The sequence below is a fragment of the Cricetulus griseus genome, chromosome 2 (genome assembly GCF_003668045.3).
Source record: "Cricetulus griseus strain 17A/GY chromosome 2, alternate assembly CriGri-PICRH-1.0, whole genome shotgun sequence".
NCBI classification, from domain to species: domain Eukaryota; kingdom Metazoa; phylum Chordata; class Mammalia; order Rodentia; family Cricetidae; genus Cricetulus; species Cricetulus griseus.
Genome location: NC_048595.1, coordinates 311,401,884 through 311,533,361, shown reverse-complemented (window position 1 = coordinate 311,533,361; position 131,478 = coordinate 311,401,884). Strand labels below are relative to the sequence as shown.

The window sequence follows — 131,478 nt, the reverse complement described above, 5'->3', positions numbered from 1 at the left end:
CTAAAACCTCTTTTCTGCTCACCTAGGGACATCCTCATTCTGGGAAAGAGCCTCCAGGGCACCCTCCCTAGTCATCCAGAGGGGGTCACATTCTGAAAAACCAGAGGAGATTTGGCCTGATATATATATATATATATATATATATATATATATATATATATATATATATATTCTCACCCTCACCCTTTCTGTCTGTCGTCACTACCTCCTATTTGGCTCCCCCTAGTGTCCTGTGGGTCCAAAGGGAAAAAAAAGGATCTTGTCATTGTAGTCAGGGTCCCATAGTACCAGGCATGAAATAACATTTATTGGGTCAATAAATGGCTGCCTCTTGAGTAACAAGAACAAAGGGGTGAATATGAGTCAGGTGAGCCCTCCTACAGCTCCCAAAGCCACTAGAAATCCATGCTCAAATGATAGTGCCAGCTGCTGTGTGTACAAGACAGAAGCTTGCCTTACCTAGCTAGCTGTACTAACTTTCTTACTTTCTAGTTGTCAGTCAAAGATACACAGAAGTTTTATAAATCCCCCTGAAATTTAATTCCAAGGAAGTTTGGCAACATGTTTTTTTATTTTATTTTTTAGATGAGGTCTTATGTAGACCAAACTGGCCTCAAACTCTCTGTATAACCAAAGATAACCACGAACTTTTGGTCCTCCCAAATGCTGGGCTACACACATATGTTATCTCATCTGGTTTCATATCATGCTAGGTTTTGAACTCTAGGCAGGTACTCTGCCAACTGAGCTACACCGTGGCTCAGCAATATAGTTTTCATTTCCATAATTCCCTAGGTTATCTTAAATCATACATTATAAACATTCATCCCAGATTTACCATGGCTCCAGTATTCAGAGTGTCTAATAGTGAGCACTATAGGCTATGCTGGATTTGGGGACCATATTTCCTGGCTGTAGAGCCTGGAAGGATGTGGAAGCTTGTAAGTCAGGCCATCAAGATCTCAGTGAAGGGGAAGAACTTAATCCCATCCATCCTCAAGGCTGCTGACTACCCAGTCTCCCCAGGGAACCTGCTGGTGGCATTGACAGCCATGTGACTGTCAACACCTCTTCTCTGGGTAAAACACATCTATAGACGTTTCTCAATTATGAACCCCTGGGAGGGGAAGGGGACCTGATGGCTGGAGATATTTACCTCTCAAGCATCCCTCTTTTACAACTCACACAGGTGGTTTCTGAGCCCTCGGGTTCTTCAAGAGTCCCACGGTGCTCTCAGTTTTCCACTCCGTGGTATAGGTAGATTATATAGTATTTGGATGATCTTTCCCTGAACCTCTTGGTGTTTTACGAGGCTCTGTGAAGAAGGTTACAGATACTCTTCTGAATAAATATTTCTGATCACTGAAGTCTACCAAGTCATGTTCACAAAACACAGTCACCTACCAGGCAAGTGTGTCGTCTAGCTGGATCTGGGAAGTCCAGGTTTCACCTTTGCCCATCCTCCAGCTCTTATATTGCTCCCCCACCTCCTCTTCTGGGATGCTCCCTCCTCCTTGGTTGGGGGTGGGGAGTGATACAGATGTCCCAAACGGTCCTGAGTCTCTGCTTTAATTGTTGCCCACTACAGCCAGAGCCTCCTTGGTCAAGGGTGACAACAGCCCTAGTCTATGGGTGTAAACACAAATACTGGCAGTTTATCAACATGTCAACTTAGCAAAATGACAATAGCCTCCCCCCCCACCGCCCGCCCGCCCGCCATATGATCTCCTGAGTTATGAGCTTTTGGTTTACAATACTAGGCATGGATTCCTTCCTGTCAAACAGGCCTCAGATCCAATCAGAAGGCAATTGCTTACCCTATAATCTTCATGCCCTATTGCACCAGTGGGAACATTTTGCATGTCAGGTTGGTGTTGAATCACACCAGGTCCACTACTGGGTAAGACCACTGACATGTTTTCACCCCCAGAAGCCCACATAGTGTCTGCATGGTGCCTGCATAGCACTGTGAAGGTTGATGGGCAGGACCTTTTCAGGTCAGTTTGAGCTCTGTTTCTCTAAGAACCCTCCTCTAAATCCAGCTTGATATGAATGGGTCCAGGAGTTGAAGCAGACATAATCACTCACCCACTCTATGAGTTCCTTCCAATGTTTTTCCTCTCCTGACTGCTTCTGTTACTTGGGGTATAGGATATGTCACTATATGGGAAATCCCATGCCTGGGTGAAATTGCACAGAACATACGGGAGGGCCTTGAGGCAGAAAGGACACCCAGGGTACCAGGAATAGGCTCAGTGCATAGGGACAGCAAAGAAAGGGATGCTGAGACATTCTGTTTCTGCCTGAGAAGGCTGGGAAACCCTTCTTTCTCCCACCCAGGGCATTAGGCTGTGTTTCACAAACATAAGGGAATTCCTGCAACTCCACTTTTGAGGTAAGTTATAGAATCAAGGAGGGTGATAGATGTATAGGAAGTCACTATTATTTAAATTCTTTTGAGTATTGTTTTATGGTCAAAATTGATATAAACCAACAATAAAATCTGATCTAGAAATAAGGCAACTTAGGAACTATGATGTGGCTGGTAGCATAAATTGAAAGGAGGCAAAGTGCTGGTTAGAGCCACATGGGGTCCTAGCAACAATGGATTTTATGGAGTAAGTTTTATTCATTTTACCTACCCTTGTGTGCATCATCCAGTGCATGGTGGAATAGACGATCCTGTCAGGCTGACGATATGCAGATGCCATTATAATGAAGCAAAAGTCAGTTAGTGCTCATCTTGGTCACCTCATGGTCTATATAACACAGCCCACGGTTGTATCAGCCTCCAGCCATGTGGTTGACCCTGTCTCCTCTGCCTGTCTGGCCTGCCTCAATAAGGATAGAAGCTTCGTGGATAGGGCACTGCTTCTCTCCTCAGACTAAGCTCTTTTGGGGGGGTAGAAGAAGAATGCTTACACTAAGGCCACCTGAAACCATGACCAAAACCAGCCTTTGCTCTTTGCAAACAGATCATTTCATACGTGTTGTTACAATAGAGGAACACGGAATAACACAGAAGCAGTCAGGGAAGGGGACCATAGGATACATAGGTCCACAGATCCCTCCTAACCTCACACCTGGCCCCATCCTTTGAAGTAAACAAACACATATGGGTCTCAAGTCTGTTTGAACCTGTTAACCTTTTATTTACTTCCCCAACCCCCAAACTTGCCCCTTATGGGCTTATTTTAGGATACACAAAAGTCAGAAGAGGTTGTTGGCCACTGACTCATCCACCGCAGCATTGGTGCAGTGAGTTGCCTGGGTTTTACTTCCCATCCAAATGCAATGGTTGAACTCAGGGAAACATGAGGAGGAAGGGGTCACTGTCTCCAAGGGACGAGTCCCACATTTGAATGACCTCAAAGGCCAATTGTCTTAGTTACTTTTCTGTTGCTGTGATAAAACATCGTGGCAAGGATAACTTAGAGAAGAAACCATTTAGTTTGGGGGCTCAAGGTTCCTGAGGGTTAGAATCCATAACCATCATGGCGGGGAGCACTACATCAGGCAGGCTGGCAATCATGTCACTGGAGCAGTAGCTGAGATCCACAAGCATGAGGCGGAGACAGCTAACTATTAATGGCATGCATGTTTGAAACCTAAAACCCCTCTAGTTCCAAACGTGTCTCTGGGGGCCCTACCTGTCCATTTTCCAGTCACCAGAGGCAGAAGCAGACAGGCTCTGATCAGGGTACAGAGAGGGAGCCTTCAAAACATACCTGCTATTCCAAGTAGACCCTCTGAACTTCCGGTATTCTTACAAAAAAAAAAAAAAAAAAAAAAAACAAGAAGAGAAAAGAAAGAAAAAAAAACAATGAGAACAAAAATCAAGGAAGAGTGAGAGGCTGGGCTTTGGATCAGGTTGTAGCATTCTTATCTACCATACATAGAGTTCTGGGTTTGAACTCTAGCTTCATATAAACTGGGCATGGCAGCATACACCTGTAACTGCACCACTTGAGAGGGAGAGGAAGGGGAGCAGAAATCCAAGATCATCTTCTGCATTGCAAGGTGGAGGCCAGCCCGGAATAAAGAGCCCCTATCTCAACAACTAATTAAATAAAAAATAGAAAAACCAATGATTGGCAGAATATCGGCTAAGGAAAGCATTGAGTTTGGTGCCGGAGAGATGTCTGGGTAGTTAAGAATACATACTGCCCTTGTAGAGGCCCTGAAGTCAGTTGAAACCAAGTCTGGTGGCCCACAACCAATTGTAACTCCAGCTTCAAAGCGTCCAATGCTCTCTTGTGATCTCTCACATACAAGAACCCACACACAGACACACAAGTAACTTAAATTAAAATAGTGCATCCTTTAATACCATGTGTCTAAGTTGAGGTTCACATGAGGAAAACTGGAAACAAATGCTATTTTGGGTTTTTTGTTTTGTTTTGTTTTGTTTTGTTTGTTTGTTTTTTTTTTGTTTTTGGTTTTTTGAGACAGGGTTTCTCTGTGTAGCTTTGGAGCCTATCCTGGCACTCGCTCTGGAGACCAGGCTGGCCTCGAACTCACAGAGATCAGCCTGTCTCTGCCTCCCGAGTGCTGGGATTAAAGGCATGTGCCACCAATGCCCAGCTAACATATGCTATTTCAGAGGTCACTATACCAAAGTTGTAGCTTCCTAAGACCTGAGACCTTGGCCTCAGCTTGTCACCTGTCTGAGCACTTGGTGCAGGGGCTTCTTCAGGAATCTATAGTGTGACTGGCACTGTGACATGATGGATGGGAGTGGCTTTAGGGGGGAAAAGTTATGATCCTGGCTCATAACTAGGAAACAGTGCTAGACAGGAGCCAGAGGCCAGCAAACCCTTCAGAGGTCCACCCCAAGTCAGGACATTCCACATAAAGCATGACAGAAACACACCATTGAGAGCAAATATGTCCACAGGGATCTTTCTAGCTAAGTGTAAACAACTGTCAAACCATTTGGAGATTTTTCCTAGACAGCTGTTCATTTGTTGCTTATTTTATAATGCTCACTAGAGTGGAAAGTAGCAGCTACCCAGTGTCTAGGATACATGTGTGGAAGTGGTGCTTTAATAGAAAAGGTTTTCCATCAACTTTTTTGTTTGCAGACAAGGTATTGCTATATAGCCCAGGCTAGCCTTTAACACACAATTCCCCCCTCCTCTATCTCCCAGTGCTGGGGATGCACCCAGGTGGTAATCAGCTTATTTTCCATATGCCATTGTCAACCATTCCCATCCACTCTCACCCTCTCCAACAAATTCAATGGGTTGCTTCATGAGAATGCAACCCCCCAAAGTCCCTCAGTCCTGGGTTTTTCTGAAAGCTCCTCAAAGATAACGACTGGGACATGTTCATCTCCATATGCTCCATACCCCCATCCTCTCCACATAAAATGTTTGTGGACAGGCTGCTGAAATGACCACCACTGAAAAGTGCTTGCTGCATCAGCCTATGACATAAGTTCAAGCCCAGAAACCCATGGTGAAAGCAGACTCAGCAGACACACCATGATACATGCATGCTGCATGTGCAAGCATATGTATACACACAGATGCGCGCGCGCGCACACACACACACACACACACACACACACACACACACACACACACACGGCATGAATTTGCTGCACACATGTCATGCCATGTATATCTTGTACATATATACACACATAGATAGATAGATAGATAGATGGATAGACGATAGGTAGATAGATGGATAAATAGATGAGAGAGGGAGGGAGAGAGAAACACACACACACACACACACACAGAGATATGATGATGATGATGATGATGATGGTGATGGACGTGTCTATGGACTTGTACAGATACACATCATCAAATCACCAAGAGGTTGCCAATATATAGCTCTTTACATCTGATCCACTAGGGGGCAGCAATCCTCTAAAAATAGCCTTGTTCTCACACAGCTGCTTGTCAAGGTGAAATTTTTAAATTTGCATACAAATGAACAGGTTTCCTTTTGGTCATTTCAGACAAGTTTATTTTGGAGTGAGCCTTTCTCTGATACCCCCTGCATCTCTCTGTCCTTCTTCCTAATTTGTTCCCTTCTACTCCAGTATCCTGTGAAAGTTCCTTACACAGAGAGTAAGAAGGGTGTAGTTTATAAAATTATTTCCCTAGACTTATCACCATGATCACAGAGCTATTCATCTGCCCACTCATCATTCACTCATTCATTCTTTCAAGGCCCACTGTGCCATCTGTTGTGCTGTATACCAGGCACATGCTAAGCACTGTGGTGGCCAGAACAGAACATGACCCTAGGGCCTCATTCAGGGAAAGCCTTCATCATCTCGTATTCAGTTACTTTAGAACTGTGAGCCTTCAAGCCGAGTAGCTTACCTTGGTCTCTGGCTCTCGAAGACGTGACCAATCCATGATCCATGTACCACAAGATAAATGCAGTCCAACAGAAAACTGCAAACTTAGAACATTGAGAGTTTTGGGGTTGTTTTGTGTGGGAATTTTTTCTCTGTGGATGTTTTGTTTTGTTTTTGTTTGGGGTTTTCTTTTGTGATTTTTTGTTTTTTTTACAATACGTTGTGTGTTTAAGTGTGTGCATGTATGACTCGGTTGTAGAGTTCTCAAAAGTGAACTTTGTCGATGGCTCAATGGTTAAGCCTTGTTGTTCTTGCTAAGGGACCCAGGTTCCATTCTTCACATCCACATGGTGTGATTCACAACTATCTATAATTCCAGTTCCAGGGGATACAACACCCTCTTCTGGCCTAGTATAAAAACAAGTCTAAGCTATCGGCCAAGAATTTATAATTAATAATAAGTCTCCATGTGGTTATTTAGGAGCAGCTGCCGGGACACAGAAACTCTGCCTACAGTGAATGTCTGTGAAGATGCTTCTAAAGAGGACTAAGGGTGAAGACACACCTAAATGCTGGGTAGCAACAGTTAACAGGATGGCGCCCAGCAGGAAGAAAAGGGGTGGCCCCTCTGCTTCACAAGTGCAGTGAGGTGAGCAGCTCTACCTCACCTCCCCACCCCTAATCCCATAAGCACCCAAGAAGAGCAGAGCCAGCTCTCCATGGCCTGCAGTCTCTGAAATCCCAAAGCCATAAGAAACCCTTCTCCTTTTTCAAATTGTTTCCTTCACCCGTTTGTCCTAACTAAACTAAACCAAAACCAAAACACCAACAAAACAAGCAAGCAAGCAAACAAACAAAAAAACCCATAGCTGGAACTTGAGAACCTTCAGGCTGCAGAAGGCCTCACTGGGACTCATGCCACTTCCCAGTGCATGTCCCAACTCTCCAAAAAGCCTGGATGCTTTGATAGTCTGCCACTATCCTGCCACTCATCACTCACTGGTGCCCTGCCACCAGCACCTGCAAAAGCCACTGTCTGAATCAGACAATATCCTAGTTAAGGTTTCTGTTGCTATGATGAAACACTATGACCAAAGCAACTTGGGAAAGAAAGGGTTTATTTATCATATGCTTTCATATCACTGTTCATCATCAAAGGAAGTCAGGACAGGAACTCAAACAGGGCAGGAACCTGGAGGAGCTGATGCAGAGGCTATGGAGGAGTACTGGTTATTGGTTTACTCAGTGGCTTGGTCAGCCTGCTTTCTATAGAACTTAAGTCCAGGAATGGCACCACCCACCATGAGCTGGGCCCTCCCCCATCAATCACTAATTGCTTGCAGCCCAATCTTATGGGGGTATTTTCTCAGTTGAGGCTCCCTAAACTCTGATGACTCTAACTTGCATCAAGTTCACATAAACTAGCTAGCACAGGTGCGTACTGGAGTGCAGCAGACTCACAAGCCCTGGGATGGTCCCTACAGGACTAAAGCAAGCTGGTCTATGGAGGTGGAGCTTTGTGGAATTTGTTCTACATGCCCTCAGTATTGTTAACCTCTAGTTGCCCTCAAGAGAAATCTCCTTCTTCCTCATCCCCTGTGGAAAGTTCCTCAAGTTACTTATATCATATTTTGAGATAGAGACTGTATGTGCCAAGCTGGTCTTGAACTCACCAGTAGCTGAAGATGGAACACACAGCACTCTATCTAGTTTATGTAGCGCTGGGGATCAAACTTGGGGCCCCGAGTGCACACTAGGCAATCACTCTACCAACTGAGCCTGAAGGGGCTGTATTCAAATCCTTATTACAGGGTCTGCTTCTAGAGGAAGCTGGTCACAAGTAAACCACTCACTCAGATTTTGCTGAATCCAGACTTGGGGAAATCTATCTCTGTCTCTGCCTGTCTCTGTCTCTCTGCCTCTGTCTCTGTCTGTCTGTATTTCTGTCTGTCTGTCTGTCTTTCTGTCTCTGTCTCTCTGTGTCTCTGTCTCTGTCTCTGTCTGTCTCTCTCTCTCCTCCCTCTCTTCTCTCTCTCTGTCTCTGTCTCTGTCTCTCTCTCTCTCTCTCTCTCTCTCACACACACACACACACACAAAAAAAAAAAATCAGCATCCTCTGAAACAGACACCCTATCCTCCAGGCAGGCAGAATTCCTCCAGGTATAGTGATGTATGTCTGCAGTCCCAGGACTTGAGAGCTTGAGGCAGAAAGATTGTGGGTTCCAGGCAGTGACCTGTCTCAAAAAAATTATTCAAAACAACCTTCAAGAAGGTAAGAAAATTAGTAAGAAAGCTATTCCAGTTTCATTTCTGGTGCTGTGATAAAACTTCCCAACAAAAAGCTGCTTTGGAAAAAGGTGGGTTGGCTCTAGCTCACAGTTCCAGGGTATAGTCCATCACTGAGAGGAAGTCAAGACAGGAAGTTGAGGTGGACAGTCATGCCCACAGGAAGAGCAGAGAAAGAATGGAGGCATACATGCCTATTTGTGCTTTGTGCTCAGCCCCATTCTTTATAGTCTAGGATCCCCTGACTAGGGGATGGTACTGTCCACAGTGGTCTGGCTCCTTCCAAATAATTAACATTTGCAATCAAATCCATTCCCCACAGACATGCTCACAAGCCACTTTGATAGGCCATCCCTCATAAACTGATGATTAAAACTTACAATTGTGATAGTTGGACGTCCGATAAGCAAATGCAAACTACAATAAGGAAGTGATATCAGTACAGGATGCCATTCATTTTTCTCCCTTCACCTATCTCCCCACCCTCACACACAGCCCCTGCCTTCGACCAGGCCTTTTCTTTTTCCTTCCCCTCCTCCTGTACTTCAGCACAGCAAGAAATGGCAAGCACACGATGCATGAGCTGGTGGGTGGCAAAGATGATCCACCCACTCCTGCCCTCCCCCATGAAGCCACCCTTGGATATTTCACCCTGTTCTTCTGCATGCTGGGGAAAGCTGCCAGGAGCATGCTCTGCGAGCAGTCTGCTTGCACAGAAGTGCATTTCCATTTCAGCAATCACAGCTGTCACGCCTGCTGGCTGACTGAGGTCTGCTAGGCTCACCATGTGCCACCTGCCCAGAGGGCACATGCAATTCACAGATGCTCGGCTTGCCAAATCCAATGCCTTCTCAGCTCCAGAATCCCCCAAGAGTCTTCCCAACAGTTGTCACCTGCTTTGTGGACACCTAAAGTGACAGTGAACTCTCACCTACCTGAAGCAGCCTGTCTTAGTCATTCCTAACAGTAGGCATCTTCTGCTATACACTCAATATGTGCCAGGCAGAATTAACGTGCTTGATCTGTGTTGACCCATTTAGTTAGGGCAAAACCCCTGTGAAATAGTCACTGTCATGCTCATCCCCATTTGACAGTCAGCACAGAAGATTAGCGATGTGCCCCAACTCATGAAGCATGTGGAAAAGTGGTGGGGGAGTGAGATTTTAAAGCAAGGCAGTCTCCCAGGGGTCTTACTATTCCGCCCCTCTTCCCTAGATGGAGGCAGGATGCTCTACCACATCACTTAGCCTTTTTAGGTCCAGTCTTTGTGAGACTGTAATGCAAGCCAAGGCCCCTCTCCTGACTACTGTGCTTATGGACAAGGCTTTGCACATTGTTTCAGGATGCCAGCTGTCTCTGCTGTGGACCCCGGCTAACACATGACGGCTTTGCCTTTGCACAAAAAGACTGTTAAGGCTCTTCTCTATTTGTGGGAGATTTCCTGGTGTTCCTCCAGTCTCTGTTTCTCACATTCTATAGGAAAGAATATCCAACCTCTCAGACACAGGTAATTAAAATAGCAAACACTCCAAAGCACAAAGCCACGTTCTGGGCTCCAGTCTTCATTTGTTGCTGCTGCTGACACCATAACTCTACCTTTAAGGAAGGAATGGCTAGCACCAGGACAGTGCAGAAAATTCCCACAGACTTTTGACCTGATGATTCATCTGTTAGTATTCATCCTAAGAAATTATTTACATGAAAATAAAAGCTACATATAGAAAAACTCCTATAGCAACGTGAGAAGAAAACTCTTAGAGTGAGGAGAAAAAGAAGAAAGAGCCAGAGGAGGGGAGGGATTAAAAGTCCAACAAAATAATAGGGCAAGTACAATTAAATGTATTCACCAACCAGCTTAGCATAACGAAGCATCTTAAATAACCAAAGGGGTTAAAGTAAATTTGGGAGATGAGCAGGAAAGACAGAGACAGCATCATGGTGGCAGTCGGTTGTGAGGTGACAGAGTGGGAATGTCTGGGGACTTCCTACTCCCTTTTTAGTTCATCTCTCTAAAAGGCCATAGATCAAACAATCAGAACACAAGTAGCTCAGAGTCGAAAAAGAGAGACAGACACAGAGATAGTGAAGTGTAATGTGTAAAATATGTAAAGATACATATCCATCCATGTCACAAAAACAGATGCCAGCATTGAAGAGGCTAAATAGGAACAGTCAGATAATGGTTTTAGAGAATTATGGTAGCCAAAAATAATACATTCAACAGAAACTGTCGAAGATAAAACACAAGCATCCACTAAGAACCAATAAACAACAAAAACTGGGAGAGACATTCAGTCTGAGCAGGGTCCACAGAGAGCCAGAGAGTAGGGAACAGAGGGCTACAGCTGAGCTCAGCATCTACCTGCAGTGGGGCAGGGAGGTAGACGTGGGGATGGTCACGATGCCCCTCGGGTGGCTAAACATCCTTGAAGCTGCAGTCAAGTTCTTCCTACAGTATCGGAAACTAATCACCAGGGCATTTCCCTAATTGCAGTACACTCATACTAACAAAGGACATGCATTCTCAAAAGACCACAATTGAATTATATGATTTGTATTATGGTTTCAATGCCCACCTCGGGAGCTTTTTAATAGGACCATGGACTTAGAAGACAGATCTGGTCCAACACATTTGAAAAGGGAAAAGGGGTCACCTTGCCACATCTCGTAAATATTTATAGAAATCTCTTTAAAATCCACAGTGAGGAACACAGCAGACTGCTTAAGCCCCTTTGGATCATCTCCTCTAATCGCTGGAGTATACCATCTTTGCTTTGCTAAATAAAATTCTGCTGATACAGTCTCTTGGTGGAATTATTTCCTCCAAAAAGACAAGAGCCAAGTAAAAACCTTCACTAGGTAACAAATTTAGAAAGCCCAATACCATTCTGATATGGGTCCACAAAAGGGACAGTTTCCAGAACAAAGTTCACCTGGGCCAGGCAAAGTCATATGTCCAATTGTGCCTGGACAGGAGTCCCTTGAATTCCACAGGGAAAGGGCACCACCTCTTCCCCCAACCACCCTGGTGTGTGGCTTCCAAAATGCTATGAGGGATTCAGGCACACTTTTGGACCTTAAGTGAATGAATGATTCTATGCCCTATAAGGGATGAACCATTATCTACTAGTTCACCAAGAGTCTCTAATTTGATCATTTATTAATGAAAATAATTATACCCATTAGTATAACAATCATAGCAGAAAGACCAGATACTCACCCTTGCAGATCACACCACATATAATCTCCTCACTCAAGCCTATAAAGGGAACACTGCAAGACTGACATTTGACAGGCACATTGGACCACTCATGAGCCTTGCTCCCAAGAAATGCCGAAATGCAGGAGCTCAGCTGAGGACCTTGGCTCTAACCCAGGTGCAATGTCTCCTGCTGGTGACATACAGCCCACTCCAATGAGGAGTTCCAACCTGCCCACCGTCCAGACCTACATTTGACAGCTCTGTGCTCAGCATTTATTAAACCTTTCATCTGAACCCTGTCTCAAAAAACTAAAAAAAAAAAAAAACAGATCTCTACTTAAAATGTTCATAACTTTAATTTATATTATAAATTGATTATTTCTTGAAATCATTCAAGAATAATTATTTATTTTGCCTATGAGTCATATTTTAGCTTTTTAGTGTTTTATTGATTGAATAAATTATCTCTGGGTAATATATTTCTTAAACACACACACACACACACACACACACACACACACACACACACACCTACCTTTCATCTGGTTCCCCACAGAAACTCTTGAGTACATCAGCTCTCCATGCCTAAAGTGCAGCCCCTGGGACACTGTGGTCTCTTTATCCCTGTCTTAGCCTTTCTGTAGCCAACATCTATCTGTGTTATTGTGTGAAGTGCAATGTGTGGTCTGAGGAGTTATATCAGTCATTAAGATTGGGAAAGAAAGAAAGAGGCGTGGGTCTGGGTGTCTCTGAGAAGCCCAAAGGCAGGGATTTGGCTGTGATGAGAAAAACCAACAGCCCAATTCCTGGCATGTCTCCAGGGACCTGGAATGACGTGTGCCTGGGCACAGCTTGCATAGCTGGCCCAAGAACCAGCTGGCACCAGTAGAGCAAAGAGAGGGTCCTGATTTTGTTCAGCCAGCTGGCAACATCCCAGTCCTACCCCTCAACCATCTGGAAAATGGAAATAAGACCTCTGCTTGCTCCCAGGCTCCAGGGATTCACTCATACAGCCTCCACATCCCCAGAGGAGGCTGCCTGGGTTCAAACTATTGCCCAGCCTCTTTTGTCTTAAATAGCAGAAGTGATCCATGAATCAGAGCCTTTTCCAGTTGCTGTGGGCTGTCCTTGCATGCCATTTCTGCTCCCTACACCCATACCCCAGAAGGGAGGCTTCTTGTAGGCTCCCACTCTCTGCTGCCCTAGGCCATCCTGGTTTCTGAAACAGAGGGTCCAACTTCAATTCCAGTGGCTCTGGACAGGGGCTGTGTGTGCCTACTAGTGTTCGTGCCTCTCCTTGCTCTATGGTGTCAACTGGTTCTCAGCCAGTTTGCCTTAGAATGCACGTTCTGGCTAGAGATGGGGGCAGATCTTCTGCAGGTCCAACATGCTTCCCAATCCTGCAGATGTCACTGGTCCAAGGGAGAAGTGTTAGACAAGACAGGAGGAGGGAATTTTAGCCTTAGATGCATTCACATGGAAACCTGGGCTCCTGGCCTAGCTACTGAGCTAGAGCCAAGTGTGACGCTCTGCCTAGCTGCTCAGAGCTGCAATGAAATGGACCAGGGATCCAGGTCACTTGACCTGCCCATCATTCTTCGTGGCAGCACTGGCACACAGCCTCAGAGGCTAGTTGGCATTTGGCTGGGTATCGAAGCCAGACCCAGCAGTTCATCTTTAGTTGGGACTCTGGGATCTGTGGATGAGCACAGCCCAGTCTGGGAATGCACCTGAAAAACATCACTGTCCTCTCCTTGTGGCTTCTCTGTACCTTCCCTCCCTCCAACAGGGGCCAGCCAAGCCTCAGGGTGGATGCCTTCTGGTTAACTGCCTTTTTCCTGGCAGGGCCTGTAAGCTCATGGAATCTGCCTCTTGTTGGAGGCAGGGCCTCAGCTGACCAGCAGCAGACCACTGAGTGCAGGCTGCAGCTAATCATAGGCACTCATTTTTTAATGGCATCCTTCTATTTCCTCTGTAATTATGATAGTCTTACAGCTCGTTTTAGAATGTTTGGAAAAGTGGTAAAAATTCTCTGAAAGAATGGCTCCTATAATCCTAGCATTCGGAACTGGATTGCTTCTGTTATATGCATAGCTGTGGTTTGTATCCAAGTCTACATTGGTTCCATCACCCCTAAAAGTTAGTGCAGCAGCCAGCCATGACTTTTGGTGTGGCCCATCCTTTTTGCCTTTGGTACTGGACTCTGTGCTTCCACCCCCTTTTGCCCCAGTGTTCGAAGGATCTCTCCTCAGATTAGCATGCCCTGTCCTGGTTTCTGCAGCTGCCTTCTCTATGCTATTGCAAGGTGGGTATTCGAATACATAAACACATTAAAACTCCACTTGATCAAAACGTTGGGCAGCCACCAAAGTTTGTTGTCTAGTGGCCCTGTCATGGAGTCGTGCACAAGGGTTTCAAGTGAATGAGGAAGACACAAGTTCCATTTTGTAGAACAGGAAAGTGTCTCTGAAGCTTGTGTCCTGCCCCAAATAGACCAAGGATGGGAGCGTCCAGTTCCCATGTGTGTGAGAATACCTTCCTTTGAGAGGAATAAAAATTGTCTGAGTCCCGATAACAAATCAAAGCATGATTCTACCAAAGTTCACCCAGGGGAACCAATGAGTTTATCAGACTTATTTACAGGGCATGGGTGACATTAAGCTAGCCATACTAGCAGGTCTGTGCCACGCATGGATGACAGCTTCATACATAGAGCTTCTCCTATTAGACTTTCCCAACCTCTAGCACCTGGCAAGATTCCTGCCTCCTGCACATCATTGGCATGACCGGTGTAATTAGGGCCAAATTGTATCAAATGGCTAAAAGCTGTAGCCAGACACTCAGGTGAGGACCCAGGGAGCCTCCTCACTTCTTCCTTCTATGAGAGGAATGCCAACAGTCAACAGTCCCAGCTGTAATGGTTTTTCAAGCCAGGCCCAGTGACTCTGATGATAATGGCAACTGTTTTGTTTGGAGGATCGCTTTCTACTGTGCTTGATGGCAAGGTTCTCTTGCTAGTAATTGGTGAGTGCCACCATCTCCCCTGTGTTCAGTTGCTACATACCCAATATCCTAAAAAATGGCTCTCAGGGTTGATGTGAGAGTTTTTCTGATAGACATGTCACCAGTAAATGGGGTTAGGAGGAAATAAGCAGACAAGTGTTGTGCAGGATTGTTGTTGCTAGGGCGAAACTGGTGTGCATGGTGTTATGGTTGGCTAGGAAATATCCACTGTAAGCTGGTATATTAATACTTGGTCTCCAACTGATGATGCTATTTTGAGAGGTTCTGGAAACTTCAGGAAGTGGGGCATAGCTGGATAAAGCCACAGGGGCCTGCCTTTGAGAGTAATACCTGGTGCCTGTTTTTTCTTATGCAATCTCTCCCTGCCTCTCCTTCCTGTCCCCCCACAAAGAGAATAACTTCTGTCACCTGCTCCTACCTCCATGATGTTTTATCTCTCACGGGACCCGAGTGAACAGAACCAACCATGATGGACCTCCAAAACCAATCTTTCTTCCTTGTAATCATGGTGTCAGGCATTCTGTCACAGTGGTGAACAAGTTAACACACACTATACATGTTGACTCTAACCCTGGTCTAGCTTAGTCTCCAACCAAGCATGGAACCATGCTGTGAAACTACACTGTGTTCTTCAGTACCCTGCGTGAATAGGAGTGTCCTCTGTATTCCTGTTTTAATTTATATCTGAAACCATCAGCCACCAATTCAATCTCTTTCTCATTTCAGTTTTCAGCATATACCTGTGCAGGCTGTATTGCATGTTCAATCACACTGCAATGATCTGCTGTTGCCTGTGTCTTCAAGAACACCGAGCAACTGTATGAAGAAGGACTTGCCCTTTTTCATGGTGCTAGAATTTGGAATTTAGACAGCACACAGCACAACTTTGCTGAAGGAAAGAATGAATTTTTTAAAAGTCCCAAGAGGGCAGGGGAGAGGGCTCAGTGGATAAAGTGCTGGTCATACATGAAGAGTTCGGATCCAGGCATGGTGACTGATTGTAATCCTAGCCCTCGGGAGATGGGGCAGGGGACTCCTCAGGGCAAGCTAGCTAGCTTGAGTAACCAGACTGGGCAAATCCTGATTTTCAGAGACAGACCCTTGCCTCAGCAAATAAAGACTGAGTGACCGAGGAAAACAGCTGACGTTGTCCTCTGCCCTCTACACGCACGTGCACACATGTGCCCCTTCCCAGGCAAACACCAATGCATGCACACACGCACCACACAAAAACGAAAGAAAATCCCCGAGTTTACTGTTTAATTGACATTTTGTTGTGCCATTATACATTTACCTTCTCTAAGGTCTAACAACAATATGGTGACCATTGGTAAGGCTAATTTCAATCCTAGGCATATTGATGAATGCTGGCCTGACTGTTACAAAGCTCCCTAGCAGAGGTGGAGTGTGGTTACCCTCTGCAAGCAAGGACTTGGAACTCTTGTGTGGCTTTTATATGAGACTAGATCCCACTCCCCATGCCTCTGCCTTCACCTTCCGAGAACTGCCATCCAAGACATCCACCACAGCTGCATATCGGGCTGTCTTCTGTGACTCCTCAGTACACCTTCACTGAGACTTCAGCCCCTGCTGACAGTGGGGAAACTACAGAAAGGCGAGACCTACTGGAACACTTGCAGAATTGGTTACAGAGTTGTTGAAAGGGATATAAGGCATCAATTCCAAACACACGTGAAAGAGATCAACACTGCTTCATCTGGGAAACTCATGCAAGGCAGTCTGGGAGGATGGGAGAATGGGGCAGAGCTGAAACTATCCACTTCACTACAACAGTGCAGACCCAGGCCCCCTCCTTTTGGCTTCTCTGGCGCTACATCTTTTCTCTGTCCTTGGAGAAAAGCAAGCTACACGCACCTTTCTAAATTCTAAAACCAGGCTTTCCTGTCAGAGTTACAGCCAGACAGTTTCCATTCCCTCCTGTACTGACGATTTTACGTAGGCCTGCGTCTAGAACAGTGATAGCTCCTGGAGAAGGAACACAAATGAAAAATGAATTTCCTGTTCCAGTCCCATGCCTAGAAAGAGAGTGGAGCAGATCCATTAATCCAGAGCACTGAGAACCAAACTGGAGGTCCCATTATGAATGCTCCCAGAGGTTCCATTATGAATGGCCCCCACCCTTCTCTGGGGTCTGTATCTCTATCTCCATGCCCCACCATCCTCTGTAGGTAAGGCAGAGGCTGGAAGCCAGTGTCTACTTCTCCTCCTCACGGTGGGCCAAGGCTCAGTAACAGGGCCCGTAAATAGGCACCTTACCTACCCAGAGACTGACAAATCACTCCAGTGACCCCAAGGTGGCCAGGACTAGCTGGCACCCCATGCCACACTGCCATAAGCCAGGGGCAGGGAGTGCTGTATCCTAGAGCATCCCCAGCTCTGATCTCATGGAATTGTGCTTTGGCACAATGAGCAAGCTTACTGATGAAATCTCAGTAAAAGAGAGGACAGAGTCAGGGAACTATGTAGATCAAGACTGGAGTGAAATACAGGGGTCCAGTGGGCCCAGTCTGTCACTGACTTGTGTGAGCACAGATGCAGACACGGCCTCCCTGAGCCCTTTCCATCAGTAGAACAGGCTAGTGCTGGTGTCTACCTCAGAACGAATGTGGGTCTGGTGAAGCAATTAGCTTGGTGTTTGGTACCTAGTCCAGACTAAGAACCTGCTGACTGAATAGCATGAGGTGTCAGTCTCACACAATGAAGGAGAAGGACGGATCCTAACTGGTAATTACTTAAGCCAACTGACTCCCCAATGTCAGCCATCTTATTCTTTCATTTCCAGTTTTTCCTGTAATTTGCCTTGCACAACCCTCTCATCATTTTGTTGACTTTACATTACTGAGCACCGAATCCAGAGCCCAGCCCACCCTGAGTAGCTCTGCTATTGAGATCAATAGCTAGTTCTATCTTTAGTTTTTTATTTGTTTGTGGTCCCAGTGATAATTTTGCATTTATAAAGTCGAGGATGTATTAGTTTTTCTAACACTGGTGTTAGAAATAAAACCAAATCACTAACATACACTGGTGGCTTACAGTAGAAATTTATTCTCTCACAGTTCTTGAGGCTGAGGTCTGAAATAAAGTTGTTTTCAGGGGCCTGTTTACCCTGAAGATTCTGAGGACAATCAATTCATTTCTTGCCTCTCAAAGCTTCTAGTGGCTGTTGCCATTCCTTGGCTTGTGGTTCCATTCTCCTCTGCCTGCCAGTCAAATTGCCTTGTCTTCTGTGTCTATTTGCTCCACCATCTTTCATATAAGGATACTTGTCACCACCAAATAATGCAGAAAGATGTCCCTTTACTACCCTTCTAAACATCTATAGTCCTAGGATGTGCATATACACACACATTTGGGAGCTACCTGTTTTCACCTGTTCAGACATCTACAAAATACCAGAGACTGAGAGCTAATAAATAATAGAGCTGACTTCTGGCCATTCCAGAAGTCACAGCACTGGCATTGGGGGGGGGGGGGCTCAGTTAGGCAATAGCCACAGTGACTGGTGACTGGGTGTCACACAGTTGACTAATGATGGGCTGTGGAGAAGACAAACAGATTCAATCACCCAGGTCTAGAAAAGGGCATGCAGTGGGTGGAGCAGGGAGGAAAGATATGTAAATGAAGTAAATGAGGTCGTCATTATCTGAGGTAAGGGATGAAAACTAGAGAAAGAAGTAAATGGAGGGTCAGGCACAGTCATTTTTAAAGGATAGTTTTTAATGTATTCTTTGACAACTTCACACCTGTATACAATGTTTCTTATTCATGTGAACCAAATGTCTCCCTCCCCCTTGCGCTGGGCCCCTCAATGCATCCATTCCCTTTCCATCTTTTTGCCTTAAAAAATAAAAATATCCATTGAGTCCAATTAGTGCAGACTGTGTGTGCTTGTGCATGGGTGTGGAGCCATCCCTCAGCATGGGCAACCTTCCAGTAGCTGAGTCCCTCCCCCTCAGCAGCCATGAACGGCCAATAGCTCCTCAGCTAGGGTGGGGCTTCATGAGCCCCTTCCCCATTGGTTTCTGGAATGCTGACTAGCTGGACATTGAACACATAAGTTTTATTGAAATGATTAAGTTTTATGCCAAAGAGAATTGCAATCTTCCCTGGTGACATTAAGTCGGAATGGCATGGCATGGGCCAGATAATCACAAAAACAATGCATCAGGTAATGCAAGATGAGTCTAAGCCTATCCCTGACCAACTGACCTACAGCTATCACTTACTGGTTTATTTATTTAACAAATAGACTGCATTTCATTGCCAGTCCTTCAAAGCTGACAAGCTGGAAAGAGATACATAAAGCCTAAGCTCTGCAAGATAGGTTTTCCTCCAATGCTCTGAGATGTGTTGCTCTAAAGCACTGTTTTGTGTATACCACCTTCCAATACTAAACTCGGGGCTGGAGAGATGGCTTAGCAGTTAAGAGCACTGGTTGCTTTTCCAGGGAAGCTGAGTTTGTTTCCTAGCATCCTTGTCTAGCTGCTCATAACCAACTGTAACTGCAGCTGCAGGGAATCCAATACCCTCTTTCAGCCTTCATAGACACTACACTCATGTGCACATACACACACACACACACACACACACACACACATTTTAAAAATAAATCTTAAAAAAAATAGTGGCTAGAGAAATGGTTCAGCACGTAAGAGCATTCAGTGTTTTCACAGAGGACCCAGGATCGGTTCCCAGCACCCACATGGTGGCTCACAACCATCTGAACCCCAGCTCTAGAGATGCTGACGTCCTCTTCCTGGGCGCTGTATACATGTGGTGCATAGACACATACACAGGTGAAAACACACATATACAGATAAACATAAATAAATCTTTAAAAATTAACTTACATAGCATTATAACTTGAACATTTCATTTGTTACAGCAGATAGTTCTAACCAAACAAACAAAAATAAAAGTAAATCTTTAAAATACAAATTACTCAACTGCCTTATTTGTTAAACAAAATTTATACATTTTAATCTGGCTAAAATTTTTCAATTTATATACGTTGTTGTTGTTGTTGTTGTTGTTGTTGTTTTGAGACAGGGTTTCTCTGTGTAGTACTGGTTGTCCTGGAACTCACTGGCTGGCTTCTAACTCAGAGATCTGCTTACCTCCACCTCCCAAATGCTGGGATTAAAGGCATGTGCCACAGTGGCTGGCATCAATTTATACTTTTAAATAAAAGCTTTAATTCAGGAGAAGGAAGTTTTCAAAGAATGTCAAAATAACCTCAATTCCAATAACAACAAGACTCCATCCTGAAGGTTAGAACACAGTGGCATGACACACTTCTTGGGAAAAAAGCAAATTGTAAGAATCTTTATAACTGTTTGCATTTCCAGTTATGATAAGTCAGAGTATCTGCTGCACCAGCAGTGGGCAGACAGATCTTCTCTGCCTCATTGCATCAGTCTGAAGTGTAACTAGAGGTCCCCTCCTTGTGGGAGGAGTCCATATCCCTACCTCTTGCCCTCAAGAGCAGCTATGTCACTTGCCTTGGCCAAAAGCAAATGACAACAGAAAAACAGAAGAACTAATAATCCTAAGTGAAAACATTAAAAACCATCAGGTGACCAGGCCATATTCCTCCTCCATTCCAGGGGGATATGACACTTTTAGTTTTAAAAGTGTCCTCCTGGAGAAGTCTTGGGTCAGAGCTGCAGACAACCACAGCAGATGAGAATGTGAACAAAAGATTACTGATAAATCACTGAATTTTTTTGGAGCTGCTTGTTATCATGGGTTAATTCAGCCTACACTGACTGATGCATCCACCTGCCAATTTCTTTTCTTGTCTGGAAAGCCTTTGAGTTGTGAAATGTTTGCTGGAGTTTTAACTTATACCTTTTATATTTAAATTACACACACACACATACACACACACTCACGAGCATGCAGCCTACCGAGGATCTTAGTTGTGAACCACCAGGCATAATCTCATTTTAGTTGATTTCTACAAGTCAACAAAGCAAACTAGAGAGAGCTCAAACTCAGAGGGCAAAGTGCTTATCTTGCAAGCATGAGGAAGGACCTGAGTTCAGCCCTTTGACCTGACATAAATGCCAGGTGTGGTGGTAAGCACATATAACCCCAGTGCTGGAGAGGCAGAGATGGGCAGATCCCTGGGCCTGCTGCAGCTGGTCTAACCTACATGGCAAGTTCCAGGTCAGTGAGAGATTCAGTCTCAAAAACAAGGCAGATAGCATCAGAAGAATGACACCTGAGGCTGACCTCTGACCTCAGCACTCCACGTGCCCATGAACACTTGGGCATGTGCTTGTGCTTAGATGCACACACAAAGACATACACACTAAAAAGAGCCAACAAAGCACATTTCATTTCTAGTCTACAGACAAAAATCCTCCTAAGCACTTACGACACTAAGCCTAAATTTAATGAACAATTATAATTTAAACATTTGGACAGACCCTAAGCTTAACCACCTACATCTTATGGGGTTTTGAATAATATTTTAAATCTAAAACACTGATCTTTGTTCACCTTAAAAGGCAAGAAAAAATACACAAAATACCTCAGCATATGACAAAATTCATTTCTAGATAAAATTCCTAATCTGACATAATTTAGCTTGTATTCAAAAAGTTGTTGGAAGAATTTTGGGGGTTCTGGTAAAAACATGATATTCCAGACTCATCTTGATATTTCTTTTCTAAAACACACATCATGTATCCAACCCTGACTATGATGGGCTTGTGGCTGGAATGCAAATAAAACACATCTGCAAAGCAGCACCTAGGGCCACTGAGCGGAAAGGCCAGAAATTCACTGTAATTCATGGTCTGACATTCAAGAGCAACTAAACCAAGCACCTAGAGGCTGAAAACCCTGCAGTGCAACTGTGACTCAAGTGCAGTTTTTTCCTGAAACAGCAGTTACACGACAGAAAGGCCAAGGGAAAGAGCTACCCTGAGGGGTAGGGTGGAGAGTAAAGCAGAGAAGAGGCCGGGGCTGGGAGAGGGAGCCTTTTGGCAGTGTCAATAAAAACCAAATGTATACTTTGTAAGGGTTTTAGAAAAATCTGCCATTGTCCTTCATGTATTAAAGGGGTTAGAACACTAACAGCCATAGAGTCGTTGTGAGAGTGACAGCAGTCACATAAGTGCCCCACAGAAGAAATCACTTTATCAAGCTGCCTATGTGGGGTTAGAACTGAAGGCAGGACATCGGGAAGAAATCCAGAACACCGTTCATTCTTTCCCTCTCGCTCTTCTCCGTGGTTGCTCCTCTGCACATCTATTTGAATCCTCTATCTTTTACAAGTGGCCTTTCTTTTGGGGTCCATGGTGCGTCAATCACTAATGACAACTTCAGCTTTCTGAACTTAGTGGCTCAATGAGAGGGCAGTTAGAGAGACAGGGATATGGTTCACACCTCTTCCTGCCCACCCCTCCCCGGGAAATCAGCCCTTTCCCTACTGTGAGGTTGTCTTCTTATCAAAAGAATTTAAGAAGGGACAGAAGCAGAAGCTTGTGGGCAAGTGTGTTAGCATTTACACGAAAAAAAACCCAGAGAAGGCAAGCTGTAAACCTTTCAGTTGCCAGGAGGAGAGCAGACAAGGGGGCAAGCCGTGCTGTTTGCATTATGGTGGCATAGAACTCAGTCGTGTGGTAGGGATGGGAGCTTTAGAGAATGAGGAAGGAAGCCCAAGGCACCAGAAAGAGTGCACAGGTTTTAGCCGTCATAGCTGCACCTTTCTGAGTCAGGGCTTGAAAGGATGGAAGACCCAAATGAACCTTGTGATAGCATGGCTCAAAGGAACTGCCCTGGAGGGCGGGAATTCTGGGAAGAAGTATAGTGTCTCGTTAAGGGGGATAGTTATTCTGCTCATCTCTTTTACATGGTTTAAGATGAACCCACCTTCCTAGGGATAGTCCCCTAATCAGGTCATTGACACTGACCAACAGGAATGTTAGGTCTCTGCCCAGGACAGATATTCTATTCTCTTGACCAGGGGTTCTCCCTTAGTGTTTTGCACTAACATTCTCCCCTCGAAAGAGGTAACAAGAAAATCATTTAGGAACCAGATCAGGATCAGACCCCCTAACACTTTTGGCACCTCTGAGCTCTGGCAAAGATGAGGCTGCCTAGAGGCCCAAGGACATTCCTGGCTTTTAGCTAAGAAAGGAAGTGGGTACAAGGGACAACTCTGTGCCATGCCCTTGACCTGTTTCTTCATCTTTCAGAGAACAGAGTTGCATAGACACCTGGGTCCCAGTTGTAGGGACTCACTAAAGTTGTCTGGGCTAAGAAGATAGAGAGTTTTCTTGATCCTCAGCACAATATGGCAACATAGCCAGGGCTATAATGATAGGTTTTCCTTCTTCAGTGTGGAAGTGAGCCTGCAATGTCCTCTGAGAGCACATACTGGCATCAAGACACACAGGACTGAGTTCTCTAACATACTGGAATACAACCACAAGCACACACAATGACAGGAAAGCAGAAGGGTGACCAGCTGTGCAGAGAAAGGGAGTCAGCAGGAGTGGGAGGGGAACAAGAGTGGATAATGGGGGTAAATTTGATCAAAATGCATTATGTACATGAAAATGCCACAATGAATATAATATATACAAAAAAGGAAGAAAGTGGTTCCTTTTCTTGAGGTCTTTTTACCCTAAGCTACCCCGACAAGTTTTAACTCCTATCTTATTTAGGGCTTCCACTACTGTGATAAAACGAGATGACTAAAAGCAACTTGAGAAAGAAAACATTTATTTCATCTTACACTTTCAGGTAATAGTCCATCACTGAAGATCAAGCAAGGTAGGAACCTGGAGGCAGGAACCAAAGCAGAGGCCATGGGGTAGTGCTGCTTACTGGCTTCTTCCTCATGGCTTGCCCAGCCTGCCTTCTTATAGAACCCAGAACCCAGTGAGTTGGGCTCTCCCACATCAATCACTAATCAATGCACTACAGACTTGCCTACAGGCCAATTTTATGGAAACATTTTCCCAATTTATCCTAGCTTGTGTCAAGTAGACATAAAACTAGTCAACACAGCTCTTATTTTCATTGTTGCCATCTAAGAATCCAGGACTTCACCATAACTAACAATATTCACTTGAGGGCTTTTCTGCTTTTGAAGCTATAAGCCTAAATTTTTCTAGGAAACTCGCCAGAAACCCTCCGTGCAGTAAAAGCATATGTCTTAAGTACCTTGCACAGCACTAGGACTCTTGGTTTCACCTTACTGTAGTATGACCCCATCCACAGCACTCTGCATGGATGATGACTCACAGAAGGTGGAAATCTCTGCAGGACTTTTAGTCATGATGAGGTAAGGGGACCTTGCAATTTTGGTCAGTTTCAGGGACTTCCAGAGACCTTTGCATTGCTTACTTCCTAAGTCTTAAGAAGTCCCCTCTAGAACATTATCCAGGATGGAATATTTAAATATTAGAAGAAACTGCTTGTATTGGCTGGTTTTGTGTCAAATTGACACCAGTTAGAGTTATCAGAGGAAGGAGCCTCAGCTGAGGAAATGCCTCCATGAGATCCAGCTGTAAGCCATTTTCTCATTTAGTGATCAATGGAGAAGGCCCAGCCCATGGTGCCATCCCTGGGCTGCTGGTCCTGGGTTCTATAAGAAGGTAGGCTGAACAAGCCAGGGGAACAAGCCAGTAAGCAGCACTCCTACATGCCCTCTGCATCAGTGCCTGCCTCTGGGATCGGGCCCTATTTGAGTTCCTGTCCTGACTTCCTCCAGTGATGAACAGCAATGCTGAAGTGTAAACCTAATAAACCCTTTCCTCCCCAACATAGCAATAGAAACCCTAATTAAGACACTTCTATACAACAGGATTGCACCAAAATGCTACACACAGCTAAAGTGAAGCCATTTAGTGTCTCTCCCTTGAGAAGCCGATATCTACACTTGAGTGTGTCTTATTCCTTCCCCAAGTATCTCTCTCTTAAACTCCATGGTTAAAAACAGTATTAAAAATGCCATTGAACAAACTGCAACTCCCCTTGCATGTGCACACTCATGCTCTCTGGCATGCTTTATTCTTTCAGGAACACATTTATATTCTTAGAAAATGCCAACCCTGCTTCATGCTGGCTAATCTTGAAATCAAAGCCAGGAATCCTGGGTTTACCCGAGTTGAAGTCCCTGAAGATTACAAGAGGTCCTCAGGCTGCTGAGTGTGGCCAAGTGGAGCTGTGTCCCTGTCCCTCCACACGCAGACAAAGGCAGCAGCTACTTTAACTACACATGGTTCCAGGTTCTATGGAGAGGCTGATTGCCTAACTTGGGAGGGAAAGGGCATTTCTGACTCAACGATCTGTAGCTGAATAGGAGTAGCGCAAAGGCCATGGCTGCTCCTACTTAAAAAATTCTCTAGAGGGATATTGCCAAACTTTTTCTACAAGGCTACAATCACTTTGATACCCAAGCCACACAAAGATAAGACTAAGAAAGAGAACTACAGACCAATATCCCTCATGAACATCGATGCTAAAATACTCAATAAAATATTGGCTAATCGAATCCAAGAACATATCAGAAAAATCATCCACCACGATCAAGTAGGCTTCATCCCAGGGATGCAAGGATGGTTCAACATATGAAAAACCATCAATGTAATCCACCATATAAACAAACTGAAAAAGAAAAACTACATGATCATCTCACTAGATGCTGAAAAAGCCTTTGACAAAATCCAACATCCCTTCATGATAAAGATCTTGGAGAGATCAGGAATAACAGGAACATATCTAAACATGATAAACGTGACATACACCAAACCAATAGCCAACATCAAACTAAATGGAGAGAAACTCAAAGCATTTCCTCTAAAATCAGGAACAAGACAAGGCTGTTCACCCTCTCCATACCTCTTCAATATTGTACTTGAAGTTCTAGCTAGAGCAATAAGACAAGAACAGGGGATCAAAGGGATACAAATTGGAAAGGACGAAGTCCTACTTTCACTATTTGCAGATGACATGATACTCTACATAAGTGACCGGAAAAACTCTACCAGGAAACTCCTACAGCTGATAAACACCTTCAGCAAGGTAGCAGGATACAAAATTAACTCAAAAAAATCTGTAGCCCTACTGTATACAGATGATAAACTCAATGAGAAAGAAATCATGGAAACATCACCTTTCACAATATCCACAAGCAACATAAAATATCTGGGGGTAACACTAACCAAAAAAGTGAAAGACCTGTACAATAAGAACTTTGAGACTTTAAAGAAAGAAATTAAAGAAGATACCAGAAAGTGGAAAGATCTCCCATGCTCTTGGATAGGCAGAATTAACATAGTAAAAATGGCAATCCTACCAAAAGCAATCTACAGATTCAACGCAATCCCCATCAAAATCCCAACACAGTTTTTCACAGACATTGAAAGAACAATACTCAACTTTATATGGAAAAATAAAAAACCCAGGATAGCCAAAACAACTCTTTACAATAAAAGATCTTCTGGAGGCATCACCATCCCTGACTTCAAGCTCTACTATAGAGCCATAGTTCTGAAAACAGCTTGGTATTGGCACAAGAATAGACAGATAGACCAATGGAATCGAATTGAAGACCCAGATATTAACCCACGCACCTACGAACACCTTATTTTTGACAAAGGTGCTAAATCTATACAATGGAAAAAAGATAGCATCTTCAACAAATGGTGCTGGCACAATTGGATTCGGACATGCAGAAAATTGCAGATTTATCCATACCTGTCACCATGCACAAAACTTAAGTGCAAATGGATCAAAGATCTCTCCATAAATCCAGCCACACTGAATCTTCTAGAAGAGAAAGTGGGAATTACCCTTGAACAAATTGGCACAGGAGACCACTTCCTGAACATCACGCCAGAAGCACAGACACTGAGGTCTGCAATCAATAAATGGGACCTCCTGAAACTGAGAAGCTTCTGTAAGGCAAAGGACACAGTCAGTAAGACAAAACGACCACCCACAGAATGGGAAAAGATCTTCACCAGCCCCACATCTGACAGAGGACTGATTTCCAAAATATACAAGGAGCTCAAGAAGCTAGCCACCAAAACACCATACAATGAAATTAAAAAGTGGGGTGCAGAACTAAACAGAGATTTTTCAACAGAGGAATCTGAAATGGCTGAAAGACACTTAAGAAAGTGCTCAAAATCCTTGGCCATCAGAGAAATGCAACTCAAAACAACTCTGAGATACCACCTCACACCTGTCAGAATGGCTAAAATCAAAAATACCAATGACAACCTATGCTGGAGAGGATTCGGAGAAAGAAGGAACACTCCTCCATTGCTGGTGGGAGTGTGAACTTGTAAGACCACTCTGGAAATCAGTATGGCAGTTGCTCAGAAAAATGGGAATCAGTCTACCTCAAGATCCAGCCATTCCTCTCTTGGGTATATACCCAAATAGGGCATGTACATACAACAAGGACATATGTTCAACCATGTTCATAGCAGCATTGTTTGTAATAGCCAGAACCTGGAAGCAACCTAGATGCCCCTCAACTGAAGAATGGAAAGAGAAAATGTGGTACATTTATACAATGGAGTACTACTCAGCAGAAAAAAGCAATGGAATCTTGAAATTCGCAGGCAAATGGATGGAACTAGAAGAAACCATCCTGAGTGAGGTAACCCAATCACAAAAAGACAAACATGGTATGTACTCACTCATATATGATTTTTAGACATAGAGCAAAGGTTTACCAGCCTATAATCCTCTTCACCAAAGAAACTAGAAATCATGAATGACTCTAAGGGATAAATGGACCCCAGGAATGGGAAGTGGCATGAACTCCCAAGCTAATTGAGAGCATGAGGGTAGGGGAGTGGGTGCTGCCACAATAAGAGCACAAGAAGAAGAGTAGAGGAGAAGAAATGGAGGAGCAGAGATATTGAGTTGGGGGAAGAATAGAGGAGAGAGAGCAGGATGAGAGATACCATATCAGAGGAAGCCACTATAGGTCTGAGAAGAGATCTGGAACTAGGGAGATCTCCAGAGACCTACAAGGATGACACAATCTGACAGTCCGGGCAGTGGAGGAGAGGATGGCCTAGAAGCCCTTCCCCTAGAATGAGATTGATGACTACTCTCTATGCTATCCTAGAGTCCTCATCCAGTGGCTGATGGAAGCAGAGACAGACATCCACAGAAATACACTGAGCTGAAATCTGGAACCTAGTTGAAGAGAGGGAGGAATGAAGAACGAAGGGGTCTGTACCAGGTTGGAGAAACCCACAGAAACAGTTGGCCTGAAAAAGGGAAAGCATATCGACCCCAGACGCTCTTTGGGAGGCCAGTACGGGACTGATCCAGCCCCCTGATCATGGATGCCAATGGGGAGGCCCCTGCACTCCTGGGAGCCTCCGGAGGTGGACTGGCGTTTTGCCCTGGTGTGTGTGGGGGACTTTGAGAGCCCATCCCACTTGAAGGGATGTGCTCTGTCTCTGGACACATGGGGAGGGGCCTAGGCCCAGCACAGGAAGATTTGGTGGACTTGGTGGAGCCCCTGTTGGGGGCCCTACCCTGCCTGGGGAGTGGTGGGTGGATGGGGTGGGGGGTAGGTTGGAGGTGGGGGAGAAGGAATGGGGGTGAGGGGAGGGAGAGGGAGAGGGGACTTACATGTGAAACAAGCCTGTTCCCTAACTTGAAGTAATAGTAATAATAATAATAAAAAGAGAAAAAAATTCTCTAGAACATGAAGGGTAGAAGATAGGGTGGCATCATGCCATGAAGATGACAGGTGAATACTTGAAATGTTTTGGATTTGCCAGAGCCTAAACATGTGACTCAGGTTGGCCTTGAACTCTTCATCTTCCTGACTGAGCTTCATGACTTCTGGGATTCCAGACATGTGTCACCCCATCCAGTTACTAGAACTATTTCTTGCTTGTGGATGTGTGCATATACATACATGTACATATATGCACAAAGAAAGCTTCTATTATAGCACACGGCATTTTCTAAATTATTTTCAAGCAACAAAGCTGGAAGGCATTATTTTTTCAACATCACCATCTTATTAGCTACCTATCCTTCCCATATATACCCTAGATGAATTTAATTTCTATCATATTATTTTTGTAAGCTTTGTAGGTTATTCTGTTTATGGGGTAAGGGAAGCAGGAATGACAGGTGACTTGATTTTTAACTTGATGAGATCTGGGATCAGGTGGGAGATGGGCATCTGTGCACATCTGTGGAGGATTATCTTTATTACATGAAGTGAAGTGGTGGGCCGCTCCCACAGTGAGTGACACCATCCCCTGTGCTAGGATCCTAGACTGTATAAAAAGGAGACGGAGATATCCAACAAATTGGACTTTAAACTAAAATCAGTCAAAACAGATGAAGAAGGTCAATTCCTACTCATCACAGGAGAAATCCATCAGGATGAAGTCTCAATTCTGAACATTTATGCCCCAAATACAAAGGCATCCACATTTGTAAAAGAAACATTACTAAAACTCAAATCACACATAAAACCGCACACACTTATAGTGGAAGATTTCAACACCCCACTCTCACCACCGGACAGGAACACCAGACAGAAACTTAACAAAGAAACAAAAGAACTAATAGAAATAATGGTGCAATTGGACTTAACAGATATCTATAGAACATTCCACCCAAATACAAAACAATTTACCTTCTTCTCAGCGCCACATGGAACCTTCTGTAAAATCGACCACACACTTGGCAACATAGCAAGCCTCAACAAGTACAAAAAAATTGAAATAACCCCCTGTGTCTTATCAGACCACCATGTTTTAAAATTAGAATTCAACAACGACAAAAACTACAGAAAACCTATAAACTCATGGAAATTAAGTAACACCCAATTGCACAATTCATGGGTCCAGGAAGAAATAAAAAAAGAAATTAAAGATTTCCTAGAATTCAATGAGAATGAGGACACAACATATCCAAACCTATGAGATACTCTAAAAGCAGTGCTAAGAGGAAAGTTCATAGCGCTAAATGCCCACATGAAAAAACAGGAGAATTATCACACTAGAGAATTAACAGCACAACTGAAAGCTTTAGAAAACAAAGAAGCCAATACACCCTGGAGGAGCAGATGCCAGGAAATAATCAAATTGAGGGCTGAAATCAATAAAATGGAAATTAGGAGAACAATACAAAGAATCAATATAACAAAAAGTTGGTTCTTCAAGAAAATCAACAAGATAGACAAACCTTTATCCAAACTTACCAAACAACAAAGAGTGAACATGCAAATTAATAAAATCAGGAATGAAAAGGGGGTCATAACAACAGACACAGTGGAAATCCAGAGAATCATCAGGTCATACTTTGAAAACCTATATTCCTCAAAATTTGAAAATCTAAAGGAAATGGACAATTTTCTGGACAGATTTCACTTTCCAAAATTAAATCAAGAACAGATAAGCAACTTAAATAGACCTATAATCTCTAATGAAATTGAAGCAGTCATTAGAAGTCTCCCAACCAAAAAAAGCCCAGGGCCAGATGGCTTTATTGCAGAATTCTACCAGAAATTCAAAGAACAGCTAATACCAATTCTCCTCAATGTATTCCACACAATAGAAGCAAAAAGGTCATTACCAAACTCTTTTTATGAGGCCACAATAACCTTGATACCCAAGCCACACAAAGACACAACTAAGAAAGAGAACTAGAGACCAGTATCCCTCATGAACATTGACGTAAAAATTCTCAATAAAATATTGGCAAATCGAATCCAAGAACACATCAAAGAAATCATCCATCCTGATCAAGTAGGCTTCATCCCAGGGATGCAAGGATGGTTCAACATACAAAAATCCATCAATGTAATCCACTATATAAACAGACTGAGGAAAAAAATCACATGATCATCTCACTAGATGCTGTAAAAGCCTTTGACAAAATCCAACATCCCTTCATAATAAAGGTCCTGGAGAAATCAGGGATAACAGGAACATACCTCAACATAATAAAAGCAATATACAGCAAGCCAACAGCCAACATCAAATTAAATGGAGAGAAACTCAATGCAATTCCTCTAAAATCAGGTACAAGACAAGGCTGTCCACTCTCTCCATACCTCTTCAATATTGTACTTGAAGTTCTAGCTGGAGCAATAAGACAACAAAAGGAGATCAAGGGAATACAAATCGGAAAGGAAGAAGTCAAACTCTAATTATTTGCAGATGATATGATAGTCTACATAAGTGACCCAAAAAACTCAATCAGGGAACTCCTACAGCTGATAAACACCTTCAGCAAAGTGGCAGGATACAAGATTAACTCAAAAAAATCTGTAGCCCTACTATATATGGATGACACATTGGTGGAGAAAGAAATCAGAGAAGTATCACCCTTTACAATTGCCAGAAACAACATAAAATACCTTGGAGTAACACTAACCAAAAAAGTGAAAGACCTCTACCGTAAGAATTTTGAGTCTCTAAAGAAAGAAATTAAAGAAGATGCCAGAAAATGGAAAGATCTCCCATGCTCCTGATAGGTAGGATCAACATAGTAACAGAACTGTGCTGTCTTCTGGGATTTTGTTTTTTACTTTTGTTGTTGTTGTTGTTTGTTCGTTTTTTTGTTTTTGTTTTTTGTTTTTTTAAAAATGGAGTGTGCTAGAAGTCTCTACAATTTTGTTCAAAGGACTGCAGAACCTGGAAAAGCTGCTGTTGCTGCTATTGATGCATAACATATTGCCATTATTGCTCTTTTTATATAAATATATATATATGCTAATTGAAACTCAAATATGTGATGAATCCAAGGTGTTTCAGAGAGTACTCACCTGTGCATGCAAATTTGATTTCATCTTTAGTAAGTGGTAAAGTTATATGCTTGCCAAAAAAAAAATAAGTGACACACTGGAAGACAAATGTCACACAATTTCAATTTTATGTGTAACCTAGAAATGATGAACTTATGGGAACAGAGAGCAGAATTGTGGCTATTAGGCTTCAATGTGGGTCTTTTAACAATGGGGAAATGATTGGTTTAAGGATATGAAACTGCAGTTGGACAAGAGGTATGGACTCTGTGAAGTCTTCAGGTCTACTGAGAGCATGATAAATATGGTTGATAACAATATGCTATATTTTAAAAGTTGTGAGATAGTATACTTTAAGTGTTCTCAAAACAAAAATGATATGTGTGATATAACATGTTAATTGGTTTAATTTAGCCATGCCATTGTGAACATACTGTATTCTGTATCATAATTGTGCATGACTTTATTTATGAACTAAATAAATGAATGAAAAAAAGATAAAAAATAAATAAATCTTTTCTTAGAAAACAACAACAACAAAAAAAAAAACAACAAAAAAAAAAGACCGAGAGCTGAACACAGGGATTCATACATCTCTTCTTCCGGATGGTGGATGAATGTGACCAGCTACTTAAAGTTCCCGCTCCCCTTCCTCCCCAGTTGTCATGGGCTGTACCCTGGAACTGTGAACCAAAGTAACCCTTTCCTTAAGCTTTCAGTGGGGTAGTTTATCAGAGCAACAGGAAAAGGAAGCATATGTGTGTAGGGGGAAATGCTGGCCACACCCGCTTTGGGGCTGGCACAGGTGACACCTACCACGCACACTTGGGCATGGCCAGAGTGACATAGCAAGACTTTAAATATGAGGGTGGCATGGATGTGGCTCTCTCTCTGTTCCCTCCCCCGCCTGGTTGTACAGGACTGACTCCGTCGAGTGAGTGCTTTCCTAATAAACGTCTGCTCATCAAACTAGCTCTGACTCCATTGCCATCCACATTAATTGTGTTTCACTTTAGAAGTGGGGTCCCACCATATGCTCCAGGCCAGCCTGGAGTTCACTCACAGTGCTGGGATTATAGGTGTGCGCCACCACAAACGCTCAGCTATTGTAGACTTTTCTTTGGACTAGTTAGTTACAATTTTTGCATTAATTCATAAGGAAAATAGGTTGTGATTGACAGGTGAAGGGGTGTCCATTGAATGTCCTAGGCAACTTGAACTACTCTCACAGCACACAAAATGTGTTTTCATCAGCATCATCTTTTGCACTCAGAAATTACTTGACAGTTTAGTTGACAAACCAAAATTTCCTCGGCTACTAGTAGAGCCAAATGTGGTTTTTATATTATTTATCTTTATTTTTTTTTAAAAAAAACACTTTTTTCAAGATTTATTTATTTATTTATGAGTGCTCTATCTGCATGTATACTTGCAGGCTGAAAGAGAGCATCAGATCCAATCATAGATGGTTGTGAGCCACCATATGGTTACTTGGAATTGAGCTCAGGTCCTCTGAAAGAGCAGCCAGTACTCTTAGCCACTGACCTAAAGTTTATTCTCTGTGTCTTTCACATCATGCAACTAGATCCCATTCATCTCCCTGTTCCTTCATAACTATCCTCTGCCCTTGCACCCTCCTACCCAAAATAAAACAGAATAAAATTTGAGGAAAGAAAAAAAGACAGGGGAAAGAGAGAGAGAGAGAGAGAGAGAGAGAGAGAGAGAGAGAGAGAGAGAGAGAGAGAAAACAAGTGAGTCACACAATTTACCCTTTTATCTATCAATCTTTACTATCAAGTGTTCATTGCAGGGTCATTAGTCTAGTTCGAGGCCTGTGGTTTCTGCTACAGGATTAACACTGGGCCCTCACTGGGGCTCTTTTCTTGTTCTTTGCCTGTGTCTTGGGAGATCCTGCAGCTTTGAATCTTCAGGACCAGCCACTTCGCATGCTCCAGCAGATCATAGATGGAGGTGGATGTTGGGGTGGGCCAACTCATAACCCTGGTTGTGGGCCTAGGTATGTGTTGGGTTAGTCAGCAGACCAGCTTCCCCTGTCCTCGCCATCAGGGTGAGCTCTACAGCTCTGCTAGTTTACCCTGTGCAGCAAAGAGCGAGGGGTGGAACCAGTTCTCCTGCTTTCCTCAGGGCAGGCTCACCCATGCCCACAATGCCTGAGCCAACTCTATTGTGTTACCCAGGTGAGAGGTGCAGAGGCCACTCTCTTGGGTGCTGCTGCTGGTGAGGGGCAGAACCAGTTCTCTTTAGTGTTACAGCCAGTGAGGGGTGGGGCCGACTCTGTGCAGTCCTATCCTCTCAGCCTTTGGTGGGAACAGAAGCCGCAGACACCAACCCAGACCAGGACTGCAGCAGGGCCAGTGGCCCAGACATCACCATGACTCCAGGTGGCAAGCAGACTACCCACCTCAGCCCACTTTCACCTCTTCAGATATGCCTCTCTCCATGGAACATGAACCATTCTATCTCTCCCATACCACACTGATGGGGAAAGTACTGTGTATGCTTATCTTATTGATTGTTAAATAAAATACTGTTTGGCCAATGAGACAGCAAGTTAGACGGGACTAGGAGTCAAAGAGGATTCTGGGAAATGTAGTAGAGAAGTGGTGATCCAGGCAGGAAGTGACATAGCAAGGAGACTCATATTTAAAGAAGGAGATACAGGAAGCATCCCTCTTTTCCCCTCTGCTCCTGCTCCAGCTGCACAATATAGATTTGCCCACCATAATAGTGCTTGACTGTCTGGCACCACAAGGTGCTGGGTGGGCCCATTTTCCCTCTGTACCTGGGGCAAGTTGCTGATTATTATAATTATTACGATTATCTATTGTGTATTTTGTTTTGTTTATTGAGATGAGGTCTCACTGTGTAGCCTGGGACTCACTATGTAGACCAGTTTGGCCACAAACTGAGAAATCCACCTGTCTTTGCCTCACAAGTGCTGGGATTAAAATATATTACACTACATCTGGCTTTTAGATTTTTTTAGGCATTTATTTTATGTGTATGAATGTTTTGCCTGTTTGTATGTGTGCATGTGTGTGCTTTGTGTCTGCAAAGGTCAGAAGAGGTTGGTGGATCCCCTGGAACTGGAGTTACAGATAGTTGTGGGCCACCATGTGGGTGCTGGAAAGTTAACTTGGGTCCTTTGCAAGAGCAACTAGTGCTCTTAACCAACAGGCCATCTCTCCAGCCCCTACTGTATTTTTCAAATTAACTTACAAGGGCATATTAGTTATAAAGATACAGATATTCAGTGATACTCTTCATATTTTCCTGGCTTGTGGCAACTTTGGTGTGTTTATATATCCTGGGGACCAAGGCCCTGGGTCTGCTAAACACCAGCAGTTCCACTGAGCCATGTCCCTAGTCCTCAACAGGATCCGTTTCAACACTTATGTATCTGTGCTCTCCAGCACCTACTGTTATACATGCCTAAGGATATCATTTATCCCTATGACCACATTCCATACCTTACCACCAAACAGTTCAATCATTTCAATCACATGAAAAGCCCTCCAGAGTGCCCAAGCCTCGACAGGCTTGTCTTCCACTGTCATCATTCACAAATCCTTCCTGCACCCCTCACTGAGCACCAAACATGCCCAGAATCATGAGACATCAGAGAAACATGAGTGAAGCATGGAGATGTAGGTTCTAGTGTCAGAGACAATGTGAATAAGAATATGAACAGTAAGTTGGATGCTGAAGTGGCTTAATGGAAATGGCCTCCATAGACTGAATACTTAGCCCCCACATGTTAAAACTGTTGGGGAAAGATTAGGTGTCGTCTTGTTGAGGAAGTGTATCACTGTGGGAGGGTTTGAGAGGTTTCACAAGGCTAGTCCTAGTCCCACTGTGTTCTCTCTGCCTCCTGATTATGGATCAAGACATAAGTGTTCAACTGTCCCTGCCACCATGCCTTTGCTCCACTACCATGAACTCTTGACACTCTGAAACCATAAGCCCAATTAAACACCCTCTCCGAGAGGCAGCGTTCCTTTGTGTAGCCCTGGCTGTCCTGGAACTAGCTCTGTAGACCAGGCTGGTCTCGAAACTCAGAGATCCACCTGGTTCTGCCTCCTGAGCAGGGATTAAAGGTGTGTGCCACCACCACTAAGAACCTTCTTTTATAAATTGTCTTGATCAATTTTGGTGTTTCACTACAGCAACAGAAATACAACTAAGACAGATGGTGATAGGTTCTATGTAAGATGACAAAGCAGGAAAGTGAAGAAGGGTGTAGGGTATTAGAGTGGAGAGTCACTGAAAAAGCAACACTGCAGCGTAGGATTGGGGAAAATGGTACATGCAATCCTAGGGAGGAGTCTTTCAGGATGGAGTGTACATCCGATGACAGTCAGGAAACCAAGGATGCTGGAATAGACTGGCCATGGGGAAAGTGTCAGAGGTAGTTAACAAGGTAACTGGAGTAATGGCAACAAGTCATGCAGGTTTTTATAGAGTCCTACGAAGACTCTGGCTTCCACTTTGAATTTAGAGAGTATAAAGGTTTCCCAAGATAGCTGCTAAAGCCCTTCATTCAGTGTTTTACAAGATGACCTTGCTACTCTCTTTTGCTGAGAAAACACACAAAGAAAATGTGATATATAGGCAATAGAATATTATTCAGCCTTTAAAACGACGGGCCTCCTACAATATACAGTGACTTGAAAGAACTTATAGAACATTGGTAAATAAAATAGTGCAGAGGGAGGCATACAAATCAAACCATCTAAGTATTGCGACTGTCCTCCAACCCAAGTAACCGCCATCTTGGGCAGTTTAGTGGCACCCCTTGCAAAAAGATCATTCCAGCAGGGCTGTTGATGGTCTACTCCTCATTGTAGAGGAATTGGGGGAATCACAGAACCCCTATCTGAGTGTCTAGATACTCTGTCTTAATTTCATGTGATCTTGGAGGTGGATAGGATATACAGGTGGAAGACTAGAGGAAGGGGGCACTGTCTCCGTGGCTATGGGGAAGCAGTCATACTTGCTGAGCTTTCCAGGTGTGCCCTGTTGGGGTGGGGGAGGAACATCTACACCCCTTATATTACTACTCCCAATGTTCTCTGTAAGGAAGCCTAATAAATTGTTTCCCTAAAGTGAACTTTGACAAAATCATGCCTGTTTGTGGCTGGGACCTTAGGAGTAGGAGAAGGTGTTGTTTATGGTCTCCCAAGAAGGAATTTTAGTAACATCAGGTCAGAGTGAGACAGGGTGGTTGGGGCTATAGTTTAGTGTTACTGTACCTGCCTACCATGCATGAGGCCCAGTGTTCAGCCTGTAACATCTGAAACACAAGCAACAAGCAGAGTAAACTCAGACACAGAACATAAAACTGTGGTTACTAAGGATTTTGAGATGTTAGAGAACTCAGAATTTCAGCTAAAAATTAGTTCAAGAGAAACACTGTAAAACATGGTGACTGCACTTAACAGTGTATTTAAAACTGCTATAAGAAGGAACTATATGTGTTCTCACCATAAAAAAGAAGTAATACATTTTAATTAGCTTGATTTAGCCATTCTATGCTGTAGAACAATCTTTGTATACTGTACACATGTATTACTCTCATTGGTTACTAAAGAACTGACTGGTCTATAGCTGGGCAGGAAGAGATTAGGCATGAGAGTCAGACCAGGAGGATGCTGAGAAGAAGGGCATCTGAGGAGTCTGGAACAAGATGCAGAGGAATCAGATGTACATGCTGTATTGAGGAAAGGTACCAACACACAACAGAGGGCAGAACATAGATAAAATATGGCTTAAGGTTGTAAGAGCTAGTTAGTAACGAGCCTAAGCTATCAGCCGAGCATTTATAATATTAAGTCTCTGTGTAGTTATTTGGGGGGCTGGCTGGTGGTACAGAGAAACCCCACCTACAATAATATTTGTACTTCAAGGCCTTAAATTGGATACCATAAATCATCCATTTTATTTGTTAATTATAAACTATCAGTATAGTTGCCAAGATGACTGACATGTGAAGGCACCAAACCTGACAAAGGCTAATTGGAGGCTTCAGGCATGTGTGTAATAGAAAGAAAACAATCAACATGTTTTTCAAGTTTAAATTTTATTAAAGTACAGAGTTAACAAGTTTGAGTTTTTTACATAGGAAAAGGCCAGTCAATTTCAGGTGCTTCATAGAAAAATTAGCACTAAAAAAAAAAAAAAAAAAAAAAAAAACCCAAACCCCAAAAACACAGATACAAATCCATTATTGGCATTGTGGCTAATGGGGGAAAACAACAATTTTAAAAGGTAGCAAAATCTAACCATGTCAGAAACCCTAATAAACGAACAGTAGACTTACCACACAAATTGCATTCAAACTCCAATATAGAAAAAACGTAACCACAAAATTTGGCTACAGCTAATTGTTTCCAAAAAATCTTTTTAAAAAATTAACAGATATGACTATAAAAATTTTTGTAGTTTTTCTTTGCAAAGTAAAAAAAAAGTTTAAATCTTTAATAAATGAAGTCAAAATGATCCTCTTAAAACTTTTATAAATAGTTCTCAAGACATATATTACTCATCTGCTGTAATCTTTCTTTACCTGAGAGAATTTCCCAGGATCCTTTCTCCCAAAGGGTTGCCTTAGAGTCCCTCCATCATTTTGCTCAAATGAATGTGGTTAAACTTCTGCTGAAGTCAATTTGGGCAAATGCAGTCCTGATTTGCCTGCCCTTCCCCAACTAAAACAAAATCAAATACACCTCTTTGGTAAAAGTCAAGTATCTCGGTCTTTCAAAATAACTGTCTCTGTGAATGATTCTCTGAGGGAAAAAAGGAAAAGAAGAGTGAGCTAAAGACCTTGTGATCAGCTTCCCTGTCTGTTGATGTCACCTCAACACCAGAGAGCCTATCTCTGAAATGAAAGGAAATGAAAATGTTTACTAGTGAGTGAGTTACACACAAAACCCTTCAGATCCTGTAGCCCAGGTGCCAACCTCTTCTCTGATCCTTTCTGGGTGTTCAGTCTCATTTCTGAAGCCCCTGTCATTTCTTAGTAGTTTATATGATGTGCACTGATATATACTTCAGACACACCAAAACAGAGACTGCTTATAAGGGCAATGGAAGAAGAAAGCCCATGAAGTTTAAATACAGGCTCTGGAGCTCCTTCCCAGATAACAGGGAGCACCAATGATGGGCCATCAGACAAAATAAATATGTACATCACCCGAAAAAGGCAGAGGGTGGAGCTTTGGGAAGGGGGCAGCTAATACTACAGTGAAGTCATCTGTGAACTGCAAACAATGTCATCATGTGGAAACTCTTGCTGGCCATTCCTTATGGGAACCAGAACCCCAAAGCCTCAATACCCCACGCTCCCTCCAACTCCTTCCCCACCAGTTTACCCATGACATAAAACTTCCCCAAACCTCTGGAAAACAGTTCATCTGCTGACTTCCCAAGAAGCCCGACCAGCCACCCAGCAGCACAAAAGCCTGACTCAGCAATGACATGGCAGGCTTTCTAAGGGTGAACAAGTGGACAGTCTCCAGTCTCCAACCAGGCATCTTGTCTAAGCAAGACTGACAGGAGAAACACCACCCCCCCTTAAGTGTTTTACTCATAAAAACAAGAGGAAGAGAAACACATACAATTTCTAACTCTGATGCCCTGTCTGCCACCACTAACGGGGTCCATCAGCAGCTTCAAGGCATGCATTTTTATGGTCCTGTGTGAGTAGGCAAGAAGCAAAGAGCTATTACCTTTAAAAAATTATCAATGGATAAGGCAAGTTAACACTGCCATTGTTAACTCAAAGCAATTGGCACACTTTCCAGTTTCTCAAGTACAAGAACCTGACAGGGTTCTTAAACCATTAAGTGGACTACCACCACCTGAGGAGTTTCTCACAGCTGATCATAAACATCAATTTTTTTTTGTTTTGTTTTGAGACAGGGTCTAGCTGGCATAGAGATCCCCTTGCTTCTGCTGAGATGAAAGGTTTAATTCTTAACTTCTACCTTAGTAAGAAACCCACAGTCCTCAAGTGCAGCCATCTCACTTCTGACCATCAATCTAACTCTAGTAGCAGAGAGTAAAGAAGGGTGTGGCTGACAATTCCTCTTGTGAGAGACCCAGCTTCTGAAGGTGAGGGCACAAATACAAACATCACTTAGGCAGCTGGAAAATAAGTTTTGGGCCTGCCTGGATGACAGAGAAGCCACAGGGGCTGCCACTGGCACTGTCCTGTGTTTCCCTGAGCTGCTTTCTGGAGAGGAAAGGGGGCCAACAAAGACCAGCCCAGGAATGTGTGGCCTTGTCAGTCTGACCTTGGTCCAATATGACCAGTTCAAAACTTGCTACATCTGGCTGCCAGACTCAGCAGAGAAGACAAAGGCCTTGACTAGACTTTGGCAGGAGGAAAACATTACTGTTCCCACTTCTACCCGAGTTCCCCTCTGCTTTTTCTCATAGAATGTCCGTCCATAGCAGTGGATGGAGCTAGCTCACATGGCCCACTTTCTGAACTATTCCCAGTTGATGGGGCTCCCATTCCCATTGGATTAACTAGATTTGTTTAGAGTTTGTGTGTAGTTATGCCTGCGATTCTCATGTGTATTTAAACTGCTGAGTTTTAATTGCCCCTGACCTATATAAGGAATTGTGACGAAGTTTACAAACAAGGGATCCTTATTTGCGTACCCTCTAAGACTGGGTCTCAAACACTTTAAATTAAGTGAGCTCTTCAAAGAATCCACCCATATTCATCCCCCGCCCCCATGGCACTTTTAGTAGGAGGGCACAGGAGTGAGCAAAAATAAGAATCCACATTTTGGCACATGGGAACCAGGCTTAGGCGGGTCCCAATTCTGCCTAATTTGTTCAGATAGGTACAGAAAGAACAGCTAGACCCAAGTCCTTCTGGGATGTCTACAGAGTTTTTCTACTCCATACAGAAGTGGGTTATCCCTCCACCAGTGTCTAGCAGACTCGGCACTGGGAATTCTAGACTAAGAACATCAGCACTGAAAATGCACACCCATGAGTATTACTTTCCAAAAGTGTGTCTGGGACCTTTCTGTGATGTGATCTTGGCTTTGTGAGATGCCCTCAGCCTCCTACCATTGCATCTAAGTCTAATTCTTCACTTCCTTGTCTACACCTGTCTGCTCAGCTCTGCTGAAGCTCCTCACCCCACACTTCTACTTCAAGGAAGCCATGGTGTTAACATTGGGGCACAATGCAAGTGAGGAAGGCCTTGTGGTGGAGGAGAATCGAGGTGGGTGGGGTGGGGGCTGCTCTTCACACTTCGAGAAGGGTGTGACAAGCTGCAGCCAAGAAATAACTTTTCTGTGAAGACCCTTAAAGCATTACTGTTAATGACACAAGAGTTGTGATCCTCTGCTGGCAGGGCAAAGAAAGCAACATTGTTTCACAATCATATGACCACCACCATACAAAAGCGCCATAGTTTTTGCAGACTTGGACTGGGTAGGCATAAAACAGTGAAGAACTCCATGGAGGTGAGATCTAATTGTGCTTTTCACATTATTACAAAAATTCCCCAGACAAGAATGAAGGACCTCTGCCAAGAGCAGAGAGGAAAGGTCCTGACTCCCAGCATCATGACCTCACAGAAAAATGCTGTGGCAGAGACACAGGGAAGTAGTTCTCAGGGTGGAGAACCTTCCTCTTGTCCTCTATAAACAGGGAGCTGTGAAGGCTCCAGGAGGCAAGAGTGAGTAACAGAGATCAAGACCCACATGAGGGCTGTGGATTCAATGGTTTTGTTTTTGCTTTTTTATACCAAGAATGAGAATGACAGGCTGTACAAGGCCATTTTCATCCCTGTGATGGATGCTGTGCCCCGAGTTCTGTTCTAGTTAAAACACATCCAAGAAAAACAGCAAGAGAACTTTAGCTACCACTTAGGGTAAGGCATAAAGACATAATTAATTGCACCTATCAGCTTGGCTAAAGATTTCAATTCCTGACGGTCAAAATGGTAGTTTCCTTTAGGACTTTAGACTAAAGCTGATTGGGAGATTTTGTTTGTCTTATGAAAGCACTGTCAGACCCAGGGCACCGGTTGCTGCTCAAGCCCCTGATGCACACATTCAAAGGGCAGCCCTCCAGAGTGGGGCACAGGCCTGCTGAGCCAAGGGCACCTGCACATCCTCACACTGAGAACTGCCTGGAGGGACAGCAAAGAGGGGCCACCAGGGTCCACAGGTACAGTATCACACACATCCAGCAGGAGGCCATCTTGACCCAGAAGATGGACCAGCTCCCAGTGAAGAAGGTCTCAATGGTGGCGCTCTCATAACTGTGGAGAAAAGGACACAGGTGTGGTGAGAGCAGGAGTGGGGAAGGGGTTTCCTCTGCTCTAGGGATTTCCTGCCCCCAGAAGCCTTCAACTTCCTTTCTTAGCAATTAATGGAGTTATAACTCATATACATTTAAAATGTACCATTTGGTGACTTTTCAAGCACTTACAGAATCACTACTACAATCAGTTTTAGAACATCTCTGGACATCCTGTAACCCTTAGCTGCCCTCCCATTCCTACTGTCCCCATTACCTGCATTTGTTAACCTATTTCCTGTCTGTAGGATTTGTTCTTTCTAAGCCAATCCATGTAAATGCAGTTATGCTGTCTTTTACAATTGGCTTTTTATACATAGCATAATTGTTTCCAAAGTTCTTTGTATTATACCATGCATCAGCACTAATTGCATGTCCCTTGTCTGGGATGCCTAGGACCAGATTTTAGAGTTTTCACCTCAGAATATTTACATAGATATTACCAGTTGAACAAAATTGGAAAAGTGAACTTTCCCATGTCTTATGAGATTCGAGAACATTTTGGATTTCTGGGTTGGGGATACTCACCTGTACCTCACTCCTTTTTATTGATAAATAGTATTTTACTTTCTGAGAATAGCATACTGTGTTATTTCATCAGGTATGGTTGTTAGAGCTATCCCTGATTTCTGTGTTGTTATGAATTACTATGACATGAGCATTTGCCTATAATTTTTTTTGTATTTTTCCTTTTTGTCTTAGATCTATACTTAGTAGGAAACATTCCTGGATTATACTATTATCTTTGTTGAACCATGCAATGAACTGCCAAACTATTTTTCAAACTATTGCCAAATTTTATTTTCAAATGTGGCTTCTGTTGTAGGATATTTGTACACTGTGTGAAGATATATTGCTGTGACTGTCTTAATACAGAACTGAATGGCCAATAGCTAGGCAGGAAGAGGTTATGCAGGACTTCCAGGGACAGAGAAGACTCAAAGTGGAAAGATGGCAGTGAGACTCTGAGGAAGTCAGACATAACTGAGCCATGTAGCAGAACACAGAGTAATAAAAACAGGCTTATTTGAGAAAAAAGAGCTAGTTAGGGATGACCCTAAGCTACAGATCAAACTTTCATAATTAATCATAAGGCCCCATGTCTTTATTTGGGGGATAGCAATTCAAAGATAGTCTGACAAGAAAGCTTGTTACAGGCTTCATTTTACATTCCTAGCAGGATGGAATGGTAACTCTGATTTCTCCCTAACTGCGTTTGTTACCACCTTCCATCCTGTCTCAGATGTTCCAAGGCAAAATTCCGCCAGGAGTTTTCAAATGATCACTAGGAAACATCAAAGTCTATCCCTCTGTCAGGAAGAATGTCCTCCGGGAAGTGTTTTCTAACTCTGGGTTCTAGACTGTGCTCCTGGTCCATGGTACGCCACTCCTCAACATTCACCACTATCTGACACAATGCAAAGGATTTGGGTCATGGTCTGTCAATTCCACTAGAGATAATCTCTGGTGCTTACATGAGTGTGGCCAATGAGAGCCACACAAATACCTATTAACTAATAGACACATGGCTACAACTAGAAGTCTGGGGCTCTACAAAAAGTATGAATCTCCATGTAGGAAAAATAAGATCCATTAGGCATGGGCAAATTAAAAACTGGAAAGAATAAAAGATACATATTTTGAAGTAGGAAAAAAGCCATTGTATTAATCTTTCTTAAGACAACCTTTTCTCTATCACCACTACAGTGTTCTCCAGACCTGCCAAGTGGGATTAGCCCTTCCTGTCTTGTGTGCTTTGTTTCTCAGTACAGAGATGGGACTCAACACCTCTCCCACACTGAGCTGATGCTCTCTGAGCATTCCTGGGCACCGGCTACTCATTAACTGTAGTGAGCACCCTCAGTATCTGGGAAGGGGCTGGTCCACCAGGAAGAGTGGTGAGCTTTTGGCTACAAAGGCTATGGGTATGGTGAGAAGTGGGCAAGAGTTTAGATGACTCCACACTTTTGAGAACCACACTGAACTTGGGTGTTGGTTGTTTGTTTTTGTTCTGTTGCTTCTTGACTGTGTAGAAATATTTACTCTGAGCTTGATTTTAGGGCATTTCAAATGGGCCACTCACTGGAACCAGCTGGTCAAGGTCATCATCACATAGAGGGAAGCCAGCAAGAAGACAAAGTGGAAATAGGAGTAGCTGTAGACGGTGCTTTTCTTCTCATCATATATGACCCGGGGTCCCTTTTTGACATTCTGCTGCTCTTCAGTGTCTGTAGATGACAAAGGGTCCCCAAGGGCAGTGGTGAGCCCACATATAGTTAGCCCTATAATATCTCTTGCTTGCACATCTCAGTCCTAGGTGCTGCTAAGTGGAAGAATCAGTAAACACTATCTGCAACCAGTCACTCCAGGAATTTTCATGATTAGATGAGTTAACTAATATTTTTACTTTAGTAGGCCAGAAGAAAGACAGCCCTTAAAGACACAGAGAAACTTAGCAGAAGGGTAGCCCATGAGTTTTCAAGACCCTCGGACTTTCCCATCTATGAAAATATCAAGTTGAAAAAAAAAATGGCACCCAAGTGAGGTATACATACCTCTTGGCATTTTCGTATCATTCCTTTAAACACACACACACACACACACACACACACACACTGTAATTTTTCTAACTCTTACTTAATTTAGACATGAACTAGAATGCACAGTGATTTTCCCTGCCAGCTGCCAAAAAAACAAAACCCAGCAACCCTTGAGGAAGAGGTAAGAAGTATATAAAAACAGTAAACAAGCTTTGGAACAAGTGTAGTAAGGTACCAATATAGTGCCTGAATTACCAATGCCTATAGAGAGAAATCCTGGTCTGCAAGGCCACAGTCAGGCGCAGCACAGAAATGATGCACTTACCCTCTCCATCTGGACCAAAGCAAAAACAGCAGCGGGCTACCTGTGAGAGCAAAGGCAACCAAGTCAGATACCTCTTTCTATGTCCCTAGCACTGCAGGCTGCCCATATGGCAAAGCTGCTATCAAAAGCACATGCTAGTGCCTTGAAAAGTTTGGCTGAGTATTCATCCCAAGATACACTGGGTACAGTAACAGGGGATGCCCTCGTGGGCATGGGATGTCCTAGCTAGGTATCCTGGGAACAAAGCCTGTGCACCAGCTCTGTTAGGCATAGCTTCAGCTGCAGAACTGCCTTGTCCTATAGCAAGCCCCTTCTGGGTATCCCCCATCAAAGAACTGATCATGGGAGGCCTATAAAAGCCCAGCTAATAGGCCATGTAGAACATTCAGGGGTGCCATATATGTTTGGAGCATGCCCTGGGGTTAGTCTAGCTTACATTGCCCTTTAACTTCATCTATATTCTGCCTAACTCTGTCTCTTTCCTCACCCATCCCCTTCTACATGTGCTGACCCCTAATAAATTATCCAGTTGAGCCATTCTGCCTCGGTTCCTACTCCTGGATGACTGAAACATGCAGCAAACAAGATGAGGACCTTACTTGCCTTGCACTTTCTAGTGATTCATTCTGCGTGCTACTCAATTCTTCTCCCATCTAGGAGCTGGGACTAGGATCATGCTTACAACTGAAGACACTGAAATCAGGCAGGTTAAATAGGAAGCCAGCAACCTAGCTTTGTGACAGAGCTGGGACACATGCAGAATGGATACTTTGGGATCTATGATTGACAACAATAAGTGGCACGTGGTATTCAGGGGGTGAAGCTGAAGAGTGTGGAGTGGGAACGGGAGAAATCCAAAGTGCCGATTAAAGCCAGCTGCTGAGCAGGGATGGTGCTGCACTCCTGTCCTAACACTCAGGAGGCAGAAAAATCTCAAGTTCAAGGTTGGCTTGAGCAACACAGTGAACTCAAGGCTAGCCTGGGTGACACAGTGGAGTCAAACCAGCTTGGGCTACATAGCAAGGTCCAGGCCAGCCTGGGTTATGTAGTGAGACTCTGATAAAAACAAAACAATAAAAAAAAGCAAATCAGACTGCTGTGCTGACTATGAATATAGAGGGCTTGGATACTAGCTTGTTTAGTACATTTTGAGTTTTATATCCTTTTTCTTATTTGTTCAAAACAATAAACTCAAAGAAAAATGAAATTATCTAAGTTCTATTACATAATTGCAGAAAGACTGATAACAAGGTAAGCGGCACAACACATGCCAAGTCTGTCTGGGAAGCAAGGGCCCTCATTATCTCTAGGGGTAGACAGTTGAGCTACAAAACCCAGAGCCAGAGCTGAGGCCATGGGAACATCAGCCTTTCATTCCACACGCCCCACTCAAGTCAAGCCCTTGTTTCCCTTCAGCTCCACAAGACCTGGACCATGTGAGGCAGCCTACAGTTCACTAACAGCAGTGGGCCGACTTCATTCATGCTGAGGTCTTGTTTCTTTTGAAGCTGACGTTACCCCAGAAAAATACCAGCTTGGGTTTTTAAAGGTATATCCCAGGCGACTCTGTGTGGGAGCATGAACCCGCTTGCTCAGAGGCAAACACTGGACGGCTTCTCTTCAAAGTAAAAGAACAACATTCTCTCTTAAATCTAACCTGGGGACTCACTGACGTTTGAGCCTGAACTCTGTACACAATGGGGACATTGAAACCATAACAGCCAGTCCTCAGCAGGTGGCCACCCAGTCAGTGTGAGAACAAAGGGACAAAGGCTGCTTCTGGAGGCCATTCTGCTCTGCAACAGACAGCAGCAACCTATTCAACCCAGCACAGCTTTCTCCTTTAAGTGAAAGAAAGAGCTGGTGAACGACACTGGCAGAGTAAGGAGCCTTCATAATGCTTCACTATCTCTAGGTCAGGTGCTAGAAGGGGCATGCTAGACAGCCAGCTGCAGAGCAAAGTGCCCATATCTGGAAAGAGAGTAGGGCCTGTCCATCCAGTAAATGCTATTTGAATGGAGCCAGTGGCCAGATGCCAGGCAAAGCTAACAGCGGGAATCAGGGACAGCAGCTGTGCTCCTGGGCAATCAAGAACATGTACCCTGGAGCCACATCCTGGTAAATGGAAATCATTTTCCCTCTATAAAATGCAAAGAACAGCCCCTCACTGGGTTTTTGTGATGACTAAATGACTAAATAGCACTTGGAAGGCTCAGAACAGCACCCAGCACCTGGCAAATGCTAAATGACTTAGCCATCACTGGAAACCCAGGTCCTTGCCAGCCTTGGGGTCAAGGCTGAATCTTGTCTTAACTACCCTGTATGTTTGAGTTTTCTGACTATGGTTTATGTTTCATCAAGAGCTCCAGATTAAAAACAAAACAAAACAAAACAAAACAAAAAACTTCTTTAAAGGAAAGAAAACAACAGGGTTTTGTTGGTTGATAGTGGGCTACAGATTCCCTCCTCCCAATGACAAGCTGTGCATAGCCTCATCGGTGTGCTTACAGTTCTGAATTCTTTACTGAAGGATACAAATGTGATGGAACTGATGTATAATTATAGTGTCAGTGAACCCACCATGCTTAGCAGTGTCTGCAGAGCATGTGCGGTTCCCGCCCTGGCCTGTCTTCCTGCAGAACAGTATTACATAACCCCATCACTATGCTCTACATGGAGAATACAGATGAGTGTCAAACAGGTGAATGGTTTAAAACAAAAAGAACATCTGTATTCTATTACAACCAAAGAGAGTAAACACGGGCTAGTTGAACAAGGTTCAGCTCAGACTGGGGGTGGGTGCCAGGCTAACAGGCAAGAAGCCAACATCGTTAATGGAAAAATCAAGAATCCTTTCATTTAATAAACGGGATAATAGTTCTTTTTCTACACACACAAAAAAATTTCTTTCTCAGATAGAAAACAGAACCATGAATGCCCCCCTCAAAAAAAGATGTCAGCACAGTGCAAAGGAAAAATTAGTTTTCTTACTGGATATAGAAACCATACTTAAGGGCAGGTCCCATGCCCTGCAGTAAATGGCCAACACAAAACAAACTCAACGGTATTTTTGGAGATGTTCTGTCTCATAATGCTTTGCTTGTACATTTTCTACCTTACTTGTCTTTTGCTTCACTGTTATGGTTTCTGATTTTGTGTTTGTATGGTTTTTTTTTTTTTTTTTTTTTGTGTGTGTGTGTGTGTCTGTGTGTATATATATGTATTTTAGTGTTTCTTATGCTTTTTCTTCCCCCCCCCCCGGTTTGCTTTGTTTTGTCTTTAAATTGGTCTGTTGTTTGCTAAAGAGAGAGAGAAAGAAGAATGGATTTGGATGAATGGGGCTGGGGTCTGGGAAGAGACAAGGGATGAGAAACCATGGTCAGAATATACTGTATGAAAATTTTTGTGTTTTGAGTTTTTGTTTTGTTTGTTTGGTTTTTGGTTTTTCGAGACAGGGTTTCTCTGTGTAGCCATGGCTGTCCTGGAACCTGATCTGTAAACCAGGCTGGACTTGAACTCAGAGATCCACCTGCCTCTACTTCCTGGGTGCTGGTATTAGAAGTAAACACCACCAGTGCCTGGCAAAATTCATATTAAAAAAAAAAAAAAGACAGCAGCACATAAAGGTTGTCCTGAGCTAAAGCAGGGGACGGAAAGAAAGGAACTTACCTCCAGCTCAGGAGCTCCATAACGCCTCTGCAGAGCATCTGAACTCGACCTTGTTGTTGAAGTCAAACTAGGAAAAAACAAAGTCCAAGAACACAGTGAGTTGTCATCTGGAATGAAGGGGAAAGCTGCCTGGCTGAGGCTCATTGCACCCACAGTTCTGGCACCTGCATGAAAGTACATTTAACCTACTTGTGGGTTTATCTTTGCATAGAGGTATCTAGGGGGTAAGGGTGTGTCTGTGCTGAATAAGAGCACACATTTCCCCCCCTTGCTCTTCCTTCCTAATTAACACTGCCTTACATTATTTACACTATATCAGACACACCACCTAGAAACATTTTAACATATATGGAGGATGTATGTAGATCTTATGTAAAAAGAATTCCTATACCATTTTACATGCAAGAAACTTGATTTGGTATCTGGGGGAGGGGGACTCCTGGAACCAACTCCACACCAGACACTGAGTGATGAACATGAGCTACTGTGATGTTCCATTTGCGATCCAAGCTTGTTGGCTGATTCTACAATGATCTTTTTATGCACACTGTATTAGATCATTTTATCTGGACACAAGTTTGCTGATATCTCTGGTATTCAGCATGGGTTCTTGCTGCTCCTCCTTCAAATGATAGAATCACTTTCTAATTTGACTTTTAACTCTCTCATGAGTCTCACTTATGAGAGAACCCAGTTATGAGAGAACCCAGAGGAGATGAGAGAAAAACAAAGGGCAGCAGAGTGACATTTTCCCTTTGAAATTTGTTAGAGAAGTTTCTGGTCTGCTTTTCGGTTTTTTGTTTGGTTTTCCTTTAAGTCCAGGCAATGTAGCTCAGCTAGCAGAGTGCTTGTATAGCACGCCTGAAGCTGTGGGTTCAGTTCCCAGCACCACATAAACTGGGGGAAGTTACACAGACCTGGAACATCCCAGACTTGAGCAGAGTGGCTTGAAGATCAGACATTCAAGGCCATCACACACAGTGAATTTGAGACCAGACTGACCTACAGTAGATCCTGTCCCAAAACTTTTTTCTGCCTTCCCTTTACATAGAGAAGTAAAATGATATGGAAAATTGACTTACAAAGGTAAAACTATTTATTTCTCTCTTACACGGAAGCACTTTAAATAAACAAATATACTCAACATTTAGCCGAACTTTATGCACTTATTTCAATAATTCCTAAAGGCCATGAGTCTGCATGTGGCAAGCCCTCTTCTGAGGGCTAGGGACCTTCCGTGAAAATGCAGCTAACCTGCCTCACCAAGCTTTCAAGGACACAGAGGGCAACTGTTGCTGCTCAAGAAGCTAGGCTCCTAGTGGACAGGCAGGAATTAAGATTCTTGTTACCAAAGCAACCCCAGGAGGCAGCAGGGAATTGTCTGTTTGCTCAGACAATGAACTGCAGAGAAGCAAAACAATGAACGAACACTTCCCTCACCAGCAAAAAGGTCCTCTAGGATCCATACCCTAGTCCTCTACTTCACTTCCTGACTCGGGAAGACAAAAGCTCCTCAGTGGCTGTGCTCGCAGGAACTCAACTATCTGCTCGTGCACTTAGGACTTCTGCTGACCAAGTATGCTTTAGTACAGCAGGAAGCTCCAGTAAGCAAACCTAAACTTAATTTTAGTGTCACATCAGTATCTGAAGTTTTCAACTAGAAACTGAAGAACAGTTTTTAGGAACACTGGAGTAAATACTCCATAAGTTCTTTGGAATATAAGTTTAAGAAGACAAAACTTTTGATTAAAGTACCTTTGCCACCTCATTCCCACCTTCAGACAGCACTAAACCAGGCAAGGGCTTTACTTTCTGTCTAAAACTATTTACACCCAGTTCATCCTTAGGGACTGTGTCCTCCTATATGCAGTAAAAGTCCTTTTCCCATAAAACTCTTGAAAAATGTCAGGTGGTAGGAGGACATGCCTTTACCCTGGCACTCAGGAGGCAAAGGCTGGTGGAGCTAGCTCTGTGAGTTTGAGGCCAGACTGGTCTACAAAGTTGAGTTCCAGAACAGGCAGGGCTACACAGAGAAACCCTGTTCTCAACAAACAAACAAAAACATATTGAAATTTATTAAAGAAAACAATGCTTTTTGCAAGCTCTTAAAGCTTAGAATCTTTCTCCCTTTCTTCCCTGTTACTGTGTGGGGTGTGTGTGTGTGTGTGTGTGTGTGTGTGTGTGTGTGGTGTGTGTGTGTGTGAGAGAGAGAGAGAGAGAGAGAGAGAGAGAGAGAGAGAGAGAGAGAGAGAGAGACTATGTGTATGTGCATGTGAAGGTCAGAGGACAATCTTGGGTGTAAGTTCTTTACCACTGAGACAAGGTCTCATGTTGTTCCAGGTCTCTTGTTGAGCTTCTTAACTTTCCCCATCCCCCATCTCACTGTAGATGTACTGGGGTTATAGACACATGCTGTGTCTGGTTTTATGTGTGTTCTAGAAATTTGAACTAAGATAGCTATCTCCCCAGCCCTTTTTCTATATTGACTCATTTATTTATTTTGAATCACAGTCTTACTATGTAACTCTTGCTAGTCTGAAACTCACTATGTAGTCCATACTAGCCTTAAGCTTATATCAATCCTTCTGCCTCAACCTCTTAAATGATGGGATTACAGATGTCAGCCACCATATCCTGGAGTGGAGCAAGAGTGGAAAGAGGGACCACAGCACCGAGCGATGCAACTTTTCACCATTCAGAGAACAGCTAAAGCAACACAGCTTATTTAGTGTCTCTGGATCTCACACACAAATGCCAAATTCCTTGTAATCATTCACACATTCACCAAAATGTTGCCTTCCTTCCCTTCCCTTTAGAAACCACTACAATACTCCAACCTCTGCCATATTGTCAGGTCAGTGTATAGTGTGCATGCCTCCTGAGCACCTGCCTCAGTTCATGCTGGAGCAAGCCGAAGTCCCATGGGTCACAGAAAATCCCAAGAAAATTCCAGACTTTACTATTGGAGATCACAGACCTCTTCACACCCTAGAAAACTGCCAGGCCAGGCCCAGGACACATTCTATGCCTCTACCCAGACTTTATGTGACAAGTCTATAACATTCCCACAGTGCTGTGTAATCAGTGATTCATGGCTATCAAAGGAGACCAGAATTCTGTGGGAGCAAGGGGAGGCTACCCTATGGTCCTATGAAGAGTTCTGGCTAGCTGCTGAGGCAGTGGCAGGATTTCTAAAATAAAAAAGCAAACATCCACCATTCCTTTCTTCTTCAATAAGAGTGGCAGGCGTAGAACAAACAGAAGTAACACTCCTCCTCAATTTGCCATTTTTCTCAGCTTAAGCCAACCCTCTTACCAGAGCATCATACCAATATTCTTCCACATGGCATGTTGTATTGCTGTGAACATCCTATTTTGAATCAGGAAGCTGCTTAGCATTTAATAAAGCATTTTATATTCAGTGGGTATTTTCCTAAATGGCTTATATACTAAAGGGTTATTTTTTTCTCTTAAGCATAACTAACATGAAAATAACCAAGGACTACTTTATAACACACATGCATCCTAATAATCTAATTATGCAGGTCACCCAGCTCAGGACCCCACCTTAGCAATGCCACTCCAAGCCATCTCTCAGGTGGTCTTTGTCACATCAATAGAAAGCAGCTACAATAGAAAGTGTACCAAAAAATGGGTGCAATTGCTGTGACCAACCTGATCATGTTTTTCTAGAGAGGGCTGTGAAGCATTTGGAACTTTGGGCTGGAAAGGGCACTCGTTCTCAAAGCTTAACCGATTAATGTAAGAGGGCCCAACCCATTGTGGGTGGTGCCACCCTGGGCAAGTGGATCTGGGTAGTACAAGAAAGCAGGCTGAGGAAGCCATGGAGAGCAAGCCAGTAAGCAGCATTCTTCCATGGGATCTGCTTCAGTTCCTACCTCCAAGATCCTTCCTTGAGTTCCTGCCCTGACTTCCCTTTATGATGGATTATAAGCTGTAAAGTAAAATAAACCCCTATCTCCATGCATTTGGTCACTATCTTAAGTTATGGTTTCCACTGCTGTGAGAAAACACCATAACCAAAAGAAACTTTGGGAGGAAAGGGTTTATTTCAGCTTACATTTCCTCATCATAGTACATTCAAACAGGACAGGAACCTGAAGGCAAGCGCAGACGCAGAGGCCATGGAGCTACAATAGAAAGTGTACCAAAAAATGGGTGCAAAAAATACTGCCTTGTTCTTCCTGGCTTGCTCCATTTGCCTGCCCAGGGGTGGTACTGCCCACAGTTAACTGGGTTCTCTCATGTCATCATCAGTCAACAAAATGTACCACAGGCTTGCCCCAGGCCAATCTGGTGGGGACACTTCTCAGTTGAGGTTCCCTTTTCTCAAATGACTATCTTGTGTCTAGCCAGCACAGCCATATTATCTATTAACAGTAATAGAAAGCAAAAAAGAACACTCCAAAATCGTAAGCCAAAATAAATCTTTCCTCCCTTAGGATTTTTTTGGTCAGGTGTTTTGTCATAGTGATAATAAAAACAGTAACTACGTTACTATCAATCTCTCCACATGTTCGAGCAAAGGATGTCCAAACCAATGATTCACAAAGTTGAGGTAAAGAGCTGCAGGGACAGACTCCACTCTTTATAAGTACAAAGGACTCCAGGGTCCTCCCCAGCCTGAGAACTCCAGCTGGAAATAACAAATTAGCATTCCCAGTCTCAAGAACAGGAAGGAGTTAGGGACTTTGTTATGTCCCATGGAAGCTGGACTTCACCACACGTTTCAGGAGAGGGTGGGAAGGCTGGACTAATGGAGCAAATGGGCTAAGGTGAGAGCCATCCTGGGGTCCTGGTTGGGATGTTTCTCTACCAGGCTAGGCTCTAGAAAAGATGGCCCAGGAAGCAAGGTTTGGACAAGAGAACACAGAGTAAACTCTCAGGAAGTGCCTTGGCAGTAAGGCTTGGGGCAGACACAGCACCTAAAAAGTATTTGGGAGAGACAAGGATCCCCCAAAGAACTGAGAGGAGGTAAGTAAGCCATGCTTTCTATATTACAAAATGTAGTTCCAGAAAATCCTGGGTCTTACACTGAACACTTCTTTAATTTCTTATTTCCTCTCCTTTAATCTGCACACTACCTGGCGTTCTAAACTATACAATTTCCACCAAGAATTTAACTATTCCTATAATCATGCTCAAATAACAACTCAGCCCAGACAGTGTGGCCTCCTTTGAGAACATTCCCCAACCTCCTTCCTATGCTTCTTCTGAAAAGAGTTGAAAACCCCCAATGGTACTGGTGTCTCCCTTAGCAGCATGTCCTTTCTTCAAGGCCCTGTGAAGTCTGAGTTTAGCCCCTGTGATCTTGAAGCCAGTGTATTTGTTTATAACATTGTCCAAGCTGACTCCTCCTGGTGCTGTAGTGGGTAATTACTGCAAGCATCCCATCTCCAGACCCTACAGGAAACTTAGCCAACTCCTGGGAGTGTGTTCATGCCATGTGCACTGCAGCCTTGGGTCGTCATTCTAGTCCACTATAGTTCTGAGTTTAATTACCATCACTCAATGACGTTTGCTGTTGGCATTGAGACAATCTAAACAGCAGGGGTCAGCTTTAAAAATCAACATCAAAGTACCCTTTGCCAACCTCCATCGTGATGCCTCAATTTTCAGAGATGATCTCTCTCAAACATGATCTTTCAGCAGGGCAGTGGGGTTGCACGCCTTTAACCCCAATACTGAGTGGGGTGGGGCAGGGACGGATCTCTGAGTTTGAGGCCAGTCTAGTCTACAGCATGAGTTCCAGGATAGCTAGAGCTATTATTCAGAGAAACCCTGTCTCAAAAAATCAAGGGAAAAAGTGATATGTTTTTTGTTGTTGCAGTTATAATGCTAGGGATTAAATCTAGGGTATTATACATATGGAATGGCAGGCAAACTCACTTCCATAGGACCAAAGTAAAAGTGATTGGGGGATTTCACACTCAGATCCTCACAAAGAGTGAGAGTAAAGAATTGCTGTGCTAAGTTGTGGGGATGTGACACACTTGTAGGAAATAGCCTTTAATCCCTCTTATTGGTTTGTGTGTGCAGGCATGAATGAGTGTGGGTATAAGAGTGTGTGTGTGTGTGTGTGTGTGTGTGTGTGTGTACCTCTATGTTTGTGCATACACATTTACGTCTGGCTCTACCACTAAGCCAACACTCCCAGTACTAAAAGTGACTTTAAAAAAAAATTAGGCAAGCCTCACACTTGTAATCCTCCCGCCTCAGTCTCCCATATTAGCTGAGATCACAGGTACACGCCAACATATCTGCCTCTAAAAGTGAGTCTGTACAACTCTGAAGTGGGGAAAATGTGAGTGGGTGAAAATACTGTGAGATGTCCGAATAACTCTCGATCTATGCAGTGTATGCAGTAGGACTTTGATCTTTTCTTCACATGGTCAAAGCAAACCTAAACCTCTGGGCTAGCCCAGGAACAACCACTGCCCCACCCCAGCTTTACTGGACACTGACTAATCTTCAAAAAGTCAGTATTTTATTCTGTTAAGTATCCTTACAATTTCTTCTGATAACAGCAAAACAGACAAAGAAATTTTATTTCTGCAAATAAACACAAACGAAAACACCAAAAAACTAAAATGAAGAAAAACACTTATCTCTAATGCCATTCCTACCACAAGTTTGGTCTGTCTCTTCCTGGGGGTTTCTAGTTTGCTTTGTTTTTTAAATATTTACTTTAAGAGTATGAGCATTTTGCATGCAATTATGTCTGTGTACCACAAGTGTGCCTGGTAGCCAGAGCTAAAAGAGCATCTGAATTGGAACTGGGGTTATAGATGATTGTGAGCTGTCATGTGGGTGCTGAGAATGGAGCCAACTCTCTAACACCTCCTCCTGGGAAGTTTAATAAATACAACTGTGTTTGATTTTTTTTTTCTTTTAAAGAGAGTGAGATATAAGCAGTTTAGTAACCTACTTCTCTCTTGACCTACCAATATTCTTGCGATTTTTTTTATGTTTCACTTGCACATATGTCTGTACAGCACGTGTGCGCAATGTCCTAGAGTCCAGATGAGGATGCCAGATCCCCTGGAGCTGGAGTTACTTCAGCTGTTAGCTGCCAAGTTATTGAATCTAAGAGCTCTGGAAGAACATCAGTGCTTGGAGCCTCTGACCATCATTCCAGCCCCACTCACAGCATTCGTGCATGCTGGTTTGCTTTCTGTTGCTGTGATCAACACCGTAACATAAAGCAAATTAGGGAAGAAACGATTCTCTTCATCTTCCACATCACAGACTATCACTGAGAGAAGCCAGGGCAGGAACTCAAGGCAGGAGCCTGAAGGTAGAAATTGAAGCAGAGACCATAGAGGAGTGCTGCTAACTGACTTGCTCCTCATGGCTTGCTCAGCCTGCTTTCTAACACCACCTGCACAGGGGTGGTACCACCTCACACATCAATCATTAATTAAGAAAATACATCCCAGGCTTTCCCACAGGCCAACTTGATGGGGGTCTCAGTTTCTCAATCAAAATTCTTTTTCCCAATCACTCTGGCCAGCACACAGTCAGCAGAAACAATGGTTGCATTAGGTATGCGCTCACTGGAAATGGCCAAAGACTTGAATCCCCCTCAGTTGTTTAATTTTATGTGTGTCTGTCGGTCTGTCTGTCTGTCTATGTGAACATGTTGAGGCCAGCACATACTGGGCATCTTCCTCAATGTCTTCCCACCTTACTTTTTGAGACAGGGTCCCTCACTGAACCTGGAGCTCACTGAGTGACTAGACTGGCTGGCCAGCAAGATGAGATCCATCTGTCCACATTCCCAGCACTAGGGTTAGCGGTGTGGGTGACAAAGCTCAGCTTTTGACTTGGGCACTGGAGATGTGAATCTGAACTCAGGTCCTCATGCATGCATGGCCATCCCTTTACAGACTGAACTATTTCCCCAGCCTTAACCCTCTCTGTTTCAGCATAGCAGGTACTAAGTAGACAACTGATAGAATTAAATGCCAGAAGTGTCCCTTCTGACATAAGGAAAAGACTGTCACAAAGCACAGCCAGACTGAGGGTCCATGCTGGCTAGAGAACCAAGCACTTCCTGGCTGGGTCACAGTTCTGAGCAAACACCCTCTGCAGCATGCAGGCCCTCAGTAGGATTTGTTAGAGAGCGTGCATGTTAATGTACTCAGACATTTTCTTTATACAGGCTGTCACCACCAGGGTTGTTTAGTTTCAGCAAGAGGAATTATAATGTGCCCACAACAAGCTGATTCCTTACACACAGAAACAAAACATAAAACATGCTGAAGTAAAACTCACTCTGAAAAGGCTCCTGTTGAAAGAAAGCTTCATTACCAGTGAAGTGTGTACCTAGCCATTTCTATCCTTGACTTTTCTCTCCAGCAACCTCTGAAGTGTTTTTAAAGTGGAGGCTTCATGGCACAGGCATGTGAGACACCCTGCCCATGTTGCATATATCCTGTAGACCCTTGTAAGATGCTGCTTGGTTTACTTCAGAGCATGGTGGGTCTTAGCACAGGAGAGGAGGGACACTTCCTGTCTTTACTGGACCATGCATAGGACAACCAAGCTTTCTTCCCACCGATAACAAAACAAATGCTATTTCCGTTGACTTAAGAGTTTTGCCAGAACATTCTGGCATATACTATGTCTTGGGCTTCCTCACCATGCGCTCCATTACTCTTCAAGGATGCCACAGCAACTAATTTTCAATCACCTTTTAAACAAAGCATGCTTCTATTTAATTTGCCCCATATAATGGAGTACACAGATTTCATGTAGGAGGCCACGCAGCAACACGGCTCTGTCCCTTCTGGCTATTTTTCTCCTATGGACAGGGGCTGAAACAACTCTTTCCCTGTACTTTTAAAGCCTGGAAGTTGAACTTCCATAACTCTGAGAACTTACCATGAATACCCGATGCACACAATCAAGAGAAAGGTGCCCAGCCAGGTTACCATGTTTTCATCTCTATGCAGACCTTGACTGAAGTCAGGAGCACATATGGTAATATTCTTCCCGTGTTCATCTTGAGCTTTTAAACACATAGCAAACATAGACACATTAGAAAGTCGTATTGTTCCTTACAGGTTTCATCTGGGAAGATTCAGATAGCTCTGGCATGACTCCTCCCAACACTGAAGCCTGCACACGGGGGCCTTCTACCCTGCCATCTGACTCTGCACAACTCAACTAGTTGAGAGCACCGCCCTCCCACATCAGGACACATGAGGAACAATACCCTGCTCCCCTCTGCGTTCCAGTTAAGTGTTCAGGATGTGATGACTCAGGAGTTAGTCACTCTGCTCTTTTCCACTATTAAACAGAAAACGGTAAAAGCAAAGTTAGACCCATTTTTAAAATATTACGCTTTTTAACTGGATCCACAAGCCTCTGAAGAGAGGGGTAGAGCAAGGCCCCCTGGTGTGAAGAACCCACTTCGAGACAGTGGAATGCATGCCTGAAACTGGGGCTCCTATGCCAGAGAAGACAGGTTACTACAGATGACATAAGGGACATAGCCTTTTTCAGCCTGTGACATGGAAACCTCCTGAGGTAGTCTAAATGTTTAAAGAAATAAGCCAATATGCTAGATATCAATGTTTCTAGAATATTTTTAAAAACATTGTGTTTCAATTATGAATATCCAGCTAGATCTGATTGCCAACTTGACCCCAAAAGAGGAAGTGGAAATCATTCTACAAACACACAGTCTGTTTGGCGTTAAACCGGAATTGTCAGTGGAGTTCACCTCAAAAGAATAAACATAACCATGTCAGCCGTGATTTAAAAACCCTTTATTTTGGAGGCCAGTGCATTGGGGGAAATGATTTTTGTGAGATGGGAGCAAAATTTAACATTTATATTTAGGTAGTATTACTTAAAAGTAAAAGTGTTTTATTGTTTTGGGGAAATATTTGCTATTTAAAACAAACACTGTGAACAAAATCTCCATTAAGTTAAAACCAGAGATCAATATGTAGGCAATTGTAAGTGAAGTTTAAGGCCCCAGGGTAAACTAAGTCAGGATTAAGCTTTTGTGTGTAACTAAACTCAGGGTAAGCTATATTTACTAGAAGACCTCCACTTACTATTTCTACCACAACTGTGAAGACAAGACCGGAGCCGAACATGGGGGCATGTGCCTATAATTCTAGCACTTGGGAGGCCGAGGCAGAACAGCAAGTTGAAGGCCAACCTGGGCTCCATAGTGAGTTGCAAGTCAACTTGATTTAATAGTTAAGAACTTCTCTGAAAACAAACAAGACCTATAAGAAGTACCTGTATCTAAATAGCTATTACATTTGTTTCCTAAATTTAGCAACTTCTATTTTCTATTCTATTAAGACTATATTTACTTGATTTATAGAAGATCAAATATACCTGAACATTCACACATTCATGCATCTGTATGTATATACATATGTGTATATGCATACTTATGTATCACAAAAGCGATAAATGTAAAATATAATGATCTAGAAAATATGAAAATTTGGCCACCTGTTCATAAGGCTTGGGGGTCTCGTAATATGTTAGAATACAATACTACTTATATAGGTTAAAATCTTACTTTTGGCACATGTCTTAGTCCCAGCACTTGGGAGGCAGACAGGTAGATTTCTATGGTTTTGAGCTCAGCCTGGTCTACATAGGGAGTTCTCGGTTATGTAACCTGTCTTTACAAGCTTTTAAAGTAATCACTTTACCTATTTTACACTAGTACCAGGAACACCCCACAGAATTTGCTATGTGCCAGCCACTGTCTAACTGACTAATGCACACATCATCTGCATTTTCCCTGAATCCTAAAAACCGCACATAGAACAGAGCTCTGACAGTCTGGCTCCAATGGCCATGCTCCTTGGTCTCTATGTTCAGTTGTCTCTGTAAATGAATATCATCTAGGACAGACTTTGAGATTGCCTGCCAGCCAGTGACAGATCCAGGTACAAATTGTGTTTTTTGCTTCCCTTACCTTTATACTTTTTCCACGCTCTCTTACTGTCAGAAAATAACCTCCCGAGGTAGGAAAAATTAATAACTAAAAAACTGAAATAAAATGAAGCAAAAACAAAACAGAACAAAAAACAACAGAATAAAATAAAGTGGTTCTTGACAAAGCAGAACAACAGAATGCAGAGGAGGCCTAAACACTTAAAAGCTGATATGCCGATCTCTGTTCATGTCTTTTCTGTGCAGTGGCAAAACTCAAAAGATGCTGGGGAGCTAGAAAGAGGGCTCAGTGGCTACTGGCCCTTGTGACTGTTGTGCCCATGTCACGTGGCTCACAGTGGCCTATAATTTAGCTTCAGGGGATATGTGTCCCCTTTTGGACTCCGGGAGTACCTGCACTCACACACGCACGTGCATACACACACACACACACACACACACACACACACACAATTAAAAAATAACAAAAATTTTTTAAAAGGAGAAAATTTTGTTTTATTTCATGAAAAAAATCTAGATCATCTTACTTCTTTGATTGAATCCTTGACAGCTCAGGTTCTGGGGAAATGAAGACACATGTACCATCAGCACATACTCCTGAACAAGGCTCCTTACCTATTTTTTCAGGCTTGCTGGTCAGCGCTGAGAAAGTGAGGTATGTGACATAGCAGCTTATCAGCCCCGACTGCAACAGCCCGGAGTGTGGCTGTCCTGGAACAAGAGACAGACGAAGACAGGCTTGATGTCCCAGCAGCAAGACACTGGACCTTAAACAGACTTCCCTCCCTGTGATGAAGCTCCTTAAACTTGTGTACCCACCTTTATCAGGGAAAAGGAGAACCTAATAAAGTGTTTGTCTCAGAAAAACATTAGAATTGGGTGAGGGTGTGCCTACTCTCATACTGCTATTTTAAAGATGCCAAATTCTGTCCAACTTCTCCAAAAACAAAGCTTCAAAACCTATAACTACACAACACAATGCCCTGAGGGGTTCTAATTGTATGTTTAAGTATGTATGTATATATGGATGGATGCATGGATGCAAGTGCCATAGCACGTGGGAGGTCAGAGAACAACTCACAGGAGTCAGTTCTCTCCTTCTACATTGTGGGTTCCAGGGATTAAATAAAGGTTCTCGGGCTTAGCAGGAGTGCCTTCAGCTACTGAACCATCTCCCAGGCCCCTCCCCCTGAAGTGTATAACATTAGCTCATAAATCACAAGATGAGAAGAAAATCAGCATCACTGTTTAGCTTAGTGAAATAGACAAATGTGCAGACGCACGAGGCCATTAGCTAACCCATGAAGCAAGCAAACACTTAGCTGTCAGACAGAAAGAAACAACAGAACACTCTTGGCTACACTAAGTACATGACCTAGTCCAGGCTCTAAAGAAAAACCATGGGATATGACATTCACTGGGTGAGGGACTTTTAAAGTTATCATATTTACGTTACAACTTAGTATTGGAATCATTTAGAGTAACTACAGAATCTAGTTGCATGGGCTCTCCCTTTGCTAAAATTTTCAACCACCTGTTCACATGAAAGGATTCAGGCTTCCTTCTGGTTCGAATTCCTTTTTTAAATTACCATTATTCAATTATAATTATTAATAGAAGTATTGTAACAGGCTTTCACAATGTTGCCCTTTTGAATAAGACATCCTTAGAACTAATGGCATTAAGTAAGATGTTATGCCTGTTCCAAAAGGTACGACTGAATCCAAAGGAGATTTAGTCAGCTTACCGATAAGTTTGTTTTAGGAAATTCTTTACTGATCAGTTGCAGAGATTGGGAGAATAATCATTTGCCTCAATTTCTGTAATGCAGTTGAAAACTTAGCCCAGATACTAAAATTATTTGCTACTCCCTAGCTGCTTCCTTTTTCCTTGAAGGGGATGAGTCTCATGTAGCCTGGGTTGGCCTCAGACACCTCTGTGCAGTCAAGGCTGGCTTTAAATTTCTGATTTTCTTGTTTCCATCTCCTAAGTACTGTGATTACAGGCATGTGTAAACATGCCTGGCTTCTGAAACACACTGTTTTGGAAAGGATTCAAAGGGGTGATACATTTATTATCTACATGTCATTTCCTATCCAGAAATCTGAATGGCATGTGCAGATGAATCACCTATAGAGTAAGATTCCTTCAAGAAACACCACACTGGATACATCTTTCTAACTCTGAAGGCAGCATGGCTTCTGCACACAAGCTTATAGTATCAGAGGTAGTTCATTGACGACAAGCTACACCTCTATTTTCTATGGTACTTTCAACCCTCACTGTTTCTTTTGTGGCTCTGAAACAGCCTGAGCAAAGTCAAGCTCACACAGCTCTGCTGACTTCACTGAAGTAGAATCTGGTCATGACTGGAAGCAATCAGGAGAAGATTTCCTATTTCCTGATCCATGTTGTCCTCGGTTGCTAGTCACTTGCCTAAGACAATCCCAGGAACAGCTCCTCTGGACCTTGTCATTCAAATTTCACCAGGACACAACAAGCCACATTTATGAATCTGTTTGCTTAACAAAGACTAAGCATATTCCCATGTAAAGGCCCCCTATAAGCACTGTCTATTTTCCAATATATTGGCTTAAGTTCAGCTCTTTCTGGACACAAAGTAAACCTGGATATCACCTCCAAATAAGCATGGAATATGAAAAGGAGACTTGCGCCCCATCCACAGGAAGTTAAAGAATGACTTGGGCTTTCAAATAGCAACTGTGTTTGTTCAAAATCACAAAGGAAAAATATACAGAAAAATAAAAAAACCATGCTTACGGCTCTGGACACAGGGTGAGATGGCTGCCAGGGAGATTAGAAGGCATAGGCCACCATGCACTCCCAGGAGGATCTTGTTGTCGGTGCAGTCATCACTCTGTGTGTAAAATACCGCCATCAGAATCAAGCCGCCGACAGCAATGGAGTACATGACAAGTGTCGCCAGGGACAGGGAGGCGTACCACAGCTTGTTACTGGCAGTGCCTGCATTCCTGTTTCTCCGGGAAGGAGGTAGGGGAGGTGGAGGAGAGAAAACAGTCAGTGAAGGCCTCCGTTCTCTGGAGCGTTCCAGTCCTCAGATATTGGCTGGCAGGGACAGGCCCCATCAGGGACACTGACACCATGAACAGAAGACACCTTAAGCAATGATGACACTCCACCTCAGTTAGAAATTCTCACAGTTATGCAGACTGCTGACTTAGGCTTAGAACCATCTCTAAACATGAGTTTCTTCTCCTGCCCCAAGTGTGTTCATCTCCTGAAGTGAACATCTACCAGCTTCATCCTAGGCTCCTCCATACTAATGCTAACAGTGCTGGGGAAGGTAGTGGCAGCACTGAGGCATGAAGCAAAAAGGGCAATTCAGTGGGGTTGGCTTGGCACTTTCTCTGTGAGTGCAGAGCCTGGTGTTGCCATGATCTCTCATTCATTCCAAATGCTGCCAGCAGCCCCTCTGAAGCCACCTTCTCTTGGAGGAGAAACAAACAGCTCCACTCACAGAAGCCTGGCCATCCCTAGTTCTTTTCTCTATGTACTGAAAGGGGCCTGCATCAGGACCACCTCTCCAAAAACTATGAGGAAATATTAAGGGAGAAACATTGCAGTAAATAAAATCAGGGAAAGAGGGGTTGGGGGCATGGCTTGGTGGTTAAGAGTACTTGCTGCTCTTGCAGATGATGTGAGTTCAATTCCTAGCACCCACATCAGGCAGCTCACAACTACCTGTAACTCCACCTCCAGGGAACCTGAAGCCTCTGGAGGTACCTGCATTCACATGCACATACTCCCACATAGACATACTCACATGTGCATAGTTTAATACATCTTTAAAGTCAGAGAAAGAAAAGCTGTACTGGGGCTGGGGAGAGAGATCAGTCAGGGAAGAACTTGCCTTACAAGCATGAGAACCTGAATTCTGTATTTTAAAAAGCTAGGCATAGTGACATGTACTTCTAACACCAGCACTGGGGAGGTGGAAACAGCTAGATTCCTTATATTCCCTGGCCATCTATTCCAGCCTACTTGGGAGTGTTCCAGACCAAAAGGTGGACAGCATCTTAAGAATGACAGCTCATGTTGTCCTCTGGCTTCCACATGCATGCACAAACGTGTTCACCCCTATAAACATGAATATGCACCTACATATGCACACGGAAGAAGGGAAGAGAAGGAGGGGAAGGCAGGGGAGGTCCACTGGGATACACCATAAAGAAACTAAGAGAAGAGTCTACTTTGTAGTTTTAGAGACATTAATAAAGGTATGGGTAACATTTGTGGTGATATAATTCTGTAGAGATTGTTCAGAACAATGAGGAGTTGTTTACATATGCTAAGCAAAGAGGAAAGAGCAGAGGAAGACTGGCTGATTGACTGTCATCTGTCTCATGATTCAGCTGCTCTTGGTGCCAGCAACTGTGCTCCCATAACCATGCTCCCCCATTCTTCAGAGAAAGCAGTGTCCTAATGTTTGCACTGAGCTGGAAAGTATTTAAGCAACACAGCTAAAATGCTTTTACAACGGGAAGGTCACTCTCGACAGAGATAGAGAAAACAGGAAGGAAGGCTGGAATGATAATGACACTAAGCCAGGCACTCTGATGACCTCAGAAGTACCCCACATGAAAGGCACACAAAGAAAATGAGAGACAAAAAGACACTGGTGGGGCGGGGGGACAAAATATAACGACAAGGAGACGAAGAGAAGTGTACACCAAAAGGTGAACACTGGACTGGTGGGAGGGGCAGGGCCCAGCTTGCTCCTCCTCTGGTATGTGGATTGTTGTTAGCATGTGAGGGATTTCTGATCACACTGGAAGGCTAAGTGTTCGGCCCTAGCCTCTCCTGAGCTCCAGACTCTCCTTCCTTCACACATCACGATGACTCCATGTTCACTTCCCTCTCCTCTAACCTCAGTAAATGGCAAGCACACTCTTATTGTTGGGAGAAAGAAAACACAAGGACCACAGGCACTTTCTTCACCTCCACACCTTCACAGCACTTCCAGATCCACCCACACTTGACCCCTGTTCAGACCATATCAGAATCCCCCACACCTCAGTGCCAGACCACCTCACACCAGCCTCCTTAGCATGCTCTATGGCCCTCTCTTGTATTTTTTTTTTTAAGTTAAGAACGATTCAGTTACATTCTCCCTTCAAAACTCTTCTACTCTGCCAACATTTCATCTAAAAATCAAAGCAGGAAGTCTGGAAAGGCAGCACAGTGGTGAAGTACTTGCCTAGCAGATGCAATGCCCTGGGTAAAAATTGTTTTAAAAAAGCCTCTCCACCAACCCTCAAAGGCACTATGATCTGGCATGGGGCCATCTCTGATATCATCTTCCCCACTCTTCCCACGCCACTGGGCCCTAGACACAGATGTCCCTCTGTTCCTTACACAAGCCCAGCAAGCTCAGGTCTGAGCAGGGCCCTGCCAAAGGATAGCCTGGTCTCCTGCACCCTGTGCAGCGTAGTTTGCATGCATGAGCTCTTTATGTAACTGCATGATTCTGTGTTGAGTATATACTTCCCCACTACAATACTATCTGCTTTGCAGTCTAGGGCTGTTCCCTGCCTTGTTGCTACCATGCAGGATGGTGCCTGGGAGGTGAGAGGCTCTCACTGAGTGTGCTGTAAAGAAATAACACAGGATGGCAAGGTAAGCTAAGAGGCTGTCACTGTGTTGCTCCAGCTTCACCTGTGCATCTGGCTGAAGGTCAACCCAGTCAGTATTGTGACTAGTCACCTTTCCAATTCCCATGTTCAGGGCAATGTTGTCTGGAGCACAATAGTTCAAAAACGATATTGACCACATGCTGAGTAAGAAGCCCTGGGACAGAGAACAGAAGAGTGCAGGTGACTGGCAAAGTTGACACACAACAGGCTGGGAAGACTGGGTGGGCCCAGGCTCAATGACAGGCAGGACCAAACTAAACCGAACAAGGCGAATTTAAAATGTTTTCACCATTAACTCTCATTAGCAACACCTGAATATACTAGCTACCTTCTGTTATTTCATCCATCAGTTATTTATTTATGGAGGGGCATGTGTACCATGTGTGGCAGTCAGAGGGCAATTTATGCAAGTTCTCTCCTTCTACCACATAGGCCCTGGGGATTAAACTCAGGTCATCAGGCTCGGTGGCAAGTGCCTTTACCAACTGGTCATCTGGCCAGCACCTGTACCTTCCATTATTTCGATTGTAATATAGAACAACCTTTCAAATTGTGAATATGACCTAGACAGCAAAAAATGAAACAAAACCATAACTAATTAAGCATTCAATCCAACCAACCAAACCATTTTATAGTACAAAATCGGGTGTCAGAGATGCCAACAAATATTCCTCAAAGTGATATTCCAGAATGGATAGGGATAGCAGATCTGTGTTCAGCTGGTTTGCAGGCCCATGGCATGTCTACCTTGTAGCTTTGGGAATCTCTTTTGATATATTTATAAATGAAACAAAAGAGAAAGAAAAAGTGTCATCTAATAAGTTGTTCCTCTAAAGCCAGTCATCACATTTTCTGTGTTAGCTCTGAATCAAATCTATTTAAATCAAAGCAAAACAGTGAAAAAAGGGGGGGAGCATAAATGTTAAAAGAAAGAAAACAATTTTAGTGAGCTCCCCAGCTTAGTATTAATTTTAGGCTGATGCATCATCTATACGTGTGGTAACAAAAGGTTTTTTGGGATTCTATTCTCAAAACAACATTGTCTGCAAACGTCTGTTTTTTAAAGATTTTTTTTTTGTGTACATATACATCTATATACATATAGTCCACATCTGTGCAGTGTCCAAGGAGTCTAAAGGTGAGTGTAGGATCCCCTGAAACTAGGGGCAAAGGGGATACCAATAGTTGCAAGCCACCCTGCATGGGTACTGGAACTGAACTCGGGGTCTCTGGAAGAGCAGAGGGTGCTCTTAACTTCTGAACCACAAGCTCTCTATTGAGTAGTTTCTAGAAAGTTTTCAAAGTGACCAAACTCTTCCAAAGGGCCCATTAAACTTTGGCATTAATAATCAGTCCCAGAAGAACTGGCTCTTGAATCAGTTAAAGCACTCAAGGAGAGGCAGAAGCACAGATGCCCAGGGGGACCTGCTGTGTGCTGCACAAGTCAGGACTCAGTGTGCAAGACACTAACAACTCAGCATAAAGCACACACATGTCATGGACCTGCAGAACTCTGAGAGGAAACTTTGATTTTTGCCCAATACATAAGACAGCATGCAATATTATCATTTAAAAATGCATTTCTAACTTGTTATGGGTACTTCTGTACAAAAAACATAGGGTCAAACAGAAGATTTGACAGTACAAACCACTAAAATTTAAAAGTGACTCAAAATGTAGACAGCATGCAGTAACTCTCACAAAGGCACAAGTCAACCAGAAAATCTGTAATTGAAGAGGCAATACTTTTTTATTAAACATCAGAATATACCAGTAACACTTCTGTGTGACCAGTCAGTATGTTGTAAGTGTGTGTGTGTGTGCGCGTGCGCGCGCATATGCCCACCTTTTGAAGAGGGAGTCCATTCCCCTGGAGCTAGAGTCACTAATATGGGTGCTGGGAACCAAGCTTGGATCCTCCAGAAGAGCAGCAAGAGCTCTTAACCACTGAGCCACCCTGTAGCCCCAACATTTAAAATCTGGTCCTACTTGGCTGTACTAATCTAATATTCACTAAGTAATAAAATGGCTGGCATTTTATTATACTATGTCTTCACTGATGCACTCCACACACACACAGCTGCCACATCATCACATGTTTAAGAAACAAAAGCAGAACAATGTCCAAGTTAAAGAGTATGTTCAAAACAGAAAGCATTGAGAAAGCCTAGACAATGTGCTTTGTCTTAGTCAACATAAAAATAAAATGCACACCCACGTGGCACTGTCTTTTTGTTGTTGCTGTTTTGTCTTTGTTGTTTTGCCAAAATTCAGTATTAAAAATGCATAGAAAATCTATAAAAGAGCAGCCATAGTTCATATACACCTAGAATCCTAGTACTCAGGAGGCAGAGGTAGGAGGATCATGAATTGACAGCCAGCCTGAGCTGCAGTGACAGATAGACATAAAGCAATAGCTTTATTGAGTATAAGATAGAATTATTTTAAAAGAAAAGAAAGTTAGCTCAGTGGTGAACACCTGCCCAGAGTTGATCTCCAACAACACCAAAATAGACACCAAACCAGCAATGGAGCACTCTGTGCAGAACCACAGTGTCAACTTGGCCTTAGTACAAGGACAGGGCCCTTGTCTGCTTGTCACTTCTTCAGTGTAGCTCAACAAGAAAGAATTAGCTATTAACAGGCATTTCCCCCGTGGTCTGGGATGTGAATTTTGTTTTCAAGGTACTAAACAGTCTATCATTTTACAGGCAAGACAGCTTCCTACAGCAGGACAACACATTTTCCCATCAAAGGGGTGTTGTGTGTCTTGGAAAGTGGAGACAAAACATTTTCTTTAAGAAGAGAACTATTTCATCTCAGTCTTTGTAGAGGAATCTCATGCCCAAAGTGTTTGTGGCTTCTGTGCTTGTTCAGTTTCTTAAACTTGTAAGTGGGGCCTAGATGAAGTATACCAAGTTACAGAAACACAGGGTCCACACAGTCAGTCAGTCACACAGTGTCCACACAGCCAGTCAAATAGGGTCTACAGAGTCAATCACACAGGGTCCCCACAGTTAATCATACAGGGACCACACAGCAGCCAGTCACACAGGGTCCACACAGCCAGCCAGTCACATAGGGTCTAGAGAGTCAATCACACAGGGTCCACACAGTCAGTTACACAGGGTGCACACAGCCAGCCAGTCACACAGGGTCCACACAGCCAGTCAGTCACACAGAGTCCACACAGTCAGTCACATGAGGTCTATCAGTCAGTCACACATGGTCCACACAGTCAGTCACACAGGGTCCACACAGCCAGCCAGTCACACAGGGTCCACACACAGTCAGTCACACAGGGTCCACACACAGACAGCCACACAGGGTCCACACACAGACAGTCACACTGGGTCCACACACAGACAGTCACACAGGGTTCACACAGCCAGCCAGTCACACAGTGTCCACACACAGACAATCACACAGGGTCCACAGCCAGTCATACATGGTCCACACAGCCAGTCACAAAAGGCACAAGCAAGATAGGAAGGCAGAGACGACAAAAAGCAAAGAAGAGAAAATGGAGAGATCCAAATGGACTGGAACCAGAGTGGAGCCTTTCCCAGTAGGTACTTTCTTTGACTCAATGAGTGAAAGCTCTCCACTACATACCAGTTCTTGTTCCATTTATGTGCAAACTCAACAATCAGGAGCAGCTGGATACAGATGAAGATGAAGCTCCCCACAGCTCCCACATAGCGCCAGGCTGCAAAAGAGCATAACCCAAAGGGCAGGAAGGTGAGCACTGAATGTGATTCACTCTAAAGAAAATAAACTTTTGATTTGTGTTCATTATACCTCTAATACATTTCATTTTCTCACAACCCTACAAGGTAGGTACTACTCTCATCCTCACTTGTTAAACATGAGATAAGAACTGGTAGTCTATGGGAGTTTGTTAGTGTCTCCTTGGCAGAATCTAGAATCACTAGAGAAATGGGCCTCTAGGCACACCTGTAGAGGGTTATCTATGTTAATTAAGACTGGAAAGCCATCTTTATTGTCAGGACCATTCCTCCAGCAGAGGAGGCTAGACTGTAAACTGGAGAAAGTGACCTGAGCACATGAGCAGGCATTTGCTACTCTTCTTCCCAGGCTTGTGACCAGCTACTTCAAAGGCTGCCTTGACTCCCTACCATGAACTATACTCTCAAGAGCATCCTTTCTCCTTTAAGTTGCTTTTGTCTGGGTATTTTATCCACAAAGACAATTGTCAAAGCCTCTCGCACATAAAGGGCATGGCTGGGACTTGGACTTGGACATCAGTCTGGTCCTGACTCATCCAAGTTGGAGCATCCAAGCTGAACCTCATGCTGAACAGACAGCTGTCTCAATAGATGCAGGAGTTCACAAAGTCCACAGTGGCCCCTGATTCACAAGCAAAAAGAAATATTGCTCACTGGGCAATGAGTCTTGACTATCCAGTATGGAAATGAGGTGACAAGGGCTCACTCATGTCTATTTTGGGCTCTGCTACAAAGTGACTATAATGTTGGATGCTTCATGTCATGTAGGCCTATAAAAAGATTGAGCTAGAGCTGGCCTGAGGACTTTAGGTCACCTCTCACTCTAGATGTATGTCTCCAATATGCTAAAATACATATTCTCTGTGGAGAATAAAAACTAGTTAACAGTGTTAAACCTAGAAGGAAGACTTAGACACACCATTTTTAAAAGCCTATGAAAACCTGACGCATCCCTAAAGATGTAGCTGGACCCTAATATTTACTAGGGCATCAAAGGAAGTATGGCTGGTGCTTATGAACAGCCATCTCCATTAGGAAAGTGCTTATGAACAGCCATCTCCATTAGGAAAGTGAATCGATTTGGGTTGAATGAAGTGTTTGATTCATTGGAATTTAGATTTCATCCCCTTCTTACTTGTTCCTTCCCTGGGAAGAGGCCCTGATTCAGTTATGATTAGTGGGTCATACTAAATACAGATAAGGATTGTAACTCCACGTTACCTAACTTCACAGTTAGGAAACTATGTTTAGAAGGTTTAGTGTGTTTAGAAAGACACTGGAGAATGCCTTCCTTGTCCAATTCTCACAGCTAACAAATGTTTCACCCTGCCAGCTCTGTGTGGTACTCAGAGACGAGGCCCCCTCATGGCAGAGGCATTCTGATCGGCTAGGTCTGTTTCCAAGTAAATATTAGAGACCTGCTTTATGCTCCAGGCAAGTATGTTTATCATTCCAATTCCTTAGCCAACAGAGTAACAGAGGCTTCTCACAGGCTGCCTACAAGTCGAGCAGGAGGAACAGGGGACAGGAATGTGTAGGCAAGTAACGCTGCCTTTAAAAAGCTCCTATACACTGCTGGAACCAAACCCAGGGTATTGCACTTGCTAGACAAGCATACTACCACTGAGCACCGAGACATTCTTTAACTCATAAAAGAATCAGTAGTTCAAAATATCAAAGGCACTGGGCCACACTTTTGAAGAATTTTACAGTGTGCAAAAACAAAATAGCCAGGTACCCGGAATACCCCATCTGTACCATTCAGGAAGGTTTCCTGATCCGGAATGAAGAACGCTCCTGAGCACATGGCCCCCAACAGCAGAAGCTTAAAGAACCAGAAGCTGGGAAGAGGAAAAAAGGAAATACATTTAAATGATATTCAAAGTTGGACAAAAGATCTCTAGGAAGGTAGCACACCAGCCCGTGTTCCTCTCATTGGTAGTGTTCTCTCCAAATCAAGGGGAAATGGTAAAGTGACTGCAGAATGCCTTCTCCCATAATTTGGCACACTTGGCATGGCTCTGATTGTACAAAACACTATTTCAGGGCATGAAGAAATGACCTGAAACAATAAACTCTGTGTATACGGAATTTATCATCATGGCACCAGGCATTACAAATAGCACTGTCACTCTTGGACTACCAGTGACATGTAACCCATCTTACTCAAACCAGGTCAAAACTGTAACTAGAAGATCAGCTAGGGCTGGTGGAGAGAGGGGTCCTGGAACACCCTTGGGAGGACAGAAGACTTACCCATTGTGGATGTAGGCCCGGCACCCTTTGCTGTTGTTGACCTTTAAGGTCAGCAGGCAAAACACAAAGAAGAAACAAGCCATTCCAAAGCAGACTCGATACACTGCAGAATACCCCACCAGGTTCTCACAGGTTTTACCAGCTTTAATGCCTTTACAGAAATCTTCAAAAAAGGGAATCTGGGGGGAGAAGGAGACACAAAAGCTGCCTGTTAGAACTGGGCTAGAAGGGAACTGTCTGTGAGTGTTTGTCTAGCATTAAGTCAAAACCCGTGGTAAAAATAGCTATATTCACAACAAAATCAAGACTGAACAAAAAACTACACATCCTCTAAAGACTTTATAGCTAGAGAGAGGCTCAGCAGTTAAGGGCATTTGCTGCTCCTCCAAAGGATACAGTTCAGTTCCCAGCACCCATATGGTGGTTCTCAGGCTCTGTAATTCCACTTCCAATGGATTGCTTTCTTCTGACCTCCAAAAGTACCAGGGACACATATAGTGCATATATACACACATAGGCAAAACACCCATACACATAAAATTAAAAACATTTTTAACATATAAAGACTTTTTCTTAATTTTCTTTAACCCCCTTTTCAAAGACACAGTCCCTCTAAAAGCACTGTTCAATCTTCATTTACTTCAGTGATTTTCAATATCAGAATTTCCATTGCAGTTACAGGGTATAGATGTGTACTTGAAATACACACTATATAACATAAAAAGTGATAAACTGCCTACACAATCACTCCAAATGTCACTCCTTCTTACAGAAGAGTCAGCAACTTAGTTGGTAGGGGACTTTTACTCATTCACAAATAGAAATGTACGTATACACATCTATACAACACATGTATACACATACACACACCTATACACGCTCAGGTAGTACTATACACATTATATATTCATAATGGGTTTTTTGAAGATTTAGGGCTGTGTACTCATCTATCATGCATGAAGCCCTGGGCTCAATCCTAAGCATCACATAAAAAACTAGGTATGGTGATATATACCTATAATGCCAGCACTCAGGAGGTACATTGCTCTAGTCCCCTGAAACACAGAGAGACAGAGAAATGGAGACAGAGACAGAGACAGAGACAGAGAGAGACACCTATAATGACAGCACTCAGGAGGCACATCTCTCTAGTCCCAGAGAGAGGGGGGGTAGAGAGAAAGAGAGAAGAGGGGGGAAGAAAGAATCTGTCTTGAATGTGCTGCTGTTTGGTTGGAAGGGAAGTATGGCCAAGAAGGTCCAAGTACAGGGACAAAGACAGCACAAGTTGGATTTTCTTCACAAACACAATTTGAGGCACTGGAGGGCATCCTTCTGAGCCATCCCAATGAGAACACCTTGTCACCACTTTGGAGTAGTGATGAAAAGTGAACACAAAGACATTGGAAGCACCCACAAGGAAGAAATGAGGGATGCCATGTGAGTGTTTTCTGAGGGAGTCTTGTTTATTTTCAGCTGGGTTGTAATGAGTAAGCATCTATATTAGAATCTTCAAAACAGTGAAGCAATGATGCAATGGTGATTCTTCACTATCAACTTCAGCATGCTGAGAAACTCCCAGGAGAGCAGTGAAGCACACTCTGAGTGGGTGGGTGATGGTGTTTTCATGACCATGAGCTCATGAGAACTCTGATGTAATGGATTTATAATACGATGGCATTATTGGAAGGTGATGAAAAGTAGGAGATGGGGCATAATTGGGAAAAGGAGGTAAATGGGAGGTATCTCGGGACTATATATTGTTTTATTTATCTTTGAGAGTTTCATACATTTTAATCATATTCTTTCCATTCCTCTAACTTCCCAGATCCTTGCCCCCTCTCTTACCCACTCAACTACATGTTATCTCTTCTCTCAAAGCAAAAAAAAAAAAAAAAAATCAAAACCAAAAGACATCAGGTCCAATTTGTGTTGCCAACTATTCCTGAGAATGAGCCTGTCTTGGAGTGTGGCTGATACAGTGTGACTCTATTGAAGAAAACGGATTTTTCAAACTCTTCCAGCAACTATCAGCTGCAATCAGCTTCTTGGCTAGATATGGGGCTTGCCTCCCTCTCCCTGCTGGAGTTTTGTCTGAATTAACTTTGTGAGGGTCTTGCACATGCTGTCTGATGTATCTGGAGTTGTCCACCACCTCTGGCCCTTTATAACCTTTCTACTTCCTCTCCTGGGCTATATCTTGCCCTGACTTCTTCCTGTGTGTTCCTTTTCTCTTCTTTCTGTGCCATGCAGACAACAGTTTCTCCACTACCACACATTGCCACAATAGACCCAGAAATACTGAGCTAAGTGACCACAAATCCTCATGAGCCAAAATGATTAATCCCTCTGTAAGCTGTATCTTTTAGGTACTTAGTTGAGTAATAAGAAAAGCTCCTCAATATAAGTGGGGCCAGAAACAAAATTACTCTTTCAGAGTTCCAACTTTCCTAAAAGGAAGTCACTGTATATGAATAGCACTGGTAACAAGGGATGTTGCTTTAAATCAGTGAAAATTATATTTACAAAGAAGAAACTTGACAACATCACTTATTAGGCCATTTCATTTATATATACCTTCTCAAAAATATGCTTATTTTATTTGTATTGGTGCTTGCCTGCATATGTATCTGTATACCACATGTGTGCAGTGCCAGTAGAGTGCAGAAGAGGCATCAGAAACCAGGAACTGATTGAGTATCAGCTGCCATGAGTTTCAGGAACTGACCTCTGGTCTCTGTAAGAGCAACAAAGTTCTTAACTGCTAAACCATTGCCCCCGCCTATATGATTTGCTTGCCCAGCACACCCATGGTTGTCTGCCTTTGCTTCCTCTTTCATTCTCTTCCTTTTTTTGTTTTCTTAAAACAGGATCTCTCTCTGCAGCCCAGGTGAACCTTGGACTGACAGTAACCCACCTGCTGCAGCCTCCCAAGTGCCAGATTACAAAACTTGTCTTTTCCCTCTGAGAGTACAACATCCTGACCCCATACACACCACAATACATGCACACTGGCATGTTCCAACTACACCAGCCCTTCTTTCACCTTTACTCCCACCCCTTTCCTCCCTGTTACTCTCCTCCTGAGCACTGGCACTTCTGTGCCACTATTCCCAATAAAGCCCTGCCTTGTTTACTCCAGTCAGGCTCTGCTGTGGTTATAGCCCTGAGGCATATCAAGGGGTGAGTATGTGCCATTGCTAATGTGATCCAAACTAAAAGTGGGCAAATAAGCCCTGCTCCAAATACTGACCAAGCCCCCTTTATGCTCTGTGGGTGACTTAGCACATTTAGCCTTCAATAAATGGTGAGTATTTTTAGGCAATAACCTCCAAGCTGAACAAGATTTTAACAAGAGGAATTTTCTCTGATTAAATATTTGCTGTTCCAAACACTATTCCAGTTTTGGGAAAAGAAAACATACACCACACACAGATTCCACACTCAAGGGTGTTACCTCTTAAGTCTGCTCTGGGCATACAGGTACATCACACATTGAGTTTGTGTTCTGTGCAGGCCTCTGGGAACAAGGACATCCCTCACATCCCATACAGAAATCAAACTCAAAGCCAAAACCGTCAAGTAAGAATAAATAGTTTACAGGGAGTTTCAATCCTGACTTCAATGCTCGTCTGGGCAAGTTTCACCTCCCCCATTCCCAAATTCTCTGTCTTTAAAATGAAATTATCTCATAATGTTGCCCAGAAAACTCCTCTGGCAGTTGGGCGGTGGTGGCGCACACCTTTAATCCCAGCACTCGGGAGGCAGAGGCAGGCAGATCTCTGTGAGTTCGAGACCAGCCTGGTCTACAGGAGCTAGTTCCAGGGCAGCCTCCAAAGCCACAGAGAAACCCTGTCTCAAAAAAAAAAAAACTAAAAACAACAAAAAAAGAAAACTCCTCTGGCTAATCCCTGTAAAGGGCTAACTACAACCCCTTGCCCAAGGAGGCCGTTACACTCAGGCACTGTCTAAGATATAAGGGATCGTTCTGGAGGGAGTGAGATACACTGCAAGGATCATGCAAGGGTGTGTCTGATCTAAACAAGGTAAAATAGGCATCTTGGAACTCTATGCACTGTGACAAAGGATCTACTACAGACCCATGCCATTAAGAAGAATGATGGCTGCATTCTTACACACACAGAGGCACTCCATTCTAGTTCTAGTATTTAAGAGGCTGAAGATTCAGGAGTATCTACAGGTTAGAAGCCAACCGGGGGGACCTACAAGTATTTAAAAACCGCAACACCAGCTAGGGCTTGCCTCTCTTTGGATTAAGTACCTGTGTGTGTGTGTGTGTGTGTGTGTGTGTGTGTGTGTGTGTGTGTGTGTGTGTGTACTGTCCTTATTAAAAGCCAAAAGGAGGGGATTAAAAATCCATGATCTGGTTTTACCTGATTTTACCATTTTTCAAACCAGGACCATCATGCCCTGCCCCCCAAGTAGTCTTCAGAGATAGAAAGCATATAGGCAGATGGACAGTACAGTTCACACAAGTCCTCTGTTTATGGCTACTATGATCCACTAGCTAGAAAACAGCTCTAACTGAAGAGTTAAATAAATAAACTTTTAGTCTAAACCAGAGAACTCAGAGAAGACTAAGCAGGGCTGGAGGAAGGGCTCTTCCAGACACAGAATGGAGTTAGTGAATCTCACCCTCCATTGACAGAGAATTAGGTAAAAATGAAGGTAGACTATGTGAGGCAGAACCACTTGAATCACAATTCTGAAGGAGAAAGAGGAGTAATTCCCAGTGAAGAACAGTGAGAGCAGGGCCAAGAAAGAGGCTGTCCTGTTAGACGTGATATCATCTGTGAGTAAAGGTATGGGACCTGCAAGGAAGATTCCCACTTTTGCAGCTGACAGTTCAAAGTGCTGCCTCCTCGAGTACAAAACCATTTTCAGCACCTCCACTGTGTGGAGGGCAGGACCCAGCAGAGAGGCACCAACGCTGAAACTTGCAGGGACTGTTTGCTTCTGGTTTAGATGCCCTCAGACCAAAGATAACATAGTTTTAAACCTGTGTCCCTACAGACCCCTAGTGAGAAGGGATGGAGCCCAAGGAAATATAAGAGGTGATACCTCACTGCCAGCTCCCCTAACCCTCAGCCTAGGGAAGCTATGATGGGCTCCTAGTGATCCACATGGACTGAGGTTCTACACAATTGATCAAAAGGCACAATGGCATGGAATTCACTTGATGTTCAGGAGGAGAACTTTTGGAAGCCATTTCATCTCAGCTGGGTTAAAATAACAAACTTGAAAATTCTCTAGAACCAAGGAAGGGCTACCAGTATTTCTCTGTATTTGATACTATTCTACCACAAAACAAACAAACAAACAAACAAAACAAAACAAACAAAAACACTTAACAGGCAGCTACTGAGAACACAGATTTCTGCCTGAGGCTTCGACCAGGAGCCTAGGTCCCAGTGCTCAGAGCACTCAACCAATAGAGAATAAACTCATAATTAGAGGCAGACATTTAGCATGAACCCAATTCTGAACCAAGTAAATCATGTAATGTTTTTCATAGTGAAGTATTTTTCACCAGTGCTGTTTGCTTGCTTTAAAAAGACAAATACATGAAACACAACCTGAGGGCAGGCTCCACTTTCCAAAGCAACACAAAATAAATACTTTGTGGCTACTTTGCTTTCCATTTCAGACCAACAGCCCTTCTTTGAGCCCAGCTTTTGGCTGTAGGAAAGGAAGGAGGCAGTTGGGAAGATGACCTTTCCAGGTCACCAGATACTTCTTCCTGCCACTGTGTCTAGAGAACATCCAGGAATCAAGGAAAGCTTTGCTTGCTAAATGGATGTCACTGTCACAAGAAGGCACCTCTTAGACAGGCTACTTCTCCCTGTCCCTGTATTCACAGTGTTTAGGAGACAGAGAAAGCCAGGCTTACTCTAGATTAGGACTGCTACTTCTGTGAGTTATCTGACCAACAAGTAAGCCTAGTGATAGGAGCAGGAAAACCCTGGCCAAGCAGCCAGTGACGCTGAGTTTCAGTCTCTGCTGTAACTAGTGTTTTCAGCCTTGGACAAGACACTTCACTTCAAGGTCCATGTCATCTGTAAGACAACTAGGTGGGTAAAATGACCCCTTAGGACTCTTCCGTTTTCCCAATCTCCTTTATTCTTTTACCAATTGATTCAAACTATATTCTTTAAAAAGCAACACTGTTTCCTCTGTATACCATTTAACAGACCCCTGATGTTTACTGCCACCTATCACATATGTGAGTTGTGTTCTATTTTTGTTCATTTCTTTAATTAGATACTTTAGCTACAGATTTTAGTTCTTAGGATCCCCGAGACTAACCAAGGAAGGCAAGACACACATCACTGACAATCATGTCATTACAGTCCCTTAGTTCTTCAGGTTAAAGACAGGAAACAAAGTAGCATATCTGCCAATCTACAGTCTTAAATATAATGCATGGCACTGTCAACTCCAAGAACCACCAAAGTAGTATAACATATCATTCAAACTAACTGACAACTAGATGCTGTACTCAGGAAACCTCTTCAAAACCCAAGCAAAGGAGCCTCTGTGGCCAACAGTCGAAGCAATGGGGTGACGCCAATGGAGAACAAGGAGCAAGAATGTCCTCACTGGTGGGATCAGTTATCTGGAGAAGGAAGGCTGAGGACAGGAACCCAGGGCAGCAAACTTGTGACTGAGCAGAGCGTGCACAGCACAAAACAAATACTTCCATGGCCTGTCCATGGAAAATCTGTGGTCAGTACTGGGGTGGAGGAAGAAAATGAAAAATCTAACAATGTCCCAAGTCCTGTTCTGAGTGGAGGAAGCAGGGGAAGCATGGTGGTCAGGGTAGCATTCCAGATACCAGCAAAGAGATCATGACAACTTAATTTAAAATAAACACATTACAACATCATGTTCCACACTCCATATACCAAACAAATGAGTTCCCAACACTATTTATAATATATTTGGGGTTTTACATTTTTAAACACACCATGTCAGACATCTCCCTCAATCAGAGCAATGCAGGCACCAAGTAGAATACAGGGGAAATATAGACCGACGATGTAAAACTGCACTGAAGGCTCTTCCCATGACAGTCAGTGAGCACACAGGAAACTTCCTTTATCCTCCCTCCCAAATGACCCGGCTTCTGGGGCACTCAACTGTCACTTTTTATCTCCAAAGCAGGCAGGCAGGTCTTGTTTTATCAGTGTAGATCTGCAGCCCTTATTCTTTTGCCTGCTTCTCCTCTTGTGTTCCACATTCTAAAGTCCATGAAAGCCCCAAGGCATCAAGTAGCCCAAGTTCTGTACTCACTTTAACACCATAGTGACTGGCAAGAACAGCCTGTTTAAAATGGCTCCTACATTCTGACATGGAAAAAAATGCTCCAAGAAGTTAGAAACTACATGCTATGACTCAACCATACAGGAGACCCTTCTCTGAGTCAAAGGTCTTGTGGGCAGTGGGGTTTCCCTCATGCAAAGCAAAGCAAAGTGGCTTCAGCATCTCTTTGTAGTCCCTTCTCATGGAGATACACAGGCAGCATTCTGGAACCAGAAAGAAGCCTCCTGTTCTCAACCCACACCCCACAGGCCACGTGACCCTAACAGGGCCCTTGCTAAGAGGCAAGAATGCAGGGTGGGAGACAATGACACACCCTGTGCAGGCCACAAGCCTGCAGTTCTTTTTCCTCTGCTACTCTCACCTCTCAAATTTCCACAGGCCAACAAAGGACAGGCAAGGACCCACAGAGGGCCAGCCTGTGCACTACAAGGAGACCTTTCAGGGCCCACCCTCAAGCAGCGCCTGAGCATGAGGTCAGCCTGATTCTAGCACCACAAAACAAGCTGACTTTGTGGCCAGATAGCTGTCCCCCTGTGAATGGAAAGGGTTTATTTTGCCCAGAGTGACCTCACTCCCTATGCAGGAAGCCTGACCAAACAAACCATTTTTAAATAGGCAGGCACGAGAATCCAGAGTTGCACCTTCCCTCCCCCACCCATCTGATCTCTGATCCTATGTCACCCCAGTGTGCTCACTTCCCCCAGTTTCTCCCTGTTCCATGATGATCAACTCTGCTTGGGAATCTACAATGGCTCCTGTCCCTCTTGTCCTTGTACTTTCTCTGCCATTCTAGCTACATAGCCCAGCAGCTAAGCATATATTTGCACAGTGCAAACCCTAACTCTACCTCTAGATGGCTGCTAAGGCCTGGTGTAAACTGGTTACATGACTCATTGCTTCTTCCCTGTAGAATGGGATAAACAACAGCACCTACTATATGGCCAAGAACAGTGGTGAAGGATGAAGATAAAGCTAAATTCTCACACTAAAATCTGGCATATGGTATTACCCTATAAAAAGCAGTTCTTAAAATACTTATTGCTTATACATGCCACTTCGTCCATGAAGCCTTCCTGGGCAACACTCGTCAATATCTTCCTGTTGAAGGTTCTTTCAGGAAGTACAGATACCAGATGGAGCTGTTAGGGGGTGTTGTATGAAGCAAGATACTTGAATGGGAATCGGGTGTGTAATTATAAAATTTATGCCTGAAGCACATACCTTTGGTTTCTAAACTAACTATACAATTACAATTGCAGTGTTTCGTTCCAAGAGATGTAACATATTAGGTCTCTTGGACCTAAGACCTTCATTCTACTTGTACTGAAATCGTAAGAGCAGAGCTCATACCATAGACAGCTGAGACAAAGACGTCTTACTACTGCTCATGCATGGAACCTGAAAGAGAGCATCACACTACTAGAAAAAAAAAAAAGTAGTAAATGGCCTGCTGGGGTGTAGCTCAATGGTAGAGGCCTCACTGAGCCTGTCTGAATGAATGTAAAGGGGAGATTAAACAGACCCTCGTTTAAAGCTATCCTTTTAGCATGCTAGCTCTTAAAAGGTTTTGTTTTTAAAATGAATATAATGGAAGCAGGCATGCATGTGAATGCAGGTGCCTGCAGAGGCCAGAAGAGGGTGCCAGACCCCCTGGAGCTAGAGCTACAGGTAGTTGTGAGCTATATGAAGTGGGTGCTGGGAAGCAAACTCAACAAATGCAGTATATGCTCCTAACTGCTGAGCCATATTTCCAGCCCCATAGGCCCAAACGTCTTTCACCAAACAAAGCTAAACCATGATGCTAGTAGGAACTGGGTGGTAAATTCGTCAATCAACATACAGCAAGTCTGGCATAGACTCCTTAAGGCAGCCAAACCCTTCATCTCTCTGCCTCCAAATTCTACAGCATCTTCCACACAGGACCTAGTGGATTTTACCTTGTCTTCTGAGTGACAAACTGTACTTCTCATCTAAACATAACCACATCGCCCATTGTGGTGCCTTACTCAGAGGCTTTCCTATAGTTTATATTCTAATCAAAACCATGCAACCACAATTATTAATGCATTGCCCAACAGGAAGCTCCAACAGGCCTATGCTAACTAAAGGATAAACAGGATAAAAATAGACCAAGAGCTTTTAAGAGAATGTTTGTTGGGCTGGGGTGTAGATCAGAAGAGGGATTGACTGGTTCATGCCAGACCCCGGTTGTATTCCCAGCATAAAGAGAAGGGGAAAGAAAAATGGTTGTTTTAAAGCAGAGTGTAATTAAGTGTCCATAGTGTAGCACAGGATTGGGGCACAGTTTGCTTAGGAGCTGCCCCAGCCAAAGCTATCATCACCATAAAAGGGATGCAGCCCCATTAAAGGCTTGGTTTCTCTACCTCCCCACTGCCTGCCTGGGAGGATGAAGGGCTGGGTGGTGTACTACAGGGAAATGGGCCTCGACAGCTAAGCTTTCATCTACCACTTCCATGGGATGAGAGCTGCCCTCAACACACCACTGCCCTCTCTTCCTGGCAAATTGGACACTAGTGGAAAAACTCTGTCATGTACCAAGCCAATGGAGCACATGTGAATTGGGACTGATTGGATTAAGAGCTAAGGAGAAAGCCTACCTCATTGCAAATACAACCTGCATGATGTCTTGTGGCTTGTTAAGTAATGAACATATCTGGCCTCTACTTGCTGACATTTTAGGCTCTTTTTTCAGAACCTGGGACAGGAAGAATTGAGTTGTTTATTGGGGTTTCTTGAGACTACAACACGTTGAACTCTAATATAGTTCATCAAGGGGCCTACTATGGGGAAACAGGAAAAGGTCTCACATAGTCTCCATAAATGTCAAACTCCAGGCATCTCTGAATACAGACTGCCCAAAAAATGGCTAAACTCTTGCCCTAACTCTCAAGAGGCAACACTACCCTGGTCTGTCTAGAAAGGCTAAAGGCTTAACAAACCACTCTCTGGTTTCTGTGGTACTGTCAAAGGTACATCATCCCTTCCTAAGTGTTCATAACAAGCTGTGATTTGAAACACTGACAGCCATCCTTATGACAGAGATGTGCACAGTTCTATAAGCAAAGATCCTGTTTATCAGAAACAGCTAAACAAAACAGAGACCAAAAACAATTCTCTGACATCAACGTTCTTTATCAACAGCATCCAACTGTGGCTATCCTCCACTAAGGATAAAGCTATTGCAGCTGGAAAGATGGCAGTGGTTAAGTACTTGCTGCCTGAGCATGGAAATTTGATTTTGGATCTAGCACCTATGTAAAAAGCTGAGCATGCCTACACATGCTTATAAATAACCCCAGCACTGCAGTGATGGGTAAGAGTATCACTGAGGCTTGCTGGCCTCCAATCATCAACCCAGCTCTAGGTTCAGTGAGAGATCTGGTCTCAAAGGAGTAAGACAGAGAATAAGAGTAGATCACCTGTTGTTCTCCTCTGGTCTTCACAATCACCCAGACACACATCATACATCATCGCATTCATAGATATACCTAGACATTAACTAGTTGATCAATTAAAGCTCAAGCCCTTGAATGGCTTGCCTTCTTGACCTGAAAGCAGTGGACAAGCTTTGAGACAGTTCAGAGACCAAGTGCAGTGGTTTGAATGAGAAGTGTCTCCCACAGCCTCTGGCATTTGTATACGGGGTCCCAGGTTGGTTGGTGGCACTGTTGGGGAGAGTCAGGAGGTACAGCCTTGCTGGAAGAAGTATACCATGAGGTAGGGGTGGAGGTAAGCTAATTCAAAAGCCATGCCAACTTCCACTCTGTACTTTCTGCTTTGTGCTATAGTTCAAAATGTAAGTTTTCAACTTTCTGCTGCTATGCCTACCATGTGCTGTTATGCCAACCCACCATGATGAACCCTTATCCCTCTGCAACCATAGGCCCAAATAAACTCTTCCTCTGTAGGTTGCCTTGGTCATGATTTTTTATCACAGTAACAGTCATGTAACAAACCCCAAATCACAGTGGTGTGGAACCCAGCCCTCTAAATCATGTTTCTTATAAACTCCATCAAAAAACCACAAACTTACATGCTCCTTCATCTGCTTGGTCACAGAGGATGACATCATCACACAGCAGAGGCCGACGACCAGAATGAAGTAGAGTAAGTACATGAAGCGGGTGGTCCGAGACTGTCGGACCTTAGGGCAGCAGCCACAGCAGAGGGAGCATCCAGCAGATCCGCAACAGCAGGCCAACTAGGAAAGACACAAACATCCTCTCAGAGTGTGCCATTGTGACTGTTCTTCAGGGTCATGGGAACATGTGCCTCTGGAACCAATGTAATTTCAAGGGTAGATGAGAAGTGTCTTGTTATTCATAAGCCCCTTTAAGCCACACCTTAGTCTGCTTAAAGGCACAACTCTTGGTGAGTCCCCTCCCGGGTCATTTTAGGATAGGGTCTGTCTGTCAGAAGTCATCAGCCACATGACACTGAAGGTTGAAAATTTCACCTCCCTGCTCTCTCCTCTCAGGGAGAGAATAGGTGATTGCTGGTGATTGAATCAGTTGTGATACATATTGGCACGTCTACAAAACCCCTCAAGAGTGGGTGCAAAACTTGTGTCAGTAAATGTATCCATGTACCCAGAGATGTGCCCCATCACTGTGGGAACAGATACTACTGAGGTTTGCATCCTCTGGGACTCCTCACCCTGTACATTTGGCTGGGTATTTTTAACATTTATGGTAATCAGGGAAATATAAGTACAGAGCTTTCCCTAAATTCTGTGAGCAATTCAGCAAATTACTGCACCCTAGATGCAAAGGGGAGGAATTCAGGCTTATATCCAATCAGATAGGCTGCGTGAGGTTCAGATTGTGAGTGGCCTCAGAAGTTGAGACAATTCTGTGAGACGGTACCAAACCTTGGTAGTGTCAGGCTTTAATTGAATTATAGGAGATCCAGTTGGCATCCCATACAAGCCCACTGCTTTACAAACATTTGCCTAACTTTTGGCTGGTGGAACGTCCAGGCTTCAAGATGAGTATTCTTTTGGTCATCATGACCACAGGACATAAGAGGAGTGTGTGGCAAAGCTTTTGCTAGAAGTAGTCAGATACTGTCTCGAATGATGAGCACTAATGGCTTGGGAGATGGCCAGGAATAAGCAGGAAAGGGACTTCCTCAGAAGTGCACAGTCATTGCACTTAAGAGAAAACAAAGGTTTCTTGGATCAGCTAAAAGCAAAGACAGCATCTAAGAACTAGAAAAAGGATTAAATGAAAGAGTACATGGGAAAGATTATGCGGGAAATAAGAAGGTGGACCCAACAATCAAATGTCAAAATCCAGAGTCTAAGTAAAAACTGTGTTGCCTAGGAACATGCTGGGAGGACAGTGCTGTGCTTATAGAGGGAAGCCTACAACTTGAGACCCCAAAGACAAGCTCATAGGTACCTCTTACACATGCACTATTTCACAGTCTCATGCCCCTTAGGGGCAATCTTTCTGGGCTAACGAGTGGGGCATGGGCTCAGTGAGCACAGAACTGCTGTACCACTAAGAGTATACAAAGTCTTTCCCTTGGGAAAACTAGATCAGTGCACCACATCACCCTGTGTGTTGCACATGTGTGTACATGCATGTGGAGGCTAAAAGTCTATATTGGGTGTCACTCCTCAGTCCTCAGTCATGTGTCCACTTTACTTTTCAAGACAGAGTCTTACACTAGATATGGATCTCATCAATTCAGTTAGATGAGCTGGCCAGCAAACCCAAGCGGTCCTCCTGTTTTGGTCTCCACAGTGCTGAGATTATAGAGGTGGGCTGCCACACTCGGTTTTTATGTGGGTCCTAGAAATCAAATCAGTTCCCTGTACTGTACAGCAAGTCCTTTCCAATTAAACATTCCCTCTCTGCTTTCCATTATTTGGAAAGCTAGGTCTTTGATAAGACACAAGGTATCGGTGTGCATAGTGTGCATCGGTTCAGCCTAGAAGGCAGCCTTTGTGGGGATGGTTAGATTCTCCTACCTAGAGATAAAAGCTGTTTACCTCTTCAAGACTCATGTCCTCACTTATAAAGTAACAACGGTAATGGGACATAAGCTACACATCCCTTACACACTGCTAGGCAAAGCCCCCTCTGGTGCATTTTACTTGAGGGAGAAGCTGTTACCCAACAGGGCTTCTATGAAAGGAATTACAAAAACTGCACGTTACATCCGAATATGTAAGTATGAACACTGTTCTATAGTAAAAGACTGGCCCAACATGGAATGATCTAAGAGCCTAAGAAGGGTCAGGTCACAGAAAGGGACTGATAGTCCCTGGCTCCCTTTGTTTGCTATATGCTCCCCTCATGATGTGCTACTTGTCACAGGCCCAAAACAACAGAGACAGCCAACCATATTCTAAATGGTGAGCCCAGTAAGCCTCTTCCCTTTATAGGCTGGTCATCTCAGGTGTTTTAGAAATAGCTAGAAAGCTATAGGCTAATGGTAGAACTATACCAGAGCAGAGTCAATAGTTAAGATTACTATCTCCACAGATGGGAAAATGAATACATACAGACATTTAAATGTGTCTAAACAGTGACAAAAGGGACATGACTATAGAAAACACTACAATGAAGCAAGCAGTATAATTCTACTCTATCATTAAAGTCATGTATCAATGCACGCACCATATTTGTCAAATGTTACTCTTTACTTACAGTGCTATGGTAGAGAATTTGCCTAGCAAATGCAACACAATTGGTCTAAACACAGTACTGCCAAAAACCAGACATATGTACATTTATATGTATGTACACATTGTAGAAAATTCTAAAAAATATTGCAATTCAACAGTAGCCTTTTTCTACTATACCAAGAATCACTCTTGAAAGCAAACCATACCAATAAACAAGGGAACTGCATAGCCTTAATCTGAATTTTGACAAATGCACCAGGTGGAACTGAAAACAGTGTCTGTGAAAGGACACTATAATTCCAGGGAAACTGTTACTCCACCTGTGCTGACTGGCCACAGTTTTGGAGAACATAACTTACAACAAAATAGGATCCATCCAGCCCCTGCCTCCAGAGTTTTATTACCCTGGCATCACTCCTCCTGTTCTTCACCTTATACAATTCCTGGGTGGCCTAACTCCAAACTGTCACAAGTTTCGAGAGAAAAGCTAGTGTCCTACATCTGGCTCTATATGGCATAAGCCTTTTACCAAACAAGTCAGGCTTATGAAACAAATGAATGTACAGTTTGCAGCACCAAGACTGAGCTGTAACAATCTAGGGACTTTGGGAGACAAAGGGGAGATATAGAGCCATTGGACATAACAAACATGCCACTGTGCTGGGGGACACTGTGAGGGATGGTGATCATGGGAAGATACTGATGTCACTAGAGAAGCTCATACTGGGAGGATACTGGTCAGTTTGGGGAAGAACGACCTCTGTGGTGACAGGGCATATGTAAAATATGTCTATGTTTTCTACTCAGTTTTGCTGTGATCTTAAAATTACTCTTTTTTAAAAGCCTTTTGTTTAAAATAAAAGTAAAAAATGAACAAAGCAGTACTGTCCATCCTTGCTTCGGTAAATTGATGCTGAATGAGTAATGTCTGGTGAAATCATGTGGGCGGCAAACTCCTCAAACCAAAAGTACAAGCAACCTCAGTCCATGGGGCCATGGTCACAAACCACATGTTAAACTCTTGCATTTCTTAGTAGCATCATATCACAGAGTACTAAGGACTATAATCTTTATTTTACTTCTTTTGTTTTTTTTTTATATTATATCATTTCGCCCTTCCTTTGCCTCCCCTCCCCTAAACCTTCCCATATACCCTCCTTACTCTCATTCAAATTCATGGCCTGTTTTCATTATTGTTGTTACATTCTTATTCATATATACATATATATATACATATATATATACATACACAAATATGTACATGCATATATGTATGTATATTCCTAAACACATAAAAACAACCTGCTCAGTTTATATAATGCTATTTGTATGTATGTTTTCAGGGCTAACCATTTGGTATTGAGTAACCAAGTGATGTGCTCTTCCTTGGGAAAGACTATTTCTCCTGCTCTCAGTACTTCTTAGCTCCCTATAATTTTTAAACTCTTCAGAGGGCAATGCTTACAGTTATTCAAAGTTTTTCCTTGTGGATAAACACCTACAAGTATTGAAAGACTTAGTTACAAACATTGGGAATAACTTTAGAAATCTACACAAGGCCTAGTGTTAATTATGGGCTATCTACCCAATAGGATATTATTTTAAAATGAGTAGGTTAGTATTACTGAGCCTATGTCTCCTTCAAACTTCATGTGTTGAAATACTAACTTCCAGCACCTAAAATGTGATTTTTGTTTGGTCTTTAGAGAGTGAAGTTTTTTTAATATTTTATTTATTTATTATGTATACAACATTCTGCTTCCATGTATATCTGCACATTAGAAGAGGGCACCAGATCTCATAACAGATGGTTGTGAGCCACCATGTGGTTGCTGGGAGTTGAACTCAGGACTTCTGAAGAGCAGTCAGTGCTCTTAACCTCTGAGCCATCTCTCCAGCCCCAAGGGTGAAGTTTTTAAACAGGATCCCTGGAATAGTCCCTAACCCAGTGGTTTGTGTCCTTATCAGGAGAGATAAGAATACAAAGTCATCAGGACTGCCTTTTGAGAAGACATTAAAGGGCCATTTATGAGACAACCTGCCAAAACATTGCTCTGGGCCTTTTAACCTCTGTAAACATGAGACTGAATTTTTGTTTAAGCCATGTGGTTGGAAATCTTGAGTGTAGCCACCCCCACTAACACAGTCCGCATGTGCTGACTTGGATGATCTATGCAGAAGGTACATAGAGTTATGTGGGAAAACACAAGCCTACCAGAGGAATGACCTAGACATGGGGGAGTGAGGGAGAAACATCTACTTCTTTACACTCGAGCTTTTACAATGTGTATATTATTTTTGTTTTGCTTTACTTTGGGACAGGATCTTAGGAAGTATGAGATGGCCTCAAACTTTCTAATTATCAGAGGAGGGTCTTGTACTGATTCTCCTCCCAGTGCTAGCATTCAGGCACGTGGCACCATACTTGACAAGTAGTCACATTTCTTTTCTTTTTAAAGAGTAGCACATGCACCCTGGGCTGCATGAGATTCTGTCAAAGGAAGGAAGAAGAAGGGGAAATCTAAGTGTTTTAGAAAAACAGTAAGGTTTGAAGATGTTTCTGTAACAGGATTTGCAAACATAGTATGGACTTAGTGATTCTCTTCCTTCTCAAGAGCCCTTCTGTCCCTCAAACAAATCACAAAGAGGAATTTGTCACTCCTAGAGTCCTTCCCACTGCCCCAGCTCACTTCTGAGACATGCTTAACACAGGCTTTCAGACAGTGCTCTTTGTCCCTGCCTGGGAAAAGCTCAAAATGAAAGACAGACCAGCTGCTGCACTCACTCTTCCCCTTTGTCTAAGGAGAATCCACAACACATCCACCAAAAAATGAATACTATTCTCCATTCTCCCTTCCTGGTCTTGCCCACCAGCCCTGGGAAGTCATCACCCAAGGACTGAGGGAGGCCTATGAGGAAATGTGCCAGGAACCATGAGCTAGGGTTGGGAGTGGCTTCAGATACTTCTATTAAGTCAAAACAAAATATCCTTATTACCTGGAAGTTCAAGCCAGCAGTACAAACAGAAAACAGCAACACATCAGAAAGCCTGCAAATGTCACTGAGTAAGTGCAAACATACCTAACTCACACAAGAGTCCACCTCTCTGCAGTTCAAACCTTCTTTCACAGTTCCAAAGGCCTAAGTACCAAATTCTGAAGCTTACAGCAAGTCGCTGTGAAATGGTATAGGAATGGGTGGGGACGATCAGGGATGGTGGGGGTACTTGAGTGTGAAGTTTAACTTGGGAGTTTGGGTCCTGATGCTCATGATCACACAAAACTTCAACTCTGGGTCCATTTCTCACGAACTCACGGTGTAAAATTCATGGGCAACCAAAATTCATGGGTTTTAAGGGAGTTTTTTATTATAGAGAGAAAAAGTAAAAGAATGATCAGAGTTCTACTATAGAAAGCAAACAAAGCTCCAAAAGGAACCCAATAAGGGGCTGCTAGGGGCTTCTACTTGCTCCTTCATGGGAGGGGGACATGCTGAAATGTTTGTCTATGGACTCTTAATACGACTTATGACAGGAACTGGAAGAATCAGTTTTTATCAAGACTGACTAATTCTCTGAGTAGAGTGAAGTTGAGTCAGCAGAGACCCATACACTCTACACACACTCTACTGCTCCAAGCAGGGAGATAATCAGGCATGTTCACACACTTACTTAGAGGAGTGCCATGCTTTGATGCCCTCTACGCATCTCTCACTTGTTGCTAACTGTTGACTGTCTACTGGCCATTAGCCACAGCCAACATTACTACTCACTGACTCCATGAGGTCTGCTAGCTGTTAGACTATGCTGTTTGTTCTGGAGTTTACATAACAAGCTAGCACCTTACCATAGACCTTTTTCTTTTACTGTTGTGGATAGTTGAGTCCTATCATAGTTTACTAATATGTAGCTGTAGTTTCTCTTGGCTACCTCGTGTTTAACTCCTTGTCTACAGGTTAGTCTGGGGTATTCACATTTTTTGAATAGGCAGAATAGAATAAGTGAAAAGGAATAGAATTGTTAAAAACTGTCCCTACTCATAATTTAGTCTACTATAATTGCCAGTAAAAGAATGAATGAAAAAACAGCAGTGTCTTGTATGTACTTTCCTTTAGCCAACTACCAACACTAGCCCAAAGCCTGTCTTTCCTTATATCTGGTCAGCTCAGTTATCTTATACCCAGCTGCAAGCCCTTTTACTTCTCATGCCTAGTGTTCTGGGTCTCACCATTTTAACCCTCACACTCCTTAATACTAACCTTTGTTTTTTATCATAATAGAAAGGACTTGTGTAGCCCAGATCTGAAAACTTGAAGGCCAGAGTTTTAACTGGGCAGCCCTAGGTCCTGAAATTCTGGAGCACACAATCAGTATTTTGCAGCTGTTTTCCCCGCCCTCTGTGAGTTTATGAGGACTCATCCTACTGCAAGAGGGTTAGGGAAAGGAGTACATGTACCACCATGGTGCCAGGAAGTGCATGCTGGGTACTGCCTTTTAAAAACACCTGTAAAATACTGAAATGGGGTTAAGAAGGAGTCTCTCTGTTGAAATATGGTATACTATGTGACAGGAACTGGAGAATGGGGAACTTTTGTATTTCATACTGTAGGGAGTACTCTACACTTACACACTATTAATGAGCTATTAGCTCTTTGGTTAACTTCCCAGGCCAGCCAGCACCTGGGGAGACACAGAGTTGATACCAACAGACAATTGGACAGACTCAATAGTCCAAGAAGTGCCTGAGACAGCCAAAAAGAGAAGGGAGAAGTATGAATGGCAGAAACCATAAATCTCAGAATATGGTGGTCACCTGACTGGGGGGGGCACAGTTAAGCTCTGGGATGATATAAACACTCTTGTCCCCCTCTTTGCAAAAGCGTGTGAGCTAAAGATGAGACTGTAGGGTGTTCCCACGAGGGGTTAATCTACCACCTGCTCAGATCTCTGGTCATCTAACTAAAGCACAATTTACAGATTTAACATCCTTTTCTGCTCACTGACATGTATACAAACAACCCAAGCTCAGGCATAACAGTTACAACTGTAGCGAGTCCTCCAGTTATAGCTGTCACTCATCCCAGACTCACAATGACTATGCCAAAGTGAACTCAAGACAAATACAGGCCTTAGAAATGTTATTTGTCCATCACAAACAAAGCTTACTTCATCTATATTAGCCAACACTACTTATCCCTGCCAATCTCTTACTCTTTCCAGGGGACAACAATTACTGTTATTGCTGCCATCTCTGTGAAGGGAAGTGATGTAACTTAAGGTGACAGAGCTGGTGAGGAAAGAGCCAGGGCTTCATCTGTTGAACTCTGCTGTTTCCTGCTTGCATGAGTTAACAAAACAGATCACACAGGCCAAACCTTGGTTTCCTCTAAAAGGGAGACTGGCTGAGCTTCGAGAGGTAAGAAGGAAGTAGTATTTTTTTTTCCCTTTCCTGCCCTCTATAGTAAGGGGCCAACAAGTCACCTCCCTTCTGTATCTGTCTTCTCTGGCATACTTGACTTCTAGGACATCTAGGAGCAGGGGACCTGGAAGTGTTCTCCAAGCCTTCTGCCAAAGAGATCAATTACCAACGCACCAAACTCCTTACCTCCTCACCAAATCCAGCCCAGTTCCTAGCTCTATAGAAATAGCCAGGCCATTCACCCACTAAGCCAGTATTTGGTGTATTCATGTTTACTTACAGAAGCATTTGCTCCTCAGAATGTAGCAGTGAATATGGAACTCCACTCCCATCACTGAGCAAGGAAAGAAAGATATTTGTAAAAATGACCAGCTATATGTTTGAGAAGAAAAGAGATGGCAGGCACTTGGTGGCTCATGTCTACAGTCTCAGCACTTAGAAGGCTGAGGCAGGAGAATTGCAGTGAGTTTGAGGTCAATCTGACCTGGGCTGCAGAGCTATAACCTGTCTAAAACACACAAACAATCAAGAGACAGAAAGAGGACTAACAAGAAAATAAAACTAAGAGGAAAGATGAAAAGGAAGGAAACTTGAATGTTCAATGAATAGTGTATTGATCCACAGATCACTTAAATTTCATCAGATTCAAATTTAGAGTATGCCCACTGTAATGATTTTCCCAGTCATACAGAAAGTCATCCATGGTGTGTCAACTGAAAGCAGCTAGTAGCACAGAAGCACTGAGCACAGCAGCACTGGAGATAAAAACAGAGTAAGACAAAACAGCAACAACACCCACATCCCTGATGATAGTTCAGTATGCCAACAGTACTGCAGAGCGACAGGGTTAGGAGTGATTATATTGGTCTGTATTTCCTGAACTCTGCAGCAAGTCCCTATCTTACAGTTAGAAAACCACAGCTCCAAGTTTTGGTTTGAGAAGAAAACAAACAGCATTCCTGCTCCATCCTGTAGATGGTAATACTCAAACATTAGCTAAATGAATCAGCGAGCTAACAGAAGAACTCTACGTCAGCCAGGAGGCCAATACAAGTCTACCAGTTAACTGAGGCACAAAAGATTAAAAATTTCTACTGTACTCTTAGAAATGTTGAAGATGGTAAGATTTTGTTACATGTTTTTACCACAAAACAAAAACAAACATTAGGACTTGGGATGTGGCCCTGTGTTTGAGTATTTGCCTACTATGTGAAAGATCCTAGCTTTGATTCCTTAGCATAAACAAATAATAAATAAATAAATAAATAAATAAATAAATAAATAAATAAATTTCTGGGACCCTAATATTTGTGTGTTTAATGTAAACAAACCTCTATTTGGTGGTATCTAAATCATTAATAAATAAAATGAAAATATTAAGCAGCTACCTAAAATGTCAAGCAGGTGACTTTTCCTCTTTGGTTCAAGAATATCCAGGCTCCTCAGTGGTTCCCACTAGGCAGGACACTGAGGGCCAGCAGACAGGTGTTCCTTTTTTAGTATCCTACAACACACTGGTTTCCACCAAAGAACAATCAAAAAGCAATTCAGTACCCTTGGCCACCAGGACCAAGCCTGCACAAGGCCAGACTGTGAACACTCACAAAGCCAGCACCTGTGATGGAGTTACAATGGTGCCTTGGACAGAGTTGTTCTTTGAGGAAGCTTTTTCTCACGAGGTTAGGGTTACTTTCTTCCTCTCAGACAGCAGATGGAGTCTTTCAATCATCCCATCACACTGCTATCTCTACTTAGATGCCATACAGGAAACACCACACAGAACAGTGGTTGTTCATCTGCGATTTCATCAAAGTCCAAAAGTACTAAATGGAAAATTCCAAGAACATGCAATTCATAAGTCTGAGGTTTACTACAGTGTATTGTTAGAAGTATTCAATTTTATTGTAATTTGGTATTGTTAACCTCTTACTATGACTAACAAACGAAATTTTCTCATATTTACATATATGGAAAAGCACAGAATATATGTGAAGTTGGTACTTGTCTGTGGTTGCAGATGTGTACTGTGGGTTTTGGCCATATGCCCCATGGATAAGCAGGATGGCTATACATTCCAGTTGGTTGGTAAAGGGATTCTACAAGGTTTAAGGTTAAAGGTAAACAAATTCCACCTTTCTCTGAGTTCAACAGAAAATAGGCATTCCTAAAAGTTAGAACACTAAGCTTCCTCGAGTTCAGGGTTACTGATGCTGGGGTTTGTTGTGGAACATGACCTGAATTCTGTGGCACATTCAGCAGTGTCCTTGACCTCCTCCTTGGCCTCCTCAGCTAGATGCAACTCAACCCCCACTCCTGGTCGCCCACAACTCAGACAATCATCACTATCTCCAAACACCTGCTCCTTGGCTGAGAACTACTCATTAAAAGTCAAGAGAAAGAGCAATGGATTCAGACAAGGTTCCCATGCTATAGTCTGAACCCAGAAGACTATGGTAACATATATACCAACACCTGCATGGGCTCCAACTACAGCTATCTTCATCTTTTTATTATCAGTGAGGAGAATGTATGGATGCAGGAGCATCATTTGTACCCATTAAGGAGAAAATATCTGCAGTAGAATAGACAAATAGGTGGGAGGAACCTCACGTTCCACAAGAAAAAGCTGCCAGGAAATGAATCCCTGGAATTCAAATGGAAGTTTAGAGAAATTAAGTTTAAATCACTATTGCAAATTAGTTTTAAAAATTCTTGTCAAAGGTGGAATGAGAATCTTGCTTATCTTACTTTATAAATAACAATATATATGATTAAAAAATGGCAATTTCTGAAATTCTAAACCCCAAATCTGCCTCCTGTGTCATGGGCATTATGCTGCAATGGAGAGATATGTGAGCCCTTTCCAAGAACCACTGAGTGCCAGTTCAGTCCCCAAACCCTGCCAAGCCACAATGCACTCTCCAGGCTGGAGACTAGGTCACAGAGCCAAGGAGATGGAGAAGTATGCTCTGGCATGGGAACAGCAATGAGTTCATTTCACTGCTGTCAGAGAGCTGAGCCAGGAGGGGATGGGACTCTGGAGTTCCAGTGTGAAGGGCTTCATGGGGAACACACTTCTTTTCAAGCAAAATTTTCTGTCCAGATGCAGACACTTAGATGCACTATAATGTCACAAACAACACTCACATAACAAATGTTTACCAATGCTTCCTAGTAAAAAGCACTGCCCTGAGAAAGATCATATTCTAGTAAATAAATTTTACCCAAACTTAGCATCCTGGAAAGCCAATCCAACCTGAGACATGTCTGCAAATGTAGGTGGAAAGCCTTGGAGGCAATCCAGTCTTCTCATTTTCCTAAAGTGAGACTGGATGTCCAGAAAGGTTATGCTTCAAGGACAAAGTTGAAAGACCCCCCCCCACCCTTAGCTTTTTCTTTTAAGTTTGCCTCCTCCTCTGGTCGGCAGCTGGCGGGGCGAATACATCCTCCCCTGCACTCCCCGACCCTTGATCCCCACAGCTGCCGGCTCTCACTTCCCCGCCGCCGCGCAAGGCCAGCCCCCGCCGGATCGCTCCGGATCGCTCCGTCCCAAGGTCAGCCATCTGGACGCGGCAGAAGATAAAGGCCGTTTCACCTGACTATTAAACCTTGAGAAAATGCTGATTTGATGCTTTTCGCTGTGCCTTTTTCCCCTATAAAAGGACCCCCCCTTACGGGGCTCGGGGCTTGGCCGAACAGAAACTAAGTCCCCGGGTATCCGCGCTACTAATAAAGCCTCTTGCTTTTGCATCCAAAGTTCGTGGTTTCGCTGATTCCTGGGTGCGGGTCTCCTTCTACGAAAGTACCTCTTCGGGGGTCTTTCAAAGTGATGAATATTGGACATCAGTGGACAAATAAACACTCCATGAACATGAACAATTTAGCATTCTGAAAGAGGGTTCAGCCAGTAACTTGGCCTCTGGGTTCCACACTTCAGTATCTACAGTGCAATACACTACGAGACATTCAAAATTGCTATGTGAAGTCATGGCAAATAAACTGAAGCAGCATTCTGCTCATCCTAGCAAATGGGCAGTAAGTGTCTAGTGCATTTTGAAATGTTTCCATCACAACCAGAGAAAACCAAAAGATGTAGAACAATGTCCTAACTCCAGGCTGGCCACAAAACCAAGTGGCTTCCTGCAGCTACAGCTGTGTCCTGATCAATGCCTAGACTTAATGAACCTCCTTCTCCCACCTTCTGAGAAGCAAAGAGGAGGAAATTCTCTACCCATCCTTCCACTATATAGGGCCAACTAGCAGTCACATCTCCTGCCCACACCACAGAAAGGTCAGTACTCAAGTAATACCTTGTGACCACCCAGTTGGAAGGTTTTCTCTTTGTGGTCTGTTTGTGAGGCAGGATCTCACACACAGTCAGGCCGGGAGCTCATTCTGTAGTTGAGGATGACCTTGCTGATCCTCCACCTCCACTAAGCTTTGTTTACCTGCTGATGGAGATGCTCAGGAAGTATTCTAACAAACTGAACTGCATCCCTAGCCAAAAGATGGTTCTTTCCAAACTTGTCTCACAGGAGAGCTCTGCCCACTTTATCAACCTTAGAACTGTTTAGGGCAGTTAGGATTCCATAGAATATTACTTTTCAGGGTCCACAAAATGCTCCATAAACAGGAAATTTTTTCATATAAATAAATATGTAAATCAGAAAATGAGGTGTCAGGCAACTAGCCTCTGATATGGAAAACTACCACTGTGCCATGTGCCAGTGGCAAAGAGCAAGGACAAGATGGGGCAGGGGAACCCTCACAAATCCCACACGCCATCCTCACCTTTCACAGGCACTCTGCTCTGGATGGAGGGCCATAGGGACATGAGAGGGCTTACTAGGCAGCTTTCCCTTGGAGCCAGAGCAGCAGCTGCACTTGTATTCTATGGCTGAGAAAATACCTCCTCCTCATAGTTAATCTTACCATCCATCAATCCCCAAAACATTAGGAAGCCTCATCCTAGCTCTCGTCTCATTTCATCATGGAATTCCATTTCCTTCTCCCACTTCCAATGTGAAATGCATAGAATCAGTATTGGCTTGTCCAGGAAAAAAAGTATCACAAGTTCATTACCTTTTCTTCAGCCACCTAGTAGACTGTCCCAGCACCTTTAACCCCTTCTGAACTGGGTCTTCTTTCCAAGGCTGGCTGGGGCCCAACCCTAAATAGCTGGTATTGGGATGCTTGCCATCAGGGTACACTGCCTCAATGGCAACACTTGGTAAACAACTATCACATACATACAATCCCCCTGCATGACCAACACGAGGAGAAGTGGCCTACTTACAATGTACCTGTGAAGGAAACTGGGCCCAGGTGAAAATGCAGTTCAGTGGCAGAGCACTTGCATGGCTGGGTTCCTGGACTCAATCCCCCAAAATACTGTAGGTCAGTAGGAGGTATTAAGTAAGAGTCACTAGTACCAAAATACCAGCAGAAATGAAAATATTCCTAAGCAGGTCCTCCCTGCTTCAACTTTTATTTTCCTCTTTATTCATCAGGCAATCAGGGGATCTAAAGAGAGGTTTTTCCCTGGATCATTTTCATGAAATAGATCATTGCTCACATTGGAAGCAGTGTCCCCTCTACTTTTAAAAGGCAAAACTCTTTTATCTTTCCTATATTGTGAAGGCCAGCACCCCAGCATCAAAGTTAAATGTGAGAACCCTGAAGCTAGCCGGAAACATACAATGTGAGCTGTTAATTGGACTGGGAGGCAAACAGGCCCAAGGGAGAGGTAGTTCAGGAAATGAATCTTAATTACTGTTATTTGTACAGTCAAACCCAGTATTTCTCCAATCAGCTGGTGGGATGAATGTGGACTGAGCAAGAGGGGTGCCTTTGAAGACTCTACATCTGACCTTCTCATTTGTTCATGAAGGAAAACACAAGATGTTGGTTTTCAGGCAGGCCAAGGAGGAAGCTAGGCTGGGTCAAGACATCTGAGCCACAATGCCTCTTAAGGGGAGTTAACACCCTCCATGGAGGAGGAGGATTAGGCAGCACTATACCTGAGCTCCCAGACAGAAGCTGGTGGGGTGAAGGCAACAAAATATAAGTTTCTGACAAAACACTGAATTCCTGATTAGTGGTTATAGGAGGAGGTTAGAGAAGGAGAAATTAGCCCACAGGGGTGAGCAGGGCAAAGCCTGGTGGCAATGAGGGTACATGCCTGGCAGAGTTGGGAAGAGCTGGCAATCATGAGCCGCCCTGGTGAGAAATGGAGCAATGAAGTAGAAGACAGCCATAATGCCTATCAGCCCAGGGCAGAATAAAAGCAAGAACTGCTTCCCCACAGGAGACAGACAGGAGCACCTTCTCTTGTGGCACTCCTAGTGTGGCTCATGAGCCACCATCATGGGCATCCTGGGAATTTCTAGGTTCAGTTCTAACCCACAAAATCCCATCTGGAACCTATACCGTAAGATGCTCCCAAAGTGACCATCAGAAACCAGCCCAACGGCTGGTGCAGATTTAAATTCAACCCTTGACTAAATTACACCATGTCCCATGATGAAAGCCAGAGTCCCCAGATACTTATTCTAAGGGCCCCTTAAATGATGGTGAACACAGAGAGATCAAACACAACTTTGGTGTAGCAACATGATCGAGACAGACTAGGACTTTGTCCTGAAGACCTTTTTAATACAGAAATATGCTACAGACATCCTCAGGAAAGAAAGCACACCCAGGGATGAGGGATGTCAGGTGACCTTTGTTTCTCTGTCCTATTCTAGCTTTGCAGGTTTTCAACATTAAGCCTGAATTTCATAAGTCTTATTTCCTGGGCCATAGGTGTTTATTTTTTGTGGAACTGGGGATAGAACCCAGAGTTTAGACAAGTTAAGGAAGCCCTCTACCACTGAGCTACATTCCCAGTCTGCCTAAATTTTTTAATTAGATGAATATGCAAATTTTTAGTAAATAGAGAATCAAATAATAGAAATTTATAAACCAGAAAAAAATTAAAGCCAACTTAATTTGTTACATCCCACATAAAATATGACTGCTGTATTTATAAAATATGTTCTGTCAGTATAAATTAAAGATAAGGGGGCTGGAGAGATGGCTCAGTGGTTAAGAGCACTAGCTGCTCTTCCAGAGGTCCTGAGTTCAATTCCCAGCAACCACATGGTGGCTCACAACCATCTATAGTGGGATCGGATCTGATGCTCTCTTCTGGCATAAAAATGTACATGAAGATAGAGCACTCACATACGTAAAATAAATAATCTTTAAAAAAATTAAATTAAAGATAAGAATGACTCTAGCAAAATCAACAATTGTCAGATAAATGACATAAAGTGAATTTCAATAATAGCTATGATAAAATGGTCTAAACCTCACTCTCGGCTGCTGCAGTAAACAGACATCACCTTGCCATGGGGAACATACTACTGTGTTGTCCTGAAGAAGAATCACACCACTAGGTGGATAGGCCACTGTTTCAAAGTGACTTGTCATCAGGAAGAGGAAGCTTTGCTGATCAGGGTGAGCAAGTGTGGTATCTGCAAAGACACTTAAGAATCTACAGTACTCAGTTCCACTGAGAGCAAAATGAAACCGTGCTGGACCCAGTCCTGGAAGCGTGGCCTCTCCATCTCTACCCAGCTCCTTAGACCACTCATGCTTCACATGCCATCACAAGAGGTCTACTTTAAAGAAGGGAACATAATACACTTATTTTCAGATTTCTGTATTTTAAATGCCCAGGTATCTGAAGTCTTGCTGACCCAAGAGGGGCTGCCCCATCCAAGGCTAGTTAATGCCTAGAAATAGCTATTTTCCTGATAGCAGAACTTCAACCAAGCCTCCCATCCATGCTAACCTCCTCCTGGCCCTTCACTCCAGAAAGGAACATCCTTTACTAATTACCCCAGGTTCTGAGTTAGACTACCCACCCAGAGCCCACTGAAATTACCCTGCCCACTTCACCCCCAACATGCACACACTGCATGTGGACCTTTCTCAAGGAAGCCACAGCAAAGGAATAAGTCCAACCTATCTCTATGGCTTCCCAGGTAGCTGAATGGTGTGCCTTGTCCCTTTCCTCTTGACAGCTGTAACAACTATTTTTGCATTGTAGTTGTCCCCTGGTCTCCTAGCCTCACCATACCCGAATAGTAACAGACCTTACATTTCAACACACACACACACACACACACACACACACACACACACATACACACACACACACACACACCAGTTTAATTTTTATTTCTTAATCCCATAAATTTTCCTTAAGGCTTCACCACCTACTCCCAATTATATATGGGCAGATGGCAAGTAGAAAGAACACAGCACAGATACTAATGGGAAATTGGGAGTTCTATGGTATTTAGCTTTCTTTTTTATGAACAAATACACTTGGGGTCCTACCTGATTCTTATCTCTAACTTCCTCAGTGAACACAGTACAAGCAACATGCTTTGAAAATAACACACCCTGAGAGTAGGACTCAGAGTTGAGTCGATGCTCTAATGAAATAAAAAATAAAATGCATCTTTACACAGCAAATTCTTGAAACCTTCCAGCATCCAGAATGAACTAAAAGCAAGCACAGTTGTCAGTGTGGCAGAAATAGGTATAAATCAGAACCACAGGAACTTTCTGCCCAGCACCCACTATGCAATAGTGGCCTCCATTCTTATCACTCCTCCAGTTCTAAGCCCAAGCCCTACCCATCCCACCATCCCACTCCCACTCCTGTCAAGGGTTTTCTCTTACCCTCCTCCACTTTTTTTTTTTTTTTGGTTTTTCAAGACAGGGTTTCTCTGTATTGTTTTGGAGCCTGTCCTGGAACTCGCTCTGTAGACCAGGCTGGCCTTGAACTCACAGAGATCCACCTGCCTCTGCCTCCCGAGTGCCGGGATTACCAGCTTCTCTTACTCTTAACAAGAACTCTATACTGAATCACAATCCCTTTTCAGAAATGTGTGTCAATGAAAGGTCAACTATTGCAGAAACCTGTTTCAGAATGACCAAAATACTGATCTCTGACCCCAGAGTCCATTTGGCTTCAAAAGCCAGTTTTCCCTTACCAAATCTCTGGGATATCTAGAATATACTGTTTTGACCTCTCTTGCACCTGCCCCATAAAAAAGGCTAAAGTCAAGGAGACTTTACAGACAGTATATGCAATGAGGCCAGCACAGCAGCCCACTGGAGGCTAGCCTTTCTCACCTGCCCTCACTGAGGGCCAGTGCAGAAGGTTGCTCTGCAGACACAACCGCTGCCATATTATTCAGAAAAGCATTCTTAAAATGTTCTCAAATAATGGAAAATTGAATGTGTCAGATAGGATCCATTTAATATCTTAATAACCCTTGCTCTACATTGGATTTTGAGTGTCCCCCAAAGGCCATGTATCTCGCACCAGACTACAGGCTAAAGAGAGGAAAGAAAGCAGAACCTTCAAGCAGTACAGCCTAGTGGAAAGAATGTTGTGGGGTGGGTGCCCTTGAAGGGAATTTGGGACCCCCAACCTCTTCTGTGTGTTTCTTAACTGTATGGTTACATAAGATGAGCCCATCTCCTTCATATGTATTCCTCCATGATATATCACGCCATTGTAGGCCCAAAGCAACCGATCAAGTGACTGAGGCCTGCCCCTCTGAAACCAAGAGAGACTCAATCCTCCTCTTTTACATTACCTCAGGCATTTGTTACAGTACCAGAAAACAGACTAACAGGTAGGGTCCTCAGCTATTGGCACGGATTTATTTAATCCTTCCACAGCCCACAATGTAGGTACTCTCAAATACTTCTCCCGAATGAGAAAGTATCACTTTCAAATTTGTGTTACTTTTAAAATCACAACAAAAATCAAAATGTATGATGGTTTTGAAAAATTCATGGGAATGTAAACTAAGTAGCAGATACAGGATAGAAGAGAGAAATGGGAGTAACGGCAAGTCTGTTTATTCATAAATGAGAAAACCCGAGGGACAGACATCAAGTAACTCTCCTAAAGTTCTAAGAGATGAGCTTCATTCCTTACTCTCTACTCTGCACAGTTGTGGCACCTCCTCTAGCATGGAGCAGCCACCAAGAGCTGCCCACATGTGGCATTAGTTTACTGACCTGACAAAAGCAACTTAAGAGAGGAAGGGTTGACAGGTGGTAGTGGCCCACCTTTAATCCCAACACTTGGGAGGCAGAGGCAGGCAGACAATGACTCTGGCTTCTGGGATGGGGGTGGGGTTCATTGTGGTTCCCAGCTCAAGGGTCCCAGTCTACAATCAGAAAGCAGAGAACTCACACTCAGCTGTAGCAAACGGTGATTTCACTCAGTGCAGGGTTTCCCACTTGCTCTGCACTGACCTTAGTGTTCTTGACAAGGAAGCTGCAAAGCATCCCAGCCAAGGCTTCCAAGGACTGGAGTCTCATTTCCTCAAACTCAACTTGCTCAGAGTGGCTTACTTGGTGGCTTCTCTTTCCACTGCTTAAGGAAATCCCAGGAGACAGGAAAACAAAGATGCCCTTCCTCTGAGGGACAATCTGCTCTCTGGGTAATTGCAACAGCTTCATTACTCAAACTTTGTATCTGGGCCCCACAAAAAGAAAAACAAATAAATTATTTCTCCTTGCATTTCTGTCTTCCAACTCCTTGTTTGTCCCTTTCCAAAGGGGTTGGGCAGTTTTTAAACCACTCGGAATAAATAACAAACATCAACAAAGGCAACTGCTCATTTATGCAGCATTTGCTGCCAAGTCCTGTGACAGATGCTATGACGTGTGGACAGTTTCTCCCAGCTTGTGAGATAGTCACTGTCATTACCTCTGGTGAGGCTGTGGGAAGCCTGGACTCTTGGCAATGAGATATCCACAGTCATATCTCTGCAGAGGTGAGGACAGGACCAAGCTTAGGAGTAATACCAAAGTCAGCCTAAGAAACTGTCCTACCACATTCACCAAAGTGGAAAAGAACAGGAAAATTACACTTCAGACATGTTCATGTGTACAGGTACACATGTGTATCCTTGCATGTGAAGATGTTACTCCTCAGGTGACATTGACCTTTTTTTTCTTTTTGAGACAAGATCTCTCAGTGGCCTGGAACTGGCCAAGTACTCTCATCTGGCTGGTCAGTGAACCTGAGGGATCTACATGCCTGGCCAGGACTGGATTACAAGCATGACTCAATACCTGGCTTTTTTATGTGGGCTCTAGGACTGGAATTGGGTCTCATGCTCAAATACTTTATTGACTGGCCTTTTTTCTCTCCAGGCCCAGAACCACACTTTTTAAAAAAGAAATCAATAATTACTTTTTAAAACCCAATCAAAATGTATTTTCCAATAAAGTTACTGTTTGATAAATGAATATATACGACTAGTGCTTGAAGATGATCCCTATGGTGGGGAAGTGTGCTTCTGACAACTCCAGGGCTCAGGGCAGTCTTAATGACATATGGATGGTCTGGTAACAACTGCTACGGATGCTGTGATTGTGTGTAAACAGAACTATCTCTCAGAATCTATTGTAAGCCTGTGCTAGTAACAATCAGATCTCTAGGAATATTTAAGCTCGATATTACTCATAGAGATGAGTCAATCATCTCAGAAAAATCAGTCGCCAGTCCCCAAAGGACACTCCTCTGCTAGGTGACTGCCAAGTTTCACCACATTGAAACCTCAAATGAGTTCTATAGGACAATGTTTAAAAATAAAGAGAGAGGTGGCCTGCCAGTTAAGATCACTTAGTGAGTGCTCTTACAGAGGACCTGAGTTTGGTTCCTATCAGGTGGCTCACAAGCACCTGTACCTTCAGCTTCAGGAGATCCCTCAGTTCTGGCCTCCATGGGCACCTGCACTCAAGTGCACAGACCCACATTTACTATCCTAGTTAGTTTTCTATTGCTGAGATAAAACACCATGACCAAAAGAACTTGAGGAAGAAGGAGTTTATTTTATCTTACAACTCTCAGATCAACGTATGTCACTAAAGAAGTCAGGGCAAGAACTCAGAACAGAAGCCTGGAGATCATGGAGGAGGAGCACTGCTTACTGGCTTAATCTCATGGATTACTCAGGACCCCTTGTCCAGGGGTGGCACTGCCCCTAGTGACTGGGCCCTTCCACACCAATCATTTATCAAGAAAATGACCCAAAGACTTGCCTGTAGGCCAATCTGAAGGACGAAACTCTCAATTAAGATTCCCTTTTCCTAAATGTCTAGATGTGTGTCAAGTTGAAAAAACCAACACACACACACACACACACACACACACACACACACACACACACACACACCATTAAACAATAATAAAAACCTGGGCATGGTGGTACATACCTAGCATTTGGGGGTAAAGGCAGACAGATATCTGTAACTTTGAAGGCAGCCTGATCTAAGTAGAAAGTTTCAGGCCAGCCAAGGCTACATAGTGAGAGCTTGTCTCAAAGCAAACAAATAAACAAAAAAAGCAACAACAACAATAACTTTTAAGTAAGAAAGGTGAGCACTCAGAACTATATCTGATCATTTACAGACAGTCTTGTCAACATAATGTAATGAGGGGAAGAAAAGTCATTTCAAAGTATTAGACTAGACCTGAGAATCTAAATTCAGAAGAATGAAGTTGGACATTTTCTTGAGTGTACAAAAAGTTCATGCTAAGTTCTACATGCAAGATCTAAAATGATGTAAGTCTTAAAACAAGACTTAACCCTTTATTTGTGTAAAAGAATTTTAGCTAAAAGATCTACTACAGCACAACCAAAAACAGAAAGAGGATTTTATGTATACGTCACCAAAATTAATAACTTTTCTATTGCAAGCAATATCAAAAGAGACAACTCACAGAATGAAAGTATTTGCAAATCATCCACCTCAGGGGGTACATACCTGGAATCCAAAATACATGAAGATATCTCAAAACTCAGGACTGGGAAAGGATCCAAGCAGGAATGTCTCCAGAAGAGGTACAAACGGCCAATAAGCTCATGAAAAGACACTAAGCATTCTGAGTCATGAGTGCTGTGCAAGGAATGACAGTGACAGGCTAGTGACACATAGGTTCTGAATAAATTCACAGACGTAGAGCTAAGCTGCAGCTGGAGTGTTCTCTGGATGGATATGCTTAGAGGCAGGAAAAGCTCTTTTCACAGTGGTTAAAAGGAAAGACAGTAGGTCTTATGGGCCAGACATCTGTGTGGGACTCCTATCTGGATGGCTAGGCAGACATTTAATTCTGCTAAGATGTGAGCGCTCTAGTGTGGCTTCTCCCTTCTTAAGACCAACTATCTGTGCAATGTGGCACAGTATCCAACTCCTATTCATGAAAGACTAACAGCCTCACAATGCTGTCTAGAAAGACTGAAGCCAGGCTTGTGTGAGGTCAGTTCTTCTGGTTCTGAGAATGTCAGGAGTTGGCAGGGAAGAGGCAATCTGACAAGAGGCCACAAAAGCAGAGAGGCATGACCATGGAAGAATGCTCCTTACTGGCTTAATCTCGTGCCTTGCTCAGGACAACCCAGGACCACCTGTCCACACAGCAGCTAGACTTCAAAGAGAAATAACACCCCCGCTTTGCATCTGGGAAGCAGGCTCACTTGCCTTTATTATCTCCCTGGGCCAAGGACCATCTGGACCAGCTAAGAGATGAAGTAATGGGAGAGGGGAGGAGACAAGAAAGAAAAGGGACAGGATCAAAGAGGAGAGAGTCCAGGGGCCCTATAAAAGACTAGCTCAGGGTACACTAAATGTACCATGCCAAAACACTGCTTTCTGCTTCTACTTCAACAAACATCTATCTTTACCTCTCCTGAGTTCTTGCAATTCATGTAGCAAATGCCAGTGTCAAATTTGAGGTTATCATCATCAAATATTGATGGCAAGTCCCAGGCCAGCCTGGGCTACAGAGTGAATGCCTGCCTCAAACAATAACCAACAATGGAAATAACCGAAATGGTCACTAACTGATAAATGGAAAAATATAGTACTTTTCATAGAAAGGAATGAGCTAACATAGACAACATACACAAACCTTGAAAACACACACGGGAGAAAGCAGTTACAAAGGCCACCTGTGATAAGGTTCCCTTCATACAAAAGGTGCAGAGAATAGGCAAAGCCATGGAGATGGCAGGTGGCTTAATAACTGTCAGGACGTGAGTTTGGAGGGACACTGGCATTAACTCACTGATCACAGTGACAGAAGTTCATATTGTGATAATGACTACACAGCTTTAGATATTCAAAAAAACACTGAACTGTGTATCTTAAATGGATGGGCTACATGATACATAAACACCATTTCAATAATTCTTTTAAAGTGCACTCTTTAAATTTATGTGCATATATATCCAGGGGATGGGGTACACAGCATATATGGAGGTAAAGGACTTTTGGGGAGTCAGTCCTGTTCTCTACCATGTGGGTATCAAGGACCAAACTTAAGCTGTCAGGCTTGGCAACTCTTCCCACTGAACCACTCCCAAGGCCCTCAATAAAACATTTTTAAAATTATAATAACTTTTAACCGGGCATGGTGCTGTACACCTATCATCCAAGCAGCTGGGAGATGTGGGAAGGAGAATCGGAAATTCAAGGCCATCATCAACTACACAGTAAGATCAAGGTCAGCCTAGGCTACATGCAATCATTTCTCAAAAACATTTTGGGGTTGGAGTTATTATGTAGGCTTGAGCATGAGGAATAAACTAAGAAAGAGAAGCATTCAGAAGGACAGACAGACAAACCTGAGAGCATGACTGCAGGCTTTTCAAAGAAGTCTAGCTGATAGCAAGACATGGGTTACCCAGGAAGAACTGCTGCGGTTTTGTTGTTGTTGTTTGTTTTTTAAGAATTATTTTATTTGTGGCCTGGAGTGATGACTTGACATTAAGATCACTTGCTGCTCTTGCCAAGGACTTGGGTTTGATTCCCAGTACCCATATGGTGGCTCATAGTCATCTGTAACTCCAGTTCCAGGGGATCTGATGCCCTCCTTTGACATCTGAGGGTAAAAGGCATGCATGTGATACACAGGCAAACATGAAGGCAAAACACCCATACATATAAAAATGAATAGTTAATTAGAGATTTATTTATTTTGGTTTTTAGAGACAGGGTTTCTCTGTGTAACCCTGGCTATCCTGGAACTCACTGTGTAGACCAGGCTGGTCTCCAATTTACAGAGATCCACCTGCCTCTGCCTCCTGAGTGCTGGGATTAAAGGTGTGCACCACCACTGTCCAGCAAATATTTATTTTTACTTTTAAGTATGTTTGTCTGTGTTGTCTATGTGAATGTATGCTCACATTTGTGCCGGTTCCCCAAAGGTATGTCAGATGCCTTCGAGCTGAAGTTACAAGTGGTTGTGCGCAGTCTGACCTGGATACTGGGACCCAGAGCTGAACTCTGGTCTGCTGGAAGACCAGGAAGTCTCTTAACTGCTGAACCACCTCTCCAGCCACATCCCTCACCACATCCTTAAAAATTAAAACCTAATCTGTTATCATCCTTTTAGGATAAAAAGGTGTTTCACACTTTCAAATAATGATACTAAAAAAAATCTTGTGGCTAGCAAAATGGAGCATTCTCCTTCTCTGTAAGTACTTTGTGCATTTAATGTTTATCGTGATCTTTTTCCCTCCAGCAGCAAAAGATGTGTGCTCTGCAACACTGACAACTTGCATTGGAGTCCTCAAAACCCATGGTGAGAAGAACCAACTCCAAAAAGCTGTTTTGTTTTGCAGCACATGTGCAGCACAGCACACACACACACACACACACACACACACACACACACACACACACACACACACACACCTGCTCTCTCACACACAGGACTCACACCTGCACAAGGACATACTCCCAACAACTATAAAGTCTCTTAGATTGTTTAGTGGGGCATGTCTGCTCAAGAGTGAAGTAGAAGAAGTTAGGCATTTGTCCAACTCCACTTTAAGCATAAGGAGGGTCTCTGAACACCTGTTAGTTTAAGCGTGAACAAAGTGCCCCCAAAGGCAAATTCGCAGCACTTTAGAGGCTGACTGTGCTTATGTTCCTGAAGTTGTAAGCCTGCTGTAAAATGCTTTATAAAGTTTACATGAGGTGTTTTATGGATCTTTCAGTGTTTAGCTTTCTTAAGAGTGTACATTTGAAATGGCTCAGTCTCAGCACTGGGGATCCCATGTCGGTTTTCTTGTCCTGCACCAACACAGCACTGGGAATGATACTTGCTGATAACCCGAAGCCCAGCTGGAACCGAGACAAAGCCAAGTGACAGTTTAGTTACTATCTCAACACTGCTGCTCTGGGTGGCATACTCCTTTTCTGTAGTTCTATTTACACTTCAGTGCTTCAGAAGAAAAAACATCCATTAACATATGTAAATTGTGGGCATGCAGATAAAAATAAGTACCACCACACAGTCACACCAGATGTGCAACCAGACTGACATCTCGGTTTCTGTCCTACACAAAAGAGGGCTGACTCTGTTATGGTCCAGTCCATTTTCTAACCACGTCATGTACTACCACCTCCTATACCCCTTGACTCTCTAAGGGCAGGGATATCAAAATCCTATCAAAAGCAAAGCCACACTGGGGAATGCAATTACATAAGATGTCAATTTTTACACATTTGGTTTTGCTGAAATAAGCTTTGCAAATTTCAAATAGTAACCAACCTGTGTCAAGATGAACACAGCACAACAAACTGTCAAATGAAAAGCTATGTCCAGACATGAGTGCCGACCCTCCACCCTCCTGTGGTGACCCTCTGAGTGATGGCTGCTGCCACTAACTCTCAGGAATGTTCATGCTTGCACAAGGATCTACACATAAGCACACATGTGCTTTTCTTCTTTAAAAACCAAATACATGGATTTACCATGTTCTGCCCTCCAACCCCCTCCTGCAGAGCCATAGTTTCCTCTCCATACACCCAAATTCACCTCATTGTTTTTCTAGATGAAGTCACCTTAGCCACATTTATGCTTGTAGTTCATCAGCATTAAGGACAGTCACTGTGCTTAGTCAACACCCCACTTGCTTCCTGTGCCCCAACCTTTAGAAAGCCCATTTCTATTATTTTTGTTTTGTTTTGTTTTGTTTATTGTTTGTTTGTTTTGGTATTTCAAGACAGGGTTTCTCTGTGTAGCCTCAGCTGTCCTGGAATTTGCTTTGTAGACCAGGCTAACCTTGAACGTTGAACTCACAGAGATCTGCCTGCCTCCACTGGCCTGGGCCTATTGTTTTTAATTACCTCAGATACTTCATTTGAATGGTGTCATATGATATTTGTCCTTTTTTTTGGCAGGGAGGGGTTCTCTGTGTAGCTTTGTAGACCAGGCTGACCTCAAACTCAAGAGATCACCTGCCTCTGCCTGAGTGCTGGAATTAAAAGCATGTGCCACCACTGCCCAGCTGATATTTGTCCTTTTATAACTGGCTTGTGTTGTTAAACATGTCCTCGAGGTTTAAAGCACAACCTTGGATCCTCAGACACATAAGCAAGTCCAGGTTTGAATCTGCCTTGCTTGTATTTGTCCTTCAATTTTAGAGCTGTACAGGACTAGAAGTCTGTTTGTTGTGCAGATATAAGCTGTAAGAGCTCAGGAAGCCCAAAGCTCTGAGTGCCTTTAACTGAGCTACTGCACTATATCCCACAGGCCTGGGTAAAAGTTGAGGCAGTGTTCCATAAGGAACAGATCTTATGCATGGACCTGCTTCCTAAGAAAGAATTATCCAGGCTGGAGAGATAGCTCAGTGATTTAAAGTTCTCGTTGCTCTTGTAGAGGACCTGGATTCAACATTATGTTATGTGTTACACATGGATATTAACATGTTACATACATCAAGGGGGGTTACACATGTGGTGGACTGTTCTTTAGAAAAGTTTTACCGTATTACCAAGGCTGGTTATAACCTCAATCTTTCAGCCTCAGCAGCAGTGGGGTGTTCTGTTTGTTTTTATTGTTGGTTTGTGTTGGGTTGGAGTTTACTGGAATGTCTTCATGCTGTATAGCCCTGGCTAGCTGGAATTTACTAAGTATAACCAGCCTGTGTGAACTTGCGGTGATCCTCCTGTTTCTGCCTCTGCCTTCTGAGTACTGGGTTTCCAGACTGGACCACTGTATCTGCCTTAGGATAGATAATATTTTTCATCATACAAGTTGCTTATTTGCATACTCCCAAAAATGTTTTTTAAAGGCCACTGAGTGGGGAAAAAAAGTTCTTTTTCCACTTGGGAACATGCTACAGCCACGTATGAAGCAGCAGCCCTTTGAAGCAGTCCAATTCCAATCTCTGCCACACCACTCCTGGGCAATAAGAAGAGCTCAAGGCAGGTCCACTGGCCCTCCTTTGCACGAAACTTCCATGTGCAGCAGCCCTCACCCCACCCTCCACCTCCACCACCATAAGGAAATAATTTACTGCTTCATGCTTTTCAAAGCGTCCAGCCAGAAGCCACTGCTGGGCAAAATGATTTGCATAAAGTCCCTCATTGGTTACCCAGTGCTGTTGAAGTGGCCTAATTTTCCTTACTCAGCAACCTGCAACTTTCCCAAAGTACATCTCAGGGTACAAAAGTATTTTTAAAGACTGTTTTCTGTTAAATCTTGTGATCCACATACAGGGTAGAATTTTCTGGAACAATAATAACAAAATAAGCACTGCCTGGGAGTTTAAAAAACTTAAAAAGACAGAAAGCTTAAACCAAATTTATCACAGAGAAATAAAACATGGGGGAAAAAAGCCAATTCAAGATTTAAACTGCAAGATTATGTTTAAAATTTTTAGTCATGAGCTTTGTTGGGTTTCTTTGAAAAAAGCCCAGCCACTGACTCTCAAGATGCACGTGTCTACTTTAAACTGTGCACTGTGTGAGCAGAAGGAGACTGGGACAGGGAGCAGGGGCAGCTGGACTTGCAGCTAGCTGCTTGGCAATGTGTGGCCTGACAGAGGCCCCATGCTGGGAGCCCTAAATTACTGGAGGAGGGTACACATCTTTCTGGCTCCAGATGACCTGTGACCTCCCAGACTCACTCTCTCTCTCTCTCTCTCTCTCTCTCTCTCTCTCTCTCTCTCTCTCTCTCTCTCTTTCTCCTCTCCCTCTCTCTCTCTCTCTCTCACACACACACACACACACACACACACTCACTCACTCACTCACTCACTCACTCACTCACTCACTCACACACACACCAGTATCCGGATTTTGTTTGTGGATCAGGTGGACACTCAAACTGCTCACACAGCAGGACTAACAGCCAAATTGGGAGTTTCTGTGACTTGGGAGCTGAAGACTATAAAGGAAATTCCTGGAAAGAAGCTGTGTTTACAGAGACTGGTTACAACTGTAGTGATGAGGAGTAGCTGAAACATTGAAGGTCCAATTACTTTATCTTGGGCTGCTTTAGCCCCAACAGCCATTGCTCACCCACCTCTGTGTCAGAACTAACATCCAGTGATTAACAGATAAAAATCCTTCCACCAACCTGAAAGCTAAAATATCATCAGACATCTGAGACCTAGAGAAAAGTCCCTCTACCTTACTGTAATCAACCCCTTAATTTATGACTTTCTTCATTCTGTAAAACTATGAAACTGCTTCCATGTTGCAACATGGAACTTGGAGTGTCTGGGTTACTGATCTATGCTCTGAGTAGACATTATGACCAAGGTAACTTTTAAAGAAAGCATATAGTTGGAGGCTTGCTTCCAGTTTCTGGGGGTTAGTCCATGGTGATCATGGTTTGGAGGCTGGCGGCAGGCAGACTAACATGGCACTGGAGCAGTAGTCAAGAGCTCGCATGATCTTCAAGCTGTAACCAGGGAAGGAAAGACTGGATTGGCATGGGTTTTTGAAACCTCAAAGCCTACCACCAGTGACACATCCTTCCCAAATAGTCTACTAACTGGGGACCAAGCATTCAAGCACATTCTCATTCCAACCACCACATGGGGTAACCTAACCTGTGGTTCCAGGTCATGGCCACTCAAAAGGATTCCAGAAAAAAAACTCTTATTCTCCTTAAGATGAAAGCTGTGTTGTACATGGAAAAGAGCATACTGCCTCTTATGACTCTAGGATACAACAATGACCGTGCCCTCTGCAGGATATAGTCAAGTTCTTTCGTTCCTGGGCAGCCAGCAGGAAGAAGGATTGAGCCAGAGGTCACTCACGACAAAGAAAAGCTGACTCCAGACAGAAATCCTGCCTCTGGAGCTATTTGCTTAGTACAGTTAAAGAAAGTAACACACAGATGGGTCAGGAGGAAAGATTCTTCCATCACCAAATTTCTGGGAGTAGATCCAAAGAGAGCCTGCTGGACCAATACCAGGCCTCACAGCTGAACAGAAGTGTGACTTGAGGACATCCTTCATGAAGAAAGCTGAAAGTTCAGGGCTTCTTGGCTATTCCAGACCTCACATCTCAACAGGAGTGTGACTGGGTCATCCTCCTTAAAGAAAGCCTGCAAGTCCAGGTCTTCTAGGCTATTCATCCTGTACTGACATTGAAGATACACATGTTCCAACAGGATCTGCATGTTATGGATGATCCAAGCTCAATAGGAAGGGCAGTTTTCTCTGTGAGATACCAGAGGCCTGGACCCTGCTGAACTAAGCTGCACAATAATACTCAAGACACACACAATTCAAATGGTATTGTCACACCAGGCCCACCTGGGCACCAGCCACCATGCATTGCAGATGCCCCTCTTCCCACCACTCCACAGCAACCTGAGGCTGGAACTTCCAGCACCTATTTCTACAAGCATGCTGAGTCTTTTTCAAAGTAAAGTGACAAATTTATCATAGTTTAGGTATGTCTTAGCAACCTTAGACTTATAAAATTGTTAATACTATTTTCACCAGGTTCCTTTTTAAAATTCATTTATTTTATGTGTAGAGATGTATTTTGCCTACATGTACATCTGTGCACCACTTGCATGCCTGGTACACACCAAGGCCAGAAGAGGATGCCAAACCCACTAGAACTGGAATTGCACATCGTTGTGAGCCACCATGTGGGTGCTTGGAATCAAAACCAGGTCCTCTGGAAAAGCAGACAGTGCTCTTAACTGATGAGCCATCTCTTCAGCTTCAAGCTCCTTTTTGCTTAAAAGCATGTTAGTGACAAAGTGTTAGTGTTTAATGTTGTGCCCCGTGTGCATTTTTCCCATGAGACCTGTGGTTTTTCTTGCACAGTTCTGCATACATAGTATAAGTGCACAGTGTACTATGTACAATGTTTTTTCTAAGACCACTATTTCCAGGAGTTTAAACCTAGGATAAAAAATATTACTTATGACCTGTTTAATGCACTAAATGTCTAAAATAAAAATAGTGAAATAAATGTTTATGCTATTTATTAAATATTAATCTTAATAAATATTACAATTAAGTATGTAATAAAGGTTTTCTGTGTTTGCATGTGTGACAGTACATGAGCATTGTGTGAGTGTGTTGGTGGAAGCTCAAAGTTATCTTCAGATCACTTTTTGCTTTAGTCATTGAGGCAGGATCTCTCAATTAAACACAGAGCTCTCTAATTGGCCAGTCTAGTTAGCCAGATTCCCTGCTATCTTGGTTTCTACCTTGCAAATTTTCTCCACTGATGCATCTCCCTTGCCTAAAGGTTTGCCTCTTAAGAATTCTTACAATACTGAAAATATTCACTCCTATATGAGATTAAATTATAACAGAACACAGAGTACAGTCCAATGAAATACAACAAAGTACTAACAGGACTTGCTTTTCCAATGATTAAAAATTATATTTTTTCTTTATAATCATATTGCCTAAATGCTTATGCTAACCATATATTTTTAAAGCATAAAGTACTGAGATTTTGTTTGTTGATTGGGGAGGGAGCAGACATTATTCTCAATGTGTGTGTGTGTGTGTGTGTGTGTGTGTGTGTGTGTGTGTGTGTCTGCCATGTCTGGTATGTGGGTGTTCTTAGGAGTCCAGAAGAGGGCATCAAATCCCCTGGATCTGGAGTTACAAGTAGTTGCAAGACACCTGGCACTGGGTGCTGGAATCAAACTAAGGATCTCTGGAAGAACAGCAAGTACTCAAACCCTGACCATCTCTCCAGTCACTTGAGTGCTGTTTTAAAATTAATTTTCGGGGCTGGAGAGATGGCTCAGCAGTTAAGAGCACTGACTGTTCTTCCAGAGGTCCTGAGTTCAATTCCCAGCAACCACATGGTGGCTCATAACCACCTTGAATGAAATCTGGTGTCCTCTGCTGGCATGCAGGCAGAAGACTGTATACATAATAAATAAAAAAATCCTTAAAAATTAATTTTCATGTAGCATTAACGTTTTAAGAACCAGGCAGTTGGGGCTAACATGTGGATCAGCAGCAGAGGGCTTGCTTAACATGGTGCAAAGCCCTGTGCATTAGTAGTCATCCCCAGCCAGGAAAAAATGTCCCTCAGATATATGCTGCTACTTAGAGGCCAACTCCACACTTAGGCTTGCAGACAGGTAATAGGAAACAGGATACACACTCACTATGCCTGCCTTCATTTTATACCTGCCTCCCTTTGCTAGCCTAAATTTTGGGCAGATCTGAGGCAAACATGTGTACTGTTTAAAAGAGTACTCCTCTAAAGATGGGAATTGTCCCCTCCAAGACAAAACACATCAATAATGACTAAGACACTTAGTGTGGGGGCATCATAAACAAGAGATTGCTAACTACCCCCTTTCCAATGCCCAGTTCCAGACCACAGTCTGTCCTAGTGCAGTCACCGAGGATTCTAGAGTCACAGGTCTGACAGAGAAGTCACACCCCTGCTGCTGCTGCTGCTGCTGCTGCTCTGCTAGTCTGTACCGAATTCATAACCAAACAGACCACAGTCAGAGTATGGTGGCTTGATTCTGCCTGCTCCCTACCTCCACACCTCCCCACCCCTGCCACTTTTGCTCCTTCTCTATAGGACCCAATAAAGACCCAAAGCTCTTTATTAGCTCCTTGAAGGCAGGCATGTGGCAACTGGATCCCAGCAGCCTTCCCAATAAATTGCTTTCCTACTTCAGCATTTTTTATTTTGGGGTGAGTGGCTGAACTTGCTCTACTGGTGATAGTCAGATATGAGCAGTGAAACAAGAAAGGATTAAAACCTAGGAGCCTGGGAATGTGGCATTTTACCGAAGGTGTTCTAGCTGCCTGGACCCTCCTAACCATCTTACTAAAGCTGCTTGCAGGAATAAACCTCAAATGTAAATAACGTAATTTTTAAAATCCATATTTAGGCCCAATTAAAGAGAACAGGCTTCAACCAGCTAGACCTGGGCCCTGACCAACAATAACTTGAAGCTCATTGTACCAACCATATCACTTGCATTGACACTTGGAACTTCCCATGGGTTTTTCACTAACTTCCATGCAGCTACATGCTATCAAACAGCAGCTTACACAGTTCTTAGAGTTATCAATAAAACTTCAAAGGGAGAAAACTTAGAAGAATAAAAAAAATCTTCACCTAGGAACTTCTGGGCCCATAAATGGTCCATGAGTCAGACTTGATAGTGTGTTCATTTTCTTTTAATATAATTTTACTTGTGCTACTGTCCATGTGTTGCTTGAAATTTTTCTGTGATAGCACAAGAACAAGGACCCAATTTGCCAGGTAACACTATCCATCTGCTATCAAAGTGAAGTTCCAGGCCCCTAGTAACATTCCTAGCATGCTGACTGCTCTACCTGCTGCATACCATGGTTCTTAGAAAATATCTAAGCTAAAAGAACAGAAAGACAGTGGAAAATACCCAACTAAATGTCTCCTTGAAAAATCCGATAAGACGGGGTTGGCAAGATGGCTCACCAGGTAAAGCAGCTGTTGCCATCATGCTTTTAGTCCTTGGAATTTGCACAGTGGAAGGAGACAACAATCTAGCAAGTTGTTCTCTTAGATCTCTCTCTCTCTCTCTCTCTCTCTCTCTCTCTCTCTCTCTCTCTCTCACACACACACACACACACACACACACACACACACACACTTCATAGCTATAAGCTCAAGAATTGGAATTTTTAGATTAAGTGTAAAAGACACCATTAGATTGAGTCAAACAAAACAAGATTTGACTATTTCATATCTGTAAGGGACACAACTTTTAAGAATAGAGACAGAACTGGGATCGTCATGTAATTTAATCTTGTTTGTAATTCAAATATATAAAAAATAAATATAAAAAAAGAAATGAAAGTTTGAAAATACAAAAAAAAAAGAATAGAGACAGATCAGTGTCAAGAGTGGTACAGCCATAAATACTAAATAAAAGCTTGAAGACAAAGAGTATTACCAGAGGCAAAAGGGGTCATTTTACAAGATCAATTTAGCTAGTGGTGGTGGACTCGTGCCTTTAATCCCAGCACTTGGGAGGCAGAGTCAGGTAATCCCTTGAGTTGGAGGCCAGTCTGGTCTACAGAGTGGGTTCCAAGACAGTCATGGCTACATAGAAAAACCCTGTGTTGAAAAACAAAATAGCAACAAAAGGATCAATTTATTAAAGGGATATATTTCTGAATATGCACTCAACTAATGAAGCTTCAAAATACATTACGGAAAAAAAGAGAACTAATGAAACTAACAGACTCATATTTGGAAATTTTAACATCATTCTTTCAATAATTAATAGAACTAGACAAAAGTGAAAAGCAAAACAAAATTCTGGAAATATGGAAACTTGAGCAACATTATCAACAAATTAGAACACGTAATAATTGTAGAATGTTCTTTTCAAGGGAACATACAACATTCACCAAACTATGCCACATTCTGGGCTATGGAACAACAAATTTAAAGGGAATAAAGAAGGACTTGGGGTATGGCTAGGTGATATTTGCCTAAAATGCATAAAGCCCTAGAATAGATCCACAGCAACACACACAGACACACATACACACATACACACACATAAAAAGAATACACACATGTAGAAAATATTCTATAAGCATCAAGCATTTAAATTAAAAATCAGTAGCAAAAATGCCCCTGGAAAATCCCTAATGCCCAGAAATTACAAGCACATGCTCTAAATAAACTACCAGTTCAAAGAAGAAATTATGAGAGAATTTAGAAAACTATTTTAAGCTGAATGATAATGAAGATACAATACATCAAATGTGTGGACTGCAATGTTACAGTTTTGAATGCTTATTTGAGAAAATAATGGTCTAAGCACCTGTCTTACAAAGTCAGTCGAGAGGCAAATTAAGCTGAAAGTGAGAAAAAGAAATAACTAACAAAGCAGAAGTTAGCAAAAAGGAAAATGAATGATTGTAGCAGATGTGGCAGTACACAACTGTAATCCTGCTCTTGGTAGGCTAACACAAAAGGATCATGAGCCCAAGACCAGCCTAGATCACACAGCAAAGCCTTATCTCAAAACTGAAAGAAAAAAAGGGAAATGAAAGCTGCCAATGAAAAGCAAAAAAGCCTTATCTTCCCCAAGAGTAAAGAAGCTAGAGCCAGACAGAGGTACATGCCAGTGATGCTAATACTGGAAAGCAGCAGCAGGAGGATGCCTCAATAAACAAGTTAGGCCAGCACCTGGCTCAGGAAGTAAACCAGCTTGCCACAAAGACTGACAACCTGAGATGAGGGAGAGAACCAACTCCTACAGGCTGTCTTCTGACTCCCACATTATTTGCCTTTGAACAGGCAGCCACACACACATGAATAAATGCATGTTAAAAACAATTAAATTCCTTAATTTTGATGGCTTTAGTAGGTTTGGGCTATCTTATCTATAAATCCATTAATTTTATGTTTGTAGGCCAGCCTGAGATACATGCAGCAAAAGGGATCCTGCCTCAAATAAACAAGGACAAGGAATGAAGCTCAATGATAGAAGACTTGTCGAGCATATGTAGGGCTCTGGGTTTCCATCCCCAGCACCACAATAATAATAGTGATGGCAATAGTAACAACAATAATAAAATCAATAAACACCCTAGCTACATTTATTAAGCAGAGAAGGGACACAAATGATCAGTATCAAGAATGATAAAGGTGACATGACTCCAGAGCCACACATGCTGGTAGCTCTGGAGACCAGAAGAGGGCATCAGAACTCCTGGGAGCTGGAGTTACAGGCAGCTGTAAAGGCACTTGCTGCAGTGATAGGAACCAAAATCAGACCCTTTGGAAGCGTTAGTGCTCTTTACCGCAGACCCATCTCTCCAGCCCCTAGAAGGGACATTTCCAAAGGACTTGCTCTAGGAAATCGATCACATCCACCTTCTGTCAGAATGTCAAATCAGGAAGAGGATGACATGATTAGAACTGACTTTTGGTAGAAGGACTGATTTACAGGCAAACATTCAGAAAGAAGGCAGGAGGAAAGTTAGCAGTTTTGGCTCTCAAACCAGATAAGAAATGTGTTCTGTTTATACCCTGCACTTCCCACCTCTCTGCCCTCAGCCAGCCCCTCGGTGCCTGCTTTCCACAGGTCCCACTTTCCTGTGGTGGAGCCATTAGCAGCAGCTGCAGCACAGTGCTGTGTGCCAGAGTCCTAGCCATGCTTATGGTGTGCAGCCGCTACACTCCACCCTCCCACTTGTTGCCCAGTGCTGAAGAATCTGTCAAATTAAGCTGCACTTCCCTGACAAAGAATAAATACTTACATGGTGACACATATCAACTCATCTTTCTGTGTGGCCTCTGCAGCAGGCAAGGTCCTGGGGCAAGTCTAACCTAACCCTGACTACTTGGTAAATTGCAGCCAAGGAAACTGACAAACCTCGATCATTGATTGTTAATGAAATCTAGCAATGGTAAAAAGACACATGGTATTTATTTTTGGCATAGTGGGCTCAGAACACTGAGGCGGTAGGATCATAAATTTGAGGTCAACCTGGGCTACAGAATGAGTTCCAGGCCAGGCTGGCCTGTTTTTCTAGTTCTAAGTCTGTCATAGACTTTCGGTTTGGGTGACAGATAAGTATATAAAAGTAAACTTGATAGTGAAAAGTGTGAATTTCAGTGTGAAGTACCACTCCTTCATAATGGCTGTGCCATACAAAAGCTCACTGCGATGTATGGGTTTTCACGGGCATGGGAGGGGGGAAGTGATCTGCATGTGGGTTAGAGGACAGCTCGCAGGAGTCAGTTCTCTCCTCCAACCAGACAGGTCCCAGGGACTGAACACAGCTCACCAGGCTTGGCTGCCAGCACCTTTATCAGCTGAGCCATCTCATGAGCCCTTGCTTTTATTTTTTGGATACAAGATTCTTGTGCAAGGCTGGGACAAAGTAAAAAGTATGGTTCTTCTTACTGGAAACATGTTCAGGGTATGCAGACATAGCTGTGTGTACAACTGCAGGCTACATGGGATACCTCCAGCCCATTCATGTTGAGTTATTCTGCATGCTCCCTTGAAGAGGAGTAGACCACCCTACACAACCCTATCCACTCTCTTTCACCAGAGAGTAAAGCTTCTGAGCTGAGAGCACAACCTTCAGTGAGCTGTGAAGAGAGCCACCTTAGGAGAGTCATTAGCCAAAAAACTAAGTAATGACTGACAAGTTGAGGAGAAGTGACAGCCTTTCATTTGTACTATCCTGGATATCCAGTGAAGATCACCAGAGGACATGCTGCTTTAAGGGTTTTGACAGCTCTAACAAAAAAAAGCAGCCAATGGAGAAAGCCAATAATCTCCAGGTCTCTAGGCAGAACACAGGCAAAGCTGAGGAATACCAAGATGCAGAGTCCTATGTCAGAAAAGTTTCATGACTATGGTTACGGAGCACTGCCATTGTTCCTGAGAACGGCACTGCAGATCAGGGTATGAAGTCAAGAACAAAAGACTGAATTCCTCCTTGGTTCCTGTGAACCAAGATCAGAGCAAGCCAGGAGAGCCAGCCTCCATTAAAGTACTTACAGAGTCCAAAAACAAAGGCTGGGGGAAAAATTCCACACAGACTTCACAAGCTTTGTTTCAAAATGCAATTAGCCAGCCTATAAACATGTTGTGTAAATAGAAGTCTGATTTTCCTTCCACTCCTCATCTTCTCATAAGCAAGCCTTTCGGGTGTATATGAGCTTGTCCCACTTTTCTTCTGACTAGATAGTGTTCTTGAGAAGCAAAAATGCTATCTAATCACTTTGTATGGTAACATGACTTCAAACCCACAGTGCTTCAAAACTTGCTCTTGATACAAACCCAATCCAACTAAGTTTTTCCATGCAGCTGCTTTCCAAACCCTTCAGCAACTTTGTCACAAGGCAAGCTACAGAAGAAAGGCCAAGAGCAAAAGCCTGCTTCCCTTAAAATGCAGGCAGATGGTTCATATAATCAAACCAAACCACTGTTTGAATTTCCTATACATACTACACTGACTCACGGACTATACTGTCAAAATCATTTTAAATTATCATTAGTAAGAAAAATAATCATTAATACACAAATTAGAAGATGTAGGAAATGAGCTGGGAAGTGGTGGTGATGGTGGTACACGCCTTTAATCCCAGCACTCGGGAGGCAGAGGCAGCAGATCTCTGAGTTCGAGACCAGCCTGGTCTACAAAGCTACACAGAGAAACTATGTCTTGAAAAACCAAAAAAAAAAAAAAAAAGATGTAGGAAACGTTTTAAAATACTCTTTTACTAGGGCCACAGAGGATCATTTTTGACTACTTAGAAAGTGGTTTAGTTTGCTAACTTGACCAATACTGCTCTAAACATTCAATCATGACACCAAACTCAAATGGAAAACAGCAATATGGAAATGAAAACTCACTAGGTCAAGCTGTCTGCCTTGGGATGGTACATGGGTACTTGAGATTTCATCATTGGGCACTTCACTTTTCAGCCTCCAAGGTTAGATCAAGGGTACTGGAGCAAGGACATTTTAGGTAGGTTTTACCACCTTTCAACATGCTAGAAACAGCTTGGTTCAGGAAGGAAAAGTAACTGCATGTAATGGCTAGTACTACAGACCTACCAGCTTGTGTAAGAACCCTTCTTAGCTGAGTATAGTGGTGCACTCCTATAATTCCTGCTAATCCTTTTAAATAGTGCCTCTCCCTGATGTCCAAGCACTCAAATATATGAACCTATTCAAACCATCACACAGGCCAGCTAGGGCTACATAGCAAGACCGTGTGTGTGCTTGTGTGCACGCCTTTCTGTATGTGTGTGTGTATGTGTATGTTTATCAAAAGATTCCAGACAACTGGACTTAAGACGGCTCTGAAACAGAAAGAAGTAGCCATGCCATCATAATCATTGCTTTATACTGTCTGAAGTTTTTAAAGGATGATTACATTAAAACTTTTGGGTAACTACTGATAAAGTTGATGAGACTCAGTCTACTCACTGCCAGATACCCAGTATCTGTGAGAAATCTACTGGCAATATTTACATGGAAAACAGCAGTCAGGGACCCAGCAGTGGGGCAGGGGTGTAACTTTATCTCTTCAGCCCAGAGATGAGTCAGAACCTGCTTTCCATTTCCTACATACTAGTGGCTCCCCAGCCCCCCCAGGCTCCCCAGTAGTCACCCACTCTGCTGGACCACAAAGATGGAGCCCAAATCCATTCATCAGCTAGTCCTGGGCAGCTATCATGAATCCCAAGAAAATAAACATGAGGGAGTCAGCTGCACGCCAACTCTCCAGCTCACCCAGCAACCTTCACTGGCTTCACTGTGCAAGGGAGAAAGGGGGAGAGGCTTACCTCTCCAACACTGGAATGTTGCTGAACCCTGCCAAGGTACTGCTTGGCCACCACTTCAGTAATCAGCTCACTTCAAGCTGTGTCAGCCCACAGCTCCATCAACAGGATAACTGCCTGACAGCAGGGTTGAGGCAGGACATAGGCATCAACTGTATTCTGCCAGCATTTTTTAAATTTGAATTAGAAACAAGATTAATATATGACAATCCCAGTTCCCTTCTCCCTCCCGTCCTCCCCTACCAACCCCCCAACTAAAACCCTACCTATCACATACCCTTTCTTCTATTCTTCCCCTGACTCAACCTTTCTGCTCCTTCATGACCTCTGCATCCTTCCATCATTCCTGGGGGTGTCATCAGTAATAATTTAAAATACATTAAAAACGTTCTTCAAGCTAGGCAGTGGTGGCACACACCTTTAATCCTAGCACTTGGGAGGCAGAGGCAGGTGGATCCCTGTGAGTTCAAGACCAGCCTGGTCTACAAGTCTTAGTTCCAGGACAGGCTCCAAAGCCACAGAGAAACCTGTCTCGAAAAACCAAAAAAAAAAAAAAAAAAACACTCTGCAAGAAGAGACAGGGCTACGGCAGACAAATTCTAACAGAGACAGAGAGACAGAGACGGGGAGAGATCATTCTTTTATCATAAATCAGATCATTCTTTTATCATAAATCAACAAGACTAGGGCTCCAGCTCTGTGGGAAGACAGATCCTGACTCTGACCAGAGTCAGCTAGCAGGCAGGGTAGACGGACACATTTACGAGGGCCAACATGGTATAACTTTTCACTGCCTAAACAATGGACTTTGGCTCCCCTTTCCTACGCCCCTCTCTAAAAGGCTGACTCTTTAGGTGGCCCACACCTGTGGTTCCAACACTTGGGAGACTGAGGCAGGGGGATCTTCTCAAACTCAGTACAACCTAGGCAAGCCAGAGCTATTACACAGTGAAGCCCTGCCAGAACAAACAAGCAGCTCACAGAGCACGAAATGGAAGTACAGTTCTTTACCAATACTTGGCAAATGAAATACTATGCTTTAACAAACATCCTAGGGTTTTTATTTTGTTTTTGTTTTGCTTTTTAATCTTCAACAATAGACATTAAAGTGGGTTTCCATTAAGGCAAACTTCTATGATCAAGAAATATGATGTTGGCTTAGCAATAACGGCACAAACCTTTAATCCCAGCACTTGGGAAGCAGAGGAAAGCAAATTTGAGTCAGAAGCCAGACTGGTCCACAGAGCAAGTTCAAGACAGGTTATCCAGAGAAACCCTGTCTTGAGAAGAGGGAGGGTAGGGAGAGAGGGAGGAAAGGGAGGGGATGGAAGGGAGGGAACAAGGGAGGGAGAGAAAAAGGGAAGGAAGGAAGGAAGGAAGGAAGGAAGGAAGGAAGGAAGGAAGGAAGGAAGGAAATACGATCTTACCAGGCATGATGACACATGCCTTTAATCCCAGTACTAGGGAGGCAGAGCCAAACTCTTGAGTTTGAGACTCGTCCAGTCAGAATTACATGATGAGATGTGTCTCAAAAAAAAAAAAAAACAAAAACCCTAAGTCACACACCTACAATTCCATCACTGAGAACTAGAGACAGGAAGATCAAAAACTCAGGGTCACTCTCAAGTTGGAAGCCAGTGTGTGTTACATTAGACCCTGTCTCAAGAAAAAAGTTGGCAGAAGGGAAGGGAGAGAAAGAGGGAGGAATGGAGGGAGAGATGGATAGAGTATGTATAGACCTGTCTGTAAACATCTGGGCATTTCTGCCCTTGTGTGAAGCTACTGCCCAGATGGACTGAGTCTTGTCTTTGTCAATGGCCACCATAGACTGGGCTGTCCACAAAGCCCTGCTTGTGTGGCATTCATGGCTGTTAGCCAAGTTCTGCCTTCTAGAAGGTGCTCACATCTGTCCCAGTGAACTTTTCATTCAATATGCATGCCACAGCATCAAGAAGGCAAAGAGTCGCAACTTCCCAGAGCTTCAGGAAAAGCTGCAAGACCAGCAAATGATTGCATGTGTGTCAGAACTTAAGTCTGTAAGTGGGTGTTTGTAACCTGGACCAGGTATGAGGAAGAAACTAAACCTCACTCACCCTGTCCTACTGGCTGCTATATTTACCAAGACAGCCTAATCGCTGTATACTCAGAACTGCATAACGTTCATTCTGTTCAGTCACGTCTTTGTGCTGTACTAATGAGAAAAACAAGGGACAACTGTCAAGATGAGAAGTCAATCAACCGGAGCCTGGAAAACCAGATTCCAAAGGTCCCAGTCAGTCTGTGGATCCTTTTGTTTTCTTATTATTTATTTATTGTACTTCAGTTGTCTCACCTGTGAAAGACAGCACTGTTACCTAAAATGATTATATATTTGTAAAACAAGACAGAATGGTGGGCACAGAAATAAATTTCTGCTATCACCATCACCACTATGATTATCACAAATGCTTACACTTGCCTGCAGGAAACCCTGACAATTCTCATGCTCAAACTGTCTTGGAAAGGCTATCTAGATTTTTTTTAAAAGCATGCATCTCATTTCAGTTTAACAGTGTGTCACAGCTCCTTGACACCAACCAACCCCTAAGTCAGAAGAGCAAGGAAGCTTTCTGTTTGCCCCTAGAGGCCCGTGTCACACACAGTGCTCTAACCCAGGGGGTACTGTGTGGCCTCTCCCCTGTGATCTCTGCCTCCATTAACATCCATTAGCCAACAACAAGGCAAAATCTGAGTATCAGAGTAGATAGAACAACCATGAGAAAGAGACTGGCAAGACAAGCAGGAAATGATAACAAGTCATTCCCTGGAGCTGGGTGTGGTAGCACATGGCTATAATCTCAGGAGGCTGAGGCAGGAGGATCACCATGATTTCAAGAGCGGCCTAGGCTACAGGCTGAGTTCCCAGTCAGACTGGACTAAAAAGAGAGTATGACTCATTGTGTGGGATTATAGGCAGACAATCTCCAATCACATCTGGTAGAGAGAGTTCTCTCACCTGCTCTAAGCCAGTCCAGCCCCTGTGTTCCCTTCACTGCATCTCAATTCTAGAGGCATCTTCTCAGACAAGCTTCTCACCCAGCCTTCCCAAAACAGTTTTACTATCCAGTGGTGTTACAGGGTCAGGGTCAGGATGTATTGTTGTTGTTTACACGCTGATGGAATGCCCCTACACTTACGTACACACACACAGGTCATTGCCAGAAGAGATGTTTGGTTTCCTACAACATATCCTCCTCCTAACACATAGCAGGTGTTTTTAAAACAATAAGGATACAACTGGCAGACTTACTTTCTGGTGATACTGTGAGCTTTGGGGGTTTCATTTTGTACAGTGCATGCTAGGCAAGCATTCTAACATTTAGCTACATCCCCATACCCTCACATAAACTCCTGGTAGGGGGTCAACAGTCCCTCCCAGCTCTATAAAATCACAGTGTGATTGGCTGCTCACCCACCACAGTGAGGCCTGCAGCAGTACTGAGGAAGCAGAAGTATCCTGTGGGGAATGGCCAGGACTTGGTTCTTTCCAAAATCCTAAGAGGGGGGTTTTAGAAACAAGTCATAAATCCTGGCAAAATATTACTCATACAAATACATTTTTAAATTCATTTAAACACTAACAATAATTTTCAGAGCCTGAAATCAGGCACCTGTCCTGAAAGAGCTTCAAAGGGCTTCCAAGGGAGCAGAAGGGCAGATGTCCCCAAATACATGCAATTACTATAAAATGAAAAGTATTGTAGTACACTGGAGAGTATCACAAAAGAACAAGAATAATGAATTTGAGGTGCTGCTGGATGATAGAGCATTTGCCTAGCATGCACAGGCACAAGACTCTATGTTCCATTACAGCACATGGGGGGGGGGGCACGGACAAAATTTGCAATTTTCTTTTCTTACAACAATCTTTTCTGGTCCCTTTTGATCTCAAAAGCTCTGGTAAAATGGAGGACACTGGTGGAACACATTCCTTGGCTCTTTCCTTTCCTGATTTGGGGAGGGGGTGTTATTTTACCTCAAATCAAAAAGCCTCAATTTCCTCCTCTCTGAAAATGCCAGCATGACTACATGGCAAGCACAGTATTAGACCTCAGAAACCAAGATGACTCCACAGGGCCATCTCAAAGAGGACAGGAGGCATATAACCGGTGGGTCGAGAGACTGAACTTTAACCCCTACAGCACTTACAGCTGGCCTCCATTGTCCTGACGCTCAAAGTAAACAAGACCAGTCCCGCACCTCAATGCCCACCCACCGCGATCAGACTCGGGTTTTTGCTTTTATTTTTAATAACCCATGAAAACCGAACAAAAAGACATAATCAACGTGGGGATGAACATCCAGATGGCTTTACCTAGTTCACTGCTGTTTTTCTAACACTGCAGAAAGAAGGGAAATTAGCATTAAAGGGCTAAAACCTAATAATCCTCTCCTGTTAGGAGACGCCTATAGCTTGGATATCGAGAATTTAACTAGTAAAACAGGTTCCAGCAAGATGAGTTGCAAAGGACAGTGTGAAGGCTCGTGCCCAATCAGGGTTGGGTCGGGTTGGGTCTGTAAACCAAAGAAGAAGGGTTGAGCCTTCCCGGAGCCCAGACTTGTGCCCGGACTTTGCAAATAGGGTTTCCAGACGTTCTCATGACTACAGAGCCCACGTTCTAGACTTGGAGATGCCAACGCGCCCTTCCTGGACTGACTCGTTGCTTTCGGAGTGTGGAAACAGGGATCTTGCCCAACCCCACGTTTTTTCCTCGGATCATCCCACAGGCAGTGCAGTGGCAGGAGAGCTGCGGAGCTCAGCGCCACTCACTCGAAGCTCTGGCAGGAGACCACACGTCCCGGGAACCGATGGGATCCTCAGCTCCAGCCTCGCTCGCCCCGCCAGCCGGAGGCCTGACGCCGAGGTCTCGGGGGTTGCCTCTCGGGCTTCCCCGCGTCCCTTCCCGCCCACGGGTTTTCCTGAATCCGAGCCCAGCGCGCGGCTCGCGGCTCGCCACTCGCGGCCGCGTCCACGGTTCTGACCACCCGCGCTGCAGCCCGTCTCGCTCACCTGGCCAGCACAGCACCGGGCAGACATGGCCGCGGCCGACGACCTCGGGAACGCTGCCCGCTGGGCCCGCCACTCAGGCCCTCTCGTCTCAGTCCGCGAGCGCGCGTCTCGGAAACAGGTCTTGCTTGCTCGCCGCGAGCCGAGCAGCCCCAGCTGAGAGCTTGCGTACCTCGGCCTCAAAACAACCGCCGCCAAGCCCCGCCCCGTACCACAGGCCCCGCCCTGGGACAGCCCCGGCCCACATACCCCGCCCATGTCTTAGGCCCCGCCCTTTTGCTGGCCCCGCCCCTCTTCGGGCGGTGCAGCAAGCTCCTTTCCCCAGGCACTTCCGTCCGGCTTAGGCGGTGGGAACCTCCGGTTTTTGCTGACCCTCCCGGTTCTCACGGCACCCCTCCGCTCTGGCTCCGATGAAATAGAACCGCTTGCCTTCTCTAGTAAAGCCCAGAGCCCTAGTGAGAGACACCGTCCCGACTGTTCTGAGCTGGTCCCTTACGGAGGCACCACTAATACTGGGCTGCGATCGCCTCTCGCTCCTCAGAGGCATCCACCAGGTCCCAGTTCGGGAAAACCCTTTTGCCCCCCAACCCCCTCACATGCGGGGTCCACCCATCCTCAGATTCCCAGGCGCCTAGCAGTTCCACCTGCTGTTCCGCGGAACTCTGGGTGGGTGGATGGTTGGGTGGGGTCTCCGAATCCAGGGGACTCAGTTGTCGTCCTTGCTTCCTCTCACCTGACCCACACTGAAAGGAGGGTTCTAACAATTGTTGGATGCCAGGGGAGCGCCAGGTTTTTCTCTCTACCTGAATCTCTCCTCACAGTCACTTCAAATGTAAAGCTTTTTCTGTTGTTATGAATTGTATTTACACCAATCCCTTCTTTAGAGTATTTCAAATAAACATTACTGTACTCATTTGAGAAAAGTGACAGTGAAAGCCCAAGCACGTTAAATATCTTGCCCTTTAGTCTCGGGAAGTGAAAAGGGAAAGCTGGGAAACCTAGTGTCGGGTCCTCAGGCACAACCCGGGGCACTGGACAGACAGAGCTTTTGCCAATAGTGTCTTGGGAAGTTTTGGAGGTAGAGGATTGTCAAAAAGGAAAGCTTTTTGACAATCAGTGCGGAATCTTCCGTGTCTTAGATCCAGGAGTTTAGAGTTACATGCACAACAGAGCAGGCCGTAATTGGAGGCCAGAAAAGTTATGAAGACAGTGGCTGTAACTAAAAATAAAGGGTTGTGGGAGGCAGTACACCAAATCAAGTCAGCACAGCAACATGCTGGGTGGCAGCCTGTGACTCAGAGCCAGGACCTCCATGGATCTTTACAGTGAGCCTCATTGTTTGCTGCAGGAAGGTCACTTGACTTCGAACTTCAGCCCCTGGGGAAACTGGTTGGACACCAGGCGGGTTTCTGTCTTTGGAAACCGCCCAATAGGTGTAGGTGGGGTGCAAAACCCACAAACCTTTGAGCTGTGACTTAAGCGATCCTTTAGGAGAATCCTTGACGTATATCAATGGGTTAGGGTGATGGGGGCGGGGGGGGGGGGAGGGGGGCTTCCCACCGGAGTCTTTTTTTTTTTTTTTTTTTTTTTTTTTGGTTGTTTGTTTGCCAAACCAAAACTAGGATTCAGAGCATGGATGTCAGTGTCTGGAGAGAACATACATCTTACTGACCTGGAGGTAGAGCACTTGCCCAGCATGTTTGAGTTCCTTCCCCACAGCCAACAGTAATAAATAGCCTGTGGACATGTCAGATGTACACCAAGGTACCAAGAAAACCAACCAACCAACAAACAAAAAGCATTAACAAAAGCCTGAGCTTCCCAGAGTCAGGAAGTTGCAAATTGTAACTTCATTAAGAACAAGCTGGATAAAATCACCTCTTTGAAGCTCTGACTTAACCACCACTTGTATTAATGAATATGTTTGAATGAAATGAAAGATAATGTGTGATTTTTCTCTTCTGGTTCCAGCCCTTTCAAGATCTACGTGGACTGTGGTACAAACACCATGCCATGCATAGCCAGTTTTACAAATGGCATCAAGAAAACTGGTTGCAGGCTGGGATGTAGCTCAGTGGTAGAACCCTTGTCTTGCCTGGTGTGAACTGAAGTTTTCTGAGAACACTGCGGTTTCTCTTCCTTCACGTAATGGCGTAGTAGTCTGGCAGACTAGACTGGACCTTCATGGTTGTGGAAAGATGGAACGTTGTAGAGCAAAAATCAAAGTTATCCTGGGCTGTCTTAAGTCCTCTTACTAACCACTTACTTCCCACCTCCAGAATCTGACCTAACATGTTTGTGAATATTAGGTAAAAACTTTGGAATGTACTGCTATGTCCTTCCTATCTAATATCTCCACCAAAGTGTTTGGTAAATACATTCATTTATGAGTTTCTTTTGTTCTGAGACTATAAAAGTTCATGTACCCTCTCCTGCAATAGAATGTCATTCAAGCCAACCTGAAATTATGTTCCCAGGCCCTGGTTACTCGTATTTGGCCCAGAATGGACAATCTCTTGTCCCCTTGAGAGTTAAGAGCTGTTTCTCACATCAACACTAACAAGCATGGCCTCCTAGGTTCCATTCTCAGATATACAAAAAGAAAACAAATAACATCAGCAACAGAGAGAAATCATGTAATGGTTTGGAGTCCAAGTTTCCTAAGAAAACTGTCAAGAAGCACAACCTAAGAGCTTATAGATCTGAGTGTGGAGCTCAGTGATACGGCACTTGCCAAGCATACAGGAAGCCCTGGGCTGAGCAATGCCAAAACCGTCCCTGAGGCTGCTGATGCTATGAAGGCCTTCACAAAGCTCATAGAAGTCAAACCCCAAGCCCTGAGCTGTGCTTTCAGCGGACTTACTTCTGGCATCCATGCCAAACCCAGGAAGAGTGTGCATGCTGCTGTGGGGCCAGGACCAGCTCAGAAGGCCAGAGATCAAGGCTAACCCTCTAGCTAAGGCAGGCTTACAACTCTGGCTCCACATCCACTCTAATTCTGCCTCCAGCTCAAACTCCCAAGAGTGCCCAGCCCCTTCTGTCTCCTTAATATAGATAGACCTCTGTGCTGAAGGACTGGGCTGACCCCTGGACTGCCATAAGCTTGTTTGCTCCTTGTACAAGTAACCCTACACAGGATTTGTCAGCAAGAAAAAAGAGAGAGAGAAACTTCTGTGTTTCTCTGTGTGGACTCTTCTTAGATTATTGATCAAAGACCTAAAATTATTGTGGCCAGGTGTGGAGATTTCCTCTCCTCGGACTCTGAGAATCTGTCTGGGTAGAAGCACCCTTTATATTTATGGTTCACTAACAAGAGTAGAGAAACTGCTAGGAGACCAACAGAAGCTGTGGCACCTTAATTTTTATTATTATTTTGAAGTAGTCTGCATACTTTTTGAAGTGAGACATGGTATTCCTAACTTGAAGGTAGTTGTACAGCCAGGCCCTTTTGATGTGGCTTTTTCAGGAACAAGCAGTAACAGTTCTATTTTTAGTAAGATTGTAGCTCTTGGCAGACCAGGAAAAATAGTTTTCCCACAAAAATTTTCTTAAATTAACTCAACTAGCTTTAGTTTGTATAATATAATTATATATGTGTGTTACATACAAAATTAGGAATAAGTAGCTTATAATTTGCCTTTTACCCTCCTTGAATTTGAAGATCATTTTTGATAGAGGTAAATATTTAGAAATACCACATACTGAGTTGAAAGCAGTGAAATATATATGTGTGGTATTAAAATCAAAATGACAAATAGACAACACCCTCTCCCCTTTTTAGACACAGGGTCTTACTAGGTGGCCCTGGATGGTCTGAAACTCAGGCTAGCCTCAAACTCACAGATATCCACAGAGATTATACCTGACAACAACCCTCCTTTAAAACTTCTACTCAATTTAGGAATTTCCATTGCAAATTGCATTTCCAATTCAAGAAGTGGATAAAAGCAGATAAAAATGTTAGCCCCCTAAAACTTTAACATCTTTGAGGAAGAAAACTAATGATACATTCTGTTGGAGTTTGCTATTGCTGACAGTGTGAGGTGTTGAACTCTGGGCCTGTTGCAATTTAGTTAAGTGCTCTACCCCTGACCTATACTCCATCCCCTCTGCCAGAACCGGTTTTGTTTTTTTCCTTTTTGGTTTTCGAGACAGGGTTTCTCTGTGTAGTCCTGACTGTCCTGGAACTCACTCTGTAGACCAGGTTGGCCCTGAACTCAGAGATCCACCTGCCTCTGCCTTTGGGGTGCTGACATTAAAGGCGTGTGCCACCACTGTCCAGCTCACTCTGCTGAATTTTAAAAATTACTAATTTTTTCTATGCTATATGAAGTCTCTTGGGACCTGTGTTGGTTTTTATCAACTTGACACAAACTTAGACACATCTGGAATGAGGGAATCTCATTTGAAAAAATTACCCCATCAGACTAGCCTACAGGCAAATCAGTGGGGATATTTTCTTCTATGGTGATTTGTGAAGAAGAACCCAGTTCATTGTGGGCAGTGCCACCCCTATGCAAATAGTCCTGAATTATATGAGAAAGGAGGCTGAACTCACTGTGGGGAGCAAGCAGTAAGTGGTGTTCCTCCATGATGTCTGCTTTAGTTCCTGCCTGCAGCTCTTACCCTGTCTTCCCTTAGTAGTAGAGTGTGACATGAGAGAAGATGAAATAAATCCTTACCTCCACAAGCCATCTTTGGTCATGGTGTTTATCACAGCAATAGAAAAGCAAACAATTCCAAACAGGAATTGGTACCAGAGAGTGGACTATTACAGTGACAGACCTGACCATGTTGTTTGGTGGGATTATGAAGAACTTTGGAACTTGGCACTGAAAAGGCCATTGAATAATCACAGCTTAATGAGCTATTGTGGGAGTTTGGAAGAGAAGATAATGCTGAGAGCGGTACCAATGATGGAAGCCTGGCTTGTGAAGTTTCAAGAGGGATGTTTGAGAGTCCCTGTAAGACTATATCAGGGACATTCAATATTTTTAAATTGAGAGTCTATGGCTCTGGTCAGCTGAGGCTAAAGAATTGGCTGTAATTAAGAAGAATCCAGAACCACTAAAGTAAACCTTTGCTTTGCTTGGTCAATTGATACTCGTCACCTGGGGCCAAAGAATCAGCTGCTATTAAGAAGAGATCAGAAAACAGAGAGAGAGAGAGAGAGAGAGAGAGAGAGAGAGAGAGAGAGAGAGAAGAAGAGAGAAGAAGAAGAAGAAGAAGAAGAAGAAGAAGAAGAAGAAGAAGAAGAAGAAGAAGAAGAAGAAGAAGAAGAAGAAGAAGAAGAAGAAGAAGAAGAAGAAGAAGAAGAAGAAGAAGAAGAAGAAGAAGAAGAAGAAGAAGAAGAAGAAGAAGAAGAAGAAGAAGAAGAAGAAGAAGAAGAAGAAGAAGAAGAAGAAGAAGAAGAAGAAGAAGAAGAAGAAGAAGAAGAAGAGATCAGCATCATTAAGGCAGACTCTGGGATCATCACACAGAAGCTGTGGTCTAGAGGGGACCAAGGCTGGTAGCTGAACTTAGTAATATGTAAAGAGTCCCAAGTGGTACCGATTGGAGGGCATGAAGGGGTTATGGGGAACATCTGAGACTTGTTGCTTTGGAAGGTCAGGAGAGACCATTGGTGAAGATGCAGCCTCAGTTACAATAGAAGCCCCAGGACTGAAGGGTTCATGGAGAGAAGTTTTGGCTTGGCAACATGTGGCAGGGTCAGAGTTCCTGAGAAGAGCAGCAACTGAGGCTGCTGGTAAGGGGACAGCCAATTAGGGTGGAGACCCTGGCTTTTTAGAGATGCCAGTACCACAGAATGACCACCAAGGATAGCAGCAGGTATGGAGTGGAGCTGGCCCAAGATTACAAGACAAGGTGTGTATGCTGTGGATGGCAGAGCTAGAGAGGTGGCACTGTTGGAAGATTTTGGAGCTTGTGAATCCCATCAATCTGACACTGAGCTTTGCACTATTGGACATTGATGTTTGCTCTGATTTGATTGCAACTATGCCCTGGCTTTTCCTTTTTAAAATGAGAAAGACATAACTCTTATTTTACAGGACCCCTTAAGAGACACTGGAATTTGAGAGAAATTTTGAATGTTTCAAAGAGACTGAATATTTTAAAGATACTGAACTTTTAAACTGTTTGAATCTTTAAAGACTCTAGGACTTCTAAAAGTAGGAATGTTTTATACTGTGATATTAACATGACATCTTGGGAACAA

At 43.5% G+C, this 131,478-nt stretch overlaps 1 protein-coding gene across 2 annotated transcripts; it reads right to left on the bottom strand.

The window, feature by feature from the left end:
* Positions 1-39,937: 39,937 nt before the first annotated feature.
* Positions 39,938-125,464, bottom strand: Serinc5 (serine incorporator 5). 2 transcript variants are annotated; one of them, XM_027401736.2, is made up of 12 exons: positions 125,265-125,464; positions 82,539-82,706; positions 71,144-71,322; positions 70,646-70,728; positions 68,754-68,847; positions 62,245-62,456; positions 60,079-60,174; positions 57,415-57,541; positions 48,508-48,574; positions 44,839-44,878; positions 44,057-44,201; positions 39,938-41,935 (listed from the first exon to the last, which is right to left on the bottom strand). In XM_027401736.2, the coding sequence occupies exons 1-12, from the start codon at positions 125,289-125,291 to the stop codon at positions 41,788-41,790; spliced, it is 1,386 nt and encodes a 461-aa protein (XP_027257537.1). In that variant the 5' UTR covers positions 125,292-125,464; the 3' UTR covers positions 39,938-41,787. The 2 variants fall into 2 exon arrangements, with proteins under 2 accessions (XP_027257537.1, XP_027257536.1); XM_027401735.2 differs by lacking the exon at positions 125,265-125,464 and adding an exon at positions 100,892-101,113.
* Positions 125,465-131,478: the final 6,014 nt, after the last annotated feature.

Bases quoted from the DNA above. Each gene is read 5' to 3' on its own strand.
- Serinc5 (XM_027401735.2), bottom strand. From the start codon at position 101,098: ATGAAGCTGTTGCAATTACCCAGAGAGCAGATTGTCCCTCAGAGGAAG. The intron at 70,729-71,143 runs GTAAGTCTTCTG...TCCTCTTCCCAG, and splicing joins CGGGCCTACATCCACAATGG to CTTCTGGTTCTTTAAGCTTC. The intron at 60,175-62,244 runs GTAAGCATGGTT...CTCTTGTTCCAG, and splicing joins CTCACCCTGTGTCCAGAGCC to GACAGCCACACTCCGGGCTG.